At 38.2% G+C, this 115,487-nt stretch overlaps 8 protein-coding genes across 12 annotated transcripts; 2 read left to right on the plus strand and 6 right to left on the minus strand.

The window, feature by feature from the left end:
• Nucleotides 1–5,285: 5,285 nt before the first annotated feature.
• LOC106699628 (cell surface glycoprotein CD200 receptor 1-like) lies at nucleotides 5,286–9,573 on the minus strand. 3 transcript variants are annotated; one of them, XM_023336531.1, is made up of 7 exons: nucleotides 9,276–9,573; nucleotides 8,306–8,362; nucleotides 7,714–8,016; nucleotides 7,064–7,327; nucleotides 6,269–6,365; nucleotides 6,135–6,174; nucleotides 5,286–6,007 (listed from the first exon to the last, which is right to left on the minus strand). In XM_023336531.1, the coding sequence occupies exons 1-7, from the start codon at nucleotides 9,331–9,333 to the stop codon at nucleotides 5,939–5,941; spliced, it is 888 nt and encodes a 295-aa protein (XP_023192299.1). In that variant the 5' UTR covers nucleotides 9,334–9,573; the 3' UTR covers nucleotides 5,286–5,938. The 3 variants fall into 3 exon arrangements, with proteins under 3 accessions (XP_023192299.1, XP_014324374.1, XP_023192300.1); XM_014468888.2 differs by having other exon boundaries at nucleotides 5,287–6,010; nucleotides 9,276–9,572; XM_023336532.1 differs by lacking the exon at nucleotides 8,306–8,362 and having other exon boundaries at nucleotides 5,287–6,010; nucleotides 9,276–9,571.
• An 8,888-nt stretch (nucleotides 9,574–18,461) lies between these two features.
• LOC106699625 (cell surface glycoprotein CD200 receptor 1-like) lies at nucleotides 18,462–22,690 on the minus strand. Its single transcript, XM_014468857.2, has 6 exons — nucleotides 22,586–22,690; nucleotides 21,545–21,601; nucleotides 20,945–21,247; nucleotides 20,386–20,649; nucleotides 20,132–20,210; nucleotides 18,462–20,041 (listed from the first exon to the last, which is right to left on the minus strand). Exons 1-6 carry the CDS (start codon nucleotides 22,647–22,649, stop codon nucleotides 20,026–20,028), a joined length of 783 nt encoding a protein of 260 aa, XP_014324343.2. The 5' UTR covers nucleotides 22,650–22,690; the 3' UTR covers nucleotides 18,462–20,025.
• A 1,029-nt stretch (nucleotides 22,691–23,719) lies between these two features.
• Nucleotides 23,720–26,700, minus strand: LOC106699626. The gene is made up of 6 exons (XM_014468858.2): nucleotides 26,550–26,700; nucleotides 25,309–25,614; nucleotides 24,465–24,737; nucleotides 24,266–24,350; nucleotides 24,146–24,178; nucleotides 23,720–23,726 (listed from the first exon to the last, which is right to left on the minus strand). The coding sequence occupies exons 1-6, from the start codon at nucleotides 26,626–26,628 to the stop codon at nucleotides 23,720–23,722; spliced, it is 783 nt and encodes a 260-aa protein (XP_014324344.2). The 5' UTR covers nucleotides 26,629–26,700.
• Nucleotides 26,701–29,598: 2,898 nt separating this feature from the next.
• Nucleotides 29,599–36,805, plus strand: maats1 (MYCBP associated and testis expressed 1). The gene is made up of 17 exons (XM_023336530.1): nucleotides 29,599–29,774; nucleotides 29,854–29,930; nucleotides 30,542–30,690; nucleotides 30,784–30,846; nucleotides 30,986–31,042; nucleotides 31,150–31,319; nucleotides 31,402–31,579; nucleotides 32,623–32,780; nucleotides 32,864–33,010; nucleotides 33,095–33,219; nucleotides 33,292–33,408; nucleotides 33,867–33,938; nucleotides 34,057–34,203; nucleotides 34,283–34,504; nucleotides 34,891–35,039; nucleotides 35,128–35,219; nucleotides 35,323–36,805. Exons 1-17 carry the CDS (start codon nucleotides 29,687–29,689, stop codon nucleotides 35,487–35,489), a joined length of 2,178 nt encoding a protein of 725 aa, XP_023192298.1. The 5' UTR covers nucleotides 29,599–29,686; the 3' UTR covers nucleotides 35,490–36,805.
• A 1,832-nt stretch (nucleotides 36,806–38,637) lies between these two features.
• nr1i2 (nuclear receptor subfamily 1 group I member 2) lies at nucleotides 38,638–51,820 on the plus strand. 2 transcript variants are annotated; one of them, XM_023337540.1, is made up of 10 exons: nucleotides 38,638–38,819; nucleotides 40,720–40,910; nucleotides 42,228–42,358; nucleotides 43,561–43,730; nucleotides 43,808–44,127; nucleotides 45,518–45,663; nucleotides 45,763–45,794; nucleotides 47,905–48,021; nucleotides 48,165–48,270; nucleotides 48,354–48,443. In XM_023337540.1, exons 2-9 carry the CDS (start codon nucleotides 40,726–40,728, stop codon nucleotides 48,228–48,230), a joined length of 1,167 nt encoding a protein of 388 aa, XP_023193308.1. In that variant the 5' UTR covers nucleotides 38,638–38,819; nucleotides 40,720–40,725; the 3' UTR covers nucleotides 48,231–48,270; nucleotides 48,354–48,443. The 2 variants fall into 2 exon arrangements, with proteins under 2 accessions (XP_023193308.1, XP_023193307.1); XM_023337539.1 differs by lacking the exon at nucleotides 45,763–45,794 and having other exon boundaries at nucleotides 48,354–51,820.
• gsk3b (glycogen synthase kinase 3 beta) lies at nucleotides 51,311–89,577 on the minus strand. Of its 2 annotated transcripts, none has more exons than XM_005799309.2 (11): nucleotides 88,744–89,577; nucleotides 76,144–76,337; nucleotides 70,584–70,667; nucleotides 63,177–63,287; nucleotides 61,986–62,116; nucleotides 59,766–59,872; nucleotides 59,570–59,667; nucleotides 59,367–59,462; nucleotides 55,392–55,578; nucleotides 54,988–55,086; nucleotides 51,311–54,104 (listed from the first exon to the last, which is right to left on the minus strand). In XM_005799309.2, exons 1-11 carry the CDS (start codon nucleotides 88,829–88,831, stop codon nucleotides 54,028–54,030), a joined length of 1,272 nt encoding a protein of 423 aa, XP_005799366.1. In that variant the 5' UTR covers nucleotides 88,832–89,577; the 3' UTR covers nucleotides 51,311–54,027. The 2 variants fall into 2 exon arrangements, with proteins under 2 accessions (XP_005799366.1, XP_014324376.1); XM_014468890.2 differs by having other exon boundaries at nucleotides 59,355–59,462.
• Nucleotides 89,578–93,125: 3,548 nt separating this feature from the next.
• Nucleotides 93,126–109,725, minus strand: gpr156 (G protein-coupled receptor 156). Its single transcript, XM_014468879.2, has 10 exons — nucleotides 109,487–109,725; nucleotides 105,961–106,113; nucleotides 101,177–101,304; nucleotides 100,888–101,023; nucleotides 100,693–100,803; nucleotides 99,768–99,893; nucleotides 99,467–99,562; nucleotides 98,049–98,285; nucleotides 97,299–97,457; nucleotides 93,126–95,585 (listed from the first exon to the last, which is right to left on the minus strand). The coding sequence occupies exons 2-10, from the start codon at nucleotides 106,099–106,101 to the stop codon at nucleotides 94,263–94,265; spliced, it is 2,457 nt and encodes an 818-aa protein (XP_014324365.1). The 5' UTR covers nucleotides 106,102–106,113; nucleotides 109,487–109,725; the 3' UTR covers nucleotides 93,126–94,262.
• LOC102237936 (E3 ubiquitin-protein ligase TRIM21-like) lies at nucleotides 101,449–104,239 on the minus strand. The gene is made up of 2 exons (XM_005799358.2): nucleotides 103,647–104,239; nucleotides 101,449–103,245 (listed from the first exon to the last, which is right to left on the minus strand). Exon 2 carries the CDS (start codon nucleotides 103,241–103,243, stop codon nucleotides 101,591–101,593), a length of 1,653 nt encoding a protein of 550 aa, XP_005799415.1. The 5' UTR covers nucleotides 103,244–103,245; nucleotides 103,647–104,239; the 3' UTR covers nucleotides 101,449–101,590.
• Nucleotides 109,726–115,487: the final 5,762 nt, after the last annotated feature.

Raw genomic sequence — 115,487 nt, forward strand, 5'->3', positions numbered from 1 at the left:
CGCTTAGGGTGTGATTATTTAACTGTGCCGTTAAAACACAGATTTCTCACGTTAATGTATTTTAACACTGGTTAATAATAACCCAAGTGAATACAAAATGCAGTATTTGAGGAAATAAAGCTACCCAGCTAAATTCCTCCCTCGTTAAGGTAACTATGACTGACCACTGGCCGCACAGAAACTTGTAAAATCAAGAAAATACTTGACCCTGTTTCACAACATGAAAAGAAATTCAAGAACAGACGAGAAATAGTCATTGACATGAGGGAAGGCTTTTGAACTCCAGCCAACCAACCTGAGCCACTGAGGAGAAAATAATGGATCAGTAGTGAACCTTCCCAGGTGTTGTAGCTCTGCCAAAATCACTCAAAGAACACAATGATGACTCCAAAGATCACCTAAAGATTAGTCAAAAATATTATTTTAGATTGATCAATAGAAGTGGGATTTTTGTTGTAGAAAACCGCTGCAACTGGCATAAAGTTAAAACAGATTTTATAAATAATAAAATTAAAAAAACTCCTCCTGTCACTGTTAATTATGGCAAAAACACTTCAATGCAGTTGTTGCCGCCAGTGATGGCACAAAAAGATATTTGATTTAGGAGACCATTACATTGTTACATAGCACCAGGTTAGTTTGGAAAGCGTTTTAAAACTTTACAAATGAAATTATCACCTATAACACTGATTTCCAGTATTTATTTATATTTGTCTCATAAAGAAATCCCTTCATCTGAAACATTTATGACAAAAACTCTAAAGTTTTTGTCGAAAAGTTTTTGGTGGCATTTTGGTTTTTGCCACCAAAAAGTATTTTATGGTTTCCCTACCAGCCAGCTCAACACAGTGACAAAAACTCTAAAGTTTTTGTTACATTAAAGCAAGAATAAATCTGTGAAAAAAGGCAAACGTTTTTCAAGGTACTGTAATTTCAGTCAACAGAGTCTGATCATGTCATTTTGCTTTTATTCTCAGGCTAAAGAAGAAGAAAAAAGGTAAACGTGGAGAAAACTTCCTTCTAGCACTGAACAATATGCTACATTCAACATGCTGACATTTTTTTCTTTCAGGGAATTCTGCTGATGGAAACGCTGATGAAAGCAACGAGAATAAGGTACACATGCTCATCTCTATTTTCATTTGACCATTAATATGCAAAGTTTTCAGCCCTGCCTCAGGGTAGATAGATGTGTCTCGGCGGTTTTATGACACATCAGTCAACGGAATATATTTGCATATTGCCTGAGCATTAGTGAGGCCTCTGTTGTGTAAGCAACCCCGGAGCATTTTAGGAAGTCTTCAACACAAACCACATTCATTCAAAACACTTGGACCATTGTGCTGTATCAAACAAGGTCATATTATTTTATTTCTCTGTGTGCTTTTTTCTCTCAGCCCAATGAGGATGTAACGTACGCCTCCATCAACCACCCCACTGGCCAGGGATTAAGAACCGAAAAGGCCACCAATGAATACGACGGTGACAATGACTGTGACTACGCTACGGTTAAAATACCAGAAGAAGTTCAAGTAGATACTCATTCCGAGTCATCCAAAGAGGAATGCACAGATGATTATGTGCTCATGGGCTGAAGAGAAATATGAAGATGAGCTCATTTGGACAAAAGTTTGTTTGCGGTATGGAGGAGCTCAGAAACTATGAGAGTTTACAGATGAACATGATCGTATCTTGATTACCAAAGACAAACTGTGGAAAAACTGCAAACATCTAGTAGTTGTTGGGATGTACCAGTAACTGCTAGATGGTACTTTTCTTCTATGGTGGACCAGAACAAGAAGACAAAGAGCATGCAATTTCTTATAGAGATTACATCTAAAGATATTTCCGTTGCATTTGGCTGCCTCTAAAGATATCTCTGCAAGGAAATGCGTAGAGTTAGTGCGACAAGCTCTCTACTAGGCATTGGCTAGTTTAAAATATTTACGGCTTGATATTCTTGACTAAACAATATTACAATTTCATGCATGAATTTACAGTTCAGTAACCTCATTATTGAAAAGCTATTGGCCAAATTAGCTAAACAGCATTTCCAGAGCAGCTTGCAGCTTTTCAACAGTAGTTTTCAAGTTGTGACCCCCTTACAAGAGTGAGGGTAGACCACACTGCTTTACAGCTTGCTCCGCCCAACCAGTCTTGGCTAAGACTCACAATAAGTGACTTTAAAATTTAACAACAGTATAACGGAAAATTTGAGTGGTTTTCCAACCATGTAAAAGGCCAATGCCTAGCTCTTTCACTGTCTTCTCTTAGCTATTGCTATCTGAATGAATGACATTTGAAAGCCTTGACACAATGAATGTTATTGTGAGCTTAAAATTAGGTTTTGTTCTAGGAAAAATAGATCAGCATGATTCTTTCGGAAATGAATCCAAGCTTTCCTTAAAGTGTGGCTTTAAGGAAATCAAATGCAACTAAAGCTGACTTTGAGTTGACTGAGAATCTCACTACCGCTACATGTGGAGCTGCAAAAGCCTATTACTGTTTGCATGTTTCATTGGAGTGTGCCTGAAATACTCAGATGGTTGAATCGCTTTTAGCTTTTGCTACTGTAAAAAAAAGAAAAAGAAAGAAAGTGGTTTATGGTTTCTCCACTACGCATAAACAAAGCGTGTAAACAACATACTGATTTTTAAAGCATAACAAGGGCGTATTTGTTTTTGTTTTTTTTCTGGGTGTACATCTGCTGTCAATCTATAAATATTCTGCTGCAGATGGAGGCTTGATCTTATCTCTCTTTTTCGGGTCATGCTGAAGAAACAGAGCGCCCATGCTTTGCTCCACTTTTAACCAAAGTTTCACCACCTCTAAAACCTCCACACTGAGCTGCAACGACCAACCGTCACTCACTGATGATTTTAATGAGGCCCAATTTGACTCTTCAAGTTAACTGCCAGGTTAATGTAATTATAAATAGAAGTGAATAAAATTAACACATGAATGTATCTTAATTTATCATATTTTTACAGTTGCATGCTCCTGAGAACTTCTCTTCATTTCCTTGATGTTCTAAATATGTATTTGTATATACGTATTAGATTTTTTTTTTTAAATCTGTGTGCATCTTGTGTAGTGCATGCATCTTTATTTATGTTTGACAGGGTGTGTATGAAATGAATTTAGCTAACTTTCTTGCGGTTTTACATTTTTTTGGTTGGTTTATATTTTCTGTTAATTAAACATTTTCAGAGTAAGCAACTTGGTCAAATTTGTTTTATGCAAATTAGTATTAACCTTTAGAATTGTCTTCAGGAAGTACATTTATTTAGGTAATTCAGATAAAAAAGAAAATAAAAAACTCAAGATCGTACATGGATATGTATTATATCTTTTATCCTGGTGTGTTTGGTGGCCAATTAGGCATAGTGATACCACTATGCCTAATTAAACTGGGTTTTGTCACATTTGTTGACCTTTTAATTTTCTAGATAATACACTGAATCTAGATAATATACATCCTGGACAGGTTTATGTGTGGTACCACTCAAAGTGATGAGCTACAGTCCATGAGATTATGCCCAAGATTTTGAGTGAATTGCTTTATAATTGTCTCAAGGCTGCAAATATTTCTGTTGCTCATTGAGCTTTTCTCACTATGCCTTTCCTTCCACTTAACCTTCTTTTAATATCTTGCTTACAGAAATCTGAACAGTTAGTATTTCAGCAATGACCGTTTGTGGCTTTGATGTCAGTCACTGTGGGATAGCTGTGAAATCAATGGTCTTCCCCGAGATTCTGCAGCTCTTTCTACTTCACTGCATTAAGAGTGCTGTTCTGCAATCTACCAGTAGAGGGCAGAGCAGCCCCCTTTTCACCAGAAATTGTCATAGGATTCAAACTCAGTTTTGTCACATGACTTTTATTGTAAGTAACTGAATCAATTTCCTGGGTTATCAAAATCAGACAAGTCTCACATCTTATTAATAAATAACTTAAATTCTCAATTTTTCTTACTTTTTTTTTTTTAACAATTGCACTTTTAAAAAGAAAATTTCTTAATTTTTATATACACCAAGTAAACAGGAAATCTAAACCAAGTTTTCCAAAAATTAGAACGAAAAAATATTCCAGTGAATTAAAATACAGTGTCCAGTTATTATTAAAGAAAAAAATATTTATGGAGAAGAGAAGCTATGACAACCCGATTCGGAGGATTAGAACTGATGCCTTAGTTTTAGTCTTGGGAAGGAGGAAATGGAGGGCAATGTTTGACCTTACGTTACCTTACATTCATTTGAGCTTCTGCTCAGAGCAAAGCGTCTTAGATTCGGAGCGTGCTGCTTTCTGCCTTCTGTGTGGGCCCACGGCTTTCTCTGCACAGACATAAGGCTCCTTTTCTCTGATGTGACCGGGGCTTACGCTTCTGTTCACACTTTGTCAGAGAGGGCTAATCAGCTAATGAAACGCTGACAATAAGGGTGTCATGTCCTGTTATAGGCATAAGCATCAACTGCTGCCTCACTTCCCTTCGTAAGCAAGAGGCTCCAAGAGTTGCTTTTTCTCAAACTGCAGATTTCAAAAACTCAAATATGTCATTGGTTTAATCAAAGATTAATCTTAGTTTTGAGCTCACTTTAAAGATTAATAGATAGCAAATTTGAAAATGTCTGAAAAGCTGGGTGGGTTAGTTTATGTGTCAGCGACATCAAGGTTATGGTTGGTGACTGGTGAAAATAACCCCCAAATCATATTCCACTGAGGGCCCTAAATAATCTTAGGGCAGTTCTTTATAGCCAATAAAACACATCACTTGCTTCTTAAAGCCATTCAAAGTACTGAATCAGAAGATGAATGACTATGGATTATTCTAAATAAAGGAAGAAAAGGAGTGCATCTCTAATCACCCTCTAATGAGTCTTTTACAGCAAAGTCCAATGGTAACTGCAGGCGGCTTTATACAAACAAAGGCCACACAAACAATTTAGAAAGTCTGAAATAGATTATTACTATGTCAAATTAGTATAATTGTTCTAATGGATAAACATTTTGTATGAAGTGGCAGAAAAGCAGAGTCTTGATCTTGGTAAGGCTACAATTGTATAACAACGTCACACCTCTGCCCTTGTTTAAAAGTTATTTTGATGCTAATCATGAAATGACTGACAAAATGAAAAAATAGCTGATTTTGGTTCTTCTTTCTACATGATGTAAAAGTCATTTTGACAGATTAAATACCAAACCACAGCTCACTGTACAGAATAAAGAACAACTAACATCTGCTTGTTTGGGATTTGTGTTTTACACCCTTTGACTCTTTTGTCTTTATTTGCACCCACAAATAATTAGTTTTGCACACAAATTAGTTGACTCAATATATTTTAATATACAGACAGAATTGCATATGAATACATATAATTAATAGTTGATATAGTATTGTACACATGTAAACCAAGGCAAATGTGTCTCCAAAATACACACGTTCACCGCTTTCACTGGGTTTTCCCCAGTAAATCTCCCAAAATATTACTTGTCCTCTCAGCTGATAAATAATTATTTTTATTTTACATAATTACATCCAACATCCAAAGTCGTTAGTAGTCAAAGTATCCTCCATCCGGCTCGCACAGCCATTCTTTCCAGCTCCTCGGTTCATGACATCTGTAGTAATTATTAAAGTTCTCCATGATACCTACTCACAGAGAGCAGTGGGCAGCACAAGTGGTGAATGGGAGTCTGTGTTTGCCACCAGGTACATCCCCTGTTCCATCAGTCTGTGCTGCTTATTGAGGCGGCTTCAACCTAAGAGGCTTCCCTCTCTTACCGGAAACCTTTGATCTCACTTTGCTCACTTCTTCTTCTTACTATTTTGCCATTTCTCAGTTTCACAGCCCTCGCTTTTTCACAAAGTCCCAAGATGTGCATTTCAGTGTGCGACCGTGTTGCATCAACAGGAATTTTATGCACACACATCTGCAAATCAGTTGTATATTGAGTTCACACGTTGAACATAGCTAGCATAAGGCTCCACTTCCTCCACATCCTCCGTCTGCTTCAAAAGGAAACAAAAACAATATATATATATATTTATATATATATACATACATAAAAAGTGGAGCAAAGTGCAGAAAAAACACATTCACTGTAACACTGATTAGTGGAGATAAAACACCTACCGGAGGTGATTTGGATGATGTGTCTGTCTGTTGACATTGTCTGAAAAAAATCACATCAACAGGTTTAGAGATGTAAAAAACAGAAACATTAGGCAGAAATGTTGATTTAATTTAAGCTAAAAGGAACTCATTACCTCAATAATATTACTTTCTTTAGTGCATAGATAGAAAAACCTGCCACGAGTATGAAGATTATCCCAAAAATAGGGAGGAAGCACAAAATTTGAAGCCCTGAGGTGAGAAATCAAACATGAGTTAATGTCAGAAATACTTCCTAGTGACGCGTATCCACAACTCCCTGTTTCATATGTAACGTATTTGAAATGTGTACAAAGATAAGCATTTTTAGTTAAGAAACAATCCAGCATTAACTTTCTATACAATGTACTATCATCTTTGAGTAAGACAAGGTGCCACGGATTGATTGGACAAGTCATGAGCATCACTAATTAAAGTCGTCATATGTACCACACTAATATGATGCTGCTTTCAAATGTTGCCGCAATCTTCCAATAACATCTTTTAATCTCTTGCACCTCTCTGTCTGTACTGATGAAGATTAACTGATCAGAGGGACCAGAGGAATGACAATTCAACCCTTTTGCCTATTTATTCAACTAATATCTATTTGACCCCATTGTCCTCTCACAGATTTTGTTTTGAGCAATGAAGTTGAAAGTAAAATCTATGCCAGATTGTTCGGTGCATCATGAGCAACACGCATTAAAATGACAAGACTTGACGTTTCTATTTAGACCCTCATATTGTGTGATTTTAAAAGATTGTATAGCATGATGGTTTAAGCAGAAATTAAATACCACTAGTATAAAGAATATAGAAAATAGGTGAATTAAGCAAAGAATAAATAAATGACAAACTTAAGCTGAAAAAAATTCTATCAAGTCTTATTCAGCCTAAAGAAGCCTGACCTCTGAATTTGGGTATGAAAGTCTTCTCCCGCTCCCAAAACTGGTGCTGGACAATGCAGGTCAAGTTTTCTGGATCAATGTATTCAGGGACCTCCAGCTCACTCTTTACTGTTACAAATCCATCTGGGTCATTCTGCTGTGTCACTGAGTGATTTCCTATGACACTCCAGCTGATGTTGGCAGCAGGATTCCCTCTTTCAGCTCTGCACACAGCCACAATCTTCTTGTCCCTTCGCTCTAACCAGGCAGATACAGCAGGAGGAGCTGAACAGGCAAAGACCAGAACAGATTGTTATTGTACCTCAACAACATATTGCTTCAGTTCCTTACAAAAATACAAATGTATTATGTTTTACTACTTCAAAATATATTAAAACGTAAATAATTAAATCTTTATGTTATCCTCGGTGACAGTAATACTGTGTATGAAAATGCTATGTAGCATATTTGTGCCATTCAGGTGCTACAGTGTGAAATTGCACTGTGTTCTGTCCTGTTATGTGCTTGCTACAGAATGATATGGTAAAATACATAAATATAAAGAAACTGTGTTCACACACTTTACCCATGAGAGTTATGTGATAAAAATATTAGCATAAAGTGATATGTTTAATCAAAACACACTTTTAAGGAGTTAATTAAGTTCTTACCTGTGACACCCACTGCAATCTTATAATTTTCATTTCCTCCTGTGTAAGCTGATTCACACTTGTAAGCTCCAACATCACTGGCTGAAAAGTTTGGGATGTGCAGGAACGACTGATCGGTTGAGTTTTGTATTGATTTTCCATCATTGCAGGTGTTAATGTTTTGACCCTCATTGCTAAAGGAGATCTTACAGGTTTTGTGTTTCAGTTCAATGTCCCAGATAACAAAAATTGCCTTAGTCTGAGTCCTGTTGCTGCAGATGAGTCTAGCATCGCTCCCAAGATTGAAGACTGCCTTTCTGTTAACTGCAAAAAATAATAACTCAGATTAGTTTTAGTGATTGGGGAAACTAAATGTTTTCTCTTTTTTTTACTATTCCTATAGAAAACAAAACTTTTACAGATTTACTCATGTGAAAATGCTAGATTTCTTTGAAAAAAATGATTCTTAGCAGAATATAAATACTGTATTCGAAAATAAATTGAAAAAAAAGGATCAAAACACATGTTGTTTTTACATTTGTCAGTTATTCTTTTCCTAAAATGTTTTACCGAATGCACATGAGCAGAGAAAATCATAAAAATATCAATTTACCATAAACTTTCAGAGGTGAAGTAGTTGTGTTCACAATGATATTTGAGTTAGTAGTTCCTGAGAGAGATGAAGATAGATGTTAGGGGAACGCTTGGTAACACAGAGGGATTTTAGGTCAGTATTAGCGATTAGTTCTGAAATATTCAGGCAGAAAATGAACAGGAAAAAAAATGTTGGTTAATTCATTTGATCACATTTTCAGCTTGTAAAAACATAGCAAATATTAGAAGTGGTGAGAAAAAGAGTTGTCTAGGAAATTAATCTTCTTTAGAGAACCGGAATCAAATTAACCAACAACATTGTAAAAACAGGCATCAGTATTATTTTTAATCAGTTGTGGTTATGATTGGAATCTGCACTTTAGAAAACGTTTGTGGCATTACTACAAACCAAAGAAATTGTAATGGAAAAGTCAGAGCTCACTACAAACACATCTGCTGTGTAGTCATAAAGGCTCTGATGTTTGTTTATTTCTGACAGCAAAACAGTAGAGTACACGGTGGGGTGGTCAAACCACAACGTAGAGACCCCCTCAGTGGAGAAAAGCTGCATCACTGTGTCACCCTGATCTGAGGACTCAGTTTCCACTGCAGAAGCAACAGGCAGCACGCCGCTTGCTCATTCAGAAAACACAGGCAAACATTTTCCTACTTCTGTTATGGAACAATTAGTTTTTTCTCTTGTCAGTTTTTTGTCCCACGACCATGCATGTTTACTTTCCAAAGGTTGTCTACACTGTGACTCATTTACAGAAAAATCTCTGCCTTATTCTTCCAAAAAAGAAAAGATTTAGTACGTTAGCAGTAGAACAGCCTTGTGACAACATACATTACTGAGTAAAGAAATTAGTCATAAAGTCAGTTACAAACAAGCGTCCTGTGGACTAAACTCTGTTTTTGTGTTAATTAAAACATACCGAATATGGTTTAAAAAGATAATCACAACTAAATAAGATAATTTTAAATCAAACCTGGAGTCATGCCCCTTGATGCGGTGAAGAAGAAGATCAAAATATAAATCCACGTCATGTCTGATCTCTGATTTCTTTTTTTAGCAAATGTCGTTGCAGTAAAAGCACCAATTCTTCAAACCATTGCATCAAGCCAAGATCCTGTGGTAGCTCTCGTGCTATTTCACTTTCCTTCGACCTTTGCTCTGAGGTTCGACTGAAGACGCTCCACTGCTTCATCCACACAAACTGAGAATCCTTCACATGCCTCAGGAAAATGAGGCTTATATATAAAATGTGTGACTAAGCTAATCCCTCCCCTCTTCTTTTTCTTTCCCCCTCTCCAAAACTGCTTTCCACTCAAACATCTGCCTTTTTTCTCCCACACAGAATGACGTCTGAGAAGTTAAGACACCAGTTTCCTTTCTTGTTAGTCACATGATCGTGTTTTTTCAAAGGAGATTGTCAAACATAAGGCAGGCAAAAGCAAGTTAAAGTTATTATTTTATTTTGTATTAAGGTTCCAAAAATATTTACATGCTTTTTTAAATTTTCTTTTTTTTCTTCTTTTGTTTATCTGTTAAAGTAAGAAAATTCTTGATAGGAACTAAATGTAAAATAGATTAACAGAGTTCAGTGAAATAGATAATTATTTGCAAATATAAATACATCCAAGTGGCAAAAATATGAGAATGTTGAAGATTATAAGATAAATCTGAATCATACCTTAGACAGGATGTTTTTGTTGAGTTAGACAGCAATCTGATAACTGGAACACATTATCTTTATTTAAAAAGGTAAATCATATAAAAGTTTGACTTTTAAAGTCAAACACACATTTATGTCTAAGGGTTTAATGACAGATGATTAGGAGTTTTGAAATATCAAGGTCAGTCCTAAAACTGTCTCTAAATATGTTCAACTTCACTCATTGAGACCAATACAACTGGTTTAATATTTCGATACTTAAAGATTGTCATTACCCCAAGAATGGTGGTGGGGGGGAAAGTTATCTTCAAAAAAGAAAAAAAATGAGTGTCAAGAACAGCTGAAAGGATTCACCTCATCAACTTATGTAAACGAGAGCTAAGAACTGGTGTTTTCTCAATAGAAGAAAGTCAATTCACTCAAAATATAATATACCAGCTGGATCTCGAGGATTTTTATGGATATGAATGTGAATTTATTGAAAGAAATAATAATAAAAAAAAGAACTAAAACCTTCAGTTTCACAATTTTAACTATGTCCCACCAATTTTAAAATATTGGTGGTTATGTCACGCTTTGGGCTTGATTGGCCTTTACTCAGTTAGAACAGATGATTAAATTTCACTAGCAAATTGTGTGTGATGATGTCTCCTCACCCACCTGTGAACTTAAGCTCAACAGAAACGAAGGATTTTTTTCTTGCCAAGAACAGTTTCCAGTTTTCTTAGAAGTCTAATCTTTCGACCTTTGAATCGTTTCCTACATACTATGACTAGAAATTTAAAAATACTGTATTCAGATGGTCTGACAAGGATGAGACAGAAAATGAAGTGATTACAATAGCATCTTCATTTGTGTAGAATCGGTCCATGACCTTTATCTGATTAAGCATAAAAGAAGTTGGGTTCAAGTACATGTGGTTGTAAAAGGAGGGAATCTATATAGTGCTTTTATAGTCATACTAATCACTCAAAGTGCTTTATAATGGAGCTACAGTCAACCAATCGCACTTACACATTTTGGGGTAGGTGCCTTGCCAAGTGGTACAACGCTGTGAAACAGCAGGAAGCTGGAATCAAATCAACAACTTTTAGATTGACAGACTCTACCCAATTAGTCACAATCGCCTCATGATGTGAATATTTTAGAAGGGGATGTTTTAGGTTTGATGCTGTGAATAAATCAGACAAACATTTTTCAGTATTTGATGGACCAGAGCTGATTGTCCGAATCCAAAATGGTGCTGCTCTAGTTATTGTCTTTTTGCAAATGATTGCTTGAAAGTCCTGACCTTATTCCAAGACAAAGCTTGTGGAAAGACCCGAGGGAGGAAACCACAAACAACCCAAATTTCAGTCTGATCTGCATGTGGGGGGAAGGGCTGAAAGGTTTTCTACGATCCACAGTGACAAAGAAGGAAGCAGAAACTTAGCTCAGATAAACTCATAATAGGACACACAAACTACTGAAAGCAAATAATTTATTTTCCATGCCGCAAACATTATAGATTAGACCATTTTCCTCAATAAACAAATTACCAAATGTCCAAAGTATTAATCAGAAATGTATTATGTTTGGGTTAACATAGATTTAATCCCTTTTTATATTGCTACAGATGGATATTGTCTTATTGGATAGATGAGGAAAAAATTATGTCAATTGATAAGCAATACGAAACTGAAAGTTATAGAAAGATGCTTATGAACTGTGGTTGAGTTTGATTATATTGGTTAAAACATCCTGACTTCCCATATCTTCTTATGTAGGTTAAATTTTCATCCCTCCTATAAAGACAAAAAAAAAAAAACAGACGCATTTTCAATGCATTTTACCAATCTTACCAAACATAATTTTATTAATGTAACTTTATGTTTTTTAATTGACAAGGCCCCAGCAGAGTTTTTTATCCACTTTTTAAAATCACAGTGTTTATGCAACTAATGTGTTATATCCCGCAATTCAAAAACTGATAAAAAATAATGAACTATTCAAGAAACAAAAAGTAATTTTTCTCAGCAATCAGAAAGTATTTCAGTGGAGAAATTGTTTTTGCTGAGTAGGTGCAATGCTGAGCTGGCTGTGGTCTCATATCTGCTGGTGTCAGAACATTTTGCTGTTTAGGAGTCACGCTGAGCTGCAAGCATGCAATGTTAATGTGGGTGCAGGCATTGTACTGTCTCTGCGTAGATCGCAGATTAATAACTGTCAAAAACAGACGAAGTAGTCATTTTGTGAGTGAGCGGTTAGGGTCTGTAAGCAGCATGCGGACTTTGTGGTTCATGATTGCATTTGGTAATTTGATGTTATGGTATTAGCTGTCCTATTTAAGATGGAAATGGAACATGAATTAGGCTTTCCCTTTTCGTCTCTGTTTGAAGGCACTTATTTTCAAACTCTAAAGACCAGCATGAAAATTAGATGCACTTTTTTTGCAAAAGTGGCTTGCTGTGCTAAAAAATGGACTGCTGTGAATCACTTAAGCAAACCTATTAGAGCTTTACGCTTTGCAATCTCAACAGCAATGTGATGAAGTCGCATCTGTGAAAATCTTGGCAATCAGGATCCACGAGAAGTTGCTCTTTATAGAAGGTCTAATATTAGAGCTGTTTATTTTACACATGAGCATTTCAAATTCAGCTGACTGTGAGTTGTCATGCTGCACAAAAAGGGAACTGGGTCTTCCACAGAATTGCAAAACCAAGCGAGTCACATCGCTTTAGTCAGCTGTGCTATCTAAACATCCAAACCTAAAAGTTGGAAGAAAACCATCTGAAAAGCTGGTATATAAACTCTAAAAACATGGGAAAAAAACATGTTCCCTTAGCTCACATTCTATGCGTATAAATATGTGCTCCGTGGACCATTTCCCTTTGATAAGAGCAACTTCCTGTTGAAGCAAAATCAAGCGTTTTTATATACCCAAAATAACTGCCTGCTCTTTAGAGCGAGGATATCAAAAAGCTACACCAAATGAAACAGCGTGTACACTTTTTAAACTGTCTCTGTTTGCCAGTAAATTACTCAACGTTAGTTGCAGTTATTTGCTGAATGCCGAAATAATGAGAGACATAAGAGAATTTTTTTTTTACTTTTCAAATGAAAAAGTTTGTAAATATTTTGTAAATATGACTTGGGTGAAATGCTTGGTCATATCCTTCCAAGAACTTCTGCTGTAGTTTCGGCCCATTCCTTCAGAGAGAACTGATGAAAGTGTGTCACGTTTGTATAGACTGCCTTTCACAACCGTTTTCTACTCTGCCCTCGAATTTTCTATATGACAGAGACCGAGCTTTTTGATTGCCACTCCAAAACATCTTCATACTTCTAGGGTCCATTCACATCAGCCCTGTTAGTCCACTTTAAGTTCGTTTGTCTAGACTCTAGAGAGTCCAGTTCGTTTGGGTAGATGCGAATGCGCATCAAACTCCAATACTAAGAAAGCCGACCCTGATCCGCCTAAAAACTTCGGTCTCTGTTCGGACGCGGTTTGAATGCAGTGTGACTGCAAATGAATCGGAGACCGCTCCAAAAGCAGGAAATTAACTACATTGCAGGCCATTCTGGTCAACATATTATTCTCTCCACTCTGTGGGTTAGCGTAGGTGTTGTGTAAGTTGCTATGGCAGCATGTCTGTGTGTAGAGCGAGGAAAAGCAGAATACAAATGGTTTCAAGTTATTTTAAAGACTAGTAGCATCTATTAGAAAACACCTGGTAGAACTCTGCATTTACTAAGCGCATCGTACAAACCATTTCTCGGTAAAACGGACTATTTTCTAACAACTGTTTTGTGAATTGCATCACTCTGTTCTCCAGCAACACCCACCACAACATGATGCTGCCACCATCATACTCCACAGTTGGAAAGACTTTCTCAGACGTCCAAGTTAACGCCAACTTTAGTGATGTCACACCCCTAAAGTTGCCATTAGCTAATAAGACTGGTTTCACTGTGAATAATGCAGTGTCTTACGAGCTTCAGTTTGCATCTCCACAAGATTTTAGCTTTAGTTCTTGGGGTTGAGTCACACATTTTACACCTAAACACTGATTTCTCAGAGAGACAAAACTCTTCCCCTTGATGAATTGCCTTAATGCCTTGACATTTCCACAGTGTTTATATTTGCACTTGTTTGAATAAATAAAAATTCCACCTCATGAAAATTGTATGCAAGGATTAATCAGGCTTGTGAAGGTAAACAATTATTTTTAATATCTTGACTATTATCATTTGACTTCCCCATGTTGTTTTGCTAAAGAGTTAGTTTGTGTTTTTTAAGGTTTTGTTAAAGTATTATCTGTAGTATTTACAGTAGGTGTAGTAGGACGATGTCATATCACTGCGTACTAATTAACATATCACCTGCACAACTGTAACAAAATCCAGAAGTGAATTTATTCTTGATGAAGGTGGAGCAGATCAATAAGTTTCAGCTGATCTCGTGAACTGATACAGGCAACTGACTGAACCAACTTAGCTTCACATAAAAAGATGGATGTTATCCTACTAGACAAAAGAGCACCAAACATTAAGGCTTCTCGAGAAATTATAGTTATATAGTCAGACATATAGTTAATATGTCTGAGGATAGCCTTCAATTGCAGATTTGAACACTTTCAGTTCAAGTTTAATTAAATTTCTAAAATCAGCTAAAACATGCAATTAAATCTGATTAGATGTAAGCCGGATGTGCTATGATCTATTTTATTTCCAACCACTTCACTATGATGTGACTTCCTCTTACTATAGGTAAGGAAAAAATTACGAATAACTTCACATAACCCTTGCTTCAAACAATTCAGAACTAATGTTTTAAAATAAATTGTTCTTGCTATCTCACATCTTACAGATTAACCTTTAATCAGAAACTTGCAAAGCCATGACATCATATTCTGGGCTTTCTTTACTTGTTTAAAGGCATGATACTCTTAGTATAAGTAAACATTTGAACAGAAAATTTTAAATTCTCTAAATAATTCCTTCATTAAATATTCATCTATAAAATATTTAAAAGGTTACATAATTTGGTAATACCTGAGTCTGAAAGATGCCAGGTTTAGTCTTATTTATTGCTAGAAAGTAAGGAGAAAGGTTTTATGTAGTTTTTGATTGTCTAGGTGCCTGATATGACCTTTAGATCATTCCATGGAAACATGTTGCTAAACGTTAAAAGGTTTTCAAAAGACTCATTTTAGGAATTGATATCAACATTGAGCGTAAAGGATAAACCATAATTCAGATCAACATGACGATCTTTAGGTTTATTATCTATTATTAAATGTCAGGTTACTTGAAAAATTAACATATATTTTCCTAGTCATAAATATGCATACCTTATAAAAACTGCAGGAAAATAAAATATATATCAGGTTACTTTGGTACATCGTTATATTTGAGTCATTTCTAGAGAAGCACAATTAAACAGCCTTCTGAGCAACTTAGGAAAAACTGCAGAGCAAATTCACCTTCAGTGATTATCTCTTAAAATGGTTCTGCCTCGCTAAACCACACCATGATAAAATTCAGCTAAGTTTAAATAATGCTAAATAATGGTGATTTGCAGTACATGTCATCTCAAGTCACTTTGCAAAAGAGAAAAACTGCAACTCAATCCAACCACACAGACAGACTCCAAGTCATTTATTCCTAGCTGATAGTTATTATTAAACAGTGCAGTCAAGTTCACTTTATTATTCAAATTTATTAAAAGATTTTCAATCTCAGGAAACTCAGCGGCATGCTTCACGTCTTTGACTTTGCAGCTGTCCCTCATTCTGAGCGTGCATGTCAATCTGTTTCTCGTAATTTTTCGATAGTATCGGTTTTAACCAAACATTTTTAACTTCCTTTGGCAGATAACCAAAGGAACAACTAGAGATTTGGGTTCAGTTGTTATTTACTTTCTCTAAACGTCTTTGTAACAGTGTTACAGCTTAGATCTTGTTAGTTTATATTTCTACTTCTTAAAAAAAAAAAGTTGTGTTTTTAGGAATTGAAAATAATCTATGAAGATGAAAACTTTGTCTCTGGGGTTTTCTGCTGAATAAATAACTAGGCTTTAGTTGCAGGTAGTATTCACAGGTTAATTACAAGGAAATGTTACATCCTCCATTATAATTCTTTTAAATAAAGAGTTTAACAGTTCAAAACTGACCACATCCGATGGATTCTTGCGTTGAATAAAAGTTTAGTTACCTGACAGTAAAAAAAAAAGTGCAATAGAACAGAGGGTTCTGGTGAATACTGGTGGTATCATTACAGGTTTCTTCTGCTTTTGGGTCAATGTCATTGAATTTGTCGCTGTATTTCGAAACAAAGATAACCTGAGTAAATATAATAATGCAGAAAACATTGATCAGAGCCATTATCCACAAGTGCAGAAAACGTTTATCAATGGTAAAACTTCCCACGAGTGGCAGGCCAACCAATTCTGCTACTAAAAACAATTAACCTTTGATTGCAATTATAATTTGTTGATGTAGACCTACAAATGTTTGTTTGTGACATTTAATGTGAATTAAATACATAACTCGAGAATTTTTTTCTTTCTAATTACTCCCTCCTTTCAGAAATCTGATCTTCGAGAGTTGTTGCCATGACAAGACTGACCTGGCCTGACCTGGCCATGTCAGGCCAGGTCAGGCCAGGTCAAAAGCCTGATTAATTTCCACACTTGCAAGTCAACTGAAGTTGCTCAGAGAGGTACTGACTGCATTCTTCATAGACCCTTAAGACAATCAAGGGTATTACTTTGTTCGACTTTGTTACTTGTGATTTTGTTCAAGTAACAAAATGTGACAGCGGGGTGATTTTATAGTCTACAGATGACGAAGCCTGGGTGTGAAGCGCATGCAAGCAGCCAACAAACCAAACTGTTGACAGTTAGTCAAAATGTCACCATTAGAAGTTTCCATAGAAACACCAGCAGACTTTATTTACTAGCTGCCTTTCAATTAAATGAGACAAAACACAACCTAAGTAAGCCTCTGTCACTCACTTTTCACAATAGACTTCTACTTTCATCGGAGTCAGTACCGAAGACAGGAGGAGACAGAAACTGTTGTGGCTCTACAGATGAGACATCTGAGGGTTTCTGGCTTTAAAAACTTTCCAGCCCATAACTTCACGGTAACTACCGTGGGCAATTCAGATACTGTACAGGTTATCAGGTTTACAATGAGGTTAACAGGAGCATGCTGTTGTGGGGGACTAAATTTGTTTTTCACACAATATCCTGTCCACCCTACCTTTTTCTGTCACGGATGAAACGGAAATGTTTGTCACATTTGTTTGTAAGAAGAGGTGGGAGGCAAACAGAAACAGACAGTCTGATTACAAACAAAAAGAAAAACTGAATATTCTGCTGGACAGCAACACCAAAAAGGAGTAGAAACATAAAAAATGTAAAAGACACAGAAAGTCTGATAACTAAAACAAGACTGCAACATTTGTACAAACAGGTAACATTAAACACTAATGTGTGATGCTGTTATTGATGGACATATTCATGATGTTTGTGAATTAAGGTGTAAACGACTTGCTGGCATCCAACTGTCTGGTTACATAGATTTTCTTGGTCTTACTTGCAGGGGTCTCAAACTCCAGTCCTCAAAGGCCGCAGTCCTGCAACTTTTAGATGTGCCTCTGCTGCACCACACCTGAATAGAATAATTAGGTCATCAGAAAGGCTCTGGACAACTGATCTACACAAGGAGGAGGTAATTAAGGCATTTTGTACCTGTGGCACATCTAAGAACTGCAGGATAGCGGCCCTCGAGGACTGGAGTTTGACACCCATGTTCTAAAGTTTTAAACTCATTGCTGTTACTGAATATATTTGTCACTGAAATGAAGACCAAGATGGATGGATTTCATCCAATCCAGATGGATGAAATCACAGAAAGACACTTTTACTTTGACTAAGTCAAACTTATGGATTTTTCCTTTAAAATTATGAAAATGTTCAGGATGATTTTTTTTTCCTGGCTCTTTTCCATCCATTTAATTTCTGTCTCCAGCGATGAATAATTTTCTGTCAGCGTTTATAATATTAGAAAGTTTTGGATAAGATAGGAGAAAAAAAACTGACGATTTTAAGAAATTGCTGGAAGTTGCTCAATCAAATGTTGCACTTTGATTGGACTTTAAAAAGCCTTCCCAGATTTTGTCTGTTCATGATTTTTTGTTGTATGAGTCAGTGGTTGTCCTGGATGGTTTTAGTTCAAAATTACTCAAATTACCCATCTGTCGGGAATGGAAAGATTTTACCCCCCAAAAAAGTAGAAAAGACCCTGCAACACTTTTAACTTGAAAATAATCTGAATTATTTTTGCTTTAATATGCTTATATAGATAGCAGTCCTCTTTATGAACAGATTTCCAAACGTAAATTAAAAACTCAGTCAGAAAGTCAGTAGATGGGTGACATTAAAACTGTTGTCCAATCATTGTTAGATACAATTTATTTCTTTCATTAGGTTAAAAAAGTACAGGCCTAACTACAAGAATACCAAGACCTCTGTGAAAATCCTGCTCCAAATAATACAACATTTTGGAGATAGTAAAATAGGACGGACTTTTAATGCGTTTCAATGTTACAGAAAAAATCACAAGTCTCGAGCTGCTTCTTCCTTTGTGTCAGGCGTCTTTGCCTTCTGACATCATTTTTATTATTCCTATTTTACAACAACAAAAAAGATCATACTGTGATCTTTTTAGCTGACATATTTGAGAACTTGAGATGCCAGGAAAAACTGTGTATGATGAAATTGTTATGACACTAACATAGTGATACATTCAGTTTTAGGACATGTTTCTAAATTAGCTGATTTCAGTAATAACGCAGTCATGTGACAAATTGTTTCAGATAAAACAAATAAAATGCAGCACATTTATCAACAAGCTATAGGATAATAATTTGCTGCCAGCAAAAACTGTGTAAAACTTAAAGTTATAGTCTATTAAAGACTTGATGAACTCAAAGGTAAAAATAAAAACAATCCCTGCAGCTACACTGCCCCCTTTTGGTCATTTTCATTTAACACATCCTTTTGGTTAACTGATTAAAAAGAATATTTTTTCCCTAGATATTTGTCATTTTTGCACAATAATGTTGTAAAAAAGGTTGGAATCATTTGTTTTAATACAATAAGCTTTAATTATTGACCATATCATTGAATAATGAAATCGCCAAAGAGAAATTAGCTTAAAGGTAATTGAAAAAAACAAACTGAAAATCTCTATGCTCTAATTAGATGCTTTAACATGATATAAAAGCTAAAAATTAACTTCAAGTAGAAGAAAAAAACAAAAACAAACAAAAAAAAACCATATTAATTTGTGGCTGACAGATCTTCCTGGCTGGAACAGGAAGAGAAATTATTTCTTGGATTACTTACTTTTTCTTGCTACTCTGTTTCAAGGCTAAAAAATTATAAACTACATTCCCAAACTGATGATGAGGGTTATCCACAGTTAGAGTGACACATTTTAGTCATTGCTTTGTATACCAATTGACTAACGAGAATTCTAAAAAAAACAAAACAAAATATGTTGCACTGGAATGTAAACAGATGAAAATATCATCACAGATATTGACACAGCAAAGAGTTAATAACATGCATATGAACTGCAATGGCTGTAATTGACACAAAGAGCAGCAGGGGGAGAAAACAGCATTGCCCTTCGTCAAATAAATCATTTTTTATAATTAATGTAGAAAACAGGTGAAGAGGTTGAGCCTATACTTAAAGTCAAAGATTTTCTTGATGGACATGTATGATGTGACGAGGCTGTTATGAATGAGAACTTGTGATAAAGACCAAAAACTCCAGTTTGGCCAATTCTGTCACCATGAACATCCATTGCTCTCCACTGATTTTATTTTCTGTTCCACAGATTCTCTTCGTATCCAATATCATCCAACATGAATCAAAACAATGGCGCGAACACAGTTTGCTCCTTCTGACCAACAAATTTACACAGTTATTAACACAAAAAGTGACACCTTCTAGCACAAAAATGGCTGCCGTGTCATGGTTCCTGGTGATGAATTGATTTATGAATCACTGCAGACATCTCCTGCCAAAAAGTTATAAAAATTGAAGAAAATGTCAACAAAAATATTTAATTGCCTGTGAGTACAGTGCAGTATTTAAGTAGGCCACTCACCGTTTTTTTAGAGCAAAAATCAATAATCCTAAAATAATTATGATGAAAACCACAACAATACGTATCCACTGCGGAAACTCTGTTGACAAAGAATGAAAGTTTTTTTAACAATATTTTCAAACCCATCACCACTGCATAGATATTTACAAAGAATAAATATCACTATAATAAATAATAATTGTCCATTGATCACTTAACATTTGTATCAAAAGAAAACTTGATAGTATCATTCAGTGCAATAAAGCAAAACTGACCTCTGAATTTGGGCATTAGAATCTTCTCCTGCTCCCAAAACTGGTGCCGGATATGGCAGGTCAAGTATTTTGCATCAATGTGTTGAGGGATCTCCAACTGACTCTCTACAGTTACAAATCCATCTGGGTCATTCTGCTGTGTCACTGAGTGATATAATCTGATACTCCAGCTGATGTTGGCAGCAGGATTCCCTTTTTCAGCTCTGCACACAGCCACAATCTTCTTGTCCCTTCGCTCTAACCAGCCAGATACAGCAGGAGGAGCTTAACCAAGAACGACAAGAAGGCATTAATATTGTACCTCCATAACATATTAAAAGGTTAACCACATTACAAAAATACAAAAGTACTGTATTTTAATAATTAAAAATACATTAAAAAGTATCATTAAGTTATCCAAGGTGACAGTAATACTGTGTTTGAAAATGCTATCTGGCATATATGAGACCTTGAAATATCAGCAAAAACTGTGTATGATGAGATAGTTATGACATTAATATAGTGATATTAGTATGAATTCCTATATTCAAAACACACTTTTGAGAAGTTAAGTTCTTACCTGTGACACCCACTACAATCTTATAATTTTCATTTCCTCCTGTGTAAGTTGATTCACACCTGTAAGCTCCAACATCACTGGCTGAAAAGTTTGGGATGTGCAGGAACCACTGATCGGTTGAGTTTTGTATTGATTTTCCATCATCGCAGGTGTTAATGTTTTGATCCTCATTGCTAAAGGAGATGTTACAGGCTTTGTGTTTCAGTTTAATGTCCCAGATAACAAAAATTGCCTTAGTCTGAGTCCTGTTGTTGCAGATGAGTCTAGCATCGCTCCCAAGATTGAAGACTTCCTTTCTGTTAACTGCAAAAAATAATAACTCAGATTAGTTTTAGTGATTGGGGAAACTAAATGTTTGGGTTTTTTTTCTTTTTTTTACTATTCCTATAGAAAACAAAACTTTTACAGATTTACTCATGTGAAAATGCTAGATTTCTTTGAAAAAAATGATTCTTAGCAGAATATAAATACTGTATTCGAAAATAAATTGAAAAAAAAGCATCAAAACAAATGTTGTTTTTACATTTGTCAGTTGTTCTTTCCCTAAAATGTTTTACCGAATGCAGATGAGCAGAGAAAATCATAAAAATATCAATTTACCATAAACTTTTAGAGGTGAAGTAGTTGTGTTCACAGTGATATTTGAGTTAGTAGTTCCTGAGAGAGAAAGAGTTGCATGTTATTGAAATAAAAATAAATAAAATAGAATTCATATTCCTTGAATTTCTTTCACTTTGTGTGACTTTGCAGCCAAAAATGTCAATACAAAATAAATGTGAATAACTGTGATATGAAAGAAAAGTGAGACAAGATTAAAAACAATTTTAAAACATAAACCTAAAATGTAGATAGGGTATTAATATGGATTCAGAACATTTTGCTCTCATACCTCAAAATAAAATCCAGTGCTAGCAAATGATATCAGAATTAACATTGATATTAAATAGAGCCCACTTTCATGTAGTTTAATCTTAGTTCAAAGCAGCTGTTCTGTGATGGTCTTAGAGGTTTGTTATAGAACACTTTTAAACAAATAGCACCATGAAGATGAAGGAATAAAGTGGAATCAGGTTTTAACAAAAACAAAACATTTTCCCCAAGTTTCAAAAATCTCACAGAGAATTGTTCAGTCCATCATCTGAAAATGCAAACAGCACGACACAACTGCAAATAACCGTAGGAAGGTTGTCTGCCGATACCGACAGAGCTGGCAAGGAGAACATGAAAATGAAACAGCCAAGAATCATGTCATAATGCTGGATGAGATGCAAAGATCCACAACTCAGGTTGGAGAATTTTTCAACCAGACAGCTATTTGTTCTGGACTCCATAAATCTGGTATTAAAAACAAATGTCAAGAAGAAAACCATTATCAAAAGAAACTCCGAAGAAGTTCAGCCCATGCAGTTTCTTTAAAATTGCATAAGAATATGATGAAAATATTTTTTGTGGTTGCCAACATCTACCTCCACTGGTGTTATTATCTTTGCTACATCCTTTTACTGTAACATGTCTCTAAACATGTTTTCAACAGACTGCAGAAAGTATATGGGATGTAGATTATAAGTACAATTTGCAATGCTCTGAATTTTCCCAAGAAACTAAATAATCGCATAAGTAAAAAAAAGAGAGATTTCAAACCTTCAGTTAGAAACCCCTCCTTGGACAAAAGAAATATCACAACATAAATCCACAATTTGTGCATCTTCTTCGGTTGTCTTTAGGTTCCTTTGAGGGATTGTTGCGATTGTGGTTCCAACACGTCAAGTGAAGCCCTACCGCATTCACTTCCTCTGTTGTCACGTCACGGATGGTACACCTACACAGGATGAATCTCGTGCCTAAAAACAGCAGTTTCATTTCCAGCTTTTTGCCTTATTATCTTCTTTTAAAGTAGTGTGACAACTGACAATAAAATAAGACAAACAAGCTCCCTCACTTTAAATCTCATCTTCCACCTGAGAGCCTTGAAGACATCGACGAATTTGTGTCTAACAGTGACAAGCAAAAAGTCCCTTGCAGTGAAAGTTTAATTAAGGCATTCCAAGCAGGCTTATTTATGATATGTCAGTTTCTTACCTGCATAATCAGTCAAAGCACCCTCATTAAAAGTTCCTGTGTAGAAAGACACTGCTTAACAACTGTTTGCTGTCAAACTGAATTGGCGATTTGCAGTTTCCATAAGAGTAAACCTTTAGCGATTATAGAGTTAACTGATTAAAGGAGTGGTGTGGTTACCTTCTCTGAGTTTTTTTGCACTTTGTGGTGAGTACATGTTGCAATGAGACATCTGTGCATTGCCCCAGAGAGGAGAAAATAGGGTAAATTAACTCAGATTTTCCTGTCCACTACCCAGAATTGTTTTCTACATAATGTGTGTTGATGAATACACTGTTTCTGCTTCTCAAATTTATATGAACCACAAGACTTCTTCAACAGCTATGTCTAATTTTTTCTGACAAAACAAGGAATGAATGACCAAAATGCAAAGTGCTATTTTCAGGGAAAACCCAACACAGCACATCACCACAAGTAATTCTTAGCAGCTTTCAAGACAAGTGACAAATACGTACGTGATTGTGTTAAAAAACCCTACAAAATAGTTGCGAAAAATGAATTTCTCTGTAATCCAAGTCAGCAAATCTGTCTGGTTTCCTTACTTGATAAAGAGGAACTTGGCAAACAAAACAAAAATCCCAAGCATCAAGATCAAAGTTTAAAAGACTTTAATAAAGAAAACGCGCAGTAGAGCGCTCAAAGAACAAATCCCTCTGCTCAGTAGCTCCACAGACATAGACAAAAATCAAACAGCTCAGAATGCTTTCAGTCGGCAAGTGAAGTAATAAAAAAGTTAAAAAGTTCTACAGGAAATGTGTTATTTCTTCACCAGCCTCTATCAGATAATTGATTAGTGTCAGCTGACCCCAGACCTTGGTGATGTTGGTTTATGAGTGTTTGAAAATTTTTCTAAAACTATGTATTTTGCAGAGTATTGGTCATATTGCTCACAGAGTCTTTGTTTCAGCTGATGCAGGTGAATTCTAAGAACCTGGATTCTGATTTGCAACATTCCTCCACTTTAATGTAGTCCAGAGGTGTCCAAAGTTGGTCCTCAGGTCCAGCATCCTGCGTGTTTTAGTTCTCTCCCTGGTTTAACGCACCTGGATCCAATGATGGCTCATTAGAAGGCCTAAGAAGAACATTGACATGCTGAAAAGGTTGGTGGTACCACGGCTGGTCGAGAAAAAAAAGAGACCATAAATGGGATCACATTTTATTTTAGATGCTGGGTAAGGAAAGATACTTTAATAAATCGCTCACCATTTCTTTAGTGCTAAAAGAAAGACTCCTGCTAAAGTTAAGATGATCACCAAAGTAACACGTATCCACAATAGAGGCGAATTTGCTGTAGGAGATACAAAGAATAATTAACACTGACTATGTTAATAACAATGGGAGTTCTAACTAAGAAATACAGAAATGTAAATAAACAGTTCACTTCAGTCTGCAAAACTCTGACCTTCTCTGAGTTTCGGTACCAGAATCTTTTCCTGATCCCAAAAACGGTGCTGGACAATGCAGGTCAGTTCTTCTGGACCGATGTCTTCCAGGAGCTCCAGATGACTCTCTACTGTTACAAATCCATCTGGGTCCAGTTGAGTTTTCACTGCAGGCTCTGAGCTGCCTCCATAACTCCAACTTAAATTGGCAACTGGTGTTCCTCTTTCAGCTCTGCACAGCGCCACCATTTTGTTGCCCTTCTGCTCCAACCAGGCAGATAAAACAGGAGGAGCTGAATCAAGGAAGGCAAAAACATAATTAAGTAAAACCTAATGCATCAATTTAAGAAAACTTTCAAGCTAACTATGACAAATTTTTGGACTGTTCTTTCTGAGGTCAGTAAATCATGCATCATATTCTTGTTTAGAGACATGTTTAGAGACATGTTACAGTAAAAGGATGTAGCAAAGATAATGACACCAGTGGAGGTAGATGTTGGCAACCACAAAAAATATTTTCATCATATTCTTATGCAATTTTAAAGAAACTGCATGGGCTGAACTTCTTCGGAGTTTCTTTTGATAATGGTTTTCTTCTTGACATTTGTTTTTAATACCAGATTTATGACAACTGTAGTGTCACATAAAAGTTAACAGTGGACGTCCTTTTTATTGCGGATGGTAAAAACATTGTCAACATTGTGTATCTACATGTTTTTGTCTGTTAACGTTCCTCAAGGTTCTTATCTTGGAAATTAATTTAACTAAAAAGGTCATTCTGAAGCTGCTACCCCCGCGACTTGACCCCGGATAAGAGGAAGAAAATGGATGGATGGTTGGATGAATGGTAATTAAAATACCTACCTGTCACAGCCACTTTGATGTCATAGTTTTCATTTCCTCCATTGTAAACCGACTCGCACTTGTAGAGTCCAACATCATCAGCTGAAACGTTTGGGACGTGCAGATACAGCTGACCAGTGGAAGTCTTTTGGAGAGATTTTCCATCTTTGCAAGAGTCAATACCTTTGTCGTAATTTACAAAGGAGATCTTACAGTTTTTGTTTTTCAAGTGCATCTCCCAGATCATAAATACAATGTCAGCCCTCGTCTTGTTAGTGCAGGTCAGGTTAATGTTGGTCCCAAGATTGAAAGCAACATCTCTGTTAACTGAGGAAAAAAATGTTGGTGATTAAATGGTTAATTGCTTAATATTATCATTTAAATTCATTTATTAAACATATGTTACTCATGCATAAACAAACACACAAACCACCATGGTGGGAAAAAACAAAATAACACAAAGAGAAGCCATGCATGCTCTGGAGCGAGCCATCAAGCTAGACAGAAAGGATCCCATCATTGCTGGGTAAAAGACAGATTGGTCATGACCAGCATTTCTGGGCCACATGTCTGAACGTTGTGTTCATATAAAAATCATAGTTCCCAGTTTTTCTCTAACACATTTTTCATTGTTAAGAGATTTTTCTAAGTTCATCTTCTTGCAGTCACCTCACAATCTCACTATATATATATAAATATAACAAAAGTGCAATGCATTCTCTCAACCTGGAAATGTAATGTGGAAAATAAGATACAAAGAAGTCTGGACTGTGTTGTTGATTTTTTAAAAGAAATATAATAGTAGACTTTTTTTTTTCTTCTTTTTCTTTACCGAATTTTGAAATAATGAAGTTCTATAACTATGTCAAAATTAAATACAGGTGCATCTAAAGGATTCCGAGTAATATTAAAATGTTTTATTTCAATAACTCAAGTTATTAATTGTAACATGGCATTTCTATTAATAACAGACTGATATTTTCAAGCCTTTGTTTCTCTTAATCATGTCGAGTTTCTGCTCATGCTGAGCTAATGAAAGCACAACATAAATAACTAGAAAATTGCATTAGACCACTAAAAAGCAACCTTCTTAATATTGTAACGTGGGCTTTTACAAAAAGAATGTGTAAACCTGCCTTATTTCTACAGGTACTTTTAGACAAACAAGCTTCATCGGAGCACAGATTCTGATTTCCTGATTTGTACCCGTTTAAGAACATGAACCATTACAGCCACAAGTTTAAGGTGTCAATAATCCAAACCTGCATCTTGAGACCATGCTTCAAACACGGAGATGACCACAGTATAAATCCATGTCCTGCACACCCTCTTTGTTCGCATTTTTTGTGTAACTTTGTCTTAGGCTTGCCAAACCTCAAAACTTTAAAGATAATCTGTAAATGGTCACATAACACCAAGCTGCTTGCATTTCCTGAGCTTTGAAGCCACCAGGTACACGCCCACACAGAATGACGTGTCACATCTGAACATATGACCTTACATTTTCCAGAAATATGCAAGAACACATTAGTCTAGCCAGTGTTGTAAAGTTTTTTTTTCTTAAATTACTAATATAATTATTTTTTAAAATAATTATTTTACATAAAAATTTGAAAACCTTTGTAAGAAAGTTTTGAGTCAGTAAGGCCCAGTGTGTTAATCATTTAGAGCAAAGGTTGCCAAAATCTATAAATGTAGATGAGGAAAAAGTGAGTTAGTGTTTGCAACCCCAACCTCCTTACAGTGGTTTCCTATATTATGCAAAGCCGAGTGTCAGATGTGATCTTTTTAAAAACTTTCCATCAAGTGAACTTGTTCTGAATTTACCAGACGGTAGACATCGCAAAGACCACAAGTGGGGAAAAGATTTAAAGTGCTCTATATTTATGTAGCAGCATAAATGCTACGCTGCCAATTTCGGCTGCTGCATATAAGCAGGTCTCCACCTGCCACGAGGCTGTTTGTTTCGTGACGTCGACTCCATCTGCTTCCTTCGTTTGTTAAACTGTGCTGGCCTCCTTTGCTGCACCTCCGACATCTGGACCGATCTGTCCGTTTGTTTGTTTGCTGGCGAAAAGCTTCACTGCATAGGCGGAATTGTGGCTCTGTTTATCTGGCAGTGTGGTAACTTACCAGGTCACAGCCTCCTGATGAGTCTCTGATCAGCATTACACTTGGATTGACACTCGTTGCTGTTTTGCCTATAAAGAAATGTTTTAACCCTCCTGTTATGTTCTTTTCTGCTGTACAGCAATAATGTTCATGGGTCAATTTGACCCAGGGAGTGTTTAATCATGCATTACCAAAACATTTTTGTATCTGATTATTAACTAAAATACTAACCATTTCAATCAATATTTGTGCAATGGTGTTTTTTTATTTCTCAGAAATTACAACAACTTGCTCATTTACTCATTTGAACATAAAAAAAATTAATTTGCATCTTTTTTGTCCACTGAAAAAAACCTAGACACAAAAAAATAATAATTTCCTTAAAATTGATCTTTGGTCAATTTTTTCATATTACACTTTTTTTTTTCAATGGGTGATCTTTATAATTGAACTTGAGACACATATACTGTTCAGGGTCAAATTGACCTTCTGATTAAAATCAAGATAAATGAGTCATGTAGAGAGTATTTATGTTTTCCTCCATATCTGCTGAGTGTCACTCAGTGTGGGTGAAGTTTGCCCACAGGAACAGAAAAGGTTCCCATCAAAAGTTGTGTGAACACCTGCTTTCTCACAGTTTCCTAGTGAAGTAAAGAGAATAGTGAGAAAGTGGGCTTGTGTGTGTCAGAGTAGGGGTGTGTGTGGTGAAATATGGTTCAAAGCTGCAAGGAAACATGTAGAATTGGAAATTTTTAAATCTTTTTTTGCACTTCAACTTGACTGCCGGGTCAAATTGACCCGAACAGTATCTATGTAAAAAGTGGACGCAGGGGGGAGTGCAAATGTGTAAAATGAATACTTTTTCAATTTATATGTAGAGTGCAAATGTTAAGACAAATAGAAAAAGTTTCATGTAAAAAAAATACTTCCAACTATTTTCTTTTTATTTTTAAACTTTTAAACGGGTCAATTTGACCCGCAACATATCAGGAACATTAAAAGACCTACCTGAACTTTCCCCTGCTGCCGGGAGCATTGATGGCACTAGTAATGGGATAAAGTGCAATATTGAAGTGCTATTGTATCACTGTTTTACTCATAGTGTTTCATTTTTGTCTTTCTTTTAGGGACTGAGGCTTCTATGGTGGCGGTGTCTTGACTTGTGTGTTTTGTTGGAGCACCTATTTCTTTTTGTTTGCTTTGTTTTTGTAGTGTCCAGAGTGATCAAATGTTTTTTACTGGATGTTGCCCTTTTCCTCACTACTCCACCCCCCCACCCCCCCCACCCCCCATCATTGGTAAGCCTCAGTTTTCTTGGAAATGTAAACATTTTATTACAATCAATTTTGTTAAAAATGCATTCGCTGTTTTAACTGTGCAATTTCAGGTTATTGTTAATTTAAAAAACATATTGAAGTTTAATAAATTTTTGCAGAATTTTCTGAATCTTGTCTCCTCATTTCCAGCAGAACTTACCCGTGTCCTCATTACCATTACATTTTCCTGGAGTTATTCCAGGTGGTGTTGTTGTTTTCCCATATTGTAAACTTTAGCATCCTACATTTGGGTTTCATAATAAAGAAAATCCACCCCAGGTTGCTACATTTGCTTTATTATTTATTCATTTATTTAACTATTTTGTGTAGTAAATTTCTTAATCTGGGACCTGAGTCCAGATTTGTACTACTACAAGAAAGGTGGTACGACAGTAAAAAAATCCTTGAACAAACATGCTGATTAGAAAAAGTTATTTTATTTATAAAACGCATGGTTAAAATCTATGCTTCATGTGTATTGTGTTTCTTTTTAAATACCGTGAAGATTTGTGTTATGTTTTGCTAAATGATGTTGTGACACAACAATAAATATTTTTTTTTTTTTTTCCTTTTCTGTCTGGCTTAATCCAAGTTATCTTTTTATTGCCTATTTGGTTTCTTTGATTTAAAGCACTTAGTGTTGCTGTCTTTCTATGAAAATGCTGCATGAACACAGACAGATATATATATATTGGCTCAATTCAAAAGGTTAGAAGCAGTACAAATAGAAAAGTCGCTTGAGAGCCAAAAGAATGGGACAATGTTGGTGAACTAAGCCAAATGAGTCGGATCCCAGAAAATAAAGGCATTTCCCATCAGGACACCGGATACACACTGGGTACTCCTCCCCTTTCCTGACGTTCAGTTTGTCATCTCCATGGTTACAGCGCTGAACGTTTTCTACGCACGGGATAGTTTGAACATCGCTGCAAGCACACGAACTGGGTTGAGGCAAATTTCCCACTAACAAAATGAGCTGCTCTATCACCCAAATTAGTAATGAGAACAAAGATTATTTTAAGGCTGCTCTGCCTAGGCGGCCTTCTGACTGCGTACGTGGTGAGTAAAAGAAGAACGGTAACGTTTGGTAGCATGCTGCAGTAAAGCTGGTTAACAGTCACTGCACCTTTTGTGACAGATTCAGTTTACACAGCGCCATCAGAGCCGCACCACCACAGGCCCAGGGTTAGGGCCTATACAACAAAGGAACGATTTGTGAGTCGATATTACACACGTAGTGGATGTAGGACTGACTTTTATTATATTTTAGTTTATTTATAACCTTGATTGGTTATTTACAATCATGCAGACAGTTTTTAATATCGATTAGATTGGTGTCTTATACAAGTTTTCAATGTGATACTTTCTAAATATTGTTGTGCTGTAGACTAAATGACAATAAACACAAAGATTAATGTGTTCAAAGCTCCATTTTTGTTAATTATGATGATCTTCTTACAGTTAATGGAAACACAACATTTAGTATTAGTGCAAAATAAAACATCTTACAGCATTGTGGATAGGTTTTCCTATGAAATGAACAATGAGGGAATGAGGAAATGAAACAAGCAGTGGTCGATGAAAATCTGGAATCTTACTTAGTGAATAAAACTGATTAAATTGCACTGAGAACACCCCACAAGAAATAGCTAAGAAAGTCAACGCAAATGAACGAACTGATAAGACTATACCTTAATATCAATAGTAAATAGTTGTAAGTGATACAAATACAAATGTAAGTGAAAATCAAATGAGACCCTAATTTAGCTGCTGGCTGGGATGTTTCAAAATGCAGAACCTGATATTTTTCTTTTTATCTCACTCAGAGAAAACTACATGAGTCTGACTATTTGTTGAGCGGCGAGCCATTGCTCACCTTCAAAACGGACCCAGCAGAGCCAATGCCGTCCCGCTCCGATTACCGCTGGCAAGCACATGCTGAACGGCGCAGGGAGACGCTGCGGCAACTGGCTGGGTGAGTAAAATGAGCAGTTTCGCTCTGCATCGCCACAGTTCATCCATGCTTTTTCTGTGTTCCAGTTGTGATTCTGAGGTATCTCTTTGACAGGATTCATCCAAATCCTCAAACATGCCTTGTGACTGGAGCTGACTACTGGAAATACTATAAACGGTTTGGTTTTCCACTACACATTTTAAAATGTTTTGATTTTAACATGCTGCATATATTTAACTTGCACTAAAACAGTAAAAAAATAAAAAAAACACTGTAAACACTGAGATGACGTAAAATACATATTTCTCTCATCTAGGCCTTGGATTCCATTTGAAGAAAAGTTCCCAGCAGATGTTGTCTTTGAATTTGCAGAGTAAGTTGCTCAAGATAGATTTTTTTGTTGTTGTTCTATCTGTGTCAGTGGTTTATTTCTGTTTTAGCAGTAAGCATGCTCTTCTTTTGATTTTAAAATCACTGCAGGGAAGATTTTATAACCACTACTAAGGAACAACTGCCCGCTAAGCGCTCTCTGGGCATTCAGACAGACTTCAGAGAAAGTGAAACCCAGACTGACCCATACAGTCCTGAGTATGTGGTGCAGCGTGGGATGACACCCACAGAACTCCTGCAACTGGCAACATTGACTTGGGGTATTAGCTCAACTGACATCATCCTAACGCCACAGATTTCCATTCTCAGAGCCGCACAATGCAGCTTACCTCTGCCTCGTAGGTCATGGCTTGCCAGCAGGCCTTGCTGAGGTGGAAATGATAGAGCGAGCGCGTGAAAAGCGAATTTGGGAGACCACCCTTCCTCCTCGCCACGACCTGACCCAGATCGACAAGAGGAGGCGCATGATGGAGGAAATGGAAGCCAAGGAGTGGGCTTTCAGGGAAAGCGAGATCGAGAAGTGAGTTGCTGTTTTCTTCAAACGTGTTTTTGCTTTTTCACCTGACAATATAAACGATAACCAGAAGTTCCAATGTGAGGTGTTATTTCGTTTCTCTTTTTTTAATTAAAAAAATCTGTATTTCAAACAAATATATTAAAATCTACAAACTGGTGTGTCCCTAAAAGATAGATGGAAATATTTCATAGGCAGTTCCTACTAAACAGTTATGTCAGAAAGAGTGTACCCCCCTCTTACCAGTTTGTGAAGTTATGTAGTCCTGACATCTACTCTACAACAACACAGCAAACTTCTCATCCGTTGTTATTTGTAGTACACACATGAAGCCAAAATGGGAAAGCACTGAAAAGAAAAACTACACTCCATGTCTTAATAGCTTTTAGAATCCAAATTGGCTTTAAGTGGTTTCTAATAGTAAATAATCTTTCTCATTGTGGAATGATGAATTCCAGAAATGTTTAGAAGTTACCTTATGCCCCTTTCCAGATAATTCAGACAGAGTTACTTCTCTGAACATATTGCTGATGTCTTTCTGTCTTGGCTCTGTGTTAGCACACACCTATCTGTTCCTCACAAGCAAATGGTCAAAACTGCCTTCATAGAGGTGACCACTCAGAGAATGATCAGTTCATGAAATGCGGTCAATTAGCACCACCTTGCTGCTACTTCCTCTCAAATATGAAAGTAGAAAATGTGTACTTTATTATTAATTTTTTTTTCTTATTATTATTGTTATTATTTACGTATAGTTATACTATTTTGCCTTTTTTTTTGTGGAATTTGTTGAGTTTTGTTTCTTGAGTCTACATTTTAGATCCTGTTTTTTAGAACTAGATCTGTTTAGGTTCTGAGTTTGAAAGAAGATGTACTTTCTTTTTCTATGACTGAATTTAAAAGACCAAAGTTTAGTTATTTGAAGTGACTTTCCCAACTCAGGGTTCTTTCGGGCTTGTTTTTGATGCTCTCTACTTTTCAGAAATAAAAAAGCTCCCTAAGCTCTTTAAATTTAAAACTAAACCCAGAGTTATTTCTTTGTTGAGCAGAGTGCAGGAGATCCGCCTTGCTGTGCTGGGGGAGCTGCTAAGGCAGAGAGATGAAGCTCAGAAGGATACTGCATATGACCGACTGACCCAATTATACGCTAAGCACCTGAAGGACAGGGAGCTCAAGCTTGAGAAAACCCACCACAGATACATAAGATGTAAGACATCCCATAGGTTTGACGAGAACAACACATTAATGAAGGCTTTTTCTCATTCTTCACACTCACTCTTATGTCTACAGCAATTAGAAAACTGGAAACTAAGAGGAAAAATGTGGAGGGAAAACTGCAGCGACGGGACATCGTTGCTGATTTTCAGACTCACAATGACAAGTTCCCTTACGGCAATATGAAAATGTTCAACAGTGACTACATAAACACATATGAAGGTCTGATTAAGAATCTTAGCAAATGCTACTGCAGACCCACAGAGCTGGTATATTGTTACAGTATTTACATTTGATCATACACAGGCTTACAAGAGCTAGAGACAGGACTAGCGGCATCACTGAAACAAGTGAAGACACAATGGAGAGACATTAAGGGCAAAAGGAAGTCTGCCGCACAAATAGCAGTGGAGCTACTGGAGGATTACAGGGTAAAAATAAAGCTTAGTGAGTGTATCATCTGGCATCTGCTTCCATACTCATTACAAATTGTGGTTAAACAGGCCGTCAGGGACGAGGAGGGCAAGGAGATTGAAGTGAAGGGCCACCGTTTTCCGTTTCGAAAAGAGAAGCCACTTCCTACCCCTCCCGTCACTCCACTAGTGGAAATCCCCTCAGAGGTTAGTTAATCACTGTTTGTTATTACTTTTTTTAAACTTGTCAATTAAGAAATTGCAAAAGTCTTCCAAAAATCTTCAACATTTGTTTTGTTGCAACCACAAACTTCAATGTTTGTCATTGGGAGTTTTATGTGAGAGACCAACAGCAAGTACTGCCAAACTGGGAGTGGAAGTAAAACAATTTGTGACATTTTAATTTGAGTGTGCATATTGGTTCATCCCCCTCTATTCTAGTACTCCTACATTAGTAAGTCCAAGTCAGCCAATTGATAAAAAAAAAAAAACCTTGACCAACCTCAATAAACCATACAGGGAAAACAGCAAACATTTGGAAGAAGATGATCAGTTAGATGAGACAAAAATGTAGCTTTCTCAACTACATGTGACACAAGTAAAACTGTACATCAGTGCTGTATTAGAAATTGTACTTGTGAACTGACTTGTCATTCTTCATTAAGGAGGATGAGAAAACAGAGCTTGCCATCATCTTTTTGCAGAAGCTACTCAGGGGAAGAAGTATCCAGTTTGAGGTGGGTATGAGCTGGCATTATGGCTCATGATTTTCAAAGTTCCTCTAGAGACATTGGCATGTGTTTTAGTACAAAGCATGCAATACATCCATCTTCTTCAATTTGTGACATCATTTAGATCTTCAAGGGCAAAGAAAACCAGCTGGAGCTCATCAGGGAACTTAGGAAAGTTCACGCTCTGCAGGCTAGGGAGCAGAATATGCAGAAAGCAGAAAAAGACTTCATACTGATGCTGAAGAGAGAGAGAGATCAACAGATGGAGAAGGTGACGCTCATTGTAACCAGTCATAAGCGATACAAGCTCAGCAATGATCCTGTCGCACTCGGGTCTTTCTCCTCCGTAGGCTGCGATCAAGGAAGCGCGTCAGGCCGCGGTGATTGGCGTGGACCTCGCGCAGGTGTTCTTCATCTTGTCCCAGGAGCTGATTCATCTGCAGGAGGAGCGCAGGGTCCACGCTTTCATGCTCCTGGCTGAGAGAGAGCGCCGTCGAAGGGAGGCGGAGGAGAGCGGGAGGCGTCAGGTGGAGGAGCGCAGGCGACAAGAACGAGACGAGATCTTCAGAGAAGTGAGTACCATCTTGTGTGACATTATAAGAAAAGACACTATGCTGAAAATAAGACAACCCCTTGCAGGGGTATTTATACGTCTTAAGGATTTCTGATTATGTCACCTTGCAATATTCATTGTATTTTATTGAGATTTTATTTGCTGGACAAACATGAACTAGTGCATAATGTTGAACTTGTGGATGATGGTGGTCTGAAAAGTGAGGCTGAAGCAAAGCATTTTAACCCCATGATGCCTGATCTTCATGGTGTTCATAATGTTTAAGGTTGCGAGGTGTGAGGTCTTGATTAGTTGTTTGTTTCCATCTGAAATATATAATAAAACAATGTTGAAAATCTCTACAGCTATATATTCACCTAACACATAAAAACTTTGATGTGTCAGATTGTGCAGGTGCACCAGGAAAGCGTGGATATGTATTTGGAGGACATGATTTTGAGAAATGTGGATTATTTGGCCGAACAGCAAGCCAGAGAGGAGATCCACAAGAAGGCACAGCAGCTCAATGACATTGCTTACGCCATGGAGGAAAAGTAAACTATGACTTAAGAGTGTCTGTTCAAACTTTTTGTTCAGAAATTATAACCAAAAAATAATAAAACGTGTATGTATTTTCTGTAGCAAGGACAAATATCAGCCAGAGGAGATTGTGTCAGAGCTGGTGTACAGCTTTCTTATTCCCGAGATTGAGAAGATGAGAGTCAGGCGAAGAGGTTCGTGTTCACACGTTTGGATGGTAGAAATAATAAAAAAGAAACTCTGATGTAAAAATGTAAGGTAACTCATTATTTTTTCCTTGTTTGGTTTTTCTTCAAGTTCAATTGAAGCAGCTGAGACACTTGGAGGCAGCTCGGAGGATCATTCATGGGTTTGAAGTCCCTATGGAGATCCATCCGCCTGAAACTCCGCAGGAGAGCACCGCTGATGTAAGAACGTCTGGGCCAGATGAGGAAGTGAAGACGAGCCAAGAGAGCCAAGAGTAGTAGAGAAAACAAGCACAGCAGTCATAATCCTAGCAAACAAAGGAGTAAAGGTTCAAATTTAACTTGCGTAGCTTTAATATCTGATGCAAAACTTATTTTCAAGGTTTGTCTGTCAGTCTAATAGAACTCATTCTAGATTTTTTTGGAAAATAAGTCATGTAGAGATTCATCGGATCTAGAGTGATTAATATGGAGCACAAACTTAATACTAAGTTTAATGAAAACATTATTTTCAGCCCAAGTTTTGAGGGAAGCCTTGACTAAAAGGACGGAAAATACTTACAGGTTTGAAGTTTTTGTGTTTGTCCATCTTAGCAATTAATAGCATGTTGGAAATTAATATTTGTTTGAGTCTGTATTACTGAGTGAAACTTGGATTTAATTTTTGTTGTTTGTATCTTACAAATTTTCCCTCCTACAGAAATCTAGTAATCTTGGGAACAATATTCCTTTCTGGGTTTAAGCCCGGGTGATTTGTACAAAATCATATTTTAAGCCATTTTAAGTTCAGGTCCAAATAATGATTTATATTAAACTTACTGTAACTACAGATTATTCTGACAATGTCATTGATGCTAGAGAACCAATACCACCAACACCAGATAAATGACACGGATTGAAGTGACCACTTATGTAAAAAGACAGTGCACCCGAAATCTTTTGTTTGTGTGCGACTCAGTGATGAGAGCTCGGATAGCTTCTTTTTAAAAAGCAGTTGCCGCCCCAAGGTCGTGGTTATGTGGTTATTGGGTAACAACAGATTTATGTAATGTAACTGAATCAGCTGTGAAAAATAGCGCTCAATGTCTGCAGTGCAGTAAGTAAACAGAGAACTGACGATTTCATCAGTTTCCCAGATATGGTTGATCAGGCCACCTTTCAGGTGTATGAGAACATCCCTGGAGTAATTGGCTTTTTGGATGGAGGTCACATTGCTATTACGTGCCATTCTGCGGAAGATGCTGGGTTGTACAGGACTCATAAAAACTTGTAAATGAATGTACAAGGCGTGTCCCCCCACTAATCCCACTGTAGATATTCGGTATTGCTGCAGGATGTAATGGCTCAACTCATTATTCCTGTATCTTCCAGAACTCCTATTTGTGCTCTGTTTGAAGCAGGACAGCACAAAAAAAGTCTTCCAGGGGACAGCAAATAAAGCTGTTGAAGCTTTCCAACTTTATTTTTAATACCATGTACACTTTAAGTGAGTCATTTGTGAAATAAGGCCGACATAAACACAATAAACCTTTTCTTGAGGCCGTGGAAAATCCAGTTACTTTTCTTCACAGGTAAGAACTTTGAAATAATTTCCTTTAAAAGTCAGTTCTTGATATTATAATAGTTATACAATACAGTCTCTTATCTTTCTCCATTCTCTGATAGGTCAGTGGTCAAACTCCAATTTCTTAGACACATACAAACAGGACCTTATATGGATTTCTATTAATTTTAGTAACTGCATTTATGCCTAAGCAAGGCATTTTCCTAAATCATTTATACCCTACTTCTAACAGTGAATCACAGTAGAACTGCAAAAGAAGTCCTCACTTTCCACAAATGACCTCTATTGGTAAATATTGTGAATGAAGTTGTCTATATGTAATATATACAAGTACACACACTGACTGATTTAGATCAAATAGAGATATTCTCCCTCAGGTTTTCAAAGAATTTTCTTCTCTACCATCATCCACATCATCAGTATGTTCTGGCCTTCATTACATCAATCTGAAACTTTATAATGTAGCACTAATTATAAACATTGGATTACTGTGGATTAAGTTACACTAGATTATTCTGGTCTTGGACTAAACCCAACCTTTGTGTAGTAACTGTGTCTCCAATCTGGAGTTTGGGGTTTTAGCCACTAGAGGGCAGAATGTTTTCAGTCTGAGCTCAAAGTGGAAGAGATTGGACCAGGGAGAGAGAAACTTTTCAGATTCCGCCCTAAGAGGGAATAAAAAGTACATTAAATGTTAAAATGGACACTATTTCTCAAACTAGATCAGAACTTTTATTTATTTATTTAAATATGTTTGCGCATTAAAAAGAAGCATTTTGCTTTATACAGAAATTCAGTGAAGTATCTGATGCAATTACATATTTTTTTTACGGTTGTTGATATGCATAAGTATATCGATAAAGAAATAATTTGCAAAAATCCTACATCTAAATATAAAACTATTCAATAAATTAGAGTGTAACAGTTATTCATCTCTTTTTTTGAATTTATTCATCTTGTACGTTTTCCCCACTAAAATTAAACATTTGTAACACTTGTGTTGTTTTTGAAAAACAAAAGAAAAAAAAAACAAGACAAAACTTTTGCTTATTTATTTTGTTGGACTATCGATAAAACTGATGCTAAATGCAATTGAGAATTCAAATTAAACAATATTTTAGAATATTGCAAACATGGGCAATAAAGTCCTCAGATGTACCAATAAAACAAGCGTTAAATAGGTATTATTACACTCTCCTTTTACTGATGACCTTTAATCTGGTTATCAGTAGGTCAGACACGGAAAGGAATCCTTTTTTTCCCACAACGTGTAGATTTTTTCATTCAGAAATGTATCAAATCTAGTATTTCCTATTATTTTTGGATTGATAAATACACCAGTAATGAATTTCGAGTTTAATAAAGATCGGATTGGGGCAAACGCTTAAATGGAGGGATCATCTTGGAAAACCTTCGTTATAAATTGTCATTCAAAACTGTTACATTAATGAACAAAACTATTACATTTTTACCTCTTTCATTTGGTCAAAATAGGAATTCCTTGTCAAACTGGAAACTGGTATCAGTCAGGAAAATCAGTGCATCAGTCCTTTCTAGTGATAAAGACTGAGCATGTTTACTTCTTGTAAAATGTCACACAACTGTTTTTACTTTGTGTCTTACGTTTACGTTGGTATTATTTTATCTTTGATTTTTTTTGTAGATATTTTTCCATGTACGTGCAAGTTTAAAATAAAGCTTAAACGGAGAAAGACACTATGAGCGTGTACGTGGCATTATAGTGACTTTTACGTCAACACATTTCCTCTGCCTTCTAGTGATCGCAGAGTGGATACCAAGGTAACCGCTGTAATCGGTGTGGGCGGGGTTAGACCCGTAACTCCGCCCTCCTGAGAAACACTTGTAGTAACCAGCCCCGAACAAAACGTGCAAGGCGAGCAACAGGTCCGACCAGGCGGGATAAACAAGCAGTGGCTCTCACCTGCGGCGCGCCAAGGAAAAAAAAATCCTGAAGTCCTGCGTGGGTCAGCCGCGGCGAGGCGAAGGTGTCAGGACCGCAACAGGCTGGACATCTGGAAATTCAGGTGAGAAACATGATTGACCCCGACTGTGTTTGATTAAAGATCGACCTTTAACCAGGTGAGGGAAATCAGGGTTCACCTCGACATGAACGTCACATGCACACGCACACCCCCGCACATCCCTACACACACACACACACACGTTTGTATGGTTATTAAAGTCGAGGTGTTGTGCAAATATGAAGCGTTTTGAAGCAACAGTGTGTTTCTGAATCAGCACTTTTACCCCAAACTGAAGCGTCTATGTCTAAACATAGCAGCGCTTGTTTGGGTTGGTTATTCTCTGCTTTAACGAATTTTAACATGACAGCGAAATGTATAAAGTGGGGCTGCAAGACGCGGGTCCAGCCTTGGCGGCTGTGTGTTTTCATTGGTGCGGAGAAATTAAAAAAAAATTAAAAAATAACTGGGGGTGGGAAAGAGAAGAGACCTTTATCTCATGCCGCATCGGCAGACTTTTGAAACGACGCAGTACATTGTCGTTTCAGTGTTTTCATAAAAGCCCGGCTCCTGTACTTCTGCAAACTGTAAAGCAGTTTCACGTGGTGAGACTCACACTGTGAGAACATTGCGTTGGTGAATAAAAGGTTCCGAATAAAAGACAATCATCTTAACTTCGAGTTATTACTCATCCTTGTTTCTATTTAAAGCCAGTCGCAGGTAGTTTTGCTCGTCAGGTCGTGTATCGGCTGTTAATTTTAATTGGCAACAGTGACTGTTCCAGTTCAAAACAACGAGACAAAAACGTAGCAGAAATATGACAAATGAAAAGCAAAATAGGTGATTGCAAGGCAACATCTTCTGCACCAATTAACTTTACAAATATCTTATTTCAGGAAATGAAATCCTAACTCAATAAAATTAGAGAGTACTTAAAAAAACAACAACATCTCTTCCTCTAAATTGAGCTATTTGGCTACACATTACTTTTATTCTGGGTATCTTTAATAACTGCACAATAGTATTTCTTAAATGTTGTACATTTTTACTTACTCTAAAGACTCTTATTTTGGTTTGTATGGATGTTCTTGTCCCAACGTAATTTTTCCCCCCAATTTGCTGCTGGTACATCTAAATTTCCACACCATGGGGAAAACTGGACTTCTTATTTGTTTTCCTTGGGTGAAAATCTCCCATAAACAGTTGGACTACAGTTCTGAAACTCTTAGAGTAAATAAAATGCAACTATTTCTTAGTTCACTAAAAGCCTCCAGGCACAACCCACATATTGTTCAAATCTGCACAGATGGATAAAACTTGCATCGCCTGGAAGTGGAGAGGACTTTACTTTCTCTTTGAGCTTTATATAAATAATAATAATTTGCTCATCTTTAAATGAAAAGCAGTCTTCCACAGTCACTTTTTTATCATTAATTATAGATAAGATGTTTTGTAAAGCAATACTCACCTGCATTCATCACATATTTTGAACTGGTTCAATTTGAAACCCTAGTTTTGAAGTGTTATTCCAAACCTAATGATATGATATTCTGGAGCTATCCAACCTGTGTGGTTACTGAAAGAACGCTCTTCCACTGGTTTTCTAAACAATTTATCTGATATTCATTTAGACTGCATGCCGACAATGTTTGGTTGCTTTAACGGGAGAAACTAGAGGTAGATTCATGAGACGTGACTAGACTGCAAAGACCCAGCTACTGTGTTGCATTCTTCTTCTTCTTCGATCTATTCATTTTGTCTCTCTAACTTAATTTATTAATATATTTTTGTTAATTTTTGTCCTGTCTTGCTTCGTCAATGTGTTTCTTTGTGATTTGGGTCAAATGAGGAACCAAACACAGACGTTAGAAGTTTGTTTTTTTTCTTACTCATCGTGGTCTTTGTGTTTTATGTCAACATATAAAATGTAAATTAAAAAAATAAAAGAGATTTTTCTTTTCAGCTGAGAATGAGCAGGGAGGCTGCTGATATCCATTTTGTCTGTGAAGCTCGCGACAAGCCGCATGAGGAGAACGAGGAGGAGAAGGAGGTGACAGAAGATGAGGAGCCCAAAGCCTGCGGCGTGTGCGGCGATCTGGCGAAGGGTTACCACTTCAACGCTCTGACATGTGAAGGCTGTAAAGGCTTCTTTAGGTAAATTGTAGGTGGAACATTATCTGTGGAAATGATTCTAATTACACATTTTCTTCCTTATAGTTCAGGTTCTGGTAATTAAATGCTGCACTTTTGACATTGCAACATGATGAAAATGGTAACTGGATTCACGGTGAAGCAGCTGTTACTGTTGCTTTGCAGCAAGAAGGTTTTGGGTTCTAATCCTGATCAGTGTGCTTCCATATTGAATTAACATGTTTCCTCATCCATGGGTTATTTTGAGGGGTTCCAGCTTCATCCCTCCATCCAAACACATGCATCTGAGGGTTGGGTGCCTTCAAGTGTGTGTATGTTTGTGTGATTGTCAGTGAACCTGTTGACCTATTCATGGTGTCCCCCTTCTTTTGAGGAAACAGTCTTGCCCTAATAAAGACTTAAAAAGTTTCCATCTGTACAACTCCTATAATTGTGATGAGAATGCTGCACAGAATCATCCACAAACGGCCCCTGGGTTGCATTTATGGCCCCTTCTGGTTGAAGCTCAAAAGAGCCAGAGTTCAAAAATCAGATAACATCAGCTGTGGAGTCAGGTCTCTAAGGGCATTGTTCAGAAACAGGTGGGCCATACACATGACTGCTGACCCCTCTTAATGCATCCTAGCTACAACTCATGCATTTTTTATAGGCTGCTGTGATTGTTTTTCCTTTGGTAGATGGGCCCTCCAAGTTCATCCAGGGACAGTTGTTTTTCTTTAAGATTTTCCTCGATTGATCCTGCTGTTGTGCTACAGAAAGACGCTACTCCGTAGCAGGAATTTGTTGCTTTTGTTTCGCCTTTGTGGAATGAACTACTTTAAGGTACATCAGTGTGTTGTTTCTCCATGTGTAGCTGCAGGAACTTCAAAAGATATGGAGACTGCAAGCTGTTGCTGCTGCCAGCTTTCAAAGTGCCCTTTAGAAGTTTTATTTGTTAGTAGGAATTATAGATTTTCAAAGCACTCATCAAAACTCAGGCACTTTAAAAGTCTATTTTAGTGGGTAAAATAAAATGAAGCATGTTTTTTATTATTGTTTTATCTCCGTAGATGTATGGCAACCACCTGGCTCAGGGAGGCCTCACAATGGGGCATGTTGTTAACGTAATACCATCTTTTACTTTTCTTTATATGACTTTTGAGATTACAAAAATTAGAGTAAAGTTATTTTACGGCCCAGACATGTAACTATGACGGAACAGTCCAGTTTGTGGAAATAATTTAGACTTATTTTCTCACTCAGAGCTAAAGATTATTGTTTATGGTGCTCATTATGTTGGAAGGCTGTTTCTAATTTGTGATTTTTTAAAAATAAATTTAGACGTGCCATAAACAGGTCAACGCAGCTCCGATGCCCGTTCCTGAATAAATGCATCATCACCAAAAACAACCGCCGCTCGTGTCAGGCCTGCCGTTTCAGAAAATGCCAGGCCATCGGGATGCGGAAAGACAGTGAGTAACATCCGGTTATAATATTTCTATTGGTTGGTTAACACTTTCTTTTAAACATTTTCTTTGTTTTTAAGCAAGAATACACTCATGGTAAAAAGATGTCAAACTCTCTTTCACATCTTGGCCTTTAGATATGAAGACATTATCTTTAACATGACTTTGTCCTCATAAGGATGTAAAATTATTTAAAGCTAACATTAAGCATACAAAACCACAGCAGATTCTTATAGTTGTTTAATAAATCAAAAACTAAAATAGCAATGTTGTGAGGAAAATATAAGTACACTAGTTGTTCTCTCTCACATCAGTTTAGAGGAACTTTGTGCCACCCTCCTTCACCACATCATGCCCAACTGCTACTTTCAATCTGGTTGAAGTCTGGACTTTGACTAGGCCAGTGCAGCACCTTTGTTTGTTTCGTTTTCAGCCATTTCCTTTGAGATTTGCAGCTGTTTGTTCTCTTGATGAACCAGTTCAGGTCCAGCTGTAACTTAAACAGGACTGATGCTGTTACAGTTGACTCAAAAACATTGTGGTGTGAAGAAGAGAATATTGGCTGCAAAATGAGTCCAAATGATCATGTCTTCACCCTAGGATTGATAATTTCTTTGAGGTCTTTGTGTTTAATTTGACACTGTGCCTGATGGCAAAATAAAAATCCACCTTGACTCATATGATCTCTGTCTTTCCAAACAAAATAAACTACTCTAGCCTTTTTGTATCCCATCATTGCCTTTACAGATGAAATCATCTGTATTGGATTTTTTTTTTTTGTAATTTCTGTGGACCCAACATTGATCATCTTTCCCACTATTGAATAATGGACGTCCGATTGTCTGGAAGTGACTCTATACCCTTTCTAGGTTCGTAGACTATATTAATTGCATTTTATGGTCATTGCTGATGGTTTTCCTTCTTGATGTGCGGCTAACACACATCGTCAGACCTGAAGAAAAACTCCTGCTTTTACACCAGCAGTCATGTTCATTAGCAGTCTAAGTGCTTTAATTAGTCCAGCACATTCTGATTTATAGAAACAAATTAACGAAAGTAAAAGCGTTAAGTAGTAAAAAGTTATTTTCTTTGAAGATCATGTTTTCATCTGTCTTGACTTGCGTTTGACGTTTTACTGGGATTTGTAAATCAAAGCACAAGGTGAACATTTCTGATATTGTTTCGTCACTTCGTGTGCGGATGTGCAGTGGTCATGTCGGAGGAAGCGGTCTTGGAGCGAAGAATCAGAATAAAGAAGAAAAAGATGTGCAACACGACCGCAGAGCTTTCGACCCAACAGGAACGGGTGGTTGAGGAGCTGCTCTGTGGCCTCCGCAGCACGTTTGACTCAACGTTTTCACGCTTCACCGGCTTTAGGGTGTGTGACTTGGCACAAGCGCGTAATATTGGTCATTGTTCTCGCTATTGTTTGAATTATCATTATTTTTTTACCAGCCCATGGACAGAGATGTGTTGACGGAGAACCAGCAGTCCAGACCCCAGACCAGCAGCCTGATGAAGAGCTGGTGTACAACTGAAGTACATGGAGATGATCCTTCAAAGTCCCCTTACCCCTGCTCCTTTTCCTCCGCCTCCTCCCCGTCTCTCTCTTCCTCCTCCACCCGCTCTTTCCTCCCCGGTTCCTCTGAAAAAGGTGAGGACAACGTTGGAGACAAGAACAGCAGCGTTTACACTAACCTCCCGCATCTGGCTGACCTCACGACCTACATGATCCAGGACATCATCCGCTTTTCCAAAAGCCTCCAGGACTTCCGGTAAACAGGTCCATGTTCAGATAAAAATAAACGAGTTTACCAGAATGGTTTTCCAACACCTTGAGCCAGAAATTATCAAGAAACTTTGATGTATTGAAAAATAGTTTGAAAATATCTTATTTGATATCTGCAGCACACGACAAATAACCTCTGTGTATTTCCCTGCCAAGTATGAGATTTCTTCTGTTTCGCCTACTTTCCATGTAGTTCTGTGATGCTCTACACGTATTTCAGTAGTTGTAGATTTTAGTACCGCAAGTTATCCTTAAAACCTAAAAGGAGTTGCTAGCTTTTCAGCTTCTGGTCATTAAGAAAGCCTCAGTGGCGTTTCCTCTTGTTGAAACAGAGAAAGCCAGATTTTAGCCAAAAGTAAACAGAAATGATCTCCTTATTGTTGAAGATGAACGTTTACCTTTTAATAATCTGAAGCACATGTGACCTCATTGATCAGGGCTCTGCCTGAGGGCTCAGAGGTCATGATCATCCTTCTGTGGTTTCAGTTTCTGTTTACACACAGGCATTTCATACGACTGCTTAAAGTTTCTCCTCAACATTCTTCTCTATAGATTGAATAGAGAGCATCTGCGAACATCGGTTGCAAGATTTTCACCTGATTCTGAATAGCATTCACATCTAGACTTTTATTAGGACATTCTAACACATGAATCCAACCATTAAATTGTGCATCCGACTGGGTATATGGGATTGTTCTTCTGCTGGGTCCACCTTCAGGCCTTTGTGGCGTCTGACAAGAAATTCTTGGATTTAGCTCCATTTTTCTCCACCGTCAACTTTGACTTATTTGCTTGACTCAGCTGCAGCAATGTTTCCACCCCCCCATGCTGCCACCACAGTGTTTCCACCACAAAGCTTCATGTGAAAGATGGTATATTGAGGTCGATGTGCTAGTTTTCTGCCACATTCATGGGCTTATCTTCATACTACAAATTTTGCATTTAGGCCAAGAACATGCATTTTTCCTATGTTCTTATCAGAGAACCTTCTTGCATACATTTGCGGTGTCCTTCAAGGTTTTGCGGCAAACTCTAAATGAGACTTATTGTTCTTCCTACCACTGAACAGTCGTGTCTTGGTAGGTTTGCTCTGATTTTCAGATGATTTACTGAACAGAGAAAGTGGAAATGGTTGGAACTTTCTTAAAAAAAAAAGATTAACATTTGAAAAGATTTAAAGTCTTCTTCATAAAATTCCAATAAATTATAGTAAGATGTCTGTTTGCAATGGAAGAAAATCTAGAAAAAGAAAACAAATCCAAGCATGCAGAATATGTGTGCAAGACAAAACTTTAATTTTGACCCAAGGTTTCTGTTCCCGCCATGTTGCATAAAACATTTGTGAGAACCGAGGTTTGTGTTCATATCTCCTGCAGGTCACTAAGCATCGAGGACCAGATATCTCTACTGAAGGGAGCCACGTTTGAAATAATGCAGATTCGCTTCAACATGGTGTTCAACACTACGACGAGCAACTGGGAATGTGGCTGTATTACATACTGCATACACGACGCAGTGCGAGGTGGGATCAAATAGTGCTTTAATTTGCTATATAACATGTTGTTCCTTCCAATCACCTCGGTTGCGAATATTTCCTGAATTTCCTCCTCTTATTTTGCAGTATGCAACATCTGCTGTTCAACGGCTAGTCAGGTTGGCTTCTAGATGATGTCGTCTACCTGCTCCAGCAAACATGACTAAAATGAGTAATAATTTAAGCAACAATAGCAAAGAATACGAACAGTTTGATGCTAACTGAAAAAAGTAGCTCGCAAAAAAAAAGAAAAAACGTTTTAGGAAACCACACTAAGTAATCAAACCAGTTCAAGACGTGTCAAAAGCTTCTGATTTTACAGAGGTGGCAGGTATGAGACTACATTTTTACTTAATTACTCTTTGTGTCAAGTGAATGAGTCAACCAGAATATATTTTTTTTGATCAGATAAGAGTACAGCTGGGGGAAATCTGTGTGGTGTTTGTGCTATTTTTTTCTTGCCTTTCAGCACTTTGCCATTGCATACAAAATCTGCAAAATGCTTGTGTGCTCATTAGTATCCTGCACGGTCTGTGTGACAACACAGACATGTGTGCACAAGCTCTCTCTGCTACGTTGTCTCTTGGTTGTGGAATATCTCAACTCCTGGAGAGGGAAGCTTCATCAGAATGCAGTCAAACTGGACCCGCCGCTTTTGTGTTCGTGCCAAATGGAGCTCATATTCACATCTTTTTGCACGCAAACGGTCTTGCAGTAGATGGTTGTTTGATAGTCTCTGCTTTCTGGAGTCAAGAAAGATTGGGTGGGGGGAAGGATCTTTTTCCAGTTTGGACCCTGCTTAAATAAGCAGGTTTAGACAACAATTGGATGATTGAACAGCTCAAAACGGCCTGAGCAGCTACAGTATTCTGCGGGTTTTTGAAGGAACAAGAACACCTGAATTTAAGATTCTTAGAAAAAGATCAATTAATTGAGGCCAGTGGTCTCAAACTCCAGTCATTGAAGGCTGGAGTCTTGCAACTTTTAAATGTGTCCCTTGTTCTACACACTTGAATTAAATGGTGAAACTGCCTCACTAACATGCATTTAAGCACGACAGAGCTCTGCTAATGAACTAATAATGGAGCCAGGTGTGGAGACGCACAGAGAATCCTAAATGTTGCAGGACACTGGCCACTGGGGATTTGTTGATTTGTACTGATATATGAGTTACTGTCCAAGACTCTTGTATTGCTTTGCAAAACTGAAAATCTAAAGGAAATTAAAAAAAACAATGTTGCAGAAATATACATTAATTGAAGCAAACCCAGGATTTTAAGGCAACTTAGAGGTGCTGATATGTGAATTGACCAAGTGGTAAACTTGGAGCATTGGTCACTGCTGCATATTAAAGACAAATGATTAAAAAAAACACACATTTCTTTTTTTTTTTTCCATTAGACTTTACCTTTACTGCTTGTGTAGGCTGAGGTTATGTCTAATCACTGTGACATTTTTTGGATGAACTTTAAGTAACTATCAAGAAAATATCTCTTTAATGTGCCCATCACTCTGTTTGAATAACAGGAAATGATAAAACCGACACCACAAAGTACTTCTTTCAGTTAAATAAAAGCACAATGAAACTTGCTAATTTGTCTGCCTTTGGTAACTTCTACTGAATAAATTCAGATATTTCAGAAACATTAGAATTGGAAGATAAATCATTTTAAAATCCCTTCTAATGGACCTTAGAGATGATTTAATTTTTTTTTCTCGATTTTGTCGTACTAAAACCAGATATCTGGCTGGATGCAACATTTTAAATGTGATGGCATCCTGCATGTTAATTATTTTCTTGGCTCAACTCACCTGAGTCAAACGGCAGTCTCTGCAAAACATTTTGGCGTTTGGGAGGTATTTTGATTTTAAACCAGCTGTGCAACACAGTCTAAAAAAACAGAAGAAAATTATATCTTAAAAAAAAAAAACTTTCCTACAGAGCTTTACAGTAAAAAAAAAAAAAAAAATTAAAATCCTTTAGTTACTTTCTAGGGAATGTTTAGGGTTCTTATAATAGATAATATCGCTCTGAATAAAGAAAAAAAAAACTTAAAGATTTTTTAAAACCACATCATTTTATACATTTTGCCAAGGCATGGCAATGATTATTTTGTTTTTGCGTGGTTATATTTCCATGTTTTCATGCAGTTCATGGTGAATCTGTGCCAGCTCGTGCATCTCGTTGTCGTTCAATGCCCTGTTTTTTTTTTTTCTCACGTCTCCCAGGGGGTTTCCAGCCGCTCCTGCTTGAGCCCCTCTTCAAATTTCATCACAATCTGCGCAAACTGGACCTGCAGGAGGAGGAGTACGCCCTCATCCAGGCCATATCGCTGTTTTCTCCAGGTAGCGGCAGAACTTCCGCTCCAATCAATCATTAATGAGCCCTGTAAATATTTAAACCTTACAAACATCTATGTGCGCTTGCAGGCACATAGATGAACGTGAAATATATTTTTAGATTTTTCCATTAAAATTCAATCCACCAGATCGTCCTGGAGTGCAGCATCACGCCGCCATCGATCGAGTTCAAGAAAACTTGGCAGAAACTCTGAAAGCCTGGATCGACTGCAAGAAAAAAGGCCCAAACAAACAGTGAGTGAAATCCCACGGTCAGCCCCTTCCGCTGTGGAACCTCTTCACATATTTGCGAACCTTTCGTCTGCAAACTTTTCCAGCCTGCTGTATCCCAAAATGATAGCCTGCCTCACGGAGATGAGGACGATGACGGAGGAGTACAGCAAGCAGATTCTGCAGATCCAAGACGTGCAGCCTGACACCATCTCTCCGCTCATCATGGAGGTGGTCAGTAAAAACCCCTGCAACAACATCTGAGGCCCAAAACTGGCCACTTCCAGCATTCAGCTCTTATTTAGCTGTTGGGGGTGGGGCGGGAACTGAATGTGCCCTTTGATTCGCTGCTATGTAAAGCACACAGGAAACTTGATGAAGCCATCTGCTTTTTGCACAATTTCAAAGCTTTTGCTGGGCAGAAGCGAGCTTTACAGACTCACTGATTTGTTGCTTTCAGGTGCTTTTGTTGTGGCATTTTGAGACAATATGAGTATTGATGTTTACGTTGATTTTCACTGCACTCAGAACGGAGACTGCTCAGGAAGCCAAGGGAAACCTTCTTCTGAAAACATTTAAACCGTCTCGCGTGTTACCTCAGGTTGTGTTCAGTTTTGTGTTTGTTGTGCTATGTAAAACAGAAGTTTAACACTTATTGTAAATAGAACTGAATAGTAAAGGTGCTTTTTGAAATCTTTTATTATGTAGCCTGATTAAGATGTGTTAATTTATATTAAGGCTCAGAAACCCCTCAAAATCAGGCTGTCTGGTAATATAAAATCAATCTGAAGGATTTCTCTCAGATGAAAAAAAAAAACACAATAAGATTGCTGTGCTTTTTTTTTCCAGGACATTGATTTGTTTAAGCCACGATAAGACAATTAAGATGCCATTTAAAGGTTAATGAATGAATCAAAGAGAAGTAATAATCAGGACATAAATGAAATGTATTATCACACTGAGATTTGTTGACTAATTAAATTGGGCAAAGAAAGCAGAAATTAAAAATGCCACACTGCTTCTACTCCACTGATGAAAAAGACAGACTTTAGGTACTGAGCTTTCAAAATATGATCTAAACTGATTAAAGAGTTAAAGTTATCATGGGTTTATCTGATTTTGAGTTCTAATGTCATGGTACTTTGATCTGCGTTGGATTCAAAATCAAAATGCTCTTAAAGGAAGTGGTGGCTCAACAATTCCTATGCAGACGAAAAAATGGACACTTGTTCATCTTTACACAATAGACAAACATAAACTAGATTAAGATGCAACCTCAAACATCTAATGTAACCAAATCTCACAGATTGATCAGGCTTTATGTGTTCCAGGGTTCAGACGGTCTGAACACAGCACAGCTCAGGAACACACTTCTGGGTATGGAGCGATCAGGAGGTGCTGGTCAGCCAATCACAGGCAGAATCTGGGTTACAAAGACAACATATTTTCCTTTTAAAATAGAAAACAAAACATCCAGGGACAGAGTAAGTTTCTGCAACATCAACAAACTGTCATTTCAGACATTAGGCTTTGTGCACTTAACAAAAACTCTGCAGCAATAAATACATTAAGCTTGATAAGAGATTTAAAAATCACAAAATCTTTGTCTTTTACATTCACCAAGCTCCACTTTTTAATTAATGCAGTTGTTTCCCTAAAATATGAAAACTCTTCTTTTATTTTACTCCATTATCCCACATCAATTAACATTTATTTCAGTAAAGCACCCATGCAGAAAACAAAATCTAACTGCATGTTCTAAATGGGGGAAAATGTAGCGCCACCTGTTGGACAAATGTAAAAATACCTGGGGATGAAGAACCACAGCCGAATCCTACGAACCCCTTCTAAAAGCGCCAATGTCTGTCTATAAAGCTCAAAAAAGTCCATTTTGCTTGGTATAAATTATTAAAATATAGTGTTGTTATTCCCTCATCAAAAACATACAAAACACATTTTCTTTCATATATCTTATGTCTCCTACTAAAAAATATGCTAATTTAGTCAAGTTCCACATAAGTCTGCAAGTTTTAATTGAATAGACAGGAGTCTGCTGTAAGAGTATTGATTTATGCTGAGAAATATGAAATTAAATATTAACATTAAAAATGCGATTTTCAATATTACAATTTTCATGTGCAAATTGTTTTAATGCGTTGTTTAAATTATTTATTTAATCCTCCTGTAGTCTTATCTTAAGGGTCCCATCAGACAATCAGTTCCCAAAGCCATGAAAAAGGAGAACCTTGTAAAAGCGCACACGGGGTCCTTGTGACCCCGCACAAAGTTAAAAAAAAACAACTCATGGGATCCAAATGACCCCATCTCCTTTTACCTTAACCAGCGGGTAGGTTAAGGTATTAGAGTGCGAAGAGAAAAATAATTTTGAAATTCAGGGATATTCAACACAACCTAAAACATTTGATTAAAAGCAAAAGGGCACAAAATGTCTTTGGGATTTCTTCAGAGTTGAGGGACATTTATACAAAACCACTTGGTTTCTCCATGTATTGATTGATTTTTTTATGTGTCTTGGTATAAAGCTATGGAATTTGTTCATGCCTTCTCCTGGCTGATGCCTTTGCAAACCTATTTCAAATTCACTTAAACTTACTTTCTAGTTAATTAGACTTATATCTGAGGACAATGAAAAAACAATGACCAAGTCCTTTAACTCCATCAAAAGGTTATTGAGTTAAGTAACAGATTTTTGTGTTTCAGTTGAATTGTTCATGACATATCAGACATTAAAGGTTCCAGTTTCAAGCTTTCCGATCAGGTCGACTGTAGGTGGCAGCAAACCTTCTTGAATTAGGAATATAACATCTTTAGACTCTGAGATTACATTTATTTTTGCACTTAAATTATTGTCTTCTGTTTCACATCAGTATTTTTTCACACAAATGCAGCAACGGTTGTAGCCGTACTTTCTGGATGGGTTCTCCCGTAGTTGCCTTAAATGATCTTTCTTATCATAAAATAATTCAGATTATCCAGTTCATTTTACTGGTTGTGCCAGAAACACACAGCTAACACTAAAAGGAAAACCAGGCAGACAAATTCCTTGATCATTTCCAGGCTATCCTACTCTTTATTTGTTGCAAATTACAGTACCAGGGAACTATTCCTCGGAGCACGCAGAGGGAATATTTACAGAGGCGCAACATTTAGCATACCTTCACAGAAACAAAAGGAAAAATCAAAACAAAAAAAAATTCAGTCACAAACAGAGGCATTCAAGTAGTAGTACTGTTATACAGGATGTATTTGTTGTATTTTTTTCTTTTACTCTGTTTCTGTTTCTTTTACCCCAGTTAGCATATGACCAGTATATATGCTAGTATGACTTATTATACTAGTAGATATACTTTTTTTTCTGTTTTTGGTAACCATTTTGTTTTTATTGAACTGGGTGTCGAGGGTTGGGGTACAGTGGTCAAACCTCCTGGTGGAGGGAAGCAACACGTTCATGAATGCAAAATTACAGCAAGCAGGAGACGTGGGAGATAGGCTACATGACTCGAACCCCCCCCCCTTAGGTGCTACTGAGTCCTACCCCAACCCTCTCTGTCTACGTTTCAAGATATGCAGCCCAGAGACAACAGAAATATCCAGACAAAGGGGAGGAGAAAAAGAACAGAGAGTTATTGCCTCTGAGGATGGCTCATCACAACTACGTCAACGTTCGGCTTTGGTAACAGAACCAACACTGTGAGCGATACTGAATCTCTACTGTAGTCTATATTTACAGTACGAGAGGCCTCCTGCTGCCTCATCAGTCCACGTGCGTGCCCGTGATAAAACATCTATCAAAATAAACATCAGTTCCCAAAGTCTATATTGTATCTTCAGCTGAGGGATGAGGTTGGGTGGGTTGGGGGGGAACCTTACAATTAATGTCTGTATAATCCACAAAGTATGCGATGAAGGACGGGGGCGAGGAGGAGGAGAAGGTGGAGGCTCGTGCGGCGGGACGTTTGACAGCACCGAGGGGGGGAATCACGACATCGAGGGACGGGGGTGATGGAGGAGACAAGGCGAAGGTGTATGAAAGCAAAGGCACTCCAAACTATAGTTACACTATACATGACTAGTTCTTGTTACAATAATACAGCTGTCATCTACTGTACTGTACAGGTAAGATTGAACATATGGCTGGATAAAGCTGATCATCGTCATCTAACAATATCCATAAACAATATCAGTTCAGCCCTGATTCTTTTTTTTTCCTTCTTTTCTTTCCTAACTCTTTGTTTTCGCTCATAAACAGTACATGGGTCAGCGTATATACATACCTTAAACACAACATGGGAAAAAAATAATAATCGTAACATAAAAAACAAGATACAAGACGTACAAGTCAGAATTTTGGTGAGGAGCATTTATACTGTATATACAAATTGTTTTTTTGTTTTTTTTCCTTTTCTTCTATTTTTAATGTAGTGAGTGTTCTTGGTAAATAAACACATCTGGACAGTACCGAGCAGCTCTCTATGCACTGTGCTGCGGGGACGAACGGTGGTTAACACTTTAAGGAGCGCGCTCGCTGAAAAACGAAACAAAAAAAAACAAAACACAAAAAACTGTGATCATGTGGAAGAGAGAGGCGGATGCTGACAGGAGAACCGGTTCGTCGAGATGCTGCACCATCGCACCGTTACGGAGTCCAAGGCAAAAAGGAATAAAGCAGGTGCTCTAAATCCACCTACAGCCTTTAATACACGCAACACAGGAGAGGAGCGAAGCTGCTGCTGGACTCCAACGCTTCCAGCAAGAACAGGAGCAACAAACAAAACATCAACTTATCCAGATCCGTCTTTAGGCAGCGGCAAATATTGCCGCTACGCTGCCAGATATGAGCTCACCATAAATGATTTCTGAACCATTGTAGTTATTATACATTTATCTATATATACTTTTTATACAGAAAGAAAAGTATTATATAAACTGTGTGTATGCTCGTTTGTACTGTATGTATATATTATACAAGCACACAGGAAGCAGATACACATCACATCCGTCGTCGCACACCCCCCGCCCCACCAAATCGCTGCCCAGGAGTAGGAAAAAAAAAAAAGAAAATTAAAATAAAAACGATGAGTAAAACAGGCTGCTAGAATTAAAAACCCCAGGCGAAAGAAATAAACCACCCGATCTGCAGAGCTTCTTCCAGCGGTCGTCATCATGCATCAACGTGTGCGAGAGGATGTGAGTGTGTCTGAGTGTGTGTAATACACGTGCATGAACCTCATGCCTTGTCTGCGGAGGTGAAAGGTCGTGGCGCCCCTCTCCGGTTGGTCCTTCTGTACTTGGGTCATGCACTACAGGAGGAACCAGAGGAGGAGGGGGTGGATGCAGAGATGTGGTATGATAACGAGGAAGGGGCAGTCAGGAGGCGATGAGGGGCAACAAAGGACTTTTTTTTCTTTCTTTTTTTTTTTTTACAGATTGTCCTCTTATAAATGTTAGGAGGCTACCATCGAGTATACATGTTTAGTATACTTGTAGTCGGCAACGCATCTGCCCCTACGATTCCCTGTCAAAGGGAGCATAGGTGGGTGGAGGACAGTTCAGACAGCTGGGGGTCAGAGGTGGAGGTCAGGGTGGCTGGGTTCGTGTGGTCGTGTCGCCGCTGAGCCCCGGGCCGCTGCAGCATCGCCACGCCGCCGCCAGGAGCAGAGCTGATCGCAGCTCACCCCCTGGCCAGGTGAGGGCGCAATGGAGAGGGGGCTGTGGGCCGGGGGCTGAGGCCGGGGCGGGGCGCGAGTGGGGTCTGCAGGCTCAAGAGGTGGAGGTGGAGTTGGAGGCTGAGGCGGAGGCGGTGGTGGTGTTGGGACCTCGCTCCGTGCTGCTGCCATCTGTGGGCAGGGAGAAGGTTAGTGAATGTTAGCTGAGAGAAACTGATTAAAAGAAAGAAAAAAAACTAGAAATTTGAGTTCTGTTTTTTCTATGCAAAAATGTTTCTTGGAAATAAAACGTATTGTTTTATTTCTGACACCTGTCAGAGCTGAACATCTAATTCTGCTGCCGACTACTGCTTGGTGTCTCCTTATACTGATCACACACTATTGTGGGACGGCGTCCCATTTTTTTATCCGTTATTTTTTGCAACTTGGTCAGAGTGGTTATGTTGAACTACACAAGTAGATCCTGTCCCACAGCATGATACTTCCTCCACCACAAGCTTTTGGGAGGTGGCAGAGAGGATTTGGCAAATGCCAAGAGGGGCACAAACCACATACTCAACTCTGCTAATCACCTACAAATTCATTTTCCTCACTAATGTGGGAAAATGAATAAATTGAAATAAACCAGCTTTCCAACAGCAAGAGATTTATTACCAAGAAGCATTATTACAACTACAAAGTAGCTGACAAACATTAACCTAATACTCTAATTGACTTTTTAATCACACATTTTCTACCTATAATGAATCTATCAAAGTTTAACCTCTGCTCATCATGGCCTCGTTTAACCATAGTGTAATAATGTTAAAAAAAATAAATAAGGCAGAAACCGACCAGTATGATTATAGCACATGAAAATTATAACTAATAATCAATTGTCAACCACAGTCTACACAAATCTACGTAACTTAAAGGTGCATTTTAATAAATCAATTTCAGTAGTTCTACTGAACTACTGAAATGTTTATTTCAGTAGTTCAATAGAGAAAGGGAAGTGAGTGCTTCCAAGTTGATAATGGTGAAGAAAGTGTGCTGAAGGAAGTGCGGCTCTGACCTGTGGTGGCAGACGCGTTGGTTGGTGTCGAGGCGACAGCCTGGTTGCGGGCGTGGGCAGGGATGAGTATGGAGGCCAGAGAGGGATTACTAGATAGCTCTGAAAGATAATGAACAGAAGTTATCAGGTCATGCTGCTGCACAGCTTCACTAAACCCTGCAGAGACACTCAGATCTGTCAAAAATGAACATTTCCATGAGCTGTGCATGGAAACGCAGGATTAACTGGAGGAAAAGCTGAACGCAAAAGAATCAGGAAATAAGAAAACTTCCACAGAGGGAGGTGAGGTGTGCTCAATCCGAAGCAGATAAAGTAAAAACAGACAAACATGAGAATGGAATAAAACTATTTCAAAGGGTCAATTTTATTTCCTTATGTGACCAGCTTGTGTGTCTGGAGCTTACCCTGGGTGGTGAAGTTGAAGAGCGAGGGCTTCTCTCTGCCGTTGGGCAGCTTGGTATTGGGGTCACGCAGCTCATCAAAGAAGGAGTGAGCGCAGGCCTCCAGAGGGGTGAGGCGCGCCGTGGGCGTGTACTCCAGCAGGCGAGAGCAGAGGGCAATGGCCTCCGGAGGGGTCCGAGGCCGGAAGACCTGAACAGCGGTCAGAGACAGCATCAACGTGTTAAGATTGGTCGTTATCGCCATGCAGGTAGACGTCTGGACAGCTAAGGTACAACCAGGGGAATAATTTAAGCGTTTCTGTGATCTGGCACTTTGAGGGCAGTGAATTAAATGCAGCTGCAGAGAACGACCCCAACATGGTTCCCACACATCCATGGAGAAATTTATATTATTCTAATCAGTTTCTTACATCCAATTTAAAAATAAGTAAAATATAAATTCATGGTGAACTGCAGTGACAGATATTTCCATACCACTTGTATGGGGAACCTGGAAACATCAGAAACTGGAATTAAGAAAGGAAAGAAGGAAGGAATGAAAGATGAAGCTAAGGAAGGAGGTGAGGACTGAAAGACAAGGAAAGAAAGGAAAGCAAAGATAGCAGGAGCTAAAGACAGAAGGACATAAGGAGAGGAAGGGCAGACAGAAAAAAAATATATTTCTGTTCTCTTATTTTCTTTTTCCTTTATTATCCAGGCTTGGGAAAATATTAAAAACATTCTATGTTTTTCCAGACTGCATAGGATCCCTGCAGAACAGAAAGGCCAGCGGCTGCCTGTTGATTGGAGGCTAAATTTATAAAGTAAAAGCTTTGTGTGAGGAATGGAAATAATGTCCACCCACTCCTTACAGCCTCATACTTACTGTCTGTGTCTCACTGTACAAGATAAAAGTAAAGAGTCGCTCCTTAACCACAACCTGCAGAAATACTGATAGAAGCCAGCTGTGTAAAAGGGTTGCTGATCCAACTTTGCTCACAAAACCATTTTCTTCCCCAACCTGATGGTAATGGTTGTTAATAATAATAATAATAATAATAACAACAACAACAACAAGTTTCAGTTTTAGCTTAATGAGTGTTTTCTTGTTCTGCTGTTCAAATGTTTTTTCATAAAAATTATTGTGAAAGAATCATATTTTTCAGTTAACATGAAATACTACACAGTGCATACAGTCCTGAATGATCCCGTATTTCTTTACATTTTGGGTCCAGCGTTTTTAATCAGATTTGCTTAGCATCTTTAAAAGTCGTCTATCTAAATATTAGACACAATTTCAGTTCATTGTTTTCCAAATACTTGTATCTGACCATTTTCAGAAACAATTGTTTTCAAGTTTAATAAGCTTCCTGATTTTGACCTATCAGTTTCTCACAGATTTAATGCACAAGTTTCTTTTTAAGATCCCAAACTGATTCAGGCTCAACATTTCACATTTTCTTCCCCTTTGGAGTCTTGGGTCTAAATGGCCGTTTTGGTCTAATTTTGAATTTACCCTTATATTTTCACCATAAAAACTATTTACCTTACCTTGTTTGGTATCATTATTTTCAGAACATCCTAAACTTTGTGATTTTACAGTGTTTGTTTCATTTTGACAAAATTTATTATCACATTGGAGCAAAAAACACACACAGAAACATGACGTCATGCCCGCCACAGGGTGGGCGTCGACCTCAAAAGGTTCCCTCTGGGTCAAAGCCAAGGTATTATTAGCTACACCCTTGAGAAACATTTATGTCTTTATGTCGCTGTCTTATGTGTTAATGGTCTTAATCTCTGGATAGCATGTTCTTCAATGAAACACGCTAAAATAATAAATAAAAAGAAAAAAATCACTTATAATTTAACAAATAAAGTTCACAGTCTTACCTTTCGATTTACATTTACTTAGCTCATGTCAGCTTAACATTTCCTGTTTTGTAGTAAACATTTCTTTAGGGAATATGATAAACTTCTATCTAAATGTCTTCATTCAAAATAGTTCTTAAATTCAACATAGTTATTGATCTTTATTGTACATGTTTTATCATTTTGTCTTACGTAATGATGACCTTATGTGAATTAAAATTGGAACCAGCAAATAATTTAAAAATTTGTTATGTATACTAAATGTTAGCCTTCAAAATCTGTGGTTTTTACCAAAGAGCACTATAATTTACATGGTATGCTACATTTATGCTATGTTTTTTTTTCTTCACACATTTATTATACATATGTGGCAATAGAGTAAAACTTGGGATTTGTACATTTTATATATAAGCAATGTGTAAATCACTCTGCTTCATTCTTTGTTCTTTCAATTCAGATTAATCTTTTGGGAAATGGAATGGGGAAAATAACCTAGAAACTAAAATATTTTCTGATACTTTCTTTTTTGTTGTCAGTATTTCTCCAGGACCAAATACAAAACTTTTCCAAATTTTCAAATGTAAGGCCAAGCAGGAAGCAGTATTCAGTCTGAACATTATCTGAAAGCCATTAAACAATCTGCAAGAACAAGATCTGATGGAGGAACCGAGAGATCCATTATCATTTCGCTGAACATCGACTATGTAAGAGGTTTTCAGTAAAGAACACATTATTGGTCATAAATACTATTTTACATTTGTCAAATTGTTCTACTTGATCTTCGCCATAGATTGGACAAAAAGGTGTCATGTGTCTTGAAAAATAAAAACCATTTCCATGAAAATGGTCAGGAACTGTTCTGAAACGAGAGAAAAATCAGCAAAGCTCCTCAGAAAAACTTAAAAAGACTTTTAGAAAGTCTGAAGAAAGATTTGTAACATTTAAAAGACAGTTTATCTCACTTGATCTAATATACCAAGGCATTAGGGATGATTCAAGTCCTTTTGCATATTGCACTCAGCTTATACAAATACTGTACTTATGTTACCAAACACAGGCAAAGGTGAGCAAGACAACAACAGAGCAGGCTTAATATAAAAACACAAACATTCACCGGCCACTTCATTAGGTACACCTGTTTAATTGCTTTTTAACACAAACAGCAATTTAGTCAGTCACATGGTAGAATCTCAGAACATTCAGACGTTCAAAGGGATTTAGGTGATTTTGAATGTGCCATGGTTGTTGGTGTGAATATCTGATCTGCTGGGACTTTCATGCGGAAACTTTTATGGTTTGTAGAGAAAGGTTCTATTTTTTTTTTTTTAAATCGGAAAACTAATTGAAAAATTACCCAAATAATCACTTGTTACAAGCAGATGGGCTACAGCAGCAGAGGACAAACTCCTGCTGCCCCTCTTGTCAGCTAAAGGAAACTGAGGTTACGTTGCACAAAAGCAAACCAAGACTGGACGATCACATGTTGGAAAAACTTAGCCTGTTTCCTGACTCACACATTCAACTGCAGAAATTGGAGTGAGCTACAGGAAAGTATGTATAAATCCTGGTATGTATCAGGGGGTCAGACTGCTGGTGGAGTGATGGTGTGATTGATATTTCCTTGAGTACTTTAGTACTAAACAAGCATCATTTACACACCTATACCAGGTTAATGCTCCATGATTTAAACCTTGTACCATCTCAAACTGGCTTCTTGATTTTGACAATGAGTTCACTGTACTCCAATAGTCTTTAGAGTCACCCATTACATCGTCGTTGTAACGGGAGATTTGCATAATGAAGAAATCTGCACCGAAGGGAAAAGGATGAATCTAGAACTAGCCAGGTGTACCTAATAAAGTGGCCGGTATATTAACATGTCACACAGTCTGATGCATGATGATGTTCAACATGCAATGACAAAAAAAGAAACACAAAAGCAGTAAACCAAAACCTACATTTTAAAAAAATGAGTTTTGTGAATGCGAACAGATAAAAAAGGAGCTCTTAAATCAGCATGCGGCTCCGGTGGATGGATGTTAGATGATGGGATGGCAGAACAAAAGCGGTGGGATGTGGCAGCAGAAAAACGTAGAAGTAAAAGTGCTGCTGTACCTGCTGACTCACCTTAGTCCAAGGGTGGGCCTTGATCTGGGGGAATTTGAACTCAGTGTAGTTGGGGTTCATTTCGCGGATCTGTTCTCGGGTTGGAGTACCGAGAACCTGGAAAGAAACAGCAAAGAGTTGTTAACCTCAACAGCATTTAGTCCTGAAATCCAAGTCCCACTTGCTCAAACACAGTGAGCTCAGCACGGCCGGCTGATTCTCACCTTAATGATTTCCACAAGCTGATCCACCCCACTGTCTCCAGGGAAGATTGGCTGTCCTAACAGCAGCTCTGCCAGGACGCAGCCAGCTGACCACACATCTGCAGGAGTTAGAGAAAGAGAGGAGGGGTCAATAATAAGAAAAACACACACACAGCCAGATCCCTAAGACTGGCTGGATCAGCTGGGGTGGGCGTACCTATGCTGGAGGTGTAGTCAGTGGCACCAAAGATGAGCTCTGGGGCCCGGTAGTAGCGAGAGCAGATGTAGGACACGTTGGGCTCTCCACGGACCAGCTGCTTCGCACTGCACACACAATAAAAGCACATCATGGTCAGAATCACCACCCACTTCTGCCAAAAGAGAGGAACGTGAAACCAATGTGATCAGAGTATATTTATAGGCACAGGGGCTAAACTGGGATTTGATGTGTGAAGAGGGGCTGAGAGATTTTTGCAAAGGGAGCAGAGCCCTCAGCAGACATGACGAAATAAGTGAAACAAGCCGACACATCCGTTCCCTAAAGACAGAAAGATAATCCTGCTGTAGGTTCTTAATGCCCAGATCTTTATAGAAAAACTACAGCTTTTAACTAAAAAAAAACTCTTAGATGTTTCAAGAGCTAAACTCAAAATGAGATTAATAAGTCACTTTTCTGGTCATTTGTGAGGTTTTCTGAGCCATTCAGACTTTCTGGTGTCCAAGTGGACACAAGCTTAAAGGCAAACTGATTGCCAGGGTTTTATGCTAAAGAGGAGAATTATGACAACCAGATAGTTTGTGGTTGCTTTCTAAACCAGTAAAGCAACCACAGACCATCACACCATCACCACGTTGTATGCAGAGTTTCCTTCTGAAATGCTGTTAGTTTTACACCAGATGTAAAAAGGTCCACTTCTGCTCTGCAACTGTATTTCTAAAACATATTGCTTAAAAAAAGAGTTTTTTTGATGAGTTTGGGTCAGCAAGGGTTTCACCACAGATGACATTTTTGCTCTCTTTCTTTGTTTCTAGTTAAATCATGAACACTGATTTTAATAGATAAGTTAGGCCTGCAGTGGCCTCCTACTGGACAAATCACAAATTTGCTCTTGAAGTAATTTTGGTGAGAAGGTTCCCCACTGTTTCATACAGTATTTTCTCCATATGTTAATAAAGGCTCTTACTGCAGATTTGATGGCATCCCAAAGCTTCAGAAACAACATTTTAACATTTCAGGCTGATGGATGTTGGTATCTTTTATCTGTTCTTAATTAGTTTACTCAAGGACATGAAGGTTTATGTTTTTGATATGTTTAAACATGCTTCATGTTGTCAAATGGGTTTTCTGTAAGTTATTTCTTTAAGTGACTTCATAATTGATGATTAATTGCATTTAATTCATGGGTCAACAAGGCGACCAATTACTTATTCAAACTGGGAATCCTTTTTTATCATTTGAAAACTGCACTTTATGTGTTCTCTGGTTAACTGATGACCCGAAACATTTAATTGTGACAAAACAGTAGAAACAGGAGCTATTTAGAGATCTCTTCATAGATTTAGTAAACATTTAAATTCTGAACTAAAACAATAAGTTAATTTCTTTTATAATTAATATGTGAAACACAACTCGTTTTAGATATTGCTTGGAGAAATTGAGATGTTTGTATTATGGAAATTGTAAAGGAAACAACTAGTTTCCATACTCTACTTTGTTTTTAACATAATTATTCAGATCTGGGATAAAGACCCCTTCTCCAGGCACACCACTCATACCCAGCTTGACAGCTAAATTGTAACTAATGTGTTTTCGTCTAATGACTTTATTACCATTTAGTCAGTAGCTTTTCTTTTCTTTCCATCTTCACCCTTTGTGTTTGCACAGGTACAGAATATCATTTACATCTTGATTTGCTAAATTTTCACACACAGCACTTTGGTGCAGCTTGTGCCTGTTAACAAAATGCTTTTTAAATTAAATTGACACTGACAATTCAATCAGCCCAACAGAGCTGTGCTCAGTATGTACTTACACAGAGCAAGTCGGCACTGTGTGCTCAGCTGAGTGACAACAGCATTGTTGATTAGAGCAGCATGCTGCACCCATCGACCCCCCACTTCACACATAAATGCCAATATGGCTCTGTGACTGCCTCCATTGCTGACTCAGTGGCACATAACAGGCAGATCAATTCACTGCCTCTGTAGTTTAACAAATGAGGCAGATGTGCGGCAATCAAGTCTAGCCTGAAAGTATTGTTAAAAGATATTTGTTGACACATAGCAACATTGGAGCACTGCTTACCTTTGGTTGAGACAAAAATAAGCAGAGTTTCTTTGTTTTTCCTACAGCTTAGTCTACTCTGTTTCAGACCTGTTAATTCAGTGGACGCGCTGATTAACCTGCATCCATGTTAACAGCATGACTGCGTCTCACCTGCCAAAGTCGCAGAGCTTGAGAACAGCCGTCTCTGGGTCGAGCAGCAGATTCTGGGGCTTAATGTCCCGATGGCAGATCCCAAACGAATGGATGTAAGCCAGGCTCCTGAACAGCTGGTACATGTACAACTACGCAGGGAAGAAGACACACAGACGGGTCACAACTGCAGAACAAGCAGCCACCTGACATTACAAGGTTTATAGCAGGTAAAAAATAACGCACACAGGGATGTTACTTCAGTCCGGTCAAACACAGGATGTTTTATTATCCCGTCATGCTGTCTTTTTAAAGGAACACTGTTAACTGTGCCTTGCAGAGATAAAACAACACGAGTTTCATCAATTGCAAAGTTGCAGTTGCAGTCAATATCAATCAACTAATTTTGAATGAAAGAAAATGTGGACATTTACTAGCTTAAATAGAAAAAAACTGAATAAAAAGTTTAAAAAAATAAAGACAAATAGATCTATTTTTGCTAATTTTGCTATATTTATTATAAAGTTGTGATCTTAGCAATATTTTCTGTTACACAAATCATTTTGAACCAATGCAGAAATAAAACACATAAATGATGGTACACAGGAAAAGTACCTACAAATGATTTAAAGGCTTGACTCTAACAACACAATGTTGCACTTATTTCCCCTGTATTTTATCTATTTTTTGCATTTTTAACCAACAGGTGTTCTTAGGGAAGTATTGCTTTGTTTATACAGTATATGCTAATTAAGAAATCGGCTGGTAACCTGGTCTAGAGAAAAACAAATATGTTTTTATTTTTAGCTTACTAGAAAAATACACACAGCTGCACAGCTGTGTCTTATACAAAGTCGAACGGTCATTCAAGTGAATCATAGAATTTTAGGCCAAATCATATGTTTTATATTTAAAGCCCTTAATCTCAAAGTATCTCTTAAATGGAGATAGATTAAAAATTGCTGCAAGACCAATCACTCTGGCCTGAAACAAAAAACAGAATCCACTAAGATTCAAATATGAACATGGCAGTAAAAGAAAATTGATTGAAAAGAGTAAATGATTGTTATAGAATTATCAAATAGGAAAGGAAAAAGTCAGAAAAAAATCCAACTCTGGTTTAAGATCTCCTCTTCAGTGTCTCTGAAAACCAACAACATCTGCCTCTTCCTGCCATAATGGTAATAAAATCCCAGACTCAGTTATATTTACCTTGACATAAACCATTGGCAGCGTCTGTTTGGCTCGGCTGTAGTGTCTGGCCACTCTGTAGACGGTCTCAGGAACGTAGTCCAAAACCAGATTCAAATACACCTCGTCTTTCTGTTGAAGAGAAGAAAAAACAAGGACACTCGAGTTAAAACTCACAATCAGAAAAATCAAACAAACATTAAATATGTATATCAATAATATAAAATCATAACCAGGCTCATCTCAGTTGCCTGTTAAATATTTCAGTGCGTTATCCATATCGTTTGCCTTTTGCAAGCCGATAAAACAGATTTTCATATCCTAAAAGAGAATCCATTGCATCTCCCTGGAGGACAGAAACCAGAGTCATGAGTCACAACGGCCTGAGCTGCACCAGCAGCCACAGGCAGTGACATCATTTCCTTGTTTCCTGGTTAGAATGAAGCAAGTCTTGGAGGGCAGAAGGTTCTCCACCCAGTTATTGTAACACTTCCTTTTTCCTCTGAGTACAACATCAGCTGCTCAAAACCGAGCCATCGGACCATTAATGGAGACTAATAAATAAAAACTACAAATCATGATTCAGGAATGGAACAGTTGGAGACGGGACAGCAGAGGTCTCCATTTTCCTACTTACTGTCTAATGCTGAAATACTGAAATCATGACTGTAACAATTCCTTTGAGGTCGGAAACAACGTCAGATTTCATCCCTTCATAGCTTAAGTGACTCAATTTGACTCGTAATGCTTTTGTGACGCTTAAAGTTTATTGTGGGTAAGGGTCTACATTTCAAGACAAAATATTGCAGAAATTAGCTAAAAAAAAAAATTACATCAACTGAAAACCAATGCAATTTGTGCAGCCCCTCTCAGAGTAATCTGCTTTAGCTGATGCATTTCTGCCACCTTGTGGTAGAAGTAAGACATTGCGGCTAGCATGTGAAACCAGACTTCTCATTACCAACGCTCTCTGGATGGAAACAATATTTACAGACAAGAGAGACATAGGGACATAAACATAAGATGATTTTATTTACTGGAATTACACTAGAATAAGTATTTGAAACGTTGGCAATCTCCCATCCCTTATCTAGGCATTAGGAAGTCAAATTAAAGTTTGACTTCCTAAATTTAGCTCTGTGCTTTAAAGATAACTTTCACAGGCTAATGTTTTAGGTTAGTTGATGGAAAAGTTTTTAACTTGACTGTAAGAGTTAAACCTCAGATGAGCAGGTGGCATCACACACATGGATGAAAAGTGTGCACCAACCAACATAGTCGCCTTCACAGTTATTTTATTGGGAACATCATCGTAAAGGTTAAGAAAAATATTAGCTGGGAACAATCTGCATGTTTGAGTACATCCACATATTAATAAATCCCAAATTATTCTATATTTTAAAGTGAATTCTGGAAACAGCTGATTTTATAAATAATTTTAATCGTAAATTACACTATTTTAATGAGTATTTGGGTCAGAAATCAACATTTGAACCAGTTTGACTACCGAGCTGCAAGACATTATACAGTCAGGTGATCTTAGTAACATGTCTAGCGGTCACAAAATTCATAAGGTAAAAAAAAGCTACAGAAAAACAACCTGTAGGAACCTATAGCAGAGATGCTAACATGATCTACATAGCTCAAAGAAATCTAACACTACTATCTCTGTACTGGACACACATTTCTCCCCTCTCTGATTACTACACAGAGCTCTGGGTTAAATAGACAGTAAATGAAATGAGATGAAGAGCCCAAGAACTCAGAGACAAGACAACCTGTAGATTAACATTTTTCTACAATTATGTTCACACTTTGGCAGTCAGCACTTCCCTTTCCCAGCCATACATGCACGTCTGCAGCCATTCCCTCCATTGATAAAATTTGTGACGACTGGGGAGCCTGTTCCGCCTCCTGCTAGCGCCATCATTGCTATATTTAGCCTAGCAACAGCAATGACTCACTTCCTGCCTCACTGCAAAGCCACTTCCTTGGCTTCTTCCCAGAGGGATTACAATGCAAAGCCCTGATTGGCTCCTTGTTAACTCCCAGCTAAATAATAAGGCATCTGATTTTGGGGAGAAAAATGCCCGCAGTCACCTGAACAACTGGGAAAGCTTTTTTATCAATATTAATCTCCAGCTATACTTTACTAAAGGCTGGTTGTGACTTATACTACATGTTGTGCAGAGCTTATTTCAGAATGTGTGGTTGTGCTTCATGTCATATGGACACATTGGATAAATCAGTTCTCAGGAAGCATATGGGAATCCATATGATAAGGAAAATGAGCACAGCAGTACATGTTAATGAGATCATAAGGACAGGCAGAAGGAAGGACGATGAGTGAGTCTCCACTTTGTCACACACTAATGAATATGCTTCCAATGTCGCACTGTGTCTAAGAATAAATCACTAAACATGAGCAGAGGACACAGTTTGTCTCGCACTGCCGTTTACTTGCCTAAGTTAATCTTGTGCCAACTCTACCAGTTTGCTAGACCTCGATTAACCAGAGGCAGTGCTGCTCATTCACATTCTGCTAAACATATGGGTTTCTGGAATAAGAGCTGAGAAAGAGCTGTGGTCTTCAGAAAGCCACAAACAGATTAATCACATCTACTGTGACATGTAGGAGTTATGTGATGTGACCGGAGGAAATAAGAACAGTAGCATGGTAATAATGGTGGCTCAGGGTCTGGCAATCGGAAGGTTGAAAATTCCCCCCAAGTGTCAATATTTACAGTTCAGCTCAAATGAGTTAAGCTTGATAAATTTGGGTTTAAAGTAATTTTTACCAACATGCCCAGCCAGAGTTCTGACTTAAATTAAATAAAGAAACAGTTTGAGGCGTTAAAGATTAGCGTGATGGCAAGGAAGTCTCCCTACTTGGAGCATATGGCCAAAGATAAATAGTTACAATCCTAGCATAAACATGCAAAAATCTGGACAGTGATTATAAAAGTGTTTGGTTGCAAAGACGTTTCCAAAAATTGCTATGAAGGTTCAAATAAATAACTGACATTATTTTTAAAGAAAGTCAATAAAAAAAATTTTTTTCTCTTCATAGACATTACCACTGACCCAGCTCTACTGATCCTAGAGATTTTAACATTGGCACATAGCTGACCAGTTTTCCTACGTTTCTCTCCTAGAAAAATCCAGTAAAAGAGCAATGGCTACCATTAACCCGTTACTCTTTCCATTTTCATAGAATGTACTCCTGCATGAAAGAGTCGCAGTTTTATGTGTCGGCTCTCTTCTTCTTGACTGTATGTTTTACATTTGGAATCTGTTATATGATTGGATTGAATTAACTACGTTTTCCTGTGTATATATTTGACCTCTATTACTTAAAATGCCTTAAGATTACATTTATTGTAGATAAATTAACTGTGTCAATTTGGTCAGACCAGCTTCCAGTGAGGGTTGAACTCCCACAGGTATGTTAATAACCTTTATAAACTGAATTTCTGGGTACAGTCAGGTGTTGAGGGGATCCATTTTGGTGTTTCAGGGTCAAGTCTCTGTTTTTTGCAAATTGTGTGGTTCTGTTCGCATCATCAGATTATGAAAACCAGCACCTCCTAATCCAAGACAGTGGTCTTAAACAGGAAAAGGGTAGATAGAGCACCTTCTCTGGTGGAGCAGATTCAGTATCTCAGGTCTTGTTCACGAATGAGTGGAAAAAATGAAGGGGAGATTGATAAGCAGATTGGTGCAGTGTGTGCAAAAATCATTGTATATCTAAATATGCCCAGGGTATGAATAATTTCACACCTTCTTCCTTTATCATAGACCTCTGCATGCACCATCAACTGATGCATTCTAGTCAACAATATCCTAATGAAACATTTTTTCCTTAATGTTTTTTATGTTTATCTTACTTGACTTAATAAATGTAACTAATATTCTGTAGATATATTTTCTAGGTGACAGATGTTCTAATCTGATGTGTAATAAGCCCATTACTACCATGACTCAGTCTCTTTATAACTCAGTTTGAGTTTAGTCCTTTCAATAAACATATTTATCTAAAACACTGCTCCATCCTGATGAGCTAAAAATACTTTCATGGCTCATAATTCTATCCAAAAATGTGAACAGTTATTCTAAACAGGCCGACAAAATAAGCTTTTACTAGTTGTGGGCAACACGATGATAATACATAGGGAAGGATTAGAATGTGCCGACGATCTGCCAAAGCAGCGAGACTGTAAGATAGTTTATAAGGGGCACTGAATGTTTAACGCTCTTGTTCAAATTAATCAATTTTACTTTCCTTGTGAGGTAGGGATTAAACGGTTACTGGTTTGAGATGTTTGGTCTGATTGTCCATGAAATAGAGCATTCAGATGTTTCTCTTCGGAGATGAGCAGAAGGCAGAAGAAGCATGGCAGGGCTATTTCAAACACCAAAAAGCAAGAGTTTAATGTTTAAAATTTTTGTACCAGTATATCCCCATTATCTCACCAGAGTGCCCTTTACCCAAGTGATCATTGTTGTTTACCTCTGAATACAGGCATTATAAAAATCTGATCGCTTGTACTTGAAACATGATGCGAAAATATTTTTATTATGCACTTTTGCACATGAGAGAGTTGAGATGTGTGATTGTGAGCTGCTCTGCACTCTTAGCTACACTGCAATGATTACTTTGAGGCAAATAACGATAAGAGTAACTGTTCCACTCGAATGCCGCATTAAAACTTCGTATTCTCAGGAGGTAAAAGTCAAGCAACTATTTGCTTACAGCCCACGCTATTTGGAACAGCGGCCTTCATTTTAAATAGTCTTATACAACAGGTTAAAGGGTAAAAGCTGAAGCACACCGTATGCTCCGGGCCTGCCACATGTCAGTAATTGCACAAGACTACCTGTCCACATAATGACAGCTGTGGCAGCTGTAGTTGCGTGTCTGACAGCTGCCTCCCTGAAAGATGCATCCAGTGTGAACTCTCACTCCATGATTCAGGGTCTTCTTATTAAAGACCCTTCCATCCATCAGCCTGTCTGTAACTTTCCATCCATCGTCTAAGCACTGACTTTACCTTTCGCCTCCTTCACGAGCCCTCCCTTCTTTTCCCCCGCTCACTCTAGGCTCTATGGGTGGTAAATCCTCATACCAACAACTTGGTGCCAGTCTCCATAATTAGCCAAGTGACACGATGAGAGAGGTTAGAAGGGGGCAGGGGGAATAAATGAGCAGGAAAAGCAACACTGTAGAATTCAATGTAAGCACGAATTTTATGGATGTGATGATGAAATCAATTTGAGATAAAAAAATTAAAAAAAAGGTTTATTTTAAGTGTTACATGGAGAGCAGCCGTTTGTTTTTGGTAGTCTAACAGTCTCTGCAAATAAATTATTAGCCATGTATTCCCAGAGGTCACTGAGCACATGAGGTAAGAGGAAGCACTGAGGTGGAGCTTAAAGAATAGAGGGGACAGCTTGAGTAAATCTATAATTAACCAACAACCCCTGATCTTGCAAAGTTATGCCTCCTCACCCCATCCCCACCCAAACATCTCAGTCAGCTTTCTTTATACCAAAACTCAATTCAAACCTACGACCCCATAATCCTTTCCTTTAACTTTGGTAGGTGTGCTGCAGAGAGCATTCCAGGCTGCGATGTCATGGGTATAGTCCCCACAGCGTGTATGCCAAATCCATGTGTGTCTATATTTGACACGCAGACCTCGGCGGGCCTGTTTGTCAACCAGCTGAATGACACCTTCCAGCCTCTCAGTCTCCAGGAGACCCCCCACAGGTCGACAGAAATAGAAAGCGAGACAAAGAGGTGACTTTCCTGTCCTGATGGACGCAATCTACTGTTGGATTTGTCAAACGCACTGCCAGTCAGACACACAACAATTCTAATTGACATAGAGAAAGTAATCAACTAAAAGCTTCAACAGAAGATAAAAGGACAGTTTTTGACATTTTTTTAAAGCACAGATAAATAGAAGCATAGCAAATCCACTTATCACACTATTTGCATTAAGACTAATAATATTCACAGTTTGTTTTTAGCATATAGACATAAAAATATTGCTAGTTGGCAAATACATTGTTTAATACAATATCTTCTAAAAGCATTAATACTCTAAATTTTTCCCATTTCTCACTTCACTCTAAGTTGCCTATTGACATGTGTGTGCATCTGTGAGGGTTTGAGAGGGCAGCTGGGTGAATGAGGTCAACATGACTAGAAAAGGCCTTTCTCCTCCCTGAGCGGTGCATCTCTGCAGTTTCTCCAGAGTTATCATGGATCACTTGGCTGTTTTTCCAATCCTTGTTGAGCCAGTCTGTCTAGATGAGCGGCTATGTTTTGGAATGTTTGTGGTTGTGCCATGCTCTTTCCGTTTTCAGACGGTTCATTAAGCAGTACTTAACGTCCTCCCTGGCCTGTCTGCTTTGGTCAATTCAAACCTCAATTCATGATGCAGACTGTCCAATAATGTTGTCTGACAAACCTCAGAGTCGCTCACAGAACAGGTGGATTCACACTAAGATTAAATGAAATAAAGTAAACTTTTATTTAATAGAAAACTACTATAGACAACTGGTTGTTCTGCACGTCATTTAGAGTTGTATGAGTAAAGGGGGCTGAATACATAACTTATGGCAGTTTCAGAGTTTTATTTGTCAAATATTGTGAAAACCACGTCTCCCTTTTCTTCCACTTCAGAGAAAATAATCCACCACAAAAAGTACCAATAAAATACACTGCGGTCTGTTGTAACGTGGCTGAATGCCATCAGGTTTTAGGGGTGTATATACTTCTGCAAATCACTGAATGTTAAAGATGTGTCCCATTTCTAAAATAACCCATTTTGAAGTAAACAAATGGAAAAATTATATCACAAAGTATATTTTAGTGGACCCCTCGTATTCTTTGAGGTTTGGGACCACAGTCACCTGCAGGTAGCCAAAATCCACAAACCCTTGAGATCCCCTCTATAGATGCTTATAAATGCTAGTTTTAATAGTTCAAACACAAACTATACTTTAATGCACACTAAGAAGAACAGAACAGTTTTTCTTATTTCACCTCTAGGACCTGCAGACAATTAGCAAATAATTTAGTCATATGCCACATAAAAATCCAAGAGTACTGAACGAGCCATGAATAGGAGGGTGTTCACTGGATAGATAATGATAACAGAATAAAACGACAAGTAGAGGAGATGCTTTTCAATGTCCTGAAATCTTCAGAAAGAAATATATTAACACCAATTATGGCAAATTCCTTGATTCCTCAAAGAAAAAGCATGCATATGAGTTGCGCAGCATGAGTTATGTTCGCCAACACCTCTGACAGCTACAGGAGGCTAGAAGTGCTTCCCCTTTATGGATCCAACAGATATATTAAACCAGCTTCTTCAACCAGATGAATGGGAGCTGAAATGTTCATCTCTGACTGACCTTGTCTCCACTGGAGTAGAAGAAGTAGCGCAAGCGGACAATGTTGCAGTGGTCCAACTTCCTCATGATCTGCAGCTCACGATTCTGAGAATAAGAAATAAAACTGTTATAATGATGACCAATCAGCATGAAGTATCAGGAATGTTACTTTAATATGTTTTTGAGAAGGTCTGCAGTTTTCAGTTAAACCAGAAATACTCATTAATAATTTCTTTTATGGATAATTACGCAACACAGAGATGGAGCTCTTATATGCCATTGCAGTAGAGTTGAGGTATATAAGCACGACCTTTATGAAAAACTATAAGCCCACAAAATACAACATGAGAGAAATGTGCTTAAAGTCAACAATAATGGCATACAATGGTAATTGGTTAGCACCGAAGAAAATTCTGAGGAAAAGTGCTTCAACAAAGAGAAGCCACTGGATTCAAAATGTAATCACTGGATGATTGGGGTATCCCCACAGAAAGTAACTGTACACTCAGAGCATTTCCAAGTGAGGACAAGAATTCAAAATAATAGAAAAAGATCCAACAGCTCCATTGCAGATCAAACTTTCTGCACAAATCTCCATTTTCCTCTCCTCCCTCCTCCCTTTAATCTCAGGGCTTTGTGGTGGCTTGATCTAAAGTGCTTGTATAACCTTTGCAGGCTGAGAACCCCAGTGCGGAAAAAAACACAAATGCAGGGTGGTCGGATTCAGAGAAAACAACCCGAAGACCACACGAGGAAGCTTAAAGCATGAACGAGGTCAGAATCCGGCCGGTTGCATAAAAATCCAGCTTTGATGTCGGAGTTGTATGCAATGGAGCATGTGGCCAGCTGGTTGCTGGGAGACACATAATAATATCTGAAACTTTATTGATAGTAGTCTTGTATACATGTGAGATTTTGATTCCAACAACAATCTCTACTGGATTTAAATGACTAAAAGGGTTTTCTGTGTGTTTGTGTTGTAAAGCGTCATAGGACATTTTCACTCATGAATAGAAGAAACAAACATGGCGTCATTTCATCAGTATTACATGAATGACTAAATGAGGAAATATCTGCGTCCAGACCTAAAGCAAAAATTGTTTAAATATAGGGTAGGGAGAAATTGACTTTATGGAAATGTATCACAATATTTTGTGGCACTGTTGTGATAATAAAAATTATTGAAAAAAAATAAAATAGTTACTTAATTTTTAGGTAACTGAATGGTTGTGATGGAATGTAACAGCATTCATAGTGCCACCGACAAATACTGTTCTTGAAAAACATTCCCATTTGAAATAGGCTTCATTATAACATTTACCTAAAGAAGTGTGATTTATATCACTAAACTGCACATATTAAATGCATTTAAAATTTTTACTGATATTTATTCATGCTCTTGTGAAATAGTGAAGAAAATAGTAAAATAACATTTCTGATGATACTGTCAGCTTTGGGGTTTTTAAACATCATTAATTAGAATTTATTGAGACAACGATAAATAAAAATTCTCATCATAATTTTTTTTTTTTTTACAATAAACAATATGATAAGTCACTAATTATAAATACGGTTCTTACTGATTTTTATGTCAAAATCTTCCAGAAACAAATTTCCATTTCTCTCAAGGTAGGATGAACAGATGGATATACCAATGGAAGGATGGACAGATTAAAAAAGGAATTAAGTCTTGAAATAGAAATATTTCTATTGTTTTATTTTTCCATACTAATCCAGACTCAGGACACATTTCATCAAAATCCATAGGTTTCCAGACTGCATAAGAACTCTGCATTTAATCAGAATAAATCAAAAACAAATCGAGTTTCAGGTTAGTGCTAAATCAGTGACGAGATATCAAAGATGCTGTTTCAATTCAGGATTGGAGCTGTTTTATGTCAGTTTTCCCTTAAAAACTAACTTAAATATAAAGGAAAATATAAAATAAGACCATATTTTATAATGGTCTTCTTTGTGTCAGCAGCAAAGCATTGAAGAGCATACCATAGCTCAGCAGCCTTGTATAGATAATATTCTCAGTCACTTACAAGCAGACGTAAATTGTCTATAACCCCCTCCATCCTCCCTCCTGTCTTTCTGACTACGACCAACCCACTCAGAACCCCCCACTACTCCCACCACGTCATGACATCACTGCACGTAGGTCACAGACCCAGACATCAAACTATTGTGCACTGCAGCCAACGCCCTCGTCTTATTGCACTGGACTGTCCCGGGGTGTGTCTTTGTCTGTGTGTGTGTGTATGTGTGCGTGGGTGCGGAGGGTGATGGTAGCATATGGAGGGGGAGCAGGCAGACTGTTGAGTAAAGCCCAGCTCAGCTCTTGCTGTACTGCAGTCCGTCCTGCTGACCCGTCGTCCACCAGAGTCTCAGCAGCGCAGACACAGAGTGGCACAAATGGGAGACAAAGCCGGTGGAAACTGGAGGGGGAAAAAAATGCCCTAATTGCAGGCTGCAAAGGGGTGCTACAGCTGAGCACTTCATGATGCTGATGGGACAAAACCACATCTAGCAGACTGAGCACATAGACCCAAAGCTTACCACCTACACAAACACATACTTCAATTTCCTCTTCTGCTTAAGGATTAAACTGAATACAGCCACAGAATAACTTGAGGGCACCATTTTTTAATACTGTGACTAAAACCCTAGGCATTTCATTTGGTGGTTATAAAGCATCCCACATATTCATCCATCTTTATTTAAATCTACATTCCGGTATTTTTCTGAAGCCCCCAAAAGAGGCAGCTAATGCATTTATTGTCACAGCATTATGCTAAGAGTTGAATTAATTAAACAGTTTTCTATCAATGAGACAGATGGATCAATACCATCTATGGTATGTGACAGATTCTCATTGGCAGGTTCTGGATTTCTTAATCCACTAATGCAATGGCTGATAATAATAACAATAATAAAAAAATAGACAATTTAATTTCAATTTTATGCTTAAATTTATTAAACTGCAGTTTAGAGACATTTAACCCCATTCGTATTAATTTAACTATCCATTGTTTCTATGTTCTCTTTCTCCTTCCAGGTTAATCTGAAAGTTTTATAATCCAATTTAAGTAAATAATGGCCACTTATGGTAGGACGGTTGGAAAAAAATATCTTCAGTGCTGCTCCAATATCTTCTTGTAATACAGTTGAATCAGCTGAATAAAAATCTGTATCAGTGTTACAAACAAACAGCCTCTGATCTCCTGCTTAAATTTAAAAGGAGAGAAAAACCTCTTAAAAAGCAGAGTGCTGCACTTTGCATCACATCAAAGTAAAAGTAATGGATATTAATGCATTTCCTGGGAAACTATTTTATGTCTGTTGCACATTAATGAACATTTGTGTTTCCATTAAGAATTTACAGCAGCCCCAAAATAACTTGCAGCTTCTGCCCTCGGTGTGATGAAGAAATGTATCTGCAGCCAGGCTCAGAAATGCAATTTTTCCTCATTTCAAACAATTGCATCAAGGGTTTGATGAGGCATTGATCAGATTTCCTGAACTTCAGCTGACCTGGGAGCTAACAGCAAGTGCCATTGTTCATTAATGTTGCCAAAGACTAGCTGCCACCATTGATGCTCCAGCTCTTAGTGAGCATTCTGATGTGAGCATCCATTTTCCAATAGGCTGATATGCGATCCCTCAAATGGGAATAGGAGATAGAGCCTATCCCATAATGCACCACAAGCAGACTGTAACCCCCACCAGAACCGTCTCACACTTTGTCTCATCAGCTTCACCCTAATGCAGATCCTACTCATGTGATTACTTCAGCTTTGTTCGCACGTACAGGGGGAAAAAAATAACCTTTTTACTCTCGCACCGCAACCAAAAACAAATTATCAATGAGAAAAAAATAAAACGTGGGAAGAAACACTTCTATAAGATTAATCTGAAGATGATGGGTTCTGTTTGTATGTGAAACTTGGTGTGCACACTATTGCATATGCTTGACAGTCATGTGAAGAGTTTTAGCTCTCATTTGCCTCATATTTCCTCACCAGCTGTTGGCGAGGAGGATCGGGCTGACTGAGTAAAAGGAAAGTTGGTTTCAGAGAGCCAGGAGGGGCGGAGGGCTGATGCAGAGGGTCTGCTTAACATAGCAGGCCCTATACGATACAACAGCGTGTGATCTTCAGCTGATCACTGGCCTGTTTCAAGTAGCAATCCACTAACCACAGGCTCACAGAGAGCAGTATATGACTTCATCACAGCCAGTATGCAGAGTCACAAGGAGTGCGCGTGCGTCTCTGAGAAGCGCTGTGAATTCAGCAGCAGATGGTCGACCTCCATATCATTAAGTGACATCATTCTTCTTGTTTGGTTTCAGAGTGTGCTGCACTCGCACAAACCCTCAGAAAGGTTAAAAATAGGCCACAGCTCCGCGGAGGAGTTTAGCTGAACCGGTTGGGTTAAAGCGCTATAGGATACAGCTAAATTTTAACAGCTACTGAGCTGCAGGCTGGAAAACTACGGACAGAGCAGTGAGCACAGATCTACACTGAGGAGCCGAACAGCAAAAAAAGCAACAAAGAAATATCCTATGTCCATGGTAAAATCAATAAATTCAATGTTTTTGTAAAATTTCTAATTGTTTCCAGTGGTGTCGTTCTGTTACGTTAAGGTGCAAACTGTTCTGGTAAAACACATTATAGGACAAAATGTGCCTCCTTTGAACACTTTAAAAACAAAGATGACTCCCTCAGTTCTTTCCACCACATATTTACTGGCAACTGCTGTTTTCAGTCACATTTTATTGTTAAAATTATCCCATCTAAAAAGACGTTTAAAACTGTTGACTCACTTATTTAGGTATTTTCAAGGTTTCAAGCAGTTGGTCAGTTGCATCATACAGAGTTCTCTATCTTTATTTTTTTTTAAAACACCCAAACATCTTCTAAATGGGGATTGAGAACTTCTGTTAACATCCCTCTAAAACAGATTCAAAATTGGATTCAAGTTTGGGCTTTGACTAAACCATTTTAAAACATGAATATCCTTTTATCTAAACTAATCATTTGTGGCTGCGGTGGCGTGTTTAGGATCGTTTTTAAAGATGAAGACAAACCTCCACCTTAGTCTCTACTTTTTTTGTAGCTTCTAACAGGTTTTCTTCAAGTTTCATCAATCATCTAACTCTTCATTGCTTCTAACTAGTTTCATTATAACTGCTGAAGAAAATCCGTCAGGCTTCTGAACAAATAAATATTAAAAAGTTCATGTTTGTTAGAGAGAGAAAAAAATCTCCTGGCAATTCTAAACACACTTCAAGTAAAAGAATACACTCCTTTGACACACATAAGCAATTGTGTTGAAAGCACAATGTTTTCTTTGTTGTTTTCTCTGGTTTTGGAGTTTTTTAAATCTCCCTTCAAGTGTAAAAGATCTGCATATTCACATTTACTCAGCTACATCCATTAACACGGCAAATGTTTGTGTTGGACATGTTGTGTAAGATGGAAATAAAACGTCATGACTAAAGTTAAACCCGAGAGGATGTTTGCACATCCTGCTTTCCTTTGCCTTTTTGTGTACACATTTTTCATGCATGTCTCACCTTAAATCTCTTATCTTGTAGGACTTTCTTTATTGCCACTAGTTCCCCAGAGTCGCAGAGTTTTGCTTGGTAGACGACGCCAAAGGATCCGTTGCCGATAACCTTCGTGTCTGTGTAGCTGACCTCCTGTGGCCTGTCGGGGCCTTGGCCAGGAGTGGCCACAACTGTCGTTACCTTGCTGCCATCTTTGTCTCCTACAGAACGGCACAAAGAGACATGCGGGAGTTTATGACAAAGTGGTGAAGCTTTTACAGAGAGCAAGGAAAGAATATGACAGCTTAGATATGAGAGATAAAATGAAAAACAAAAAAGATTTATTTTAAACAGATCCTGTGACAAAACCTTATGTTACACAAGAACTAAATCTTTGAGAATAACATCAGTGTTCATGAAGAGCCACTGGACGTTGTTGACCTATTTTAATATTGGACAATCTGCAGAGCCCTTTTTCATATCAGTGATGCATGATTTGCTGGTTGCAATCACACATTCTCTCTAGTACTTTTATTACTCAAGACGCCAAAACTGTAAAGAACATTGTTTGGCTATTTAAAACACATAGTATGCTACATTTCTAAATTTTCCATTACATTTTCTGATGTTTTCCATCATTTCACAACAATTCCTAATAAATTTATAATAACCACCACTCATTTTCTGATCGTTTCTGATTAATTCAGGCAGTGTATGGTATTTTTCAGAGCTGAGCCATATTATTGCTAAAGAGAAAAAAAACACATTTCCTTACATTGTTATGTGTGTAAGGAACAGGTAGAAAACCAAATGACAAGAGACAAACAAGTAGCATGGATGAAGAAGTCAGCACAGGAAAACTTGAAAAATAAGCGGATGTTGAGGAAATCCTGGATCCTGGAGCTGTTACAGGTTATATCAGCTGTTGTTATGGTTACAGCTCCAGAAGAGGACAGTGACAGGTCTGAAAGTAATGAACCTAATGATGGTGATGTAGGCTGAGATCTTCGATCCACTATAATATCAACATTATGAAGTTGGAGGGCTAGTGTAGCTCAGAGTACACATTAGGGCTGCACAAAATGGCTGAAAACTTATCACAAGATAAGCGTTTCATATCAGACAATATGGATAATTATTGATTAGTTTTTTGTTTTAAATATCTGAAATACTGCCAAACTGGTGGCGTGAAATTTCCAGTTTTATCCACAGTTTTCACACCACGCCTTTGTTTTTTTTGTGGTTTTTTTTCTAAGCAGTTATGAGGCACAGTGGCAAAACCTGAAACTGCTGCTATGCAAGTTACTCAACAAGTTGTTGCTAGGTAACCAAAGAGTGAGTGAGTTAGTTGATGCCTCCAACCTTGCTTAGCTTCCTGTGAGAAGTTGAGTAGCTAAAGTCTTTCCTCTGCCTACATTTCCCAAAATGCTGTGAGGTTCTGGATGGGAGTTTAGTGAATGTTGATAAATATTCTACTAGATGTATTATCTATTGATTTTGATCACGTGTCTATCGCGATCGATCGATCGATCGTGATAGACACGTGATCAATCGATCGATCGATAGATAGAGCTTTATGGTAACTTCCTACAGTTTCAGGTGTAATGTGACATAACATATTGGATAAATAAAAGTGGTATGATGTCACACTTGTATCTTTGTTGTATCTATACTGTACTGTTTAAAGTACAGTATAAAAATCTGCAAATGTCAGAGGTCTCTACAACAGCCAGTGTTAAATAAAGACAAATTTAGAGGAGTACATTCTCCAATAAGTTTTAAAAATGTCCTGCCTCAGACACTACCAGGCCTTCTAGTTTGGTAGCTTTAAAGTTTTCACAAAGACTGTAAAGTCAATAAAAAAATACCAGGAATCCAGGTCCGTCATTCCAGATTTCACACGAACTTTGACCAGCTACCTTGTGAGTACAGAGTACAGTCAATATCTGACTGGTGATGGAATGGATCAGCCATAAGGCTCATTAGCTTGAAATACGACACTGACCTCTGACATTACAGGCATGCCTCACAAATATTTCACCCGACTGTTTTCTGCTGGAAAGAAAACAGCATCCAACTTAAGTAGTCGCCATTAGACATTAGAATAGTCCAAGTTTGTCTTTAACACTTAAATAGCAAAACTGAGATGAGAACTGGAACATAAAGTCAGCAGCTTAAATTCTTTACAGATCTGAGTCTTATGAGAGATGCTTTAATTCTGAAGAGACCCGTTTAACTTCAGAATTACCTGAGAGATCTGGAAACATTCAGGTGCTCTTGGATGTTTGTCTTTCTCTGCCAAATCAAACCTATGGAAAAAGCATCCAGTGGGATGCATGACTCTCTAGTCATTTAAGTTTCCACTCAAAAATAATGAGTCATTCCACTGATGGAAGAAAGTAAAAGTATTGATGGCAGTTCATACCGGCAGATAAAGGGAGGACGGACTGATCAGGATGCTGACTGAAGCATCCACAGAAGAAATCAAAGAGGAACAAATATTAAATGAGGAAAGTCTTTTATTGGACATAAAACAAATGTTGGGAGAGGACAGACAAACACGTGGACTGGTAGAGTCAAACTGAAATAGATTCACCATATTAAAACCTTTACACCCTTTGTCCGCTAAAGACGGTAGCCACAGAACAAAGTTTACTAGTAGGTGTGAAGCAGTGGGCAGCACAAGCAGTGATTCATTAAAACTAATGATGTTTGTGTCACTAACAAGCGTTGTGATTTGTGTTAACAGCATGTGGTCATGGGATGTGAGCACCTTGATTGTGCCTCATTTAGAAAGGGGAGAAAAAAAATCTGGGGGTTTTCCCCTCATTTGTTCACAGCACACAGCTGACTGACAGCTTACAAGAACAGATGGCAGGGAGGCTGGCTACTCTTATGCTCTTTATAACCAAAGGAAACTCTGCATTATATATCCGAAAAAACAGCAGGAGAAATACAATTTAAGAATTTTTGTGCTTTTCAAAAATGACTCCATAAAACTGTGGGATTGCATTAAACTTTAAACAGGCAAATGCTGAAGTTACAATCATAGTCCTCTTCTATGTCTCACCACATAGACCCAATCAGAAACTCCTATTACACTCATCCATTTTGCGTAATTGTGTGATTTGTTGGAGATTAGTCTATCAGTGCCAAGGCCCACTTGAAGTCCCACCCCCACCTACATATAGGGCTGGTATTGAACACGCAGACAATTCAGAAACCTCTTTTCACTACAAGCAGATTCAACTTGTTTTCTCTAATTGAATATAAAAACTTTTAAATTTCAAACATTTGCTATTTATGGTGTGTGTACTAACATTATGATGAGGTTATATTTGTAAAAGATTGTGCCATTTTCCATCTTAAATTTGGCAGAGAAAGCATAGAACTAAAAAGGAAAACTGAGGAGTCCCCAACATTTTATTGGTGTCTGGCCTCCAGCTCCTGACGAAAGCGGTTCTTTACTCAGGCCCAGCCAAGAGATAACACCAGTTTCTCTGTCAGCGGTTACGGCAGTGGAAACAGAACTAGCACTACACAGACACTAGCCCCAGTTTTGGGCTAGTGGGAAAACCCTCCTGCTGCACTATGGGGTTGGATTTGAGGTTCACAATACATTTTTACAGAAATTACTATCATACAGAAGACTGGACAGATGTCAAAAGACAAAATGTATTTTTTGTTAAGATACAAGATACAGTATACACAAACTGGGAATACCTCATTTGATATTCCTGATCCATAGGGGCATCATATCTTGAACAAGTGTTGCTAGGAAGCAGCAAAACAAGCATAAATCTGGCATTAGAAGATAAATGGCCCTTTAAAAGGCCAGTTCAGAGGTTTCTCTCCATCTGCCTCCCACAGCTTTCCCTCACAGCAGCAGAGCTGAGGGCTAAAGTCCACATTAGCTGGCAGTTAAAAGCACATTTATCCACTAGTGGGTTCCAGTACGTGCTGCCTCACACCTGCAGTCTTTGGAAGGACTGAAATTTAACCCCAAAATTACCACAAAGGATTCGACCACCGCCGCAGCACATGTTCAGTCCTCTCTTACTCATCTTGCATTGGAAAAAGATTGCTTTAAACAAAATCTATTTCACACGCACATAAAAATCTACAATTAAATGTATTACTTCAAAGTAGTGATTATTTATTCCTGATAGTTTTAGTCAATCAAATTGATTCTTTTACCTCAAATATTCTCAGAATATGTTCAAATTTAAAGAGAGAGAAAAAAAAAAAATCAAAATTTTTACTGAGACTAAGAATTGTGGATGTTTACTGGTCTTATCAATCACCCTCACTGGCTGGCTGGGGTAATTTTCCAAGAGGGTTATTGATTCTGACACAAACAGGGCCTGCATGGGCAGACTTGCAAATGAGAAAGCAAACACCAAACAATCTTGTCACATGCGTGTTTTCCTGTTTATGTGTGTGGGTTTGTTTTTGCCAAGGTCTGAGCAGTCAGGACATAAAGTCTCAGCGAATGTGACTAAAAATCAAAGTGTGAGAGAATAAAAAAGATGAAAGGAGGTCAGAAAGACTTCGCTCTCTAGAAAGGAGCCTACAGAGAGTAACTGAAGGCAGATTTTGGAAGAACAGGAGAGTTAGTGTGCGTAAGAGGAAGAAAAAAAAAAAAACTGCCTACGTATTCCAGCAGGGCCATTTCTATGACGCCTCTGCACTTCCTCAAACCGTGAGAAATGTCTGCCGACTCACACACACACACAGAGACAACTATGTAGAGCTCACAGTATGATCACACACTGGTGCCAACCAGGGATGACCATGCAATATGACCGCATTTTTCAATAGCTCATTTTCTGCTTTGGCTTCAATGACTGACTGGAAGCCTCGATTATGCAACAATAAGAAGAAAAAAAAGCCTGGAATTACTTTTCCATAACCACTAAATGAAGGATTAGCGCCTCACTACTTCTACTAAATTAAACCTCCATTCTGTCAAAGCAAGATACAGTTTTAATCTAGTAATGTTTTCACCAGAAAACTAAATGCAAACATCCTAAAATAAAAATAAGTTTCCACAACCCTGAACTTGAAGTATTGCTGCAATCAATTCTAAAATATAATTTCATCTACATAAGCCCTACAGCTCAGCTGAAAAGTCTAACAACAGGGACGGTCTGTGCAATTTCAAACCGGATCCATCAATAGTCAATTGAGGTCACCAGGCTAGCCGAGACCACAGCTGGAATCGGCTGACACAGGAACAGCCGAGCCGCTAAGTTGAGAGACAAAATTAAAGCAGGGTGTCATTCAAAGGCACCTCTAGTGTCACAGATAGAAGCGAGGCAAGCTTTCTTCTATTGACCTGAGCCTGTCTATACAGGAGGAAAGTTTCAATCCAATCACAGGTATTGGTTGAGATCAGATCGAGGCGTTCCGCCATCGATCCGTCCCGAGGGTCAGAGCGTACGATGTTCCTGATTCATGTTGATTACAACAAACATGACACGATGTAGCTGAAGAGAAAATGATCAATCAGGAAGTTGGTTGGTCTAAAATTAAAGCATTTCTAAAGGTGACAGTAGCAGAACTCCATTAAATGCATCCATTAGATACATGTGAGGTCAGAAGGCTTGAGATTTAATATTTAAAACATTTTATTGTGATTTAATGATACAAAAAATAAAGTTGTGCATATTTTTGAAGTTGGATTAAAAATTATACTTGTATAAAAATACTACCAAACCAGGAGGCTTTCCATTTGTAGGCACCTCATCTTATTCCAAAACCCCAAATTGAAATTCAAGGCAACCAAGTACATCATTAACCCAAAGAGCAGCCAAAAAAGCCAATAGCAACTCTGGAGGAGCTGCTGAGATCCACAGCTCAAGTGGGAAAATCTCCTGATCAAACAACTATTAGTTGCTTATTCTGAGCTTTACAAAATAATGATATGAAGAAAAATTTACTTGTAAATTAACAATCTATTTTGGGCTTAAGAGAACCCAAAATACAAATTTCTGGCTTCCCTGCAAAACACTATATGATGCTTTACTGGGAAGCGTATCAGTAAATGATACAATGGAAGGAGCCATTGTGGAAAAACCCCAATAGAGGCTGCATAGACAGGACTATGGGAAGAGGTTCACATTTCAGCTGGACATCTCTAAACATAGACCCAGACCTACAATGGAAGCGTTTATATTGAAGCATAGTCATGTGCTATAATGGCCTACTCAAAGTCTTAACCCAAAACCCAATCCTAGATTCAGAATCAGTGAAAAGACTTCAAAGTTGATGTTCAAGAAAATCCCCATCCAATCTGGCTGAGCTTCAGAAATTCTGCAAAGAAACGGAGAACAGACGTGCAGCTGCAGCTAATTTCAAACAAAGCTTATTTTAAAAAATGCAGTCTCTCAAATTCTGTACAATACTGCACAAAAAGGGATTCCTCAGAGGCTCTGAATTTTAATCATTGTTCCATAATACTAAGCCTCAGTCCTCACTGAATAGATTTGTTATTAGATCAAACAATACTGCTTCCAAAAGACTTTCCTGGGTCTCAAGCATCAGTATATGTCAAGAAAATATACAAGAAACGTTTGAAATGGCTGAGCAAAGGGTCCACATTATGCAAAGCCAAGAATATAAAGTGTGATGATGTTAAAGAAAACTGTTTAACAAGAAAGTTATTCTCATTCTTTAGAAGTGTACCAAGCTGTATTTAGCTCATGTAGTATTTTTTAAACTATAATGGTAAAAGTGTGAAGTAAAATGCAAATATGGGACTCAGATATAGCTGAATACTATGTTAAATTATTTAATCAGTTTTAAGTAGAGCTACACAAAGAAAATAATAATAATAATAATAATAATAATCACAACTGATAAGAATCTGGTCAGATAAGTGTTTGGAAGATTAAAAATAAAAAAATTAAAAAAAATTACATTTGGGTTTTTTTTAAATAAAAATTATGTAAATAGTACAGTACTAAATATTTACATCTCTAATTTCAAAACGCCAGATAAGTGCCAAAATAGGACAGAAATATTCTATTAAAACCCATATTAAATATCTAACTTTATTTAAATAAAAAAGAGTTTAAACCCAAAACCAAATAGTCACAAGAAAACATAAATCAATATCACTCAATGGTACATTTCTGTGGAAATTATGCAACAAATAGAGTAAAGAATAGTCTCGTGCAGTTACTGTTGAAGCTCTACTGTACAAGGTAATCTGAGCGTAATCCTTCTGAACTGTTAAAAAAAAATCCACATGGATGTTTTAACTCCCCAAACCTTTGCTCTGGGTTCATATGATTTGTGCCACATACGCCATAAATTGTCAATTCATTTGTACAATGCCAATAGATATTATATTGAAGTTAAGATAATCCTACCTTTAACCTTAAAGGCAAAATCAGGGGTAAATGAGTGTGACAAGGCAAGAGATCTTTCATTTATTAAACCAAGCAGATGCTGGATAAAATGAAATAACGAGGGACAATTTTGTGGGGGGGTGTTGTGCAAATATCTAATAAAAAGCATTCATTTCATAAATGAAATGATAAAAAGCTAAACAAAAGTCAAAGTACACAAATAATTTGACTGAGATGCATGTCCCTTCTGCCTGGCTTTCTAGTTACTAAAGCATTCATCGTCCACTTTCAAGGCACTGGATGATGCCGAGACTTTCCCACTTGATGTATCGGACTTCAAACCTTTAGCTCTCAAGTGGGTGATGATTTACACGCCTGAATAACAGCACGAGCAGACGTGTCTAAACACCATGTTGACACGTGGAGGCAATCACGTCCCGCTGCCGGTGTCCACCTGATGAGACGATTCACTGCATTTCTGAAATGTCCGGTAACAGGAATGTCAGTTCTGACACAAAGCAAACACGGCCAGGCCGTATCGAGATGGAGACAGGGGGTTTTGACAAGACATGACGTGGATGCATAGATTTTAGATATCACAGCAATGCACAGCCACCGAGCTGACTGCACCACAAACACCGAGCTTAACTTGGTCAAGCCAGTTTTTTTAGTCTATTTTCCTGTCTGACGGTAACAGTTCTCGTCTTGCCTGTGAGCCCTGCTGTTTCAATCAGAATCAAAGAGTATAATTAGTTCATTTTGTTCTCATTATCACTAGCAAAATGCATGAGGGGGACAGCAAAGGCGAGGAGGGAAGAGGGTGAGCGCTGCAGCTTTGAAATGCTAAACAGGCCTCTCATTGTTCTTGGCCAGCTGCTTTAGCCCCCAAAAACAAAAACCTACGCGTGCCCCTGTGAATGTATGCACACATGCATGTGTACGTCTCCATCTGCCCGAGAGGGTTAGGGGGGCAACAGCATTCTCTCCGTGATTATACACACATGCTACAGCTGCTTTAGATCATCAGCCAAAGTATTCACACAAAAGCATACATGTGTAGTGTGTGTAGTGTGTGCACATGCAGCAGCATGGTGGAGGTCAGGGTAACAGACATGAGCTAAATGCATCTAGTCAAATGATACACTCTGCTATCGTGCATCTTAAACTCTGAAGGAGTTTAAGAAAACAAGAAATATTAAAACTGCATTATAAGTTTCTTTTGGCCACTTGTTACTCAGCACTTACAGAAACATTATTTATATTGATAAACGACTTATTGATGTCTTAAATAAAATGAATCCAAGCACTAAATATGGACGTTCTGTGCACAGCAGGAAACATGAAAGCGTAGCATCTTGCTAACGAGAGGCAAGTAGGTGAGATTCCTCATCTAACCCTAATGATGTCTCTTTGCACTTTTATCAATACTATGTGTCATAAAGCATTCACACTATTGAGCAGTGAAAAGACCATGAGTCAGCAGAAAAATACAGCAGAAACTCTTCAGGACAGCTAACTACCTGCTCCTGTCACGAACCATCTAGCCTGCTTTAGCTGTCTAATCTGGTTTAGTGGTTAGTTATTCTGCATCTTCGGTTTATTTATTTTACTGCCACCACTGCTGGTGAGAAGATTCAGTTTTAAGACGTCAATAGAAGTTGCGGGAAATTACATTTATTTTTGCAACTTTGGAACAGAATGTTGATTTTGCTTGACTTTTCTACTACCAATTCTTCAGACCAGAGAAGGGAACTATGCAATATAAGCTCACAAACATGGACAAGACTTTAACTAATAAAAACAATATAATTTGAAAGATCTCATTATTAGCATTGAAGTATGGCTTCTACTGCATGTGATAGAATGTAGAGTAATTCAAAGAACCAATGAGGAGAGATTGTTCAACTTTAGAGATGCACTAATCTGGCTTTTACAAGTCATTATTCATTTTCAGTTTTCTTCAGAAGTCTGGAATACAGATTCCAAATTTGGTCATTTATGGGGTTTTTCATAAGGGATATGAAAATACTGAGGTTTTACCATATGCTTATAAAAAAATCCACTAGAAAGAAAATATAATCTACCGCAGTAGCATTTACTTAGTGATATCAAAATATATTTAATATCACAAGTATAAAACTGTTATACATACAAATGTAAAACATTGTTAATTGAGCTTTACACAACACAATGCAGTAAAGGAATATTTAAAAAATAAATTCTGGAAAATACCTTCATCTTCTGCATGGTACATTTATCCTGAAATAAATGCCTTATAACTACAGCTTATACATAAAAGTCTCAGCACAAATTACTTTGTAAAGGACAGAGATAAAACTAAAGGTTAACTGAGTGGTAGCCAGTTTGGCTTTCATTGGGAGATGCACTGAGTGACCAGAAAAACAGTACATTCAGGAATCACCATAAACTTCCACAAACCTTAACGATAAATAATGACTGACTGGGAAAAATGCAACCATTGATTCTTTATTTCAGCATCCATTGTGTGTTTGCCATTCTGACATTGTGGTGTGTCCCAGGAGGAATTACTGCACTGAAACTCTGAGGTGACCCTCAACCTAACCTTCAGGCCAGATTCTACTAACATACATCCTGATCACATCTCAGCTGCAAGGCACCTTTAACCTTCCCTAACAGACTCGTTTTCATCATAATGCATTCCTAAATGAGGAAAAACAAAGCAGGGGCAGTTTTATTTAACATTGCAGATGTCACCATCACAGTTAAATTGATGTCAACAGTCTGGTGTGTGATACACACTCATTTTACATGATATATTGTCCATACCCTTAGCACTAAACCGTTCCTCTGGCCCATTGCCCTCAACTTAGGCATAAATGGGACACTCTTTTACAAAGCTGACCCATCATCACTCAATAAGAGCATGACATTTAACGTGCCTGGTTATCAATCAATAAGATAATATTTTTTATGCTTCTTAAAGAAAGAGGGATTCATTACAGAATAAATACTATAACAAGCAAATAAATTTGAATCTATTTAAAATACCTCTAGGATTCTTGATTATGTATATTAAGAATAATAAAAATTTTCTTTTAAAACATTCTTTATGTTTAATCGTTTCAAAATAGTGAACCGAGTACACAAACCTTTAAATCTTCCCTAATGTATGTGATGATGGGAAGACAGGCTGTGTCAAAATCATCTGTTTACTACATTTATTTCGAGATGCGTCATTAAAACAAAATATGTTTTTGTCCTTATCACAACATATTTTAAAATGGAAACATTACATTGTTTTTGAACCACTAAAAAGAAATAAAAAAAACTGAAATATCTAGCGTGCAAGAGTTATGCGAGCAGAAAACGTAACAATTCTTCCTCAGAGTGTGTGCAGCCCTCCATCTCCTCAGTACTACTTCATTTGTCTCGTATATAGAACAACATGCTGGACAGCTCCCCGCCTCCCCTGCTGCTCATGCTGGGCAGCCTTCTTGTCTGAGGGCCTCATATAAGTAGCTGCTGTTCCAGCATGGCGCTGTCCAGGTGCTTTGGTCCACATTAGAGGTGCTGCATGAAAGAGAACCAAACCAAGTGAAGGTATGAAATCTTTTGGTATTCCACACCCGAAGGTGCAGGAGGTAAAGTGGGATTAAGCCACCGCCTCACCGTTGGCTCTCATTGTATTAACAGCTGATATTTTAGCGTTGACAGATGTGCTGCTACGCTTTTCGCTCCAATGGCTCCATTTGTGATTACGCTAGCGAGTGCAGTGTTCCCTCAAAATCATGTTGAAATTTGCTTTGTGGGCTGCAGTATCAAACATTTTCAATAATAATAAAATAATAATAAAAATAATGCAACATACAAAAAATATGTATTGCTTTACATATAAAGCAACATGGCTGGGCTCATCAAATGGATTTGGTCAAAAGAATGTTGTTCAGATTTTTCTGAAAAGTAGAACATTTTAAATGAACTATGCTTGTTTTCACGTCTCTTATTTTAAAAAAATTAAAAAATCAACCAATAAGATGTGTGATTGCAAACTTAATTACCTTGTGCACAATCCATATTATACAAAAAATTAGAAAGCTATAACTTGAAATAGAATGCTACAGTAATAAACATGACAATTTGACTTAATATGGTACTATTACAAATCAACTGAGGGAAAGTTAGGTTTATTACTTAAAAGGGGAAAATCATTAATCACAGATCATTGCTGTTGATGATTATCTATACTCATAAGAGAAATTACTTTGCAATATCAGCTTTTAAAACGCAGTCATCACCTTAATTTTTAAACTATGCACAAGATCTTGGTATCATTTAAATTGCACTCAATGCTGCTTCAGACAAAATTGGTTTTAACATACAGCTCCTCTGCTTGCATACTTGTTTCCAGCACTTTTCAGGGAGAAGCACCATCAACATTCCTTACAGCCAAATTTTCACCATTACTCATGCTTAAATAGGTGAAAGGTGAAGCAGGGGTGTAGTTCAGCATGTAAAAAATTGCTCCAGTCAACAATGTCAATCGTTTCAGATGTGCTGTATAATTTTAGAAGCAAACTACCAAGCCATACACGCCTTTTTCAAATGCATTAGTACCCAGACAGAAGCGGGTAGGTGGATTTATTTTTGAGATTTCTGACACACACCAAATTAGATCAAAGCGCTGTGTCTGGATGACCACTGCCAGCCTGACAACCCATGGCAGGTAGGGCTTCATCTCTGCGGCCATGAATCTGATTACTCTGTGTCTAGTCGTCGAGGCTGCTAATTTTTAGACAGGCCCACAGAACCCAGTAAACCTGGATGTTCAGAGACAGAGTCAGTTTCGCTCGAGTCAACTATGGGCGTACCTTCCGCTCTGCTCAGACACTTGCGTAATACAGACCGGCCCTACCGCTTTAACTCTGTGTAGAAAGGAATTCCGCTATATGCTGTAATCTAAATTCAGACATTTATTATACCGGATCTCCGGTAGTAGGAAAGGGCTTGGTTGATTATATATTTTTTTTCCATCCTGGGTTGGTGCCAAACCAACGCTTCACTCTTCGGTGGCCCAGCCCAACCCTGCCCCGGTGCGGCCTGCTGCACTGACCGGCCCCCGGTCAGCAGCAGTGTGCGCCGCTGAGCGACATCCAGGCTAAGCTACTCTGTGCTAGCATGACACTTGGACATGTAGAAAAAAGGAAAGAGAGAGAAGGTAGCCCACACCGGGGCCTGTGGTGCATACAGGGGGGAGAAAAGCAGCTCTAGGATTACATTAAGGTGTACTCACGGCTGACTTTCATGCTGCCGAAAGCAGAGGGCTGCGGCACTGGCTTGCAGCTCTCGGCGAAGGATGTGGTCCTGGGCCGACCCGACATGATCCGATCCCTTTAATTCTTTCGACTTGCTAAACTGCAGGGCTGATCGAGTCGCCGAACCTTCTCATCCAAAAAAAAAAAAAAAGGGGGTTGACAGTAAATTAATATCTGTGAGTCTCGGAATAGGGGCACAGGCAGAAAGAGAGCCCGTTAGCACAGTTTTATAATCACAAAATAAAACTGTCCAATCTTTCCCACCGACGGTCAATCAGAGCATCATTTCCCTCCTTTATAGTCCAGCTTTTCTTTCAACGGGCCTCATAAGTAAGACACGTCTCCGACTGAAATAGTCATGAATCTGGCCTCTCCCCGTGGCCCCGTGTTCGATAAAAAGTCCTTTTCGGGGTGATTTCCACAAAAGTGAACAACGGTCAGCTCCGGTTGTCGGTCCAGAATCAAAACGAGCCGTTTGCTTGCCAATTCAGGGACACATGCAGCTCCTCTTCATATCCCGATGTGGAGCCTCAGTGATCCGGCTGCCATGGCGGCTCCCTCACTATACCAGAGCCTAAAGATCTTCTAACGGAAAACCTGTCCGTCGCCGCAGTCTTTATGCGGCTAATTTACACACTTTACGCTGGCGCTAGCTCCGGCCTCACGGTCGTCAAATTTCGGCGTCTGTACCTCGCCCCTGAAGCGGTGAGCCTCTCAGAAAATGATGGTCTTAAGATACAGAATGCGACGATACCGAATGTCTTTTTTTTACTCCTTCCCCATAGGTTTCAGGCTCGCAGTCTTTGTCGCTGCGTATTGTACGTACGCAAATTTCGTAAAGAAGCGCATGTCAAAGAAAGGAGTTCAAGCTGTGAACGTAGCTCGTGACGCTGAATACGAAAATCGTGAACGCGCACACGCTGGATCTGGGGTGGTGAGTTTAGCCAATCAGAGACAGTATCCTTCAGAAATGGGTGTCAACCGCGTGCCTGTGGTCCAATAGCAATGTCGGTCTTGAACACCACATGGCATAATTTGCTCGCTGCCCTCCCTCAAGACTTCAAAGGCTTTTTCCAGTGCCATGACGGGGACAATGGGCGGGGATTTACACAAGATTGATGACCTTTTCGACCAATGGAGCTTGAAAACCAGGCTGTCAGTTCAAAATCCCCCCCAGCTGTCACAGAGCACCGGTGGTCATGCAGCACTGTTGCTATGTTAGTCACAAAATCCTATCCTCTACCTTTCATGGGCAACTTTTTTTTAAACGTCCTCTTGACTCCTCAAATTAATTGTTGTCATATTGCCGATACACATGTGTGTATGAATACCGGTATATTAACAGTTATTTTACGCTTATTTGCAGCAGTTTCATAGTTGTATTGTACAAATCACTATGTGTTTGCTAGAACTTAATGTTCTGATGATCATATATCATCATGATTTTTATCATAATGGTGATTATTTTTATCAACATAATTATTTTATGTTATTTTACATATTCTACAGGAATATGTAATATCCTTTACAACATAAAATACAACCCACAATGTGTCATAAAATCATAATAGTCCTTAACTTTTCAGTATTATTTATTTATGTTTCTTATCTAATTAATCTTACTGTGCTTCAGTATTTTTCATGGACATTTTTCATTAGCTGGATGTGTTGATTAATGGTTATTTAACAGTTCCCAATCAAATGATTGCAGAGCACTGCACAGACTTGCTCTTTGTATTAATAACATAATAAATTATAGTTATTATGGTAGGACAGGTAATGAAAGATAATCATTTAGTTTTTTGTCCTTTTACCTTGAATATTCAGTAGAAAAGCTTAAACATTAATAAATGCTTTTTTTCCCTAATTTTCTTTTGTCCATTAAATCTAAATTTATTTTTAGAGATTGTAACTTTTAAAATGATTGTTTAAACAATGTAATAATTATAAATTTAATCTTGTGAATAGATCACAATATCTGAGAAATATTTTAATTGCTTGATGCGAGTATGGCACATCTCAAAGAGAATGCAAATCACTACTCCTAAAAGGAGAATCTTTCCTTTTTGCTGACGTTAGTGTGTCGGCAGTCTATCTTTTGTGTGATCTATTTATACTTTGTTGTGTCATATATCAAAGGGAATTTCTCCGAGGCTGTCCTTCAATGATTCGTGCACAGCAAGATTTTAAATACAGGCAGCTGGGCAGAAGTAATGAAGGAAACTGCTTTGTCTTCATAGCAACCCATCCCCTGGCAGCACAAGGGGAACAAGTCACAGAGGAACATAGATAAACAATAGTGAAAGCAAAACCAGTGCTCAGAAGACAAAATCTAATAAGAAAGAAAAGAATAAATATTGTGCAAGAGTGCAGCCTTCGAACATTGTTTTTAGATACAGACTTCGACATTCTTCATTTTATTTAGGGTGTTTAATTTGACTGAGCCATTAGTGCATAGGCATATGTCTTAATCTAAAACATCATAGTTCTGGTTGTGTGTTTAGAAAGTCATTGTCCTGCAATATGGTAGTTCTTATCTGCACTCTCAAGATTTTTTTGCAGCCATTAAAAGGTTCTCTTCTAGGATTGTCTTGTATTTAGCTTCATCCATCTGACCACCAACTCTAATTTTTAATAGCTTTGTTGTCCAGAGTCAAGAAAGTACCATATACAGCATAATGCTGCCACCACCACAAGATGTAAAGATAATGTGCGGAATTGATTTTCATCAGACCCATTTATGCATGCAAGTCAAAAAGTTCAAATTACACCAGAGCACCTTCTTCCACATCTTTGTCCCCCAGTGGATTCTAGTGAACTGCAAGCAGGAGGTCTCATGGCTTCCTTGCAGACATTATACAGATTCTTCCACCTGAGTTGTGGATCTGTGCTGCTACCCCAGAGTTATCATGGCCCTATTGTGGCTGTGGAGGATCATAATGTCCCCAAGTTTAATGCAGAAAATAAAAAGGTTACTGTTTATGGCCCAAAAATACAAGATTAGAAATCAAGATTCAACTAGACTCAATAACAGTAATATTAACAGCAGGCAATAAGCCCAGATATTGTTATGGATTCAAACCTCAATTTTAATATCCCAAATAAAATCAGCCCAATCCCTTCTTAAAAAGTAACAGATTTTATTATTTTAATGGCTTAAATGTACTGGTTTCTGGAGGGGAGAAAAAGTATCTCCAGCTGCTGCAGCTCATCTGACACCCAGCAGCCACAATCATCTCCAGAATCAGTTCACTGCCACAAAAGACTGTTTGTAAAAAGATCAAATTTTAAAATTGCGTCATTGGTCTTGAGTGATCTCAGAGGTTCTTGTTAGGTGATTCATCAGCACTCAGACACCTGCTTATTCAATGATTTTAGGGCCCAAACTAAACAATGGGAGGCAGTATTTAGTTTCTACGCTCCTCAGCTGTGGAATAAATTCCCTGAAAACCTGAAACCTTCGGGAACTGTAGGCAGCTTTAAATCAGGACTGAAGACGCTTCCTTTACCGCAACTTCCCATCAAGATCAAATACAATTTTAGGCATTATTTGTCTCATATTTGTGCATGTTTTATTTCAAAATTATAAAATAATAACTATGAGAAGTTTGAACTTGTTTTAAGACTTTTCAAGTTTTTTGTCCTCAGCAGTCACACAATTACTGTACACTGAAAAATTCACTTTGTGATTCTGCCTGCTGTGATTGGACCATTCATATAGAGAAAACACTTTTTTTATATTAAAGATTTATAAATAAATATTAAAAGAAATTCAGTGTTTATACAAACAGTAAATGAATGTACATCTGTAACCATCTATAAAATTCTATTAATTTTGCACCTTTTTATGCTTGTTCTAATGACGTCACGTTTAAAAAAATAACTTAAAGGTAATTAATAATATTATCAAAACATCAGCATTTTTGGGCAAAACACTTTCATAGATCTAAAATTCTTATGAGCAAACAAACAGAATTCAACAATAATGCTTTCTTCATATAAAAATGGAAAAACAAAGCATTTCTTACTGAAATTAGAGCTACATTATCTCCAAGTATAAAAGTTCATCATTAAACACAATAATAATTGATCTGGCGCTTTAAGAGTCAGTATGCTGTGCTGTGAATAAAAGTATTTACTCCCTCAGGTGTGATGTGGTGGCGTAGGGGATAGCGCAACCCACGTTTGGAGGCCTCGAGTCCTCGATGTGGCCGTCACGGGTTCGATTCCCGGACCCGGCGATATTTGCCGCATGTCTTCCCCCTTTCCTGTCAGTCTACTTTCATATAAGGGACACTAGAGCCCACAAAAGACCCCCTGGAGGGGAGAAGAAGAAAACAAAAGTATTTACTCTCTTAAATATATATTCTACTTTTTTTGTTTGTTTGTTTTTACACTTAAATGTTTCAGATCATCAAACAAAGTTTAATAACTCACAGAGAGCCTAACTAAATTGAACTTTCAATGGTTTTGATTAAGGCAAAAATAAATAAATACATAAATATTGTACCCAAAATAACATATCCTTATTAATGTAATTTACTGCTTCATTAAACCATGAGAAACTTTGATTAACCTGATTATATGATTCAGCTTTATTAGTCACACCCAGGCCTGATTGGTGTCAGACCTGTAAAATAATGAAATAATTCAAATAGAACCAGTCTGACAGGATATATTAAGAAACACAATATCTTCATTTGAAGACTGTTTAAAGAAGATGAAAAACAAAGCTCCTGTCTATTATCTGTCTGGAAAGGCTTACAACTTAGACTTTGGGACTCCAGCACTTCAAGCTGAACAGAACCTTTTGGAAGGTGTGGTTTCAGTTACATGTGGTGTACATCATAGCAACAGCCAAACATGGCCATGGTTTGATGTTATGGTTCTTTGCTGATTTGGGACTTGGATGACTTGCCATAATTGAATAAAATTCTGTACCTAAATGAGGATGTCTGGGCATGAATTTCTGACACTAAACTCAAAAGTTATCCCCCCACTGCAAGCAAAAGTTCAAGTTTCCCAGTGGTCTAGTCAATAACTGAACTTAAATTTTATTGAGTTCGTGCAAAGAGGCTTTAAACTGGCTGCTCATGTTTGAAAACCCTAGAATGAGGCTGATCAAAAGTACTCTGCAAAAAAAGTGGTATAAATTCCTTCACAGTGATGAAAAAGACCCAATCTCAAATTTAGCAAACATTTTATGCCTGTTGCTGCTGCAAAGGTTAGCTATGGAACTAGTAGGTAGGTTTAGGGAGAAATGAACCTTTCTCATATGGCAAGATTGTTGTGGCTAGTTTGTCTCCTTTAATAAATAAAATTATTATATGAAAAATGCATTTTGTGTTTATTCTAGCGTTACAATGTGTTTAATTATCTGAAACTTTTCAGTGAAACAAACAAACAAAAATGTATAAGAAAGCAAATAATTCTTCACAGTACTCAAAGTTCAAGTGGTGGAAATAATTAAATAACATAAAGTGCAGTAAACATTTTGTCATACTAAAGTAGGTTTGAGGTCATCTTTAAACACAACGGGCCGCGGGGGGCGACAGAGGTTGGTGTAATCCTCGTACTCGCTGTCAGACGAGTCTGAGGAGCTGTCTGAGGACAGAAAGGTGCCCCGCTGCAGGCAGGAATCACAGTAAGGACGATGGTAGTAGCAGTAATCTGTGGAGCTGCTAGAGTCTGAATCCCAGTATCCACTCGAGTCTCTGATGCAGCGATGGCGTTGCTTGCCGCTGTCGTCTTCTCCCACATCGTGCTCACGTGAACAGTTCTGTGTAGCACAACGCCAGAGTGGGCAGTTGTGAGACCGCGAAGCATGTCTTTGACAGTTTTTCACCTCCTCTTCTTCCTCTTTATCACCCTCTTTCTCCTCTATTGACTTGTCTAAATCAGTGACGCTGCAATCAGCACGAAAATGTGTCTCATCTGGATTTTGGTGTTCACTGGTGTCCCTTTTCAGTTCACAAATGGGAACATCTGAGCCTGTGTAGAAGCAGGAAGAGGACAAAGCTCTCCTGGAGGGGTGAAAAGGAGGCCGACGTTTTCTCATCGCGTATGGAGAGATGCTGGGGTATTGGAAGAGAGAATGAGAGGAGCAGAGGGACAGAGGGGACAACGTGTTCAGTTTCGGTTGAGATGACGTCTTAGACGCCTGACCTGGAAATCGAAGCGCTGTCTCCATGACTGCATCCATGCTCAGCTCCTGGATGATCTCTTGCAGCTTCTCGCTGCTGACGAAACCAGTCAGTTTGGGATTTGGTCCCACATGCGTTGGCAGGCCACCATGACTGGCAAATTGTTCAACTTGAGAGGGATTCAGTCTTCTGTGGTTTTGAAGAGAGGTGACAAAATGAACAGCCTCCTCCGCTGTCCTTCCTGGAAATGTGGGGGACAGAGGTTGCTTGACATTCTCTCTCACTGTGGATTCAGCTTTCTGTCTAGTTGCAGAGTTGGGGACATCTTTCCGGCTTCCACTCAGGATGTCATCAGTAAAGGGGGAAGAAGCAGGATTGAGGTTCAGTGAGTTTTGAATGGAAGGTATCCGGAGTGTATTTGAGGGAACGGGAGGCAGAGTGAGATTATGAGAGGCTGGAGGAGGCAAAAGTCTGGATTTTGTGTCTCTCTGAGATAAACAGGAAGAGGAGCTTCCTTCAGACTGAAGCTCGGTGGTCTGGGTAGAGGAGGAGTTGAAATAAGCAGCAGAGGAATCAACGTCCTGGTCCCCTAGGGGCTGACTTGCTGTCATGAGCCTCAGGAGTTTATCCTTGGCGTTGTTTACCTGCTCTTGAAGACTGTCAATAGCAGCATTCTTCTGAAAAGTGAAAAGAAAAAGCAGAAGTTTAAATATTTGAAAACAAAAATGATCGATATTATCACTTCTGGATTGTGAAACCTTCCACAACTTGTTGAGATTTTAGTGTTTGGCTCATGTTCCTGTTCAGGGCACATGATGGCACACGGTAAATAATGGTGTTCATGAAACTAAAATCCTAACACCTGTCCTTGGTGTACTGTCTTTAATTTCATGCTTGCAGTGAGGCATCAGTGAACCATGGCACTGCCTTTACAGCAATTTCCATAAATCATAACATGTTTTGTTAGTACAGGTTGTAAAATACAGTGTAGAAAATACACAATCTCACCCTTTACAATAATGTTCACACTGATATGGAGAACATTATTGGAGCAGCTTGGTGTCCATCTGGGAGAATTACACTATTCGACATTCAAATCAAGTTTATGAGGCAGGAGAGTTCTTCTGTCAGTTTTGGTCCCAGTTGTAAAGAAATGCTAATGCTTAACAAGTTAGATCAAAAGATAGAGAATGCATGCTAACATTAGCCTAGCACTTCATCAAACTGCTCCATATAAAAACATTGTCTGTAGGAGGAAGATACGAATTTATTAAAGACAGATAAATTGTAAATGGTCTGTACTTATAGCACTTTATTAAATCCAGAGTACACTATGTTCAATAGTCACAGGACAAAATCCTGTAACCTGTGGGTAGGAGGGTGAGTACCTTTCTACCCACCATTGCTCAGAAAGTGGCTCAGAAGGTGGCTACCTTCTGAACCATAGCTCCAGATAAATAAAATCGCTTACCATAGCTTTTTTAAACTTAAACACTGAATCTGCATTCTGAAAGTCATTGTTAACTGGGTTAAAAGGGACACAATTGCCCACGGTGACCTCTGACTACTGCACAAACCGGCAACAATGGGCTCATGAGAGTCAGATCTGGTCTACATTTTCAGAGTGGCAATAGTAAATTTTACCTCATTAAAATATTTAGTTAATGCTATTTGACACACAAAATCATGTCTTAATTAGTAACAACTTAGTTTAGAAGAGTTTTAACTCACGATGATTAAGAGATGTTTGAACTTGTGTACGAGCTAAACATAGAGCTTAGAGAGGATGAAACTATGCAATACTTGCTAAGGTTATAAATTATGCTTTTACTGGCCTGGATGACCATGAATTTTAAATGTTCTTGCCCTTAAAAGGAAGCTGCATTCTGATCAAGTCACCAAGGTAAAGAGAATTGTGATTTACAGAAGTAGACACACTGAGGCAAGTTATAGCTTGAAGAAACCGTCTGCATTAAGCAGCTAATCAAAAACCCTCAACAGCTTTTAATTGCATCAATATCAATATATTTTGTCTTCAAATAATGATATCATCTAATTTCTCTGGCTCATCTTCTAGGGGCCATCCTCTTGTCCTAATATGGTCATAGCTGGTTCCACAAAGTAAAAGACAAAGACAGCCATTTAGAAACCAACTGGTTACATAATGACATTCATTTCTGTCGGACTGCTCATCCATGAACAGTCCTACACTCTTGACAAACTCTAATAAACAAGATGATGCAAATGTTCCCAAACAATTTTCATCTTTTTAACCAAGGGAGAAGTTTGGATGACTGGAACTCACATGCACTGAAATATTGAAATACATATATAAAGAATATAATCTCTGTTTAAATTAACCACTTTGTGTATAAAAAACATTACATTACCTCATTCAAGAGCTTCTTCATTGAGCTGTTCTCCCCCAGCAGGAAGTAGATCTCATCCTGGCTGTAGACAGATGGCTGACTCTTACTGGGGCTGCTGAAATATTTGGCCATCTGACTCTGGTTGTTCTGATCCTCCTCAAACTGTCGCCACTGGGTCAGCTGCAAGTAGACAAGTTTGATATTTAGGAGTTTTATGTGTGTTACACGGATTCCCAGCAACATATAAACCTCTCAGAAGAGAAATAAACCCTTTCAGGAATATCTCTATGAGGTGTGCTTTAGAGTACTGCTCATTGTTGAACTATTTCTTTTCCTCTCACTGCAGATGCATTCCTTTATGTTAACATAAACCCGTTGTTAGACTCTCAGAGTCGTAAACCTGTTTGCAGCCTACAAAGTTTTGACTCATTATGAGGACTTCTTTGTGAGTCATCTTCTCCTGACAGACACCGAAACCTCATCCATCAGTACAACAAGAACATGTCAGGTTTATTGGTTTTACCCTAAACCTTCCTATACACACACTGTCATCTGTCCATCTGTTACAGTTTCTCTTTGTGGGATGGATTTCCTCATGACAGATCTGAAAAAAAAAACTCCACATATTTTGGGATATAAGGAAAAGATAATGAAAGTGTAACCAACATTATAGACAACATGACTTTATCTCATATTTATGTTTAAACTAATTACAATCTCAGCTAATATTTAGTCGTTATAGTCAGGGATCTGTTAGGTTTTGTCTCTGACCTGTGGCACAAACAGCATGCAGTTAGTGGCCAGTGTGCAGATGAAGATGGCTCCAGCTACAGTGCTGTAGACCAGGTTGGGCCAGGTGTGTAGGAAGAAGAACACAGGGAAGGCCACAGCAGAGGAAAAGGTGACCAGAGTGACGGCCGTAATGATGGTGGGAGACTGGTTGACTGGAGGATGGCTGACATTGCTGGTGAGTCCAGCCAGGTATGTGCCATAAAGGAGGAGGCAACCCTTGATAAAGAAGAGCAGAAGTCATTATTTTCAAATATTACTATTTTACTAAATTTACTCTTTTGTTATGCTTTTTTTTTTTGTTCACTTTTCATTTTTTTTAGTATTTATTTAGATTTAGATTTAAACTTCCTGGAATCACAATTACTTTACATAAGATTTTATTGATCCCATATTGGTGAAATTCACTTGTCAAAAGTTTTCTTGTGTACTGGATGGGGAAATTCAAAATCCCATCATGGTAATTTTGACATTCTTTTATCTTGTTGTATGTCAGTCACTGGGAACCTGTTTTTATTCATTGGTGAGCTTTTTATTCTAGAAATAATGATGCAAATTAGCTGCTAATTTGACAGCTGAAGCCTCATTTGCATATCTAAAAGTAACATTTCAGAAAGTAATTTTACTCAGGGATTTGAGCAACTTTCAAGATTATTAGTTCAGAGTTTTAAAAACGTGTTTTCAGTGCAAAGATACCACACGCTATACTTTTGGTAAACATATGTAAAAAGCCTTAAAATGAATTCCTTTTTAATTGCACTGGCAGAAACTGCATTTTAATTAAAAGGGTAATCTTTTTTTCCACATAATCACTATGCCAAGCTTTTGGATACATTATAATTTCAATGGATGTCATTATTTTACTAAACTATTGTCTGCCACATGACTTCCAGTTTTGGATCGACACAAAAGACAATTTATATTTGTCACTCTTTAAAACAGTAAAGAAAAGACAACATGCCATTCAAGTTCAGCAAGTGGGCATTAATCTTCAAAGGTCAGGAAAGTAGCTGCTTATCTATGTGTGCTACAGTCAGAGTAAAAATTACGTAGTAAGTATAAAACATCTGGAAGATTGCCACTATGAACAATGAGTAGGACTGTAATGGGGGTAGATTTTTCATTTTGAGATTATGCCACTGTACTGTAGTTAAACATAAATTTGCACATTATTCCCAGAGATACCAGTGACTGTGGAGGGAGCTGTATCGACATTTCCAGTTTAGCTTTGGTCTTGGACATATTCACTTTATTTCTAAATCTCTGCTTGTTTGTTTTCTCTAAACTGGAAAACCATTCTTGGAAAAATAAATTGCATAAAATATCTCACTATCAAAAAACATTAAATGTAGTGAGTCAGTGGTGTTGTTACAAGCATAAATGAAATTGCTGAAGCTTACTTTCTGAACAACAATGATGATGAGCCAAATATTTGAGTATTCTGAGGAGCAAGAGTCCAGCTGTGACAAAGAGTAGGAGGTGTCTCTCTCAGTCGCCTACATGAATGGAAACCAAATATTACATCAAAGTTGACACGTCTACACACAAAAAAAATCTACCTTTTGTGTGCCCTGTTTTATCAAAAAAGCATCTAAAAGAACAAAAAATTCAGACTCAATCATGACTCAGTAATATATTGCATATGATCATCTTCAGAAATCTACCAAACAAATCAATGCAAAGCTTACTAATTATTCTCACCTTGGCAACAGCTCCGACAGATCGTGAGCATCTCACCGGGTCTGTGAGATTCCAGGTGGTGAGAATCAGAATCTCCAGTAGAATCAGTAGAACTACCATGCCAATCAGCTGGATGTCTCGAATGATCTGAGACGGAAAAAGATGCAGTGATAAAGATGAACTCTTTACACCTTCCATCTTTACACCATCCACACACAGAAACTTGATCTGGAGATAAGCCTAAATCATAAAAAGCGCTCAGAGTAATTGCACACCGAGGCTAATTTAGTAAATACTCTATCTAAATTTGACAGTATTCAATTATTCAGAGCAATGTGCAGCCATGCATTACTGTTGTCAGGTTGAATTACTCAAAAATACTTCATTAATTACTAAAGAAACAAAATACGTGAACGTCCGTTAAAATGGTTTATGTGACGCAGAGCTTTTATGTGGAAGGCCCAGAGATCTACTGCAACGAGCTGGAGAGTGTTACTGGGGAGACGAATGTCTGGCTTTCTCCTCTAGACCCAGTCTTAGATAAGCAAAAGCCAAAGAATGGATGGGTAATTTTTTTTAAATGGATTTGTCCAGAATATATGTCATATTAAGGGAAATAATTTGAAATAAATTATGAATATATTTTTTGTTTAAATCACACAAATCTGGGATTTTACATTTTGAATCTGGGAATGTAGTGTTTTCAATAAAAGGACAGTGTATAATAGCCAAAAAGCTGCTTTATTATAACCACTTTGCATCTCAGTGTACCATGAGGTGACATGAGATTACATACTAAGACAGTCAATTTATATATTAAATTACTTTGAGGTTTGTGTTATTGTAACAGTATGTTCTCAATTCAAACTACAGTGATACAAACGAAAAAGACAAGAATGTGCATGTCAACGAGATGCGCACAAGGAAACCAGAAGAGCCTGCCTACCACTCTCTTGTCGGGAACTCGCTGAGTGAAAACTCTGTAAAGCCTCCAGGTCTTTCCCAAAATTGGCCCAAAGACCAGGGTGCTTCCAATGCAAAGCATCCACATCCGAGCCTGGAGGAGGGAAAACCACAAGGATCACCTTAAAATTTACCTCCAACAGTATAAAACTGCAGCTACAAGGATTTAGATACTTACTTGAAGCAACGTAATACAAACGTCAGCTTGTTTATGAGCTTGCTCATCAATTGCAAATAGAAAGCCGCTAATATATGTGAGGACACTTCCAAAGAGAGTCAGAACGTTTAGGTTGGGACTGGACATCTTCACTATCCTGATGGAACAACACAAGCAGACTCCTTTAACATGCCAGTATACAGTTGCTTGATGAATTTGTAGTTAATTGCTAGCATTTAACTACATTACATTACTCAACATAATATCGTGGAGGGATCCACGAAATTACTAAATACACTTTTCACTCTACCTGTTGCTTTTGAAGCGCAGGGTGAAAACCAGAAAGCAGAACGCCAACAGGATGCCAGATGATAGCATCGTCCAGACAACCGCTCTGAGCGCAGGAGAGAGGGAACGCCTTGGGACCTCTGCTGCCAACTACACACACAGACATGGACATTTATTCCCCATAAAGCTCCAGCCCCTTCTGGTACCTCTGTGGAAAAGATAATTAATCCTACAAGTGCTCCAGAGTCCAGGTTTCTTCAAATCCCAAATGTAAAAATTATAACCAAGCACAAATTCATAAGGCAGAATTTTATTGCAGGGAAAAAAAGCATCAAGCATTACAAAACAGATGTGGAACTATTACTTTAACTTTAATCAGTAATAAAGTTTGCTGAAACATCTGAAAGCATCATAAAAGATAGTACATAGTGAAAATTTAGATATTCAAAGGCAGGATAAGGAGAGGTGCTGAATTGACCCCACTGTGATTCCTTCGCGGGTTGAAGTAGGGGAAAAGTCTCTCACTGAAAGTGTATCCAGTGTACGTGTAGATATGAGAGTGAGAGTCTGAGTTGTAAAATGAAACCTGCCCCACTTCCATGTCCACGTACACCAGGACTGCCTGGGGCTTTTCCACCAGTGGCAGTCTAACAGGAGGACTGCTGAGTGCCCAGTAACTCTCATCCTCCCTCATTCCCAGACTCCAGTAGCCTCTTTCAGGGTTCAGCAGATTCCCTCCTTTTCTATTGACCGACTCGAGTCCCACTCCGATATCCCACTCTGTCTTCCCTTTCACCTGAACCTCATAGGAGAACCTCCCGAAGCAGAAGCCCTCCTTCCCCAAGACACTAACACAAGGGTAAAATCTTGCTGGATTGTCAGGGAGGTTCACAGCCACATCGCTGTGATAGACCTGCTTCCGGTTTTCTGAAAGAACGAGTTTGGGGTGAGCTGTGTCTGGATCCAGCGTCACATCCACAGCGTAGGCTTTTACTCGCTCAAATTCAACCTTGCAAAGCCTCTTTACCTCTGCCTTGATGGTTTCCTCAAGCTGTGATTCTGCTCTCCTGAGTGCCCTTCTCACTGTTCCCACATAGACTGCACTTTCTACCCAAATCCCAGACCAGTCTTTGATGGGCAGCTTAGTGGAGAAAGCCGGAAAGCTCTGGAGAAGGTAAAGATCATCATTTGTCTGTGAGAGCAGCTCCAAATCAGTGCTCCTGTTTGTCAGCTGATTAATCTCTTGCTCAAGATCCAATGTCATCTCACTAGCCCTGCTTTCGACACACCTCTGCTTTGCTAAGATAGCCTCAGCCACGTCAGCTTGGACTGTCTTAACAACTTGAAGCAGTTTGTTGAAGACCAGAAAACTCTCTTCAACCTCTTGTTCAGTGTTTCTTTTGCTAAACTCAACAGCTTGACCGATCTCACACGTTTTCTCTAGCCTACTGTGGATGTCTTCTTGCACTTCCATGTTCATACTTCTGATCTGATCTCTCCTGTCTTGGCTTTCATGCTTTATAGGAGCCATACGATGTGCCTTGTGGTCATCCTCAACACAGACCTGGCACACGTACATCTGGTCTGTGTGGCAGAACAGGTTCAGGAGGCTCTCGTGTTTCTTACACAATCTGTCTCGCATGTTCATAATTGGGTTGATCAGGGTGTGTTTCTTGAGGGTGCCTAGAACGTGGTGGGGCTCCAGATGTGTCTGGCAAAATGAAGCCAAACATTCCAGACAGGTTTTAAAAGCTTTCACCCGTTTACCAATACACACATCACAAGCAACTTCCCCCTTGTGGCCTGACATTTCCATACTTCTGAGCTTGTCTTTGTACTTCATTTCCCCATGGTCTTTAAATTGAGCAGCCAGCTCGGATATGAAGGTGTTGACTTTGAGGTCAGGCCTCTTGTACAGCTTGTGTTTACACATGGGGCATTGTGGCGGATTGGTACTCTGCCAGTATCTCTGGATGCAGTCACGACAGAAGTTGTGCCCGCACGGAGTGGAGACTGGCTGGTTAAACACATCCAGACAGATGGGGCAAAGGAGATGCTCCTTGGACAGAATGCTGGCGGCTGTAGCCATATCTGGGAACACATCCAGGAAGAAGAAAACAGGTGGGATTTTATGGAATACGTTGCCTCAGCTTCTTTTATTTTTGGCTTTCCACTATTTTACAAGGCATGAAAACACTTGTGTCCTAGTTAGCCATGAACAGTAACAAATGCACGGTGTTATGTTTCATTACACTGTGTCACATGCTATCAGGGTAGTTTGTATGTTAGCCAGGATCAGCTAGCAATACTAGTGAGGCATTCTATGGAGAATGCAATAAAAAACTAAAACAGAACATTTGCTGAATTTAGATGATGCATTCAAACAACAAAGCTCACACAAAATTTGGTTCAAACTTTTGGCTTACTTTAAGGTAATTAATTGCACAAGTTAACATCATGAAGCATGAAAAGATTTCTAAGATATAGCTCACCTTGCTGTTTTTGGTCCTTTGAAGAGAGAAAGACTTGATTGTGTTCTTTGTCAAAGTGTTTCTGATGCTGTATCTTTTATTTCAGAAGTCTGTTTACAGTATCACCCGTCCAGCTTCTGCTGTTGGTCTGTCCTCCCGCTTTTCTTAAAGGTATCGGGGACAGAGGGGATTCTAAACATAGCTTCAGTACATGCCCATTACCTTTCTCGATTTCAGCTGTCTCCGTCAACTGGAATGGTATCATAGTTCAAACAAGCAAATCTGGTGCATTTAAAGGAGATATGGGGAAGCATAAAGTTATTAGGACTGCATCTATATAAAATATAACCTATCTTTGACCCTATCTTTAGCATAGATAGAGTCAAATGGTTGTCATGTAGTCTCGTGACCTCTTGAGTCTAGATGCCATGTCTTGTTGCAGTTCTCCAACAATGAGCTATGGAGATTTTAATTTTTTTCTTACCTCCCTTATGTTGCTCAATGCGTCCTAGAACTCTAAGAATAATCCGACCCACCATTTGTAAAAACTCAAAACAGTGACTCAGCATATTTGAGATTTTTAAGGCCAGTAGGAGGTTGCGCAGAATGTTCAGCATAGCTTCTATTTCCTCCATTTTTGTCATACAAATAACGTTAAGCTACTTTTTTGACTTTGGGGCAGCCCAACTATATGAGGACCACCCACTAGAGCTGTTATTCAATTGTAATGGGAAACCAACTGTAGATTTGAGCCGAGTCAAGGTGAAAGTGGAAAATAGACATGTCTTTCCTAGTTTGTAGATTTGCCTGGAGAGCTGGGTTTTGGTTCTACATCCTATTTTATGTTTTCCCTCCAAATACATAATTAAAAAATGTAAAATGTATTTTTGTGCAATCTCCATTACAGAATTATACTACCACCATAAAAGATGAGTTTATTTTATGTCTTCTTACACATCATTACCAGGATGCCAGTTGTTGATGGCTCTATGAACACCAGTATTATGTAGCTATTTATATTTACTCTATGCTGTGGAATTGCAATTAAAAAATAAAGTAAAATTCTTATCAGCTTTTGTTAATTCCACTGTTTATCATTGTTGATTGACATGCAGAATAGTTGCCATGATAACTAGAGAAATTGAAGACATTTCCAAGTTATGTGCAATCATCTAAAACACTGAGCCAAATCATTTAAAACAACAAAACAGTGTCTGAAAATGAATGTGCAACAATAAATCTTTACAACACGGCCACAAGCCTGGAAATCTGGCATCCTGAGCTGTGTCAAGCTCCAAACACAGGACCCAAAGGCTGTCAGACGTGGGAATAAAAATTAGTGCCAAAAGTGCATCAAGTGGATTATAATATGTGTAAAAATATGCATGTGGCTGGCACTTAAGCAGACAGCAGTGCCAAATAACTAATTCACTTGAAGCAGTTATCTAAGGCAGTGGTTCTCAAATGGGGGTACGTGTACCCCTGGGGGTACGTGGAGGTACTGCAGGGGGTACGTGAAGCTTTTCAAAATATTTTTAAAAAATCAGTTGGCTCCTCATAATAAGTCTTGGGAAAAATTATTTTGTAAAAAGTTTGATAAAATATAAATGTGTGTTCATGCACTGAATTTTATATTCAGTATTTAGTTTCAATATCCTTTAAAATAAAACGGTTTGACTGGTTTTATACCTTCCTGGTGGTCACCGTCTTCTGTTTTTCTTTTTTGTTTAACCATGTAATGTTTGCAATATGGATGTATTTGTCAGGTTCACTGATATAAGTTGTTTGGCTTTAATAAATGAGACAGTGATTTTACAGCACTGTGCCTCTTTTTAATTCCAAAAATGTTTTGTCCGTGTCAGGGGGTACTTGACTAAAAATATATTTTTAAGGGGGTACATCACTGAAAAAAGTTTGAGAACCACTGATCTAAGGTACAGTGCCCAAAGTTATTTATTTGTATGCCTGATTTTTTTTTTAACTTAAGATGAATAAATCTTTTAATTGTCATCACACTAAAGCAACGCTAGCGTGCATTCATATTCATCAGTCAAGAAATAGTGACAACAATATATCTTGGGAGATTATAACGAGGGAACTGCAGCATCCGTCTTCACAACAACCATTGGAAATATCAAGAGTTTTAAATAGAAATCTGTAGAATTGTCCTCGCAAATGGAAAATAGATCATCTCTGGGTCTCTCAAACACACAGACTGGTTGTCACCTGCAGTCTCAGCACCAGGCAGACAACTCAGATTGTGTGCATACATATACTGTGTAAATAAATTGAGAACAGAGAGACAGTAGAAAATGTAGGTCAAGAGAAAGATTACCGAGTTTAGGATGCATAGTCTCCGTAGGATGTCCTGGCCTTCCTGCCTGCTGAGTCCAGCCTGGATGAGGCAATGTGGGGAATCACACTCAGAGCTGCAGTTCAGCTCAGGCTCCATGACTGGCCCCAGTCTGTCCACCATCACAAACACATTCTGTGGGACAATCAAACAAAGCAGTTCATAAGGTCACGCTTGGGAAATAAACAATGGACCTTATAACTGATATACAAGAAATAAAGCAGTAAATGAACTTAAAATGCTTAAATTATGTTTGGTGCTTCAGTTGTTCAGTTTCATTTAAATTGTGTTACTTGAGTTGCAATCATATAAGAATATGCCACAAAGGATCAGCAGTTGCAAGACCTGGGTGCACCACAGTGTGGTGCTATGACAAAAACAAGCAGGAGGTGGAGGAAGCAGATAATTTTGAATTGCGCTGGTGGTAGAAAACAACCTCAGATAAACAGAGAAGCCTTTGAGTTTCTGTTTGACCTCATTGTTTCACTCTGTCATCATAGAAATGACCTGGTATACAGTCAGCTTTTAATTATGTCGACATATTCTGCAGTCAGCTCAGCTGTTTAGTTCGAGAGTCTGAGACTGACTTTACAGGAACAAAAATTGTCAGTGCTGCCACGGGCGTTTTGGGGCTTTTTTTATGAGGCTTCACTTAGGTTGCTCTAACATGCTGGAGATTGGAAAATGAGGCACATCTGATACTCTGAGCTGAACCTAGACTTGAGTATGATGATTGTAATTGCAGATGTGACTCAGCCGCATGATGCCAGGGTGGGTTAAAATCGCTTTTATTGATACATATTGGCAGACAGGTGTGTGTGTGTTTATGTGAGCAGTGTGAAATCAGACACAGCACGTCTCATTCATAACTGTAGGAGACGTGCTCATACTGGCAATGACTAACACTGCCAGAATGGCCTCGGATGTGCTGAGTAATTGGACATTCAGAAAAACGTGGAATCAATTATTCAAAATGAAAAGATCCAAAGTGAAAAAAGTCATTAACTCAACAAAGCAGCTCTTCTCATTTGAGAAATGTCTGAAGTTCCTGCTCATGTCCTGTCATCACTTTCCAAGTATAGATCACAGCCCAGTTTCTTCCCGCAGGAAAAGCCAGCAGAGTAAGGCATTTCCTCTAGCTTTTCAAACCCTCTAACTGAAACGCTGTTGTTTTTAACTTAGAAAAGAGCCCACCACCGTACAGGTGTCAGCAAGATCTACCCAACATCCAACTTTGGGTGTGGGACAGCAGGAGGGGGTCAATGTGTGAGCAGAACAAACAGTTTGACTTCAAATTATCTTCCGTTTTTCTGGACATGTTTTGACAGTTCACAAAAGTCATGAGGAGTGTCTTCTAAAGTCCTGAAGGCTAAACCGCAAGTAATACCTGAGCTACCTGTGTGAGTGTGAGTGTGCGTGGGATGGGCCTATATCCTGTGTAAAGTTTAGCTTGCACCCAGCTACTTTATCTTTAACATAACGACTTATTGCGAAGGGCATAAAGGACACATATTATCATATTATTGAGGTAGAAAACACACAATTCTAAAACGCATGGAACAAAACTAAATTACTAATGGCCGTGTAATTGTCTTTTTCAAGTAGATAAATAATTTTAAAATGCTTCCGTCTCACACAGAAAAAGCCTTTCCAGTAATGCCCTCAAAAGCAGATGTGCTATTCTTTAATTGATAGTGGCATAGAATATGTCACCCAACTGTTTCTCGTGGTAATCATGACACAAATTGTTTTTGCAACAAAAAAGGAAAAAATGCTTCTTAGTGGGAAAAATTCAAATGGATGTGTGGTGGCTCACTGGCAACACATAAAGGATACAGTTAACAAATTTGCTACAAAGACAATTGGATTTCTGTGGAAGTAAACAGATGAAGAGGAAAGACTTCCCCTCACTCAACCAAAGACGATCTCTATGTCATAGGAGTATGATTTGATTTAAATTTGGTTTTAAGGAAAGCAACAATTCAAACCTGAGGGAAAACAAACACAACATAGTTCAGATGCCAACAGCAAAAGCAGGGACTAAACAGCCAGACCACTGAGGAGACTGTAGTTATTGTAAGAAAATGTTTTTTTCTTGAAAAGAAAATGCCTTCTTTAATCATAGCTTTCTCGGGTGACATGAGACATGCTATACTACCTAGCTGAAACCTCAAATGTAAATTATGGACTAATTGTATGCGGGAAAGTGTCACTTAAACAACTGATACCTTGCAGCATCTCAGCCTGAGGTCTTTCTGTATGGAGTTTGCATGTTTGTTTTGTGAGACCTGTCCAGAGTGCACCCTGCCTCTTGCATAATGACTGCTAGAGGTAAGCACCTGCCCCCTTGCAACCCACCAAAAATAAATAGAGATGGACAATGGATGACTGGTGACAACTATTTAGAGCAATGGAACTGTTGGTGAGAACCAAAGCTGAAATTGTGTCTACTTGAACGCTGCATTTCATTGTGTCCTGAAATGTGTTTCTGAATCCAAGGGTGGGATGCTGGTTTGTTAGATCTCCACATTATATCACTGAGACAACATTACTCCTGATTTCCTCACTGGATAAATCTCTGTATAAATTTCCATTTATGAACTTAAATTCAAGCTGGGGATTTTGCTGTCACTACTTACTTCTTACGTGGCCATGCTATGTGCTAAGCTTCATATTTCAAATGTATTGTCATTAATGTTCAGAAACCTTTCGCTTTAATCTCAAAAACAGGAAAAAAAAAAAAAAAAAACTTTAACTACCGGTACAATCCAAATTGAAAAAGAAAAGTAAAACTGACGGTATGTGCACTTACAGGCTTTCCTAGCAGGCCGCAAGTCTTCGGAACGCTTTTAGGGATGTCTATTAAAGTTTCTTCAAAGTTAATAAAAAAAATAGGAATAAAGAGATTTATTATCCTATCAAACATTAAGAAAAGATTAGAGCTGCAACTGCCAGGTCTAGGCCCGATTCAGTGGACAAAATTGAAACATTCTTTCTGAGTCAGTAATCCGTTTATAAGTTTATTCTTTAATCTGAGTTAGAATGCAATTACAGGCAGTCACAAAAAAGAGCTCTTTGGATCTGGTGCACAACACACGCAGAGGATATTAAAGTGTGTTTTAAGCAACAACTCATTTGTCGTAAATTCACCTGACTGTGTTACACATGAAGTCTATGCGGCGGCGTCGGGTCTGAATGAGACCTCAAGAAATGCAAACCGTATAGGTTAATTAAAACATCTCCCAGAAAAAAAAAATTGTTGAATCCATTTTAATTGTATTTGATGCGGATTTTAGAAGTGATCCCCAAATGCGGATTAACCTGTGTTTAAGCGAGCCTCTTTTTTTTTTTTTTGGTTGAAAGAGATCTTTACGCACTGCTTTACGCACGCCGGACTACTTCAACTCCGTTGTAAAGCCGCTGATTTAAAACCCGAAGATAAATTAGAATTAAAAACAAAACAAAACAACATTGCTACGTATGATTTTAAGAAATTAAAGTTCCAAACCTCGGGCTTCAGTGAAAGAGGACTCCATTGCGACGTCTTGCCTCAAATTCCATCGTTTACGTCTCCAAAAACGTGTGAAAAAAGATACAAATAAACACAAATAAAAGTGATCCAGCATCGCTACATGGTTTCCAAGGCTGCAGACTTGATATGATCCCCTACACTTGACCTCGCCGTCAAAACTGTCAGCCTGAGGATCCTGTCACTCAGGAAAAATGCTCAGCAGACTGCAGGAGTTTCCATTTGAGCATGACGGGAGGGAGGAAGGGAGAGAGGGCGGCAAGGGTGTGTGTGTCAGGAGAGGAGGTAACTTTTCCCTCTCTCTCCAAAAAAAAAAAAAAAAAACAAAACGAAACGCTCCAGGCACTCAGAGTGTGATGAGACCGTGCAGTGCGGGAGGGGATGTCGCAAATTCCTCTGGGGACTCTGTTTGGCATTTGGGACACGCTGGGCGGCACATCATCTGGGCACCAACGCAAACAAACAGGCTGCTTGTTTAAATGGAAACGCAAATTATAACTGACCTGTTGTTTAAAAGCAGGCGTTACTGATTCTCCGAGCAAAAATAATGTTTCTGCAGGCTGACAAATCACATCAGCGCATGAGTTGCTTGCTAATGCACCAACGCAGATATTCGCAAATTTGTTCCGCCAAGCTAGAAGGGGTATAAAGTTGTTATTAAGACGTCACAGAGATTTACTGTGGGAGCCTTCACACACACACACACACACACACACACACACTGTCATTCCTGATGAAGGAGTGCCACCGCTGACAGCTGTGAAGAGAGGAAACGGAAGATATGCCCGGATTATGATCCACAAAAGAGGACAATATGTGGATTTTCACTCAAACACTCATCAGTCAACTTTCACTGACTTCTAATGTCTTCTTGCAGTGTTTACCAGTGGGATGTTCTTTTTTCAGTTTAGACAAGCATTCAGATGTTTTTCTTTTTCTCCCAACACCATAACAGTTGTGTTATTTAACATTGAGTATAAAGTTTTAAAATGAACCTATAGCACATATCCGGAGGCATGAAGCAAGTTGATAAACCTGCTTTTCAAAATCACGCATGTGTTCCCTATAGAGTTGATGGAAGTGTCTGTAAAATCTCACATCAGCTGCACTGTGTAGAGGAGAATTAAATTAAGAGCATTTAATCTTGGGGACAAATTAGCTGACTGCAAAATCTTTGGCAAATCCTCACTGCCAAGCTCCATCTCCGTCCAGATTTGTCAGTAAGACTACAACCAAAAGGTCACACATTATGACGTTTTTCATCACTGTTCTTTTATCAACAATGACTTAAACGTTTCTGATCGACCATCTTCAAAAACAAACGTTTTGATAGGTTAGATGACCCATTAAAAGAGGCCAGAGTTGTCATTAATTGTCAATGCTTTACTGGGGAGTTACAAATTAGCAAAAGATAGGGACTTAACCTGCTGCAGGATAAAGTTACTTCGCTACACCAATCAGGCAAAAAATAAAACAACAAAAAAACATGTTTGAGGAATCACTGATCAGACCACAGACAACAGTGGAGATGTTGCAAATCCAGTCTCTGAATACATCAGAGGTGTCTCCAACTGAAAACGCGTGTGCAGGTATCACCGATCAGACCCTTGGACTCCGGGTTGGAGACACGGGCCGTGCCATCTTTGGCAGTGAGACTTGAGCAGGAGCTGAAGGCGTAGTAGTGGGGGAGGTTGCTGTGACTGGAGCAGATCCGCAGGATGAATTGAATTTGGCTCCCGAGACACTGGTGGAGACCAAAAGAGTGGCAGCAGGTGATTGAGAAAACCAAATAACACTAAGTGCAAGAAACTATGAAGAAAGAGACAAGAAGCTAGAAAACTGGACAAGCACAGTTTGAACTAACCCTAAAAATATAAAAGGAGACAAAGGAGCACAGAAACAGGAGCGACAGCAAACATGAAGAAAATAAAACACAGAATAAAAGGGGAACAACTACAAAAGAGCGACTCAGTAACTATGACTATAAAAAAAAAAAAAAAAAACTTTAAATGGGACTTAAGCAAGAACACAGGTACAGAAATCACAAAGTCCTTAAAAACATGACTAAAAGGCAGAGGAGGGGCCAACCCAATATTAAGCTATCTAGCTGCATTTGGCTTAAATTACTGCAATTAGGTTTTAAATGATTTTTTTTTAAAACTAACTAACCAACTAACTAAGTGAGCTATATTTAGGTAAAAAGCTAAGTAGCTATCTACCTTTAGCTTTCATTTATTTTACCCCTGCATCTCAGCTAGCAGCTCTGTTACACGCTAAGCTTGGCTATCATTCTCAGGTTTCATTTGCGATCAGGTTCAGTTAGACGACAGCAGCAGGAGGCGGACAGCAGTTTCACTCAGATTACTGCGGCCTTAAATATTTTAACTAAGGACAAGGAGCTTCTACTCAGACGGCACAAGTCAAAACACAGAAGCTGCCCGAGGAGGATGAAACAGGACACATGTAGCTCTACTGAGGTTACCAGAGATCAATCAAACATTTAGACTTTATAATTACCAAATAGAGGTGTCAGTAACAGCCTCTTGTTTCACTGGACAACTGGGTTGTGCACACATGTCAGCTGGAGGTAAACCTAACAAAAATATGCAACAAAGCTTTGAGGCTCATCGCATGCTGTTTCCTGTTGGGCCACTCCTGGTGGGCTGCACCTCTGCTTCCTGGCATGGAAGCATCTGCAGTTGTAGTTTACCACCCGACCACAGTGCCAGTGAGTCCCACCTCTCTGTGGTGTTTGACTTTGTGTGGGTGGATAAGGGCATTGTTCTGTACATGTCGTGAGACACTGAACCCTTTTAGATCAACGTTGGTTGTTTTTCTGGCGTGCCCAGGTTTGTCCACCCTGCCTTTTACAACCTTTTACATTGTAAAATCTCACAGGCTGCATTAAATTATATATATATATATATATATATATATATATATATATATATATATATATATATATATATATATATATATATATGCTTCAAGTAATTAATTTACTTATGTAACATTGCATTATCTTACCCCCCAAAAATACAATATATAAATCTGAATTTAAGAATATGTTTTAGAAGGATTAAAATTGACTATTGTTATAGAAAACTGCTTTTGTTTTCAGTGATGCTAATTTGGATTTGCAGACTGACTCAGCAGATTTGGATGTTATTTGATAACAAAGCAATTTTCCAAAATTTTCAGATTAATTGCTTTGAAACTCCAGTCCTTAAGGGCTGGTATCCTGCAACTTTTAGAGCTGTCTCTTCTTCAGCACACCTGAGACAAATAATCAGGTAATTAGAGGGAGTCTGAGTCTGCATAATTCTGCCATTTGATTCGGTTATGTTGGACCAGGGACACATCTAACAGTTGCAGAACACCGGCCCTTAAGAACTGGAGTTGCAGACGTCTGGCAAACCATATTAGCGATAGTTTGCGAAACCAAAATAGAATAGAAGTTTACTTTAGCTAGTTCACTTTAAACATTTTAATTTCTTTTCTCTGATCAAGACTTTATGCTACAGTTAATACGATGCTCATGTTCATTTCTTAATGTTAACGTGTGGCATAGTGTTAGAGATGGAAGAGGAGGAACATAAAAATGGGGCACCAAGGAGAGAACATAAACACCAGATCCTCTAGATTTACCCAGAAATGGTTTCTAAATAGTTTCCTGTCAGTAATTCTCTAAAGGCTGTTTTTGTTTACCTTGTGTGTACAGATACTGCGGCTCCTTCAATCTACATCATGTTATTTACATTGACCATTTTTTCTTTGTATTTGTTGAGCATTTTTGCATATTTGCTAATATTTCTGGTTATTGCTATGGGTAGTATTTTATTGTTAAATGTTACTCAAATTTAAATCGCTCTATCAAAGTCAACAGTTGATGCATCCGGTTGAAGCTAAAATAATGTAATGAAATCAGTAACGGTGAGATAAATTTGCTATTTTACCATAATATAAGAGCTTAATGAGATAGCAGATGCAGATAGACTGCAGACTGGGATTTGAACCCTGGACTTTCTTGCTGCAAGGTGTCAGTGCTATAAATTTCACCTTCATCATCAACATCTAAGTTTGCACATTGTAAACAGAGGCTGCGTATGTAAAATTATCCCTCTTACACTCAATTCATCAGCCCTCATTACATTACAAGAAATACATTCTCACACAACCAACGTTTAACTTCAACTTTCAAAAAGAGCACACACAAGAAAAACCACCTGAGCCACATGTATTGCAACTCTTACTGTTAACTCATGATATAACTTCCATATTTCCAGCCTTGCTGTGCTTATAATATTCCTCTTGTTGCCCCTTGAAAGAGAGGGCCGGCAGGCATCACAGATCCTCCCCCATGCTTACCAGTAGCCTTTTGGAAAACTCAATCTTGGTGTAATCTAACTAAAGCACACAGTCCCAGTAAAAGCCCCACCATCAGTGAACAGCACCACTGTATTGGGAAAATGACCAAATCCTCTACTTTTCCCAAAGTGTAGACCATCTTTATTATAAATCAGTGTCAAAAATAATAAATAAATTGTTTATACATTATAAATACTGTCGTTATTGTCTATCTCTGTTAAAGCTCTTTCACAGGCAGAGTGAAGGTGTACACAAAAACAGCGACATGAATGCTCCACATATAGACAAGAATAGAATAGAATATAGACAGAATATTAAACTGTGTCTTTTTTCCTGGTTGCTGTTTCACCCCATACTCCACCTCCTCCTCCCAGTTTGGGGTGTAGAGTTTCTCCCTGAAGGATTAGCAGAATAACTTTAAGGACAAGGCCTGATTGTTGTCAGGGTGTCTGCAGTGTGTGGCTGTCGTATGTAGTGAGCTTGAATTTGAAGCTAGTCATGTGTGAGGTCTGGCAGGCATGTCAACGCACACTGACTAAGTGAGCTAATAAGAGCTGGTATGCCTCTGACTTAGGCTGATAAGAGGATTACAGTATCAGTACATCAAAGAATTTCCCTGCAGCTCTCTGATCACCTGAAATACTGTATGTATTGGTGCCGTCAAGGTCAAGACAGGTCACACCCACCAGGCATGTAGAGAGTATTAAGCAGTTTCCAAATTCTTGGTATTTAAAGGTACAGTAAATATCTACGTGCCTCCTGACAGATTTCTTCACAAGATTGCTGATTTTCTAATTAGTTTCTAATTGTCAAAATAAATAAAATCAGATAAATACAACCTGACTTAATGATAAATGCAGTTTTCAAACGATGATTTAACTTAATACTGAAAAACCTTTCCAAAACAATCTGCTATGTGAAAAATTACTGCTCTCCTAAACATATTAACTGACTGACAGCAGTGGCTTACACATATTGTTGAATTATGAATATTGAGGCACATGCCGTCTGCAGTGCCACAGGTCATCCTCTGTGACCTCCTGGATGAGTTACCATAGAGCTCTTGTCGTAATTTTTGTAGGCCGTCCACTCCCTGGAAGGTTTACCACTGTTTTACGTTTTCTCCATTTCTGCATAACTGGCTCTTACTGTGGTTTGTAGAAATGGCTTTGCAACTCTCCACAAACTGAGATATAATCATCTCTGTTCCTCATTTGTTCCTGAATTGTTTCATATTGAGGCGGGGTGTGCTACTCTTTCAGATCTTTTTACCTACTTCATATTGTCAGACAGGTTCCATTTAAGTCATTTCCTGAATCTTCAAGTTTGGCAATCATCATTTCTGGTTGTGGCTTATTAATAAAGTAAAAAAAAAAATAGCTTAATCAAAGTAAATTTATAATTTAATACAAAATATAACTTTTGTACTTACTAAAGTTATATGTCATACACAAGGGTTTAAAAAAATCAAAAACAGAACACATCCAGAAGGGGGCAAATACTTTTTGACAGCGTTTGACAAGTTCCAGGTTCCCAGCTGGATGATAATATATTATTTAATTTACTAAGTGACAGCAGCAGAAGGTGAAAAGACTTTCTTTGCTTGCACACC

The sequence above is a fragment of the Xiphophorus maculatus genome, chromosome 7 (genome assembly GCF_002775205.1).
Source record: "Xiphophorus maculatus strain JP 163 A chromosome 7, X_maculatus-5.0-male, whole genome shotgun sequence".
Lineage (NCBI taxonomy): Eukaryota > Metazoa > Chordata > Actinopteri > Cyprinodontiformes > Poeciliidae > Xiphophorus > Xiphophorus maculatus.

Excerpts from the sequence above, each read along its gene's own strand:
- gsk3b (XM_014468890.2), bottom strand. The coding sequence starts at position 88,831 with ATGTCGGGTCGGCCCAGGACCACATCCTTCGCCGAGAGCTGCAAGCCA. Across the intron at positions 59,873-61,985 it reads AAGCTCTGCGACTTTGGCAG|TGCGAAGCAGCTGGTCCGTG; the intron begins GTGAGACGCAGT and ends TTGTGTGTGCAG. Across the intron at positions 54,105-54,987 it reads CAACGCGTCTGCCACCACAG|ATGGCAGCAGCACGGAGCGA; the intron begins GTCAGAGCCGCA and ends CCCTGCCCACAG.
- gpr156 (XM_014468879.2), bottom strand. The coding sequence starts at position 106,101 with ATGGTGGACAGACTGGGGCCAGTCATGGAGCCTGAGCTGAACTGCAGC. Across the intron at positions 101,024-101,176 it reads CTGCGCTTCAAAAGCAACAG|GATAGTGAAGATGTCCAGTC; the intron begins GTAGAGTGAAAA and ends TTGTTCCATCAG. Across the intron at positions 98,286-99,466 it reads TCATCATTGTTGTTCAGAAA|GGTTGCCTCCTCCTTTATGG; the intron begins GTAAGCTTCAGC and ends TTCTTTATCAAG.
- LOC106699628 (XM_014468888.2), bottom strand. The coding sequence starts at position 9,333 with ATGACGTGGATTTATATTTTGATCTTCTTCTTCACCGCATCAAGGGGC. Across the intron at positions 8,017-8,305 it reads TTCACCTCTGAAAGTTTATG|TTAACAGAAAGGCAGTCTTC; the intron begins GTAAATTGATAT and ends TATTTTTTGCAG. Across the intron at positions 6,175-6,268 it reads AAGAAAGTAATATTATTGAG|ACAATGTCAACAGACAGACA; the intron begins GTAATGAGTTCC and ends GATTTTTTTCAG.
- LOC106699625 (XM_014468857.2), bottom strand. The coding sequence starts at position 22,649 with ATGCACAAATTGTGGATTTATGTTGTGATATTTCTTTTGTCCAAGGAG. Across the intron at positions 21,248-21,544 it reads TTCACCTCTAAAAGTTTATG|TTAACAGAAAGGAAGTCTTC; the intron begins GTAAATTGATAT and ends TATTTTTTGCAG. Across the intron at positions 20,211-20,385 it reads TCTAATGCCCAAATTCAGAG|AGTTTCCGCAGTGGATACGT; the intron begins GTCAGTTTTGCT and ends CTTTGTCAACAG.
- LOC102237936 (XM_005799358.2), bottom strand. The coding sequence starts at position 103,243 with ATGGCTACAGCCGCCAGCATTCTGTCCAAGGAGCATCTCCTTTGCCCC.
- LOC106699626 (XM_014468858.2), bottom strand. The coding sequence starts at position 26,628 with ATGCGAACAAAGAGGGTGTGCAGGACATGGATTTATACTGTGGTCATC. Across the intron at positions 24,738-25,308 it reads CATCAAAGTGGCTGTGACAG|CTCCTCCTGTTTTATCTGCC; the intron begins GTAGGTATTTTA and ends TCCTTGATTCAG. Across the intron at positions 24,351-24,464 it reads GGTACCGAAACTCAGAGAAG|CAAATTCGCCTCTATTGTGG; the intron begins GTCAGAGTTTTG and ends TATCTCCTACAG.
- nr1i2 (XM_023337539.1), top strand. The coding sequence starts at position 40,726 with ATGAGCAGGGAGGCTGCTGATATCCATTTTGTCTGTGAAGCTCGCGAC. Across the intron at positions 40,911-42,227 it reads GGCTGTAAAGGCTTCTTTAG|ACGTGCCATAAACAGGTCAA; the intron begins GTAAATTGTAGG and ends AAATAAATTTAG. Across the intron at positions 48,022-48,164 it reads CATATCGCTGTTTTCTCCAG|ATCGTCCTGGAGTGCAGCAT; the intron begins GTAGCGGCAGAA and ends TCAATCCACCAG.
- maats1 (XM_023336530.1), top strand. The coding sequence starts at position 29,687 with ATGAGCTGCTCTATCACCCAAATTAGTAATGAGAACAAAGATTATTTT. Across the intron at positions 29,931-30,541 it reads ATACAACAAAGGAACGATTT|AGAAAACTACATGAGTCTGA; the intron begins GTGAGTCGATAT and ends TATCTCACTCAG. Across the intron at positions 33,220-33,291 it reads AGCTACTGGAGGATTACAGG|GCCGTCAGGGACGAGGAGGG; the intron begins GTAAAAATAAAG and ends GTGGTTAAACAG.